The 107,954-nt window shown below is 52.5% G+C and overlaps 3 protein-coding genes across 11 annotated transcripts; 2 read left to right on the top strand and 1 right to left on the bottom strand.

Moving 5' to 3' along the window:
• The first annotated feature begins 12,012 nt into the window (after positions 1-12,012).
• On the top strand, positions 12,013-71,970 carry ZC3H4 (zinc finger CCCH-type containing 4). Of its 8 annotated transcripts, none has more exons than XM_033223793.1 (15): positions 12,013-12,082; positions 13,227-13,389; positions 32,777-32,996; positions 33,304-33,414; positions 37,991-38,213; positions 41,598-41,752; positions 42,724-42,820; positions 42,941-43,080; positions 43,677-43,787; positions 47,751-47,862; positions 48,415-48,524; positions 58,539-58,900; positions 59,064-59,407; positions 61,824-62,075; positions 63,286-66,964. In XM_033223793.1, the coding sequence occupies exons 2-15, from the start codon at positions 13,232-13,234 to the stop codon at positions 64,797-64,799; spliced, it is 3,909 nt and encodes a 1,302-aa protein (XP_033079684.1). In that variant the 5' UTR covers positions 12,013-12,082; positions 13,227-13,231; the 3' UTR covers positions 64,800-66,964. The 8 variants fall into 8 exon arrangements, 7 of the variants coding, with proteins under 7 accessions (XP_033079684.1, XP_033079685.1, XP_033079689.1 ...); XM_033223794.1 differs by lacking the exon at positions 12,013-12,082 and adding an exon at positions 12,657-13,102 and having other exon boundaries at positions 63,286-64,799; XM_033223796.1 differs by lacking the exons at positions 12,013-12,082; positions 13,227-13,389 and adding exons at positions 13,539-13,659; positions 14,856-14,917 and having other exon boundaries at positions 63,286-64,799.
• Positions 71,971-78,644: 6,674 nt separating this feature from the next.
• On the top strand, positions 78,645-81,386 carry TMEM160 (transmembrane protein 160). Its single transcript, XM_033223801.1, has 3 exons — positions 78,645-78,898; positions 80,577-80,669; positions 81,039-81,386. The coding sequence occupies exons 1-3, from the start codon at positions 78,691-78,693 to the stop codon at positions 81,302-81,304; spliced, it is 567 nt and encodes a 188-aa protein (XP_033079692.1). The 5' UTR covers positions 78,645-78,690; the 3' UTR covers positions 81,305-81,386.
• A 152-nt stretch (positions 81,387-81,538) lies between these two features.
• Positions 81,539-107,421, bottom strand: NPAS1 (neuronal PAS domain protein 1). 2 transcript variants are annotated; one of them, XM_033223799.1, is made up of 12 exons: positions 107,229-107,421; positions 106,033-106,196; positions 105,345-105,580; positions 95,081-95,154; positions 94,682-94,771; positions 91,117-91,285; positions 88,406-88,521; positions 88,007-88,164; positions 86,757-86,863; positions 86,172-86,319; positions 84,422-84,516; positions 81,539-82,111 (listed from the first exon to the last, which is right to left on the bottom strand). In XM_033223799.1, the coding sequence occupies exons 2-12, from the start codon at positions 106,152-106,154 to the stop codon at positions 81,651-81,653; spliced, it is 1,776 nt and encodes a 591-aa protein (XP_033079690.1). In that variant the 5' UTR covers positions 106,155-106,196; positions 107,229-107,421; the 3' UTR covers positions 81,539-81,650. The 2 variants fall into 2 exon arrangements, with proteins under 2 accessions (XP_033079690.1, XP_033079691.1); XM_033223800.1 differs by having other exon boundaries at positions 82,020-82,112; positions 84,423-84,516; positions 86,172-86,272.
• Positions 107,422-107,954: the final 533 nt, after the last annotated feature.

Genomic DNA, 107,954 nt, shown 5'->3' with positions numbered 1-107,954 from the left:
AAAATACAAAAAACTAGCCGGGCGACGAGGTGGGCGCCTGTAGTCCCAGCTACTCGGGAGGCTGAGGCAGGAGAATGGCGTAAACCCGGGAGGCGGAGCTTGCAGTGAGCTGAGATCTGGCCACTGCACTCCAGCCTGGGTGGCAGAGCAAGACTCCGTCTCAAAAAAAAAAAAAAAGAGAAATAAATATAAACCCAGGGATGATAAATACTTTGGAGAAAAATAAAGCAGGACGTGGGGCTACAGAGTAACAGGGGTGGTCAGGGATGGCTTATCAGAGGTGACATTGAATGTCAATTTTTTTTTTTTTTCATACAGATGGGGTCCTGCTGTGTTGCCAAGGCTGGTCTCCAACTCCTGGCCTCAAGCTGTCTTCCTGCCTCTGCCTCCCAAAGTGCTGGGATTACAGGCATCAGCCACTGTTCCCATCCTTTCATGTCCCTACCATGTGTTGCACTTTGTGCCCAGCCCTGGACATACAATAATAATAAAAATGGACACATCTCTGCTTTAGAGGCAGTCACGGCTCAGTGGGAGAGAGAAGCATTAAGAAAACAGGAATAGGCCAGGCGCGGTGACTCACACCTGTAATCTCAGCACTTCAGAGGGCGGAGGCAGGCAGATTACTTGAGATTAGGAGCTCCAGAGCAGCCTAGCTAACATGGTGAAATCCCATCTATACTAAAAATAAAAAAAAAATAGCAGGGCATGGTGGCTCACACCTGTAGTCCCAGCTACTTGGGAGGCTGAGGCAGGAGAATCGCTTGAACCCAGGAGTTGGAGGTTGTAATGAGCCAAGATCATGTCTCTGCACTCCAGCCTGAGACAGAGCGAGACTCGGTCTCAAAAAAATAAATAAATAAAATAAAAATAACAGAAAAGAAAACAGGGATGGCCCCAGGTGGACAATATAGTGAAACGCCATCTCTATTCAAAATGCAAAAATCAGCTTGGTGTGGGGGCACTGAGCCTATAGTCTCAGCTACATGGGAGGCTGAGGTGGGAGGATTTCTGATGTTAGAATCATAGGCTTTTTAGCAGGGCACAGTGGCTCATGCCTGTAATCCCAGCACTTTCAGAGGCTGAGGAGGGCAGATCACGAGGTCAGGAGTTTGAGACCAGCCTGGCCAAGATGGTGAAACCCCCTCTCTACTAATAATACAAAAATTAGCCGGGTGTGGTGGCGCATGCTTATAGTCTCAGCCAATTGCCAGGCTGAGGCGAGAGAGTTGTTTGAACTGGGAGACAGAGGTTGCAGTGAGCCAAGATCCTGCCACTGCACTTCAGTGTGGGCGACAGAGACTCTCCTCTCAAAAAAAAAAAGCCACCACGCTCACCTAATTTTTTTTTTTTTGAGACGAGAGTCTCTGTCGCCCACACTGAAGTGCAGTGGCGCGATCTCCACTCACTGCAAGCTCCACCTTTCAGGTTCACGCCATTCTCCTGCCTCAGCCTCCTGTGTAGCTGGGACTACAGGCACCTGCCACCTCGCCTGGCTAGTTTTTTTTTTTTTTTTTGTATTTTTAGTAGAGACGGGGTTTCACCGGGTTAGCCAGGATGGTCTCGATCTCCTGACCTCGTGATCCGCCCGTCTCGGCCTCCCAAAGTGCTGGGATTACAGGCTTGTGCCGCCGCGCCCGGCCACGGGCTAATTTTTTAGTAGAGACGGGGTTTCACCGTGTTAGCCAGGATGGTCTCGATCTCCTGACCTCGTGATCCGCCCATCTCAACCTCCCAAAGTGCTGGGATTACAGGCTTGAGCCACCGTGCCCGGCCTAATTTTTGTATTTTTAGTAGAGACAGGGTTTCACCATGGTGGCCAGGCTGATCTTGAACTCCTGACATCAAGTGATCTGCCCACCTTGGCCTCCCAAAGTGCTGGGATTACAGGCGCGAGCCACCACACCTGGCAAAATCATGTATTTTCATTTAAGAATTGGCAGCTGGTTGGCTCAAGCCTGTAATTCCAGCACTTTGGGAGGCCGAGACGGGCGGATCACGAGGTCAGGAGATCGAGACCATCCTGGCTAACACAGTGAAACCCCGTCTCTACTAAAAAATACAAAAAACTAGCCGGGCGTGGTGGTGGGCGCCTGTAGTCCCAGCTGCTCGGGAGGCTGAGGCAGGAGAATGGCGTGAACCCGGGAGGCGGAGCTTGCAGTGAGCTGAGATCCGGCCACTGCACTCCAGCCTGGGCGACAGAGCGAGACTCCGTCTCTAAAAAAAAAAAAAAAAAAAAAAAAAAAAAAGAATTGGCAGCTGGCGTGGTGGCTCACGCCTGTAATCCCACCTCAGCACTTTAGGAGACTGAGGTAGGAGAATCACTTGAGACCAGGAGTTCAAGACCAGCCTGGGCAACATGATAAGACCCCTGTCTCTACAAAAAAAAAATTTTTTTTGTTAGCTGGGTGTGGTGACGCATGCCTGTAGTCCCACCTACTTGGGAGGCTAAGGTGGAAGAATCCTTAGAGCCCGGGCGTTGGAGGCTGCAATGAGATATGATGGCACCACTGCACTCCAGCCTGGACAACAGACCTTGTCTCAAAAAAAAAAAAAAAAGTGCCTAAGATGTTTTTCAGATCCTGAATTCCAGCAGAACAGCTGATGCCAACCAGTGTGAAGACCCCAGAGAGGAACCAAATTGACAGGAGAATAGAGTTTCTTCAACTCCCTGTTTCATTACTTCACCCTGCACTCAACCAACCAACGATCTCCACACTTCAACCCACTCCAAAACCCTTAAAAACCCCTGAACTCTCTGGGGAGGTGGATTCGTGGTTTCCTTCCATCTCCTCCCTTGGTTTTCAGTGGCCCTATGATTAAACCTCTTTCTCTGCTGCAACCTGGTGTCTCCCACTATCGACTTGCTGCAAGTATGGGGCAAAAGACCTATAATGGTTGAAAAACTTTCAACAGGCCAGGCACAGTGGCTCACGTCTGTTATCCCAACACTTTGAGAGGATCACTTGAGGCCAGCAGTTTGAGACACAGCCAGACCCCATCTCTACAAAAAAAATACATAAAAATTAGGCCGGGCACGGTGACTCATGCCTGTAATCCCAGCACTTTGTGAGGCAGTGACAGGAGGATCACCTGAGGTCAGGAGTTCGAGACCAGCCTGGCCAACATGGTGAAACCCCGTCTCTATTAAAAATACAAAAATTAGCCAGGTGTGGTGGCGTGCGCCTGTAATCCCAGCTACCCAGGAGGCTGAGGGGAGAGAATCACTGGAACCCGGGAGGGTTGGGGGTTCGAGACCATCCTGACCTAAGTGGAGAAACCCTATCTCTACTAAAAATACAAAATTAGGGCCGGGCGCGGTGGCTCAAGCCTGTAATCCCAGCACTTTGGGAGGCCGAGACGGGCGGATCACGAGGTCAGGAGATCGAGACCATCCTGGCTAACACAGTGAAACCCCGTCTCTACTAAAAATACAAAAAAAAACTAGCCGGGCGAGGTGGCGGGCGCCTGTAGTCCCAGCTACTCGGGAGGCTGAGGCAGGAGAATGGAGAATGGCGTAAACCCGGGAGGCGGAGCTTGCAGTGAGCTGAGATCCGGCCACTGCACTCCAGTCCGGGCGACAGAGCGAGACTCCGCCTCAAAAAAAAAAAAAAAAAAAATACAAAATTAGGCTGGGCGTGGTGGCTCACGCCTGTAATCCCAGCACTTTGGGAGGTCGAGACAGGTGGATCAGGAGGTCAGGAGATTGAGACTATCCTGGCTAACACGTGAAACCTCCTCTCTACTAAAAATACAAAAAAAAATTAGCTGGATGTGGTGGCGGGCGCTTGTAATCCCAGCTACTCAGGAGGCTGAGGCAGGAGAATGGCGTGAACCCGGGAGGCGGAGTTTGCAGTGAGCCGAGATCGTGCCACTGCACTCCAACCTGGGCGACAGAGCGAGACACTGTCTCAGAAAAAAAAAACAAAATTACCCAGGCATGGTGGCACATGCCTATAATCCCAGCTACTCGGGAGGCTGAGGCAGGAGAATCGTTTGAACCTGGGAGGTGGAGGTTGCAGTGAGCCAAGATTGTGCCATTGAATTCCAGCCTGGGCAACAAGAGCAAAACTCTGTCTCAAAATAAAAAAAGAAAGAAAGAAAGTAAGGCATTCGTAATTGGTTAGGGAGTGACCCGGGTTCTTACCCGTGCCTATGCCGTAACTCTTGTAAAATGATCACTTTGTGAAAAAGAGCCCTGGAAATAAAGCTAATTGCTGCGTAAATTATTTTCTCCTGTACTTGTAGACTGATTAAAGGTCTACAAGTATCTCCCTTTCCTCTCCTAACTTCTACTTTTTTATAATTTCTGGGAAAAATTAAATGTGATGGTATAGTCTCATGTTTGGAAACATACATCCTTTTTTAAAAAAACATTTTTATTGGTCAGGCGCAGTGGCTCATGCCTGTAATCCCAGCACTTTGGGAGGCCGAGGCGGGCAGATCACAAGGTCAGGAGATCGAGACCATCCTGGCTAACATGGTGAAACCCTGTCTCCACTAAAAAAAAAAGCAAAAAATTATTTAGCTGGGCGTGGTGGCGCAAATCTGAGGCAGGAGAACGGGTTGAACCTGGGAGGCGGACGTTGCAGTGAGCTGAGATTGTGCCACTGCACTCCAGCCTGGCTACAGGTCGAGAATCCTTCTCAAGAAAAAAAAAAAAGAGAGACATTTTTATTGAGGTGAAATTCACATAATATAAAACTAGGCAGCATTTTGAAGTGCACAATTCAGTGGCCTTTAGTACTTTCACCATATTATACAACCACCACCTCAATCTAGTTCCAAAATACTTTCAGCTGGGCGCAGTGGCTCACATCTGTAATCCCAGCACTTTCAGAGGCTAAGGCAGGCGGATCACGAGGTCAGGAGATCAAGACCATCCTGGCTAACACAGTGAAACCCTGTCTCTACTAAAAACGCAAAAAATTAGCTGGGTGTGGTGGCAGGCGCCTGTGGTCCCAGCTACTGTGGAGGCTGAGGCAGGAGAATGGCGTGAACCCGAGAGGCGGAGCTTGCAGTGAGCCAAGATCGCATCACTGCACTCCAGCCTGGGCGACAGAGCAAGACTCCGTCTCAAAAAAAAAAAAATTTTTTTTCATTATTCCAAGAGTGGTGGCTTAAATCTTTCAAATGGCCAGGAGTCAACTATGACCTTGCTATGTAAACAATTTCAAAAGAACTGTACAGTTCAGTGTTACAGCTTAGCATAATTTAGTATAAACTGTCCTTTCCCCACTTTTTAAGAGCTACCATTAACTTTATTCATTAGTTGATTATTAACTAGGAATGCTATATTGCAGAACATCTTGGCATGTCTGGTCCTTGTCCTCTAGTCCCAGTAACAAACCCCTCACCATTATGATGATGAAAAAGGTAAGTTTCCAAAACGATCCCAAGGAAGCACCACTGTTCCCTTGAGAACCAGACAACCAAAAACAAATCCTTAATTTTCCTTAATAATTTCCAAAATGTCCTCTAGGGGGCAACATTATCCCTGGAGAACCAGGTAGATGAATCACTCCTCTTCTAGCCTGGATCTCAATACCTCTCACCTCCTCAAAGACTCTGCGATTGGATTAGCAAGGAAGAAAGGGAAAAAAGCTATAGCTTGCTGGTCAGCAGGCTCCAACACAATAGAATGCCTCTCTTTGGCCAATGGTCTCCTCCTTTGTTCTCCAGGTGTCTCCAGGGGTTGGTGCCAAATGGTAGTACTTCTTCCACACTCTGGAGGAACTTCTGTGAGAATGCCTCCTCATTCACAGTGTGAATAACCCTCCCCAGAGCCATCCCAGGAACTAGAGAAAAAACAGGTCTTTCATCAGCATAATAATGTACTGGCCGTTTGCAGTGACTCACACCTGTAATCCCACCACTTTGGGAGACCGAGGTAGGAAAATCACTTCAGGTCAGGTGTACAAGACCAGCCTGGGCAACATAGGGAGACCCCCTTCTCTACAAAAAAGAAAAAATTCTGCCGGGCGCGGTGGCTCAAGCCTGTAATCCCAGCACTTTGGGAGGCCGAGACAGGCGGATCACGGGGTCAGGAGATCAAGACCATCCTGGCTAACACGGTGAAACCCCGTCTCTACTAAAAAATACAAAAAACTAGCCGGGCGTGGTGGCGGGCGCCTGTAGTCCCAGCTACTTGGGAGGCTGAGGCAGGAGAATGGTGTAAACCCCGGAGGTGGAGCTTGCAGTGAGCTGAGATCCGGCCACTGCACTCCAGCCTGGGCGACAGAGCAAGACTCAGTCTTGGAAAAAAAAAAAAAAAATAAGAAAGAAAATAAATAGTTACAAGAGCATCCAAAAAGTAGGGGAGAGGGAAAGGAACAGGAAATTGACAGAAAGTAGCGAAAGTTGCCAGGCGCAGTGGCTAACACCTATAATCCCAGCACTTTGAGAGGCTAAGGCTGGCGGATCACCTGAGGTCAGGAGTTCGAGACCAGCCTGGCCAACATGGTGAAACCCTGTCTCTACTAAAAGTATAAAAATTAGCCAGACGTGGTGGCAAGTGCCTGTAATCCTAGCTACTAAGGAGGCTGAGGCAGGAAAATCGCTTGAACCTGGAAGGCAGAAGTTGCAGTGAGCCAAGACCGTGCCATTGCATTCTAGCCTGGGCAACAAGAGCAAGACTCTGTGTCAAAAGGGGAAAAAAAAAAAAGGAAGTAGCTAAAGTCAAAACAATGGGCCAGGCACAGTGGCTCACGCTGGTAATCCTAAGACTTTGTGAGGGTCAAGTGGGAGGATCACTTGAGCTCAGGAGTAGTTCAAGACCAGCCTGGGCAACATGGTGAGACCTTGTTTAAAAAACAAAAAAAAAGACAACACACACACACACAAATTAGCTGGGTCTGGCTGCCCATATATGTAGTCTCAGCTACTCAGGGGACTGAGGTAGGAGGATCACTTGAGCCAGGGAAGTTGAGGCTGTAGTGAGCCACGATTGCACCACTGTACTCCAGCCTGGATGACAGAGCGAGGCTCTGTCTCAAAAATAAATAAATAAAATTTAAAAACAAAAAAGAAGTCATGGGAGGCTGAAGCAGGAGAATCGCTGGAACCAGGGAGGCAGAGGTGGCAGTGAGCCGAGATTGCACCACTGCACTCCAGCCTGGGAGACACAGCAAGACTCCGTCTCAAGGCCGGGCGCGGTGGCTCAAGCCTGTAATCCCAGCACTTTGGGAGGCCGAGACGGGCGGATCACGAGGTCAGGAGATCGAGACCATCCTGGCGAACACGGTGAAACCCCGTCTCTACTAAAAATACAAAAAAACTAGCCGGGCGAGGCGGCGGGCGCCTGTAGTCCCAGCTACTCGGGAGGCTGAGGCAGGAGAATGGCGTAAACCCGGGAGGCGGAGCTTGCAGTGAGCTGAGATCTGGCCACTGCACTCCAGTCTGGGCGACAGAGCGAGACTCCGCCTCAAAAAAAAAAAAAAAAAAAAAAAAGACTCCGTCTCAAAATAAATAAATAAATAAATAGGCCAGGCGCGGTGGCTCATACCTGTAATCCTGGCACTTTGGGAGGCCGAGGTGGTTGGATCACCTGAGGTCAGGAGTTCAAAATTAGCTTGGCCAACATGGTGAAACCTCATCTGTGCTAAAAATAATTTTTAAAAAATTAGCTGGGTTTGGTGGTGGGCACCTGTAATCCCAGTTACTGGGGAGGCTGAGGCAGGAGAATCACTTGAACCTGGGCAGGGGAGGCGGAGGTTGCGGTGAGCTGAGATTGAACCATTGCACTCCCAGCCTGAGAAACAACAGCAAAACTCAGTCTCAAAAAAAAAAAAAAAAAAATTAGCCGGGTGTTGTGCGTGCCTGTGGTACCAGCTACTCGGGAGGCTGAGACATTAGAATCGCTTGAACCTGGGAGGCAGAGGTTACAGTGAGCCGAGATTGCGCCACTGCACTCCAGCCTGGGAGACAAGCGAGACTCCATCTCAAAAACTAAATAAACAGGCAGGGCACAGTGGCTCACACCTGTAATCCCAGCACTTTGGGAGGCCAAGGCAAGCAAATCATGAGGTCATGAGTGTGAGACCAGCCTGGCCAACATGGTGAAACCCTGTCTCTACTCAAAACATAAAAAATTAGTTGGGTGTGGTGGCACACGCCTGTAATCCCAGCTACTCGGGAGGCTGAGGCAGGAGAATCACTTGAACCCGGGAGGCAGAGGTTGCAGTGAGCCGAGATTGTGCCACTGCACTCCAGCCCAGGTGACGGTAGGAGACTCTGTCTCAAAAAAATAAATAAAAATAAACAAATCAGATGAAGTGTCAGGAGGGCTTGGTAGACAATGTTCCACAATGTTCCAGTATAAAACTGAAGAAGTACAGGGAATTCCCGCTTGGTGGGATTTTCGTTTTCCCCATTACTTAAAAGCAGATGGCCATCTAGAATTGTAGAATGGCCCTGTTGAAACTTCAGAGATGGGGCCCCTTCAGGACTGTACCTTGAAAAGACAATAGCGGTCCTCTTAGATGTGGTCTATGTTCTCTATCAGCAGTTTTGCCCATAACACAATACATGAGGTCCAAATATCAAGGTGTAAAGGAAGGAAAGGCACCATCCACAATCGCACAGTGAGCTACTTTTTCCTTCCTTTCCATTCCTACAAACCTGCAGTGTTAGTTCTTGGTGTATTAAAGAAAACTTTTTTGGACAACATAGCTATGAGCATGAGTGAACCCTTTACTACAATCTTACATGCAAGGAAAAAAGGTCCCTTGTAGGCCAATTAAGATTCACTCTAATACGGACATTTTATAGGAGAAGAGAATCATTATCTAACCATTAGATCTGAGACTGGATCCAGAAAGATGATAGTCAGGGTAAAGGTAACACAGTTCTTGGCTGGCAGTCAGCTGACTGTCAACTGGGGTACCAGGTGGAATGGTGGTGGGAGCACCAGCTTCTCAAAACAAGTTTCATCCACTGATAAATTATTTTAAGCATTTAAAATTTATTTTAAGCATTTTTCTTTTCTTTTCTTTTTTTTTTTTTTGAGACGGAGTCTCACTCTGTCGAGCGGGCTGGAGTGCAGTGGCCGGATCTCAGCTCACTGCAAGCTCAGCTTCCCGGGTTCACGCCATTCTCCTGCCTCAGCCTCCCGAGTAGCTGGGACTACAGGCGCCCGCCACCTCGCCCGGCTAGTTTTTTGTGTTTTTTAGTAGAGACGGGGTTTCACCGTGTTAGCCAGGATGGTCTCAATATCCTGACCTCGTGATCCGCCCGTCTTGGCCTCCCAAAGTGCTAGGATTACAGGCTTGAGCCATCGCGCCTGGCCAATTTTTTGTATTTTAAGTAGAGACGGTGTTTCACCGTGTTAGCCAGGATGGTCTTGATCTCCTGATTTCGTGATCTACCCGCCTCGGTCCCCCAAAGTGCTGGGATTACAGGCATAAGCCACCGCGCCCAGCCTATTATTATTATTATTATTATTATTATTATTTTTTGAGACGGAGTCTCGCTCTGTCGCCCAGGCTGGAGTGCAGTGGTGGGATCTCGGCTCACGGCAAGCTCCGCCTCCCGGGTTCACGCCATTCTCCTGCCTCAGCCTCCCAAGTAGCTGGGACTACAGGCGCCGCCACCACGCCCGGCTAATTTTTTTTTTTTTTTTTTTTTTTTTTTTTTTGAGGCGGAGTCTCGCTCTGTCGCCCGGACTGGAGTGCAGTGGCCGGATCTCAGCTCACTGCAAGCTCCGCCTCCTGGGTTTACGCCATTCTCCTGCCTCAGCCTCCCTAGTAGCTGGGACTACAGGCGCCTGCCACCTCGCCCGGCTAGTTTTTGTATTTTTAGTAGAGACGGGGTTTCACCATGTTAGCCAGGATGGTCTCGATCTCCTGACCTCGTGATCCACCCGTCTCGGCCTCCCAAAGTGCTGGGATTACAGGCTTGAGCCACCGCGCCCGGCCAATTTTTTGTATTTTTTAGTAGAGATGGGGTTTCACCATGTTAGCCAGGATGGTCTCTATCTCCTGACCCCGTGATCCGCCCGCCTCGGCCTCCCAAAGAGCTGGGATTACAGGCGTGAGCCACCGCGCCCGGCCTATTATTTTTTTTGAGGGATGGAGTTTCGCTCTTTGTTGCCCAAGCTGGAGTGCAATGGCGCGATCTCTGCTCACCGCAACCTCTGCCTCCCAGGTTAAAGCGATTCTCCTGCCTCAGCCTCCCAATTAGCTGGGATTACAGGCGTCCACCACCACGCCGGGCTAATTTTGTATTTTTTAGTAGAAACGGGGTTTGGTCAGGCTGGTCTTGAACTCCCAACCCCAGGTGATGTACCCACCTTGGCCTCCCAAAGTGCTGGGATTACAGGCGTGAGCCACCATGCCTGGCTCTATTTATTTTTATTGATATGCAGTGTCGCTCTGTCACCCAGGTTGGAGTGCAGTGGTGCCATCTTGACTCACTGCAACCTTTACTCCCTAGGTTCAAGCAATTCTCCTGCCTCAGTCTCCCGAGTAGCTGGGATTACAGCCGCGCCACACCATGCCTGGCTAATTTTTTGTATGGATTCCGTCACGTTGGCCAGGCTGTCTCAAACTCCTGACTTCAAGTGATCTGCCAGCCTCGGCCTCCCAAAGTGTTGGGATTATGGGCGTGTGCCACCACGCCCTGCTGCCAGCTGGAACATTTAAAAAATGGTAGGATCAATATACCAGGAAGTCACATGGTGCCTCTGTCTCCAGATTTATCAATCTTGACAAAGTTTTTCTCTCTTCCTAGAATCTAAGTCGTCTTTGCTTTGTCAAGGCCTGAAATAAGGTATTCTTTTTTTTTTTTTTTTTTTTTTGAGACGAGAGTCTCACTCTGTCGTCCAGGCTGGAGTGCAGTAGTATAATCTCGGCTCACTGCAGCCTCACGACCTCCCCGGCTCAGGCGATTCTCCCTTTTCAACATCCCGAGTAGCTGGGACTACAGGTGTGAGCCATCATGTACTGCTAATTTTTGTATTTTTAGGAGAGAAGGGATTTTACTATGTTGGTCAGGCTAGTCTCCAACTCCTGAGCTCAAGCGAGCGATCAGCCCGCCTGGATCTCCCAAAGTGCTAGGAGTAGAGGCGTGAGCAACATCGTCCCGCCTGAAATAAGGTATTTCTTCTGCCTGGAACCAGCTCTTCTTTTTCATATACCAGCCTAAAGAACAATTTCAAGACTCTCCTCTAACACTGCACCCACCGCCTTTATTCTTTAACTCTTTCTCTCTTGGGGCATTGTCGGTTAAGTTCCATGAAGACAGAAACTGTTCCCATAGTCCATCACAGGGACTGGCACTGTAGAAAGAGCTAACAAAAGTATTTAAGGAAGATCCCTGGATTCGAGGTTACAGGGAGATATGATCGTGTCACAGCACTGCAGTCTGGGTGACAGAGCAAGACTCTGTCTCTTAAAAAAAAAAAAAAAAAAAGGCCGGGTGCGGTGGCTTTCGCCTGTAATCCCAGCACTTTGGGAGGCCGAGGCGGGAAGGTCACGAGGTCAAGAAATCGAGAACTATCCTAACACGGAGAAATCCCGTCTCTACTAAAACACACACACAAACACACACAAAATTAGCCGAGCGAGGTGGCGGGCGCCTGTAGTCCCAACTTCTCGGGAAGCTGAGGCAGGAGAATGGCGTGAACCCAGTGGCGGAGCTTGCAGTGAGCCGAGATCGCGCCACTACACTACAGTCTGGGCGACAGAGCGAGATTGCGTCTTAAAAACAACAACAAAAAAGTCTTGCTGTGCTCTTTAGCACTAATCCTATGACGTTGAACCAATTACTTAAAACACCTAACTTCAGCCTACAAATGGGAATTGCAGCAGCTTATCTTAGGACGGTTATGAGAGTCAAAAGATTTTGTTTGTACACAGCCTACGACACCGGCCAGTGTTTCTATCTCCAGTATTTGTGAGCCTTCCCTGGGTTCTCGTACACCCCAGGTCCTTAAACTCCCCCGATGGACTACCAAGCCCCGCCCCTCTCTCCTGCAAGGATGACGTCATCGACTGAGTTGTCGAGTGACGTCACCTCCGGGCTGGCTGGGCTTCATCGCTTCTCCGGAAACCTCCGACTCTCGGCACCTGGCCTCCAGCTTTCGGTTATTTTTTTTTTTCTCTCCGTAGCCTGAATTCCTTCCCTCCCATTCTCCCACCTAAAACTATCGGCTCTTCCCGCCTTTCTTCAAACTAGCAATTTTCGGTCCTTCCCTCTTGCTCTCGGGCGAATTCCTGAAAGTCGTTTATTCTATTAATTAGTCGCCGCTCCAGCCCCGCGCGTTCAGCTCATTCTCTTAATCGCATTACCCTGGCTGCTTTTCTTTCGGCTGTTTCCACCTCCTGCCACCCACCCAGACACCGCCTTCGGCTCTTTCCGGACCATCTCAGTTTCTCCTTCCCCGGTCCCAATCGGCTTAGGCTATTTCTGGCTCCCCTAGGTTTCTCATGCTCTCTCTAGCCCCACCCCATCACCACCTTCGGCTCTTTTCGGCTCTCCCCCGTCGCCTCCTGTCTCCTGCTCAGCTCTTTTCGGCTATTTCCGCCTCCCCTCGGCCTCACCCTTTGCCTTCGGCTCTTTCCGCCGGCCTTCAGGCAAGCGGTCTGTACCCCTCTCCCGCACGTGACGCGGCCTCCGCCTCCGCCTCTCAGTTCCCCCTCCCACCTCACCCTTCCTCCCGCCTCAGCCTCTAGGCTGGTCCGGGCCGAGCCGCCATTTTGTGTCAATTCCTGATTGCGGCGGGGGCCGGGCAGCCGGGAGACCCGTGGCGGGCAGACAAGGGAGACAGTCGGCCCGTCTCCGCGGCCCGTTCCCTCTCTCCTTTCAATCCTTTTTTTTTTTTTTAACCTCTCCACCCCCCTCGCTGGCTCTCCTCTTCTCCCTTTACCCTTCGCTTGCTCCATCGCGCGCGGCCCGCGCTAATTACACCCAACCACCCACCAGTGTCCGAGTCTCCCGGGTCTCCCGCCCCCGGGCCCGCGGGGGTGCGTGGGGGGGGCTCTCGCCCCTATGAGGGCCCCGCGCCAGTGAGCGAGTGACCGCAGGGGTGGGCTGCGGAGAAAGCAGGCGGCGAGCGGCCCTCCGAGGCCTAGGCCGCGCGGCCTACGCGGAGGTCAGCGCAGAGGTGATTCCGAAACCGAAAAAATATATACCCCATTCCCATCAGGAGCCCTCCGAGCTTAAGTGTGCCCCTCCCGCCACGCCCAAGCAGTCCTTTTTCGTGCATTAACATCCCCTCCCCCCCAAAGGAACTATGGAGGCCGCGCCCGGGACCCCCCCGCCGCCGCCATCAGAGTCGCCGCCGCCGCCATCGCCGCCGCCATCAACGCCTTCGCCTCCTCCGTGTTCCCCCGACGCCCGCCCGGCCACCCCGCACCTCCTCCACCACCGCCTCCCGCTCCCTGACGACAGGTCAGGCCCCCGGCCGGGCCGGGGCTGCGTCCCCGGGGGGAGGAAGAGGAGGAGGAGGAAGGGGGGCGGCCGCCATGTTGGGCCGGGCCGCGGAGGAGGAGGAGGAGGAGGAGGAAGGGCGGGGTCGGTGGGTGTCTCTCGATCGCTTGCTCGCTCGCTCTTTCTCGCTTGCTTTCTCTCCCGGCCTCATGCGTTTCCCCCCCCTCGCGGCGTTCGCCCGCTCTCCCTCGCTCTCGCTCTGTCTTTTTTGGGCGCCATGCTGAGGGGAAGGTGAGGAGGCGCCCCTCGGACCCCCCGCGCCCGCCCGCCCGCCCTGGGGAGGGGGCGCCGGGGGGGGTGCTGCGGAGGCCCACGGGGGTCCTTGGCTGCCCCTACGCCCGGAGCTGGCAGCCACGGGCCCGCCTGCTCGTCGCCTGGCTTCGGGGAAGGGGATGGGGGAGGGGCTCCGGACCCTTTCTGGGGGGATCTCGAGCAACAGCCCCGCTCTTAGGGGTTTGGGGTTGGGGGTCTCCCAGCCCCCGGCAGTATCCTTTCTCCTGGGGGAGGCACACCCTACCCAACTTGGATGATAGGTACCTTAGCTTAGGAGGCAGAAAGTGGGGGTTCATTCAGGTCCCTTCTCCATCCTTGTAATGGGGGGTCATTTGGGTGGGTGCTTTATAGCACTTTTATTTTTTGGCGGGAGGTGTTTTGTAGCTATCCCCTAGAAGGCCGAATTGGGGAGTGGGGGAGATGCATCTCCAGCCCTTTTGATGAAAACCCCTGCCTAGTTATTTAGAGAAGACCCTTACCCGTGTTTTTGCTAAAGGGCAGGGGCTCTCTCGCTTTTCGTAGGTAGGTGACGTGAGGGAGGATTCGCAGCCTTGTTTTATGGGGGTAAGGTTTGGTTTCCCTGCCTTCTAGGGAGAGGAAGTTGGTCCCGCGCTTTCTCCTGGGGTTCCCCCCTCTGTCGGGGTAAAATGGGGCACCGTCTCTTCCGGGAGAGAAAAAGAGATTTCCTTGTGCTTTGGCAGGGCGTTAAAGGAAGCGCCCCCTTCCCTTTATTAAGTGCGAAACGCGGCGCCCCCCCCCCCCCCCCCACGCCCTTCTCTGGCTGGCGGGTGATAATGGGGTCAGTCCGGCGCGTTTCAGGGCGAGGTTGGGGCCCCGTTTCCTTCCCCTGCTCGAGCAGAAGGAGTTGGGGTGCAGGGTTCGCCCACTGTTTCCTGGTGGGGCAGGAGAAGAGGCGGCTGGAGAGTAGATTTGGACACGGACGGTGGGTTTCAGCCGGCAGGAAAGCGAGTCTTGGAGTGGGGGTGGAGAGGGGAAAAGAACGCGCTGGACAGATGGCTACCCCGCTGCAGCCTTGGCTGGGGAGCCGCTGAGGACCCTCCCTTAGCCGGGGGTCTCAGCCAGGGCTTCCCCTGCCAGGGTCTACGGCCCCTTCTCCCTACTCCCACCTCCCCTTTCCCCTTTCTCCTTCACAGACCATACTTTGCCTTTTAAAAGAAATGCCACCCACATTCAGAGACACAAGTGCAGCAGTTTGGTGAGCTTTTTACAACATTTGTTTTTTTCTGTTTTGTTCTAATTAAATGTATCGTCCTGGGAATCGCAGCCCATCGCAGCCCGACTCCAGTTCAAGGAAATAAACAGATTAGCAAAGGTCTGTTCGCAAAGCCCTCGTTGGGCTTCCGGGCCCCCTCTCCGGGGGCAGGTGCATTACTCAAAGGTGCTTACACGCTTTATTCGACCTCTAAGGAGTTCTCTTATGTCAGAAGTGTATGTCTTACAATGGGTTGGGATGGTAAGTAGCCTCTTTTATTGAGTAATTCAATGATCTCCCTCTTTTTCTCCCTTTCCTGCCTGCCTTCCTCCTCGCCTTTAGAGCAAAGTGATGCTTGAGAGAGTGAGTTGATATGTTCAAATCAGGATTCTAACCCTGTTGAGCCCTTTTAGACTTGCACATCCTTTCAATGTTTAATTTTTTAAATTTTACGTACACAGTTTTCTCCAAAAAAAAAAAGCGTGTTACTGTAACATGACAAAAATCGATGTAAAAGGCCCGTATGTTTTCAGACTCTTGGCATCCCTCTTTCCATTTCAATTCATTGCTTTGTCTCCAGCCTTCATCTCTGAAGACAGTGGATACTTCAAGTCCATTTGTAGGAGACAAGCTTACTGAATTTGATTTATGATACATGTATTCAAGTTAATGGTTTCCCTCCCTTCCTGTCCCCCAAAAAAGATTGGTTCAAGTAGCTCCAATTTTCTCATTTTACTCCAATGTCTCTTGTGGTGATGGACGTTAAAATTGAGCAAGTCATTTGTAAAGTACTGTCGAAGCACAAAATCTGTAAACTGTGTCAAGCCCCCATTTCTGCCTGTCTCCACTGCTCCTTTGTTCGAAAGCACATGTCTGACTGTGAAAAGTTGATGCAAACGTGTTACACGCCCAGTCATGTTGGAGGGAACACCTCCTCCAGCCCCCAGACCCCCCGGCCTACACGTAACAAGGAAAAAACAGAAACAGAAATGACTTGCAGAACCAAACACCGTACTTCTGATGTGTTTTACAAGCATAAGTTCCGTTAAAAGACAAAACACGTTGAAGTTGCATTTTCCCTCTTTCCCACTTTTGATCCCTGACATACTTTGAGAGAGAACCCTGGCCCTCTCCAAAAGAACCGTTTCCTTTTTCTCCTTCTTAAAAGGAAAAAAGGTCACGCACATGTAGATGAGGAAACTGCAATTCAGTAGGCCACTTGTTTTCTTCCTCTTAATATGTTCACAACTGCCATGGAGTGGTGATCCTAGGTATGTAAAATCAGTTATGGGAGGAAGAAATCTCCAGACTCCATGGTATCCTGCAAAAAATGTCTGAAGCACAAACCGAACAAACACATTATCCAGGGCACTGGGTCAGCCTGAAATGAATTGCATTTATTTGAAGTTTCCCATCCTTTATAAAATTCCTTCTCCAGGAGCTGAGAACAGAAACTGGATGACTGATGACCCAAGTTCCAAAGGCTACTAAGTTGCTTATTTAAATTGACTTTTAAAAAGAAACGTTAAGGAAATTGAGATATTTTTAAGTGAAATTTTTAGCAATCATTCAGTGAATTTGAAGCTATTTCCCCAAGCATTTAAAAAACTCACAGGCATATCAACACAAGGGTTTATTGTTTTCTGTTCTCAAAGGAATCTCATCCCGGGAAGCCCCAGTAATTAAGTCAAAAACTATTTGGTTAATCTTTGTTTTTGAAATGTCACAGTACTGCCTTTTTTTCCCCCCAAACTGATGTACCAGTATTAATTAAAAATCAAATTAATGGATGTTGCAAAAAAAAAGAAAGAAAAGGGTGTCACTCAGAATCCCTGATTTAACAACCAATCTTATTATACACTTACAACTTTTTACATTTTTATTTTCTCTGGGTGAGAGATTTAACTTAAAAGCAAATCAAAGTCTCCTAGAAAAAGTCGGTTGTGACCATGGAAATATGGATGTTCTGGTCATAAAGCCCCTTTATTTTTTTAATTCCTCTCAAATTTGCTCTTTAAAAGAAAAAAAAATCATGTGATTCCCCAAAAGGAGTAATTCACAGCCTGTCCTCTCCCCCAGGTACAATTTTGTTCTGCTCTGAAGGTTTAAATTTTTGATTTCTTTATAAGCCATGGTTTTCTCTAAGTAGAGCCAGCTATTTTAGCCACTACTGTGGTTTTCCCACAGCCAGGAAGGCTGATCCCAGGGGAAAATTGTTTTGTACCTGTGGACCTGCCTGTTCAACTGCCTGGCAAATTTAAGATGAACGGTTTTGACTCTTGTGTTTCCGTATAGTTGAATGTAGAGCTTTTTCATGTTGGACTTGCTTGGTAATTTATTTAACGGTGCTTCCACCTCTGCTTCTTGCTCTTAGATCTTTTACCTTCTTCCATAATGGGAGAGAAATGGCTGTCTGAGGGTCCACTTCCTTTTGTTACGTTTTTATGGCTTATGGCTATCAGGCCTCTAGAAACATCTCTCCATAGAGGTCAGATCCAGTTACAGTAAATACCTCTGTGGTGAAAATTGCTAATGGAACTATTTCCAAGTCTCCATGGATAGCTATCAAGTCAAACCAGATTCTAGAGAACCTAATTTTGGTCCCCACAAACGGTAATTCTAGTGCCAGAACAACTGGGTCCGATTCACACCGGGAGGTTGAGTGACAGAGTGAATAGCAAGCAAAGTAGCTGAATTGAGCAAGGCGCTTAACCTGTACCTTGGCAGCACAGCTGAGAAAAAAGGATGACTCCTGAGATTTCTGGCAATTGGTATTTATTCAGCAGATCAGGGACTGTAGGAGCAGCCTTATTGGTGGAGGGACTCCTTTCTGAATACATGGTTTGAAGCCAGTTTCATAATTAAAACCTAATAGGATGGAAAAGCTGCCAGTTTGTCTGGGTGGCATGTCAAGTTCATGGGGATAAGTTAAGGTAAAAATGAGATTGTTTAGGGGGAGCCAAACTTCATGGGTTTGACTTTCCCAGTTTCTTGGCCTAGTCTTGGCTGCGTGGACGCTTTTGATTTTAGGAGTTAATGCAGATGCAGTTTTGAAGACATTGTGTGCGGTTTCGCTGGTGATGTAATGAGGTGAGATGGGCAGTTTTTAAATAGATTTTTGGCACATCACCCGTTGGGGTGACTCTTAATAGTTGTTGACAAAAATGGAGATATGGTCTCTTGGTTGGTGCTAGATTTAGTTGTGTCCTGTTACTTTTTCTGTTGTTTTTCTTAACAGAACACAGGATTATTTGCTGAGAGCATAGTTTGCTGCTTCTGGCCAAACTGGTCTGCCTAAAGGATCTTTCTCGTGTGTATTTTTTTGCCATTTCGCATCTGTGTGAATAGGTGACTCAGTGCCCTGTTTGTCAGGCAAGTGGTGACATCTTTTTGAATGTCGGAGGTGGCAACAGGATGTGGAGGAAGACTGTGGACTTTGGAGCCAGATAAAACTGTTCAGACCTGGCTCCTCCCCGGCAGTGTGCAGTAGGCATCGAGGATAAAATGCTCACTTCTCAGGGTCCTTGTGGTCAAATGGGTGCATTTGGGGACACCCACACAATGCCAGCATTTAGTGAATCTTCCTGCTTTCCCTACTAGAGAAGAATTTGAAACAGAACTGTTACAGTCAGTGTGTAAACAGAAGTAAGAGCATCTGTTTTTGAAGGAAGCGCATTTATCTTTCACCTCTTAGGGTTCTGGTCAGCTTGTTTAATCGCAGGGAGCCGATTGGGGTTGACACTAAGTGGAAGCCATCTTAAGACATTGATTGCTTGCTCAGTGTCTTTTTATAGATGCTCAAATGGTCATACTGTCTGGAGCTTATGCTTACTGTACCTCTTGTGTTCATCTTTTTGCAATTAGAATCCGAGTCAGTGCTGCAGTCTTGGTAGGGCTTCTGAGAACTGGGAAGCCAGGGATCTAGAATCTCACACCACTGCAAACTAGTCGGTTTCCCTACGCAAGTCGTTTACTTTCTCCAGAGAGGAATGAGCAAGGTCTCATCCAGCTCTCCAGGATTCTTCACTCCTTTGGGATCTGGCTGAGTCAGATAAGGTTGTGTTCATTCAGTAACTAAGCTCCTCCCCGGCTTTTCTTGGAGCAGAAAAGTTTTCTGAGTGTGCAAAGAATCCTGAAGACTTTATTTAAAGTCAGGCTAGGGTTGTTACTGCCTTTATCAGGCCTGGTATTCCCTTCCCGTGTGTCTGGCCTACCTTCTGCAGTTTCTGACCACAATAAAGGGTTGCTGCTGCTGCTGCAGCTCACTAATGCCCACTTGCAAAGCAGATGCCTTAACAATTAATTTGCAGGTTAGACTCAGTGACTAGATCACAGGCAGGCCCATCAGGTTCCCGGTCATGCCTGTCAGTCATCCCAGAAAGGATAGAGTGAAGTCCAGAGCCAAAAGCTTTGTTTTTTCTCTTTTATTGAGACAGGGTTTTGCTGTTGCCCAGGCTGAAATGAAATGCAGTGGCACCTCATAGTATTAATAGCTCACTGCAGCCTGGAACTCTTGGCTTCAATGATCCTTCCACCTCAGCCTCCCAAAGTGCTGGGATTACAGGTATAAGCCACCATGTCTGCCTGGGTGCTGCTGTGTTCTCTCCACGCGGGATTGGCCCTCTGCTGACAGTGATGAGTGATGGACAGCTGTGGTTGGGGAAGTCAGGCAAACTGGATGTGATTCTTGAGTTCATCTCCTAAGTCAGTGTCTTTGTCTTTCCAAAGGGGTGACAGTGCCATTTGTGTGCAATTGACCTGAAGGTCAAAGATTACCTACCAGGGCCCTTCTGAGTGCTTCTCATGCGTTAGCTCATTTAACCTTTACCCTTGCCCTTTGAGGAGAAACTGAAACAGAGAGGTGAAGTCACTTGTCTCAGGTCACAAAGCAAGTGCGTGCTGCAGGCAGAGTTAGAACCCTGGGCGGCTGGTGCTCAGACCCCATCTCTATCCTATGCATACCATTATACTGTGGTGGATCTGGTATGGTATTTTTCAGACTGCAGGGTATAGCCACTAGTGGGATATGAAGTCCAATTATTGATTTTTTTCTCCTGCATTGGAAAAACAAGGAAATGGAAGAGGAAAGGAAAAGCATAACGCATTTAAGTGTGGCTTCTGGACACTTTTGTTTGGGTGCAATGCAAAGAAGCAGATGTGGTTCAGTGTCAAAAAGTGTGAAAGCTGTTGCATCCAGGCTAGGGGTCGACAAACTATGATTCTTGGGCCAAAGCCAGCCCACCCAGCCTGTTTTTGTAGGTAAAGTTTTTTTTGTTTGTTTGTTTGTTTGTGTTGTTTTGAGACAGGAGTCTTGCTTTGTTACCCAGGCTGGAGTGCGGTGGCACGATCTCGGCTCACTGCAACCTTTGCCTTCTGATTCAAGGGATTCTCCTGCTTCAGCCTCTTGAGGCTGGGATTACAGGTGCGCCCAACCACGCTTGGCTAATTTTTGTGTTTTTAGTAGAAACGGGGTTTCACCATGTTGGACAGGCTGGTCTTGAACTCGTGACCTCAAGTGATCCACCCTCCTTGGCCTCCCAAAGTTCTGGGATTACAGGTGTGAGCCACCGCGCCTGGCCAGTAGGTAAAGTTTACTGGCACACAGCCATACTCATTCATTTATATCATCAGTGGCTGCTTCTACGCTACAGCAGCGGAGTTGAGTAGAAAGTTGCTGCCCACCACGCGGTATGGTATGTACTGTCTGGTATGCCAGCACAGCAGCCATTGTCATTATTTTTTGTAGTGGGAGGGAATGAGGAGGGAATATAGATCTTCCATTAAAGTTGGCCCTCGAGAGGGTGGGGGTGTTACTCCTTCCTCAGTCTACTGTGGCTCCATCCTCCCTACGTTCCACTCCTTCCAGTGAATGTAGAGGCCCAAGCCTAGGCTTTTAAACCCTCTTAAATGGAAGGGATTTTCATTCATTAGAAGTAACTGGAGACTTCTTGAGTCCCCATGTGGAAGTGGATCACGGCCATCACATCCCTGCTATGGCCTAACCGAGGGAGCTGGGCCCAGACACTAGTGTCACTTGGCCAAAAGTCTGTTGCAGGTGGCTTGGATTGTTGCCCTCCTCATTTTCCTAACAGACACCAGGGCTTAGGTTTCCTTGGGATTCCAGGCAGGCCCTGCCACTCCACGGGGAACGAGAGCAGTCAGAGTAACTGAAGCCTGTGGGCCACACAAGGCAGGCTGCATCCGAGGCAGGGCCCGTCTCCTCTGTTCAGTCTGTGCATCCATCACTTTCAAGCTTATTTGGAAACCCTTGATAAACACTCATTTGAGTTTGTGTCAAAGTTTTAAGTGATACAGGTTGCTGAAAAAGGTTTCTTGGAAATTTGTTACTGTTTCTATTGATGAAATTGACCAAAAGGGTATGAAAGCTGAGATTGATACATCATGTAGAATATGCACTGAGCATGTAGCCAATCTGTACCTGGCCCTGTGCTGGGCCCTTGGAAATGTGGGGTTACTGTGAACCTCATTCTTGTCTGCCCTTAAGGAACCCACAGGTGACTAGAAATTAACAAATAGGTTGTATGTAGATAATTGTAGTTAAGAAATTATTGGCCGGGCGTGGTGGCTCAAGCCTGTAATCCCAGCACTTTGGGAGGCCGAGATGGGCGGAGCACGAGGTCAGGAGATCGAGACCATCCTAGCTAATACGGTGAAACCCCGTCTCTACTAAAAATTACAAAAAACTAGCCAGGCGAGGTGGCGGGCGCCTGTAGTCCCAGCTACACGGGAGGCTGAGGCAGGAGAATGGCGTGAACCCGGGGGGCGGAGCTTGCAGTGAGCTGAGATCCGGCCACTGCACTCCAGCCTGGGCGACAGAGCGAGACTCTGTCTCAAAAAAAAAAAAGAAATTATTATTATTATTATTATTATTTTTTTTTTTTTTTTTTTTTTTTTTTGAGACGGAGTCTCGCTCTGTCGCCGGGGCTGGAGTGCAGTGGCCGGATCTCAGCTCACTGCAAGCTCCGCCTCCCGGGTTCACGCCATTCTCCTGCCTCAGCCTCCCGAGTAGCTGGGACTACAGACGCCCGCCACCTCGCCCGGCTAGTTTTTTGTATTTTTTAGTAGAGACGGGGTTTCACAGTGTTCGCCAGGATGGTCTCGATCTCCTGACCTCGTGATCCGCCCGTCTCGGCCTCCCAAAGTGCTGGGATTACAGGCTTGAGCCACCGCGCCCGGCCAAGAAATTCTTTAGGTGATGTACGAACAAATCTCAAGAGTCTTAGGCCCAGATCTCTTATTTATTTGTTTATTTTTATTTTTATGTATTTTTTAAGACGAAATCTTGCTCTGATGCCCAGGCTGGAGTGCAGTGGCACAGTCTTGGCTCACTGCAGCTTCCGCCTCCTGGGTTCAAGTGATTCTCGTACCTCAGCCTCCTGAGTAGCTGGGACCACAGGCGTATGCCATCACACCGGGCTAATTTTTGTATTTTTAGTGGAGATGGTGTTTTTACCATGTTGGCCAGGATGGTCTTGAACTCCTCATCTCAAGTGATCTGCCTGCCTTATCCTCCTGAAATGCTGAGATTATAGGCATGAGCCACTGTGCCTGGCATGAAACCCCATCTCTACAAAAATTATCTGGGCATGGTGGCACATGCTTGTAGTCCCATCTACTTGGGAGGCTGAGGTGGGAGGATTGCTTGAGCTCAGGAGGTCAAGGCTGCATTGAGCCATGATCACGCCACTGCACTCCAGCCTGAGTGACAGAGCAAGACCCTGTGTAAAAGTAAATAAATAAAAAATTATAAACAAGGAGAACTCTTAGTTCATAAGTTAAATTGTTAGACTTTCTCCTCTGGAGTAATAGAAATCGGTCCTCTGGGGGGCCGGGTGTGGTGGCTCAAGCCTGTAATCCCAGCACTTTGGGAGGCCAAGACGGGCGGATCACGAGGTCAGGAGATCGAGACCATCCTGGCTAACATGGTGAAACCCTGTCTCTACTAAAAAATACAAAAAACTAGCCGGACAAGGTGGCGGGCGCCTGTAGTCCCAGCTACTCGGGAGGCTGAGGCAGGAGAATGGCGTAAACCCGGGAGGCGGAGCTTGCAGTGAGCTTAGATCCGGCCACTACACTCCAGCCCGGGCGACAGAGTGAGACTCCGTCTCAAAAAAACAAAAACAAAAACAAAAAAAATCGGTCCTCTGATGAAAACCATGATCTTTGCAGCTTTAAACCATCTGAAGCTTCGTTGGCATGAGAAGGTGGTTAGAAAACTCTTCATTGCTGAGAAGCAAATTCCAGAGGTTCGTCCGCCAGGAGTAACTTGGTTCTGAGGGATAGATACCTTTGCTCAAGAATGCCAATTTTCAGAGCTTGTGGGAGTGGACGAATAGATACTAAGGCAAAGAAAATGGCATCTTTGGCCGGGCGCGGTGGCTCAAGCCTGTAATCCTAGCACTTTGGGAGGCTGAGACGGGCGGATCACGAGGTCAGGAGATCCAGACCATCCTGGCTAACACGATGAAACCCCGTCTCTACTAAAAAATACAAAAAACTAGCTGGGCGAGGTGGCGGGCGCCTGTAGTCCCAGCTACTCGGGAGGCTGAGGCAGGAGAATAGCATAAACTTGGGAGGCGGAGCTCGCAGTGAGCTGAGATCCGGCCACTGCACTCCAGCCCGGGCGACAGAGCGAGACTCCGTCTCAAAAAGAAAAAGAAAAAGAAAATGGCATCTTTGTCTCCACAAGCTTCCTCTAGCAGGCTGAGTGTTTTCATGGTCAGCCTGTTTGGAGCTTTGCGGAAATGTTCTAAGACGTTTGCGTGCTTGGACAAACCCCAGAGTGGATGCTGCACACTTGGGGGCGAAGGCATTCCTTTCATGTTAGGGGACTTTGGAATTTCACTCCCTGGGATTTATATTGTTTTCTCTTTGTGTTGGGATGAGTCCTTTTTTTTTTTTTTTTGGCCAGAATTCCTTCAGTCTTTCCATGAGCCCTTATTCTCTTTTTTTTTTTTTTTTTTTTTTGAGGCGGTGTCTCGCTCTGTCGCCCGGACTGGAGTGCAGTGGCCGGATCTCAGCTCACTGCAAGCTCCGCCTCCCGGGTTCACGCCATTCTCCTGCCTCAGCCTCCCGAGCAGCTGGGACTACAGGCGCCCGCCACCTCGCCCAGCTAGTTTTTTTTTTTTTTGTATTTTTAGTAGAGACGGGGTTTCACCGTGTTAGCCAGGATGGTCTCGATCTCCTGACCTCGTGATCCGCCCGTCTCGGCCTCCCAAAGTGCTGGGATTACAGGCTTGAGCCACCGCGCCCGGCCTAGCCCTTATTCTCTATCTAGATGTCTTTGGTTAGGTTTTTGAAATGCTACCATTTCCTTCATTTGATATTGGAAGGACTGTGTCGGCCTTGTGTCTTTGCGTTTGGGTAGGTTTTACTCCTAAGTATTTATTCTGGGGGAGGTTGCTGCCAAGTGCTTGCGTTACATAGCCTCATGGGATTCTCGCATGACACCATCCTGAGGACTCCATGGCTGCCTGTGCTGCACAGTTAAGGAGACTCGGGTGCAGAGTGTTTAAGGAATTTGCCCAAAGTCTTGGTGCCTCATTCTGGCATTTCTTGGAATACTGATTCATGAAGTCTGTTTTATGTGTGTATATCTTTTTTTTTTTTTTTTTTTAGTTTTTTGTTGTTTTATTTTGTTTTATGTATGTATATCTTATTTTTCCCCACTCGATTATACATTTCAGGGTGGGCGTTGTTTTGTCAGTTGACCTGTTTAGCAAAGTACTCTTTTTGACATAATTTGTAGTTGTCAGATAATTTGTAGAAGTTAAAAGCTGGTCTTTGCATCCGAAAGTACTGGATTTAATTTCTAGTTCTGCTTTTTCCTGCTGTGACCCCATGGGCAAATTCCTTCCTGTCTCTGAGCCTCAGTTTAGGCCTTGGTGAGGAGTGTGGAGGCCCCCAAGCCCAGATTCCAGCTCTCTGCTGGGAAATTATTAAATAACTGCTTGGGGACCTTGCAGCCTCTCCTCACATTGCTGAGTTGTCCCACTTGGAAATTCTTTTTTGTTTTCTTTTCCTTTTTTTTTTTGAGATGAAGTCTCACTCTGTCACCCAGGCTGGAGTGTAATGGTGCAGTCTCAGCTCACTGCAACCTCCACCTCCCCGGTTCAAGCGATTCTTCTGCCTCAGTCTCCCAAATAGCTGGGACTACAGGTATGTGCCACCATGCCTGGCTAATTTTTTTTTTGTTTTTGTTTTTGTTTTGGAGACGGAGTCACGCTCTGTTGCCTGGGCTGGAGTGCAGTGGTGCGATCTCGGCTCATTGCAACCTCTGCCTCCCCAGGTTCAAGTGATTCTCCTGCTTCAGCTTCCCTAGTAGCTGGAACTACAGGCACGTGTCACCATGCCCAGCTAATTTTTGTATTTTTAGTAAAGATAGGGTTTCACCATGTTGGTCAGACTGGTCTTGAACTCCTGACCTCAGGTGATCCTCCCGCCTTGGCTTCCCAAAGTGCTGGAATTACAGGCATGAGCCACCGCGCCTGGCTGGAACTTCTTTTTTTTTTTTTTTTTTGGAACTTCTTTTTTCTTAACCTTTTATTATGGAAAAAAATTTTTTAATGATTATTCATAGAGGCTGGGTGCAATGGCTTATGCCTCTAATCCCAGAACTTTGGGAGGCCAAGGCAGGAGAAGGCCAAGGCAGGCTTTAGTCCAAGAGTTCAAGACCAGCCTGGGCAGCATAGAGAGACCCTGTCTTTAAATTATTTGTAGTGACGGAGTCTCACTGTGTTGCTCAGGCTGGTCTCTAACTCCTGGGCTCAAGCAGTCTGACAGGGTCTCACTCTGTTGCCCAGGCTGGAATGCAGTGGTACAGTCTTAGCTCACTGCAGCCTCGACCTCCTGGCTCAATCGATCCTCTTGCCTTAGCCTCCTGAGTAGCCAGGACTACAAGTGCATGCTGCCAGGCTAATTTTTGTGTTTTTTTGTAGTGATGGGGTTTCCTCATGTTGCCCAGGCCGGTCTCAAATTCCTGGGTTCAAGTGATCTGCCTGCGTTGGCCTCCCAAAATGCTGGGATTACAGGCATGAGCCACTGTGCTTGGCCTATACCTGTAGATTCTTCAGTATGAATCTCTAACTTTATGATCATTTAAAAACATAACTACAGGCCGGGCATGTTGGCTCACACTTGTAATCCCAGCACTTTGGGAGGCTGAGACAGGCGGATCACCTGAGGTCAGGAGTTCGAGACCAGCCTGGCCAACATGGCAAAACCTGGCTTCTACTAAAAATACACAAATTAGCTGGGCGCGGTGGCAGGTCCTGTAATCCCAGCTACTCGGGAGGCTGAGGAACAAGAATCACTGGAAGCCAGGAGGCGGAGGTTGCAGTGAGCCGAAATCATGCCAGTGCACTCCAGCCTGAGTGACAGAATAAGACTGTCTCAAAAGAAAATAAAATTAAACAAAACAAAAAACCTTACTACAAAACTCATTCCTAACAAAATTAACAATATCTCAAATACCCGAGCTGGGTTCACTTGGCTCCAATTTCTCCTACAGTCACATCCACCAGTAGGTGTCTTCGTATCTGGATGCCAGCAGTGGATAGGTAGACTGTCTTATGTTGAAGTGAGAGTGTGGGGTGCAGGGTACAGATGACTTCGCCAGTTTTGTGCCTCACTTGGGTGGTTGCTGCGGCGTGGGCACATTACCATGGAAATGGAATGATGTCACAGAGCACGCTATGATGACACCCAAGAATGCTGAGGAAAAGGAGACACAGAGCACATTTGTTCTTGGTTTCTGGTTGATGAACCTAGGTAGTAAGGACACTGAAAAGCATGTGCAAGACCCAGAGGTTTATTTCAAGAATTTCCTGGCTCTGAAAATCCCTCAGTGAGGTTTCCCCTGTGGCTGCTTCATTACATCCTAACTCAAGGGAAGGTCTCTGGGGCCTTAGGCATGAGCCCTGAGCTGAATTTCTATGGAAAGGCCCTGTGCCTTCACTCCTAGTAAACGACTGTGCTGCAGAATTGGACTTGGGGATCGTGGACTTCCGCGTTTAGGCTGGTTGTTAAACATTTGAAGAGGCGGCACCTCCTTGTAATTTTTGTAATTTTGTCCCTAGTTAATGGGTCATTCAGAGCCTACCCAGGCAATTTGTTGAGAGTCTGGGCAGTTAATGATCATAACCCTGACCTTCACATTAACCTAGCCGCCTCTTATCAAGGGCTCTCATGATCTTAAGGTAACAGCCACTGTTCCATGAGTTTCCATCTTTTGTGTTGTACTTTGCCTTTTTTTTTTTTCACTCTTGTAAACCAGGTTGATCCACAAACCCTGGGCCCCTTTCAGCTTTCGTCCAACTATCTTGTCTGGAGAGCTGCCATGTTGCCAAACTTCATTTTTGTAAGAAGCCTTTGTGCCTTCCCGGGGCTCAGCTCTCCCTACGTCTTTTTGTCTTGATTAGCTACTTGGTGGCTTCTGGTACTGCCTAGATTAGACCTGAGGGAGGGGAGATGTCGCTTTTGTCAGTTTTGTCAGCAGGATGAGTTGGGAGAACAGTGTATGTGTGGTTGTGACCAAGTAAAAAGAACTTGTTGACCAGCAGTCAGCAGTGTCCGTCAGGGAGAGCTGGCTGTAGCTTTCTTTTTTTCTTTTTTTTTTTTGAGATGCAGTTTCATTCTTGTCCCCCAGGCTGGAGTGCAGTGGTGTGATCTTGGCTCACTGCAACCTTTGCCTTCCCAGGTTCAAGCGATTCTCCTGCCTCAGCCTCCTGAGTAGCTGGGATTACAGGTGGCTGCTACAATGCCCAGCTAATTTTGTATTTTGAGTAGAGATGGGGTTTCTCCATGTTGGTCACGCTGGTCTCGAACTCCCGACCTCAGGTGATCCGTCCACCGTGGCCTCCCAAAGTGCTGGGATTACAGGCGTGAACCACCGTGCCCGGCCCTGGTTGTAGCTTTTCTTATAGAAAACATACTTCGAAGTCAGCATTCCAGCCAGTTAGGGCTTTCCATGGAGAGGCGTCCTCATGCTAGCTGGTTCTTACAACCAACAGCTGCTCCTTCCTTTGTGCCTGTCCCTCATGTCAATTGCTGTATGCCTATTATCTCATTTAACCTTCACAACCCTTGAGATAGGTGCTGCTATTATCCCATTCAGTAGATCAGAAAAGTAAGGCTCAGGTTATGGACTACGAGCATACTCTAGAGAAGAGGTGGAGCTGGTTGAGTTACTTGGTCTGCAGAAAGGAGCATGAGGCCCAGATGTGTAGGCTGCTGGATAAGGCAGTATGAAATACCTCCTTTGAAATATCATGTCTACTTTGGACATGAAATATCTTTTGTTTTGTTTTTGAAACCGAGTCTCTAGCTCTGTCACCTAGGCTGGAGTGCAGTGGCGCGATCTTGGCTCACTGCAACCTCCGCCTCCGAGGTTCAAGCAATTCTCCTGCCTCAGCCTCCTGAGTAGCTGGGACTATAGGCATCCGCCACCTCGCTGGTCTAATTTTTGCGTTCTTAGTAGAGCTGGAGTTTCGCAATGTTGACAAGGCTAGTCTCGAACTCCTGACCTCGGGTGATCCACCTGCCTTGGCCTCCCAAAGTGCTGGGATTACAGTTTTGGTTTTTGTTTTTTGTTTTTTTTGAGACACAGTTTCACTCTGTCTCCCAAGCTGGAGTACAATGGCACGATCTCGGCTTACTGCAGTCTCTGCCTCCCATGTTCAAGTTCTTGTGCCTCTGGCCAGGCGCGGTGGCTCAAGCCTGTAATCCCAGCACTTTGGGAGGCCGAGACGGGCGGAACACGAGGTCAGGAGATCGAGACCATCCTGGCTAACACGGTGAAACCCCCGTCTCTACTAAAAAATACCAAAAAAAAAAAAACCTAGCCGGGCGAGGTGGTGGGCGCCTGTAGTCCCAGCTACTCGGGAGGCTGAGGCAGGAGAATGGTGTAAGCCCGGGAGGCGGAGCTTGCAGTGAGCTGAGATCCGGCCACTGCACTCCAGCCTGGGAGACAGAGCAAGACTCCGTCTCAAAAAAAAAAGAAAGAGTGCTAGGATCAAGTTCTTGTGCCTCAGCCTCCCGAGTAGATGGGATTACAGGCGCCCACCATCACACCCAGCTAGTTTTTGTATTACTGGTAGAGACAGGGTTTTGCTGTGTTGGCCAGGCTGGTCTCGAACTCCTGACCTCAAGTGATCCGCCTGCTTTGGCCTCCCGAAGTGCTAGGATTACAGGCATGAGCCACCACACCCGGTCTGGACATGAAATATCTTTACCAAGCACTGTTTTTGCCAAGTCCATGGTGTGTGCTGAACCCAGCATGCTTGTGGGCCCTGTGGAGTCGGCCTGTTCCTTAGAGTGGGCATCCAGATCTGTTCTTTGGCCCAGGGAGAGGAGCAGCCAGCTCTGAAAATGGAAACTGAAATGCCCGGGAGCTTTGTCCAGGAGGTACGAGGCAGGACTGGCTCAAGGCAAGGCGTTGGCCTCTTACCATTTCCTCGTGGGGGCCAGTTCCAAGTCGGTCTCCCAGGGTGGTTGCTTTCCTGTCCCCGAGGGCTCTAGCAGCGGACTGAGTGCAGCCATGTCAGGCGTTGCCAATACAGGCTCTGGGAATAGAGTGCTCCCTGCACAGGCCGCCGCGGCAGGCTTTTCTTCTGCTTGCTTGTCTCAAGAGAGTTTGGCAGGTCTAGATTGAAATGATTAGCGCGGTGGGGCTTCCCCCACTTTTCTTGGGGGATTATGTCCAGGTCTGTTAAGCATGTTCCCTCGGTATTTAATCCCACTCTGACACGGATTTTGCTGGCAGTCTGTTAAGTGGCATCGCTGAAACCTGGTTGCTGTTTTGTGGAGACCGCCTTTGTGCTGTTGCGCCAGTGGCACACAGGATTCCCAGTTGGCTTGACTTCCTTTCTTTTTGCTTTCTGTTTAACAGAGTCTGAAAAATATAGTTAAGACCTCGTATTCACGCAGGACATTTAGCTGGGAGGGCATCTCGGGTGTTGGGAGGGGAGACCCCCTGAGGTGACTGTGGGCGGAGGTTAGCACAGGGCTCAGAGGGGCTTTGAGGGCATGACATGGCAGGATGGCCCTGAGAATGCAGCGATCTGTTTATTGTCGCCGTCTCAGTGCCCCTTCATCAACCAGCAGCAATTTAACAACAAAAAGTCCTGTGTATTTGTCTGCCTCTCTCAACTCTAGGGAAACAAAGTTTCAAGTAGCCACTGCCTGTTTTGTGAAAAGTTGTATGGTTGATTCTCTTTTGAGCCCAGATGTGCCTGGAGCTGTTGATATCAATAGTGTGCAGAATCCTTCTTTGGCTCAGGTCTTTGCAGGGTGGATTTGAATGCTGTGCTTCTCTACCTTGGTGATTCCTTTCTAGAATCATTCTGGACGATGGTTAAGGCTCTTGGAGTTCCTTGGATGGTCTTTTGTCCTCTACCCGCAGGTGTTAGATGTAGAGTAGCCCGTACCTTCGTCCGAGCCAGTGGGTAGCATCGAGACAGGGAAGGAGGCCTCAGCTGACCATGGACAAGGCTGTTGCCTGCCGTGCGGCAGTGTTGGACATAAGGGAGGGCGTGCTGAGGCTGCCACCCACTCCGGCTCAGCTGACCCAGCCCTGATGATGATCATGCACCTGCCTTGTGGACCAAGTGTGTTGTCATTTGTATCTTTTTTCCTACAAGGACAGTGCAGAAAAGGAGGTAGTCAAGCAACCTGGCACAGATTTGGCGTTTAAAATATTAGTGACCTGGATGGTGATCATGTGCCTCTCAACTTTATGCCTTCTAGACTTGTGTCGAGAGTAATGTTGTTCTTAGCTTTTCTTTGTGAAACCCCAGCATGTACACCTCCAGTCTGTCCCAGGCCTTCTCCCGCTCAGTCTGTCTGTCTCTCCCTGAGTTTCTCTTGAGGTGTGGCCCTGGCCCGCCCCCAGTATTCCCATCAGGGTGCCACTTCACGGTGTCTGCACAGCTCCCGGCGGCAGGAAGTTTGCCATGTCACTGAGTAACAGCTTCTCCCTTGGGACAAAACCAGTTTTCCCAGTCATGTGGCCCTTTCAGTGTGGGTGAGGCGTCCAGTGAGGGCTTTGCTCCACGCCTGGTTTCTGTGGGCCGCACCCCAGCGGGAAGGCGCTTCCCTTGTCAGGACTGCAGCCTGAGCCCCCCCCCACCCCGCCCCATCCCAAGTTTGCTAGTCAGGGAAGCAACACGAGGAGCACGTGGGTCACGTCACCTGTGTTGTTGCCTTTGAAGCAGCAGAGAGAGTTTTGTGTCCTGCATTCTCTTTCGAGAACTGCCCTTGACCTCTGCCCAGGAGTATCTGTGGGGCTGGGCCACTTGGGTTTGAAATAGAACCCATCCCCTTTGAACTGGGAATGAGAGTTCATAGAAAAAGCCCCTCTTGAGGAGCTCCTTGATGTTTGGGTAACAGTCCTGAGGCACATAAAGGAAAGGACACAAGTGAAAGGACTGTGGAGGGTCCTGGGAGGAGTCTGCCGCATGCGCTGGAACCTTCAGGCAAGCACGCCTGATGCACTGGCTCCCGCCTGGGCAGCTGCAGGCCTTTCCGCAGAGGTAGCTCCATTTGTGGCTAACCTTTTGGGGCCTGGGCTCGTGGCGTTTCCTCCTTACATCCCTTCTCTTTGTGTCCTAGTTAATTGAGATGGAAGAAGTTGGAGGCTCTCATGCAAGCCTTTTTGTGGTCATTCATGGGGAACTTTGGGAGCTTTTTAAAATTATTCAAAAAAATTTTTTTCCTTTACCAACTCCTGTACTTGTGAACACTGTGTCTGTGGGTTTGGCTCAAAAACTGGATTCGTTTTCCAGCTGCCCCCTCCTGAACCCAATTTCTTCCCTCACTCCTACCCCACCCTGTAGATACTTACATATACAGAATGTCCGCTGGGCAGTGTCATGTGTGGAGAGCACTTTCAAAGTCCTGGGAATTGGGATGACATGGGGGAATTGGAAGAGTATAGGATGGGGAGCCAGAAGGGGTTCCCAGTACCTGCAGGTGAGTCAGAGGAGGGAGAGAAAGCAGGGCCGGTATCAGGTGAGGTCCTCAGGAGGGCCTGGGATCGGTGCCCCTCCTCCAGCTGCTCAGTGTTTGCTTGCCTCCAGCCCAGAGATGTGGGACTGACGAGGGTGGGTCAGACCTGGTGACCTGGGACTCTGAGCCTGTTTCCAGCGGTTCTCATGGGGCTTTGTAATAAAGTACTTTGAGGGTTCTCAGGCCACAGCCCAGGCCTGCCTGTGGGTGAGTCCCAGGTAGCTTGGGGCCACCCCTGGTTCAGAACCAAGGCCCTCTCCACGGTGTACAGCCACCGCCCTCAGCCTCAGGTGGCACTGATGCCCAGCTCCCTGGGGCCCGGAGCCCAGCAGGCGATCCTGGGCCTGAGGGAGGGGATGCAGGTCTGTGCTCTCTGGGAGAGGCACTTCTGTGGTCAAGCGAGGTTTAGAAGTGCCCTAAGTGCTTCACAGCAGAGCTGTGTGGGTTTCTAGACTGTGGGGCTTCCTGGAAGTTCTGCAGTGTTAAACATTGTGAATCCCCAAGTTGGGGCTCTTATGTGACCACAGCACCTTGTCGGTTTCTTCTTCTGAGGACACTAGTCCTGTTGGGAAATCTGACGTAGATGTGTCCCGGTGTTAGTGGTAATGCCCTTAAACTCCTACCCCTCCCCCAGCCAGGTTAGACTGGAGCAAGCACAGTTCTTTCAGGGGGAGGATAAGGGATGGAACAAGAGGCCATGACCCCTGTGTCCTCCCAGGGTCTCACCTTGCTCACAGCAGTCAGGCCCTCGGTTCTTGTCAGCCTTGGACAGCCCAGAGCCCTAGGAGGCCTCCTCTCAAACCCTGTGTTCATGGTGGCTTTGGGGTTCATTTGTAGGGAAGATGGAGAGTTGGAAGAAGGCGAATTGGAAGATGATGGGGCAGAGGAGACCCAGGATACCTCCGGAGGGCCTGAGAGAAGCCGGAAAGAAAAGGGGGAGAAGCATCACAGTGATTCGGACGAGGAGAAGTCCCACAGGAGACTGAAGCGGAAACGGAAGAAAGAGCGGGAGAAAGAGAAAAGGAGGTCGAAGAAGAGGAGGAAATCCAAGCACAAAGTAGGTCCAGGATTCACTGGGACTGCCACTGCCTGGCATTGGGCCTGGCTGAGAGCCCCAGGGGCTGAGCTTTTGCTGTCCACCCTAGAGGGCACTCTTAATGCCTTTGCTTATCTCAAATGGGATAAAGACCTTGTTTAAGAGTTGGTAGCTTATGTTCCGTTGCCACTAAGTGCCCCAGGTGAGGTGTTTCAGGTGAAGCACAGAGCCCTGGGGCACGTGCCGGCATAGCTTGTTCTGAGGCTGACTGCGCCTGAGTGGCCCGTCTGCAGCAGGGTTGCTGAGTCTTCTTCCCCTGTCATTACAGCGCCATGCTTCTTCTAGCGATGACTTCTCTGACTTCTCAGATGACTCGGATTTCAGCCCCAGTGAGAAAGGGCACCGCAAGTACAGAGAGTACAGCCCCCCATATGCGCCGGTGAGTGACTGGCGCACTCTGCTGAACTCTGGGGCCAGCCGGGAGGAGTTCAACTGCTTGTGTTTCTTGAGCACTTGCTGTGTTCTGGGCATTTTATGTGGGTTTCAGTCCTGGGTCATCAGATATTAGTTTAATCCCCATTTTATGATTTAGGAAACCGAGACTTACACAATTTCAGCAAGGCAGCCTAGACAACAAAGTGAGACCCCATCTCCACAAAAAATAAAAAAATTAACCAGGCATGCCTGTAGTTCCAGCTACTCAGGAGGCAGAGGTGAGAAGATCCCTTGAGCCCGAAAGTTCAAGGTTGCAGTGAGCTGTGATCAGCCACTGCACTCTAGCCTGGGTGACAGAGCAAGACCCTGTCTCAAAAGGAAAAGAAAGTTTCAACAAAGTTGCCCAGCTCTGAAGTAGAGGAGCTGGGTTTGAACCCAGGCCCTAGCTGACCTCCGTGAGGTATGCTCTCCAGCCTCCTCCGTGCGGCCTTAGCAAGGCCCTGTATGTCTCAGAGAAAGATGCTGACTGGTCCACGTCATGGCTGACTGGCTTCCACTCTTCACAAATGACCTTTTTGGGAAATTGGCAAGAGAATGAAATGTTCTTAAGTGGCCAGTAGGCAGGCAGTACTCGGCCACCGTCACTTTCATTTCAAGCAGCAATTTAAATTATTTGTTCATTTTGTATACCATTTCTTCCCCCCAGAGAATTCCATAAGAGAAAAGCAAATCATCTTTTTTTTTTTTTTTTGAGGCGGAGTCTCACTCTGTTGCCCAGGCTGGAGTGCAATGGCGCAATCTCAGCTCACTGCAAACTCTGCCTCCTGGGTTTGCGCCATTCTTCTGCCTCAGCATTCTGAGTAGCTGGGACCACAGGCACCCGTCACCACGCCTGGCTAATTTTTTGTATTTTTAGTAGAGACAGGGTTTCACCACGTTAGCCAGGATAGTCCCGATCTTCAGACCTCATTATTTATTGAGACGGAGTCTTGCTCTGTTGTCTAGGCTGGAGTGCAGTGGGGCAATCTCGGCTCATTTCAACTTCCACCTCCCGCGTTCAAGCGATTCTCCTGTCTCAGTCTCCCGAGTAGCTGGGATTACAGGCATGCGACACCATGCCCGACTGATTTTTGTATTTAGAGACAGGGTGTCACGATGTTGGCCAGGCTGTCCTCGAACTCCTGACCTCAGGTGATTCTCCCACCTCGGCCTCCCAAAGTGCTAGGATTACAGGCATGAGCCACTGCACCCGGCCGGTTGAGAAATGTTTTAAAGTTAGTAGGTCTTTAAAGCTGTCCCAGGTATCCCGTGACCCAGTATCATCCATCAAAACAAATGATTCATTGTCCAGTACCATAGTTGAGATTGATCTACTGGTGTAGGTTCAGCCTTCAGACCTGAGAGAGGCAGGAAATGGAGGGAACGTTGCATGCTTTTTATGAACTAGAGCTGGAAGCATTTTAAAGATCTGCTCAAGTACTTGTATGTGTGTCTGTGTATCTAGCTGTATTTTGCATTGTCCTGTTTTTCTATAATACGGACTTTTGGCCGGGCGTGGTGGCTCAAGCCTGTAATCCCAGCACTTTGGGAGGCCGAGACGGGCGGATCACGAGGTCAGGAGATCGAGACCATCCTGGCTAACATGGTGAAACCCTGTCTCTACTAAAAAATACAAAAAACTAGCCGGCAGGGTGGCGGGCGCCTGTAGTCCCAGCTACTCGGGAGGCTGAGGCGGGAGAATGACGTGAACCCGGGAGGCGGAGCTTGCAGTGAGCTGAGATCCGGCCACTGCACTCCAGCCTGGGCAACAGAGCGAGACTCCGTCTCAACAACAACAACAAAAAAATACGGACTTTTAAAAATTAGTAGGCTTTATTGTTTGTTTGTTTATTTATTTATTGAGATGGGATCTCATTCTATTGCCCAGGCTGGAGGGCAGTGGTGTGATCTCACCTCACTGCAGTCTTGAGCTCCCTGGGCTCAGGTGATCTTCCTACGTCAGCCTCCTAAGTAGATGGAACCATGGACTGCCACACCAAGGCTAATTTTTGTACTTTTGGTAGAGATGGGGTTTCAAAATGTTGCCCAGGCTGTCTCAAATTCCTGGGGTCAAATGATCTGCCCACCTCGGCCTCCCAAAGTGCTGGGATTAGAGACATGAGCCACCATGCACAGCCGACTTTTTTATTCTTTCATTCATTCATTTATTTAGAGATGGAGTCTTGCTCTGTCACCCAGGCTGGAGTGCAATGGCATGATCTCGGCTCACTGCAACCTCTACCTCCCAGGTTCAAGTGATTCTCCTGCCTGAGCCTCTCAAGTAGCTGGATTACAGGCGCCTGCCACCACACCCGGCTAATTTTTTTTTTTTTTTTTGGTATTTTTAGTAGAGACGGGTTTCACTATGTTGCCCAGGCTAGTCTCGAACTCCTGACCTTGTGATCTTCTTGCCTTGGCCTCCCAAAGTGCTGGGATTACAAGCCTGAGCCACCATGGTTGGTCCAACTTTTTTGTTGTTGTTGTTGAATTGTTTTTTGAGACGGAGTCTCGCTCGGTCACCCAGGCTGGAGTGCAGCGGCGTGATCTTGACTCACCACATCCTCTGCCTCCTGGGTTCAGGTGATTCTCACACCTCAGTCTCCCGAATAGCCGGGATTAGAGGTGCCCGTCACCACTCCCGGCTAATTCATTTTGTATTTTGAGTAGAGACTGGGTTTCACCATGTTGACCAGGCTGGTCTCGAACTCCTGAACTCAAGAGATCTGCCCGCCTGGGCCTCCCAAAGTGCTGGGATTACAGGTGTGAGCCACCATGCCCGGCCTTTATTTTAATTTTTTTGAGATGTTGTTTTGCAGTGTCACCCAGGCTGGAGCGCAGTGGTGTAATCTCAGCTCACTGCAACCTCTGCCTCTCCTGGGTTCAAGCAATTCTGCTTCAGCCTCTCAGGTAGCTGGGATTACAGGTGCCCGTCCCACACTTGGCTTTTTTTTTTTTTTTTTTTTTTTTGCATTTTTGAATTTTTAGTAGAGATCTCATTTTGCGATGTTGGCCAGGCTGGTCTCCATCTCCTGACCTTGTGATCTGCCCGCCTTGGCCTCCAAAGTGCTGGGATTACAGGTGTGAGCCACCATGCCCGGCCTTTATTTTAATTTTTTTGAGATGTTGTTTTGCAGTGTCACCCAGGCTGGAGCGCAGTGGTGTAATCTCAGCTCACTGCAACCTCTGCCTCTCCTGGGTTCAAGCAATTCTGCTTCAGCCTCTCAGGTAGCTGGGATTACAGGTGCCCGTCCCACACTTGGCTTTTTTTTTTTTTTTTTTTTTTTTTGCATTTTTGAATTTTTAGTAGAGATCTCATTTTGCGATGTTGGCCAGGCTGGTCTCCATCTCCTGACCTTGTGATCTGCCCGCCTTGGCCTCCCAAAGTGCTGGGACCACAGGCGTGAGCCACTGCGCCCGGCCCCCTGGTCCCCCGGCCCCCCGACTTTATTTTTTAGAGCTGTTTTAGGTTTATAGAAAATTGAGCCGGGCGCGGTGGCTCAAGCCTGTAATCCCAGCACTTTGGGAGGCCGAGACGGGCGGATCACGAGGTCAGGAGATCGAGACCATCCTGGCTAATACGGTGAAACCCTGTCTCTACTAAAAAATACAAAAAACTAGCCGGGCGACGAGGCGGGCGCCTGTAGTCCCAGCTACTCGGGAGGCTGAGACAGGAGAATGGCGTGAACCCGGGAGGCGGAGCTTGCAGTGAGCTGAGAGCCGGCCCCTGCACTCCAGCCTGGGCGGCAGAGCAAGACTCCGTCTCAAAAAAAAAAAAAAAAAAAAAAAATTGAGCAGGTAGTAGTAGAGTTCCCTTCTCCCCTCTGCCTGCCCCCTTCCCTGCCCCCAGTTTCCTATTACCAATGTCTTACATTGTTGTGGTAACTTTGTTACAATTGATGAGCCAGTATTGATACATTGTTATTACTTAGTGTTGTGTAGTTCTTTGGGTTTTGCCCAATGTACCCATTATTGTTACATATTCACTATTATTCCATTGTCTGGATATACCAGTTTGTTTTCCCTTTACATGTTGGAGGATGTCTTGGTTGCTTCCGTTTTTATGAGTATCTTTTAACTTCTTCTAGTACCACTTGGCACTACCACACTTTGGAAAGCATCATTTGAGACGGCTGTCTAGCCCGGCTGCCAAGCAGGCCATTTATTGAATTCCAGGGCCCTAGCAAAATTGTGACTGAGCATCCCCATCCTGCTTCCCAGGCCCCTCCCTGTGTGCTTGCTCTGCATCCCTGGGAAACGCTCCCTTCTCCTCCCCTTCGTTCATCAGGGATTGGGGGTCTGTGGTTCTGTTTTCTTTCTAGCTCTGGCCCTTTATGAGGAACAGAAACACTTGGGCCGTCTGCTTACCCCCACTTCCTGGTATGAGAACCTGTCCTCAGAGGGTCTGGGGACCAGCAGTGCAACCCTGGGACAGTAGTAGCACCCAGACAGACATTTCGTTTAGGGAACACTGGGGATCTTGGTAGTCTGCACCCGCAGCTGTGGGATCCGGCTCACCTCTTCTCCCCATCTCTGGGACGCAGTCCCACCAGCAGTACCCCCCATCGCATGCCACGCCCCTGCCCAAGAAGGCTTACTCCAAGATGGACAGCAAGAGCTATGGCATGTACGAGGACTACGAGAACGAGCAGTATGGGGAATATGAGGGCGATGAGGAGGAGGACATGGGCAAGGAGGACTACGACGACTTCACCAAAGAGCTGAACCAGTACCGGCGTGCCAAAGAGGGCAGCAGCCGTGGCCGAGGTGAGCCCTGCCCTGGCAATTTCTCCTCCGGGGCATCGGAGCCACCTGGGTGACCTGGCCTCACAGAGCCTCAAGTTTGGTCACTTAGGGTTGGGATAAGTGTACAAAGAAAGGCCGGGATCTGCACGTGTGTGGCACAGGGGATCGGAGAGATCACCCGCTGGTCTGTGATTGGGGTGGTGCCAGGCTGGTGTGAGGCAGGGAGAAGGCCAGCGTGCCTGAAGGGTCACTTCCTGGTCGGCTGTCAGGGGAGAAGGGGATAGCTTCTCTCTCACCTGGGCTAGGGTCACTGACAGCTGGCTGCCCCACCCCGCAGCAGTGCTCCCTCATTCTCCCAGCCCCATCACCTGATAAGGTGTGACTGTAGTCCTTGCCTCTGCCACACCTCTGAACCTTGGACCTGTGTCCTTTGGGAGGAAGGTGGAGGAGGCTTGAGCACCAGGGACACGGTAGCCCTGACTGGCCTCTTAGAGCCATCTCTGCCGGCGCAGTGGCTCACGCCTGTAATCCCAGCAATTTGGGAGGCTGAGGCAGGCAGATCACCTATGGTCAGGAGTTCGAGACCAGCCTGTCCAACAACAGCAACAAAAAAGAATCGTCAAACTGTCTCCTGCCAGAAAGACTGCCCAGCCTGAGAGTGGCTTCTGGAATCTTCCAGCACAGGAGTTCTCAGACTTGTGAGCCCTGCCTGAGGCCCAGCTTGTTGAGCAGCTGTTCATTCATTCGCTCTTTTTATTTTTTGAGACTGAGTCTCGCTCCGTCAGCAGACTGGAGTGTAGTGGCGTGATCTTGGCTCACTGCAACCTCCACTTGCCGGATTCAAGCAGTTGTCCTGCCTCAGCCTCCTGAGTAGTTGGGATTACAGGCGCATGCCACTACGCCCAGCTAATTTTTGTGTTTTTAGTAGAGATGGAGTTTCACCATGTTGGTCAGGCTGTTCTCAATCTCGTGACCTCGTGATCCACCCACCTCGGCCTCCCAAAGTGCTGGGATTACAAGCATGAGCCACTGCACCCGGCTCATTTGTTCTTCTAGCAGTCTTTCTCGGACACCTCCCTGGGGCAGCCCCTGTGCTTTTGGGAGATCCTAGACCGGTGCTGTCCAGTAGAATTAGATTGGAAGCCACCATATCACTTACATTTTCTGGTAGCCATATTTAAAAAGTGAAAAGGACACTGGATAGTCCCAGCTACTTGAGAGGTGGAGGCGGGAGAATCACTTGAGCCCTGGAGTTGGAGGCCAGCCTGGGCAACACAAGACCCCATCACTCTTTTTTGTTTATTGGGAGACAGAGTCTTGCTCTGTCACCCATTCTGGAGTGCAGTGGCACAATTTAGGCTTACTGCAACCTCTACCCTCTGCCTCCCAGGTTCAAGCAATTCTTGTGCCTCACTCCCGCAAGTAGCTGGGAATACAGGCATGTACAACCACACCCATCTTATTTATTTATTTATTTTATTTTATTAACTTATTTATTTTTTTGAGATGGAGTCTTGCTCTGTCGCCCAGGCTGGAGTACAGTGGCACGATCTTGACTCACTACAAGCTCTGCCTCCCGGGTTCATGCCATTCTCCTGCCTTAGCCTCCCAAGTAGCTAGGATTACAGGCGCCCGCTACCATGCCTGGCTAATTTTTTATATTTTTAGTAGAGACAGGGTTTCACCATGTTAGCCAGGATGGTCTTGATCTCCTGACCTGGTGATCCGCCCACCTAAGCCTCACAAAGTGCTGGGATTACAGGCATGAGCTACTGCGCCCAGCCTATGTATTTATTTTTGAGACAGAGTCTCACTCTGTCACTCATGCTGGAGTGCAATGGCACTGTGTTGGGTCACTGCAACCTCCGCCTCCCAGGTTCAAGCGATTCTCGTGCCTCAGCCTGCCTAGTAACTGGGCTTACAGGCCCGCACCACCGTGCCTGGCTTTTTTATTTTTAGTAGAGATGGGGTTTCACTATGTTGCCCCATCTGGTCTTGAACTCCTGAGCTCAGGCAATCCGCCCGCCTTGGCGCCGCAAAGTACTGAGATTACAGATGTGAGCTACTGTGACTGGACTAAGTTTTTGTATTTTTAGTAGAGATGGGGTTTCGCTGTGTTGGCCAAGCTTGTCTTGAACTCCTGTTCTCAAGTGATCTGTCCAACTGGGCCTCCCAAAGTGCTGAGATTATAGGATTGAGCCACTGCACCTGGCCACTCTTTTTTTTTTTAAGTGAAGGAAAAAGTGAAACCAATTAAATTAATTTTGATATTCTGTTTTCAACCTAATATGTTTAAAATCTTATTTCAATATGTAATCAAATTAGACAAATGAGATATTTTATATTTTTTCTCACTTTTGTGTGTGTGTGTGTGTGAGAGAGAGAGACGTGGTCTCGTTCTGTTGCTCAAACTGGAGTGCAGTGGCACAGTCTCAGCTCACTGCAGCCTTTGCCTCCTGGGTTCAAGCAATTCTCCCACCTCAGCCTCCCGAGTAACTGGGACTACAGGCGCGCACCGCCACACCTGGCTAATTTCTCTATTTTTAGTAGAAACAAGGTTTCACTGTGCTGGCCAGGCTGGTCTCAAACTCCTGACCTCAGGTGATCTGCCACCTTAGCCTCCCAAAGTGCTGGGATTACATGCGTGACCACACCCAGCTTTTTTTAATTTAATTTTATTTTATTTTGAGACGGAGTCTTGCTCTGTCGCCCGGGCTGGAGTGCAGTGGCCGGATCTCAGCTCACTGCAAGCTCCGCCTCCCAGGTTCACGCCATTCTCCTGCCTCAGCCTCCCGAGTAGCTGGGACTACAGGCGCCCGCCACCTCGCCCGGCTAGTTTTTTGTGTTTTTTAGTAGAGACGGGGTTTCACCGTGTTAGCCAGGATGGTCTCGATCTCCTGACCTCATGATCCGCCCGTCTTGGCCTCCCAAAGTGTTGGGATTATAGGCTTGAGCCACCGCGCCCAGTGTGTTTTTTTTTTTTTTTTAGCTAAGTCTTTGAAGTCCAGAGTGTGTTTTGGACTCTTGGCTAAATCACAAGTTCAAACTACAGGGCTAGCTAGTCTTGTCACACTTCAACGCTAGCATCTTATAGTTTGGACCAGACGTGTTAGTTGTTCATTAGCCCGTGGGCTGGTGTTTGCCATATTGGACAGTGCAGCCCTAAGTGGACAAGTCCCTGTGAGGAAGGGGAGTGAGTACTGCAGTAGCTGTGTGTCCAGTGAGCTGAGGGACCCCCATTGAGAGAACCAGAGGGTCCACTAGCCTACCTGGGGCATCTAGGAAGGCTTCTTGGAGGAGGAAGAGGCTGAAGTGATTGACTTCAGAAGCAGAAAGTGGGTTGTCTTCTTTCTTGCTGGTGGCATCTGCTCCCGCTGAAGGCTCACTGTCTGAATCTCCATGCAGGCAGCCGAGGCCGGGGCCGGGGCTACAGGGGCCGAGGAAGCCGTGGAGGATCGCGAGGCCGTGGCATGGGCAGGGGCAGCCGAGGCAGGGGCAGAGGCTCTATGGGAGGAGACCACCCGGAGGATGAAGAGGATTTCTACGAGGAAGAGATGGACGTAAGGTTTCCTCTGGCCCTGGGGACGTCGGGGTGAGGCTGGTGGGCTTTCCGGGGCGTGAGCACTGCTCATAGAGGCTGTGAGGCTAAGGTAGGAAGACATATGACCCTTCTGAAGGAAAGGAAGCCTCAGAGGGCAGATATATGTGTTTAAAAATGTTCATTTATCATTTTGGAATAGATAAAACCTTCAAGTGGTTTAAAGTAGAAAAGGTATCAGCCAGGCGCGGTGGCTCACACCTGTAATCCCAGTACTTTGGGAGACTGAGGCGGGTAGATCACAAAGTCAGGAGGTGGAGACTATCCTGGCTAACACGGTGAAACCCTGTCTCTGCTGAAAATATTAAAAATTAGCCAGGTGTGGTAGCACGTGCCTGTAGTCCCAGCTATTCATTCAGGAGGCTGAGTCAGGAGAATCACTTAAACCCGGGAGGCGGGGTTCCAGTGAGCCAAGATTGCGCCACTGCACTCCATCCTGGGCGACAGAGCGAGACTCTGTCTCAAAAAAAAAAAGGAGGTATCACAGGATGTGCTGTGAAAAACATCCTGTCACTAGAGAGAAGTTTCCTGAAAGTCCTCTAGAGACATTTCCAGCCAGGCACGTGGTCCTTCATCCCTGCCCCCACCCGGGAGAAGGAGCCGCAGGCGCACTGCACCTGCCATCCTGGTCCTACCCACAGACCTTCCACGCCAGTCCACGGCCCGCTGCCCACTTGCCCTTTTGGAGCCCCACAGCGATGTGTTTGTAGGGAGGTGCCATGCTGGGTTTGCCTGTTGGGTTGGGTTTTCAGAGTGAAGACTGCAGTGGGAAGGATTGGGACCACCTGTCTTTCGTCAGGCTCTGTGGAGATGGGTTATGGTATGAGTCCCCTGGATGGTCACCATCCTTCAGAAACGGGCAGTGTGTAGGTGGGGACGGTGTTCATTGTTCCCTACCTGACGCTCTCCTGCCCTCTCCTTTGCGGATTCCAGTATGGAGAGAGTGAGGAGCCAATGGGAGATGACGACTATGACGAGTACTCCAAGGAGCTGAACCAGTACCGCCGGTCCAAAGACGGCCGAGGCCGAGGTAGGCAGGGCCTGGAGGGGACACGCTGGGTGGGGCAGGGACTCCAGCAGTTGCTGGAATCTAGTCCCAGGGGTGGGGAGGGGGTGGTCAGCAGGTTTTAACACCGTCTCTCCTTCGCAGGACTAAGTCGAGGCCGTGGCAGGGGCTCCCGAGGCCGAGGGAAAGGGATGGGCCGGGGTCGAGGCCGAGGTGGCAGCCGAGGAGGGATGAACAAGGGCGGAATGAACGATGACGAAGACTTCTATGATGAGGACATGGGCGTGAGTTGACTCCACTCTGATCTGATGTTTGGGCCAAGATCCCTTCTTAGCCTTTTTTCCCTTTAATGAGTCGTTCTGTAAGCTGATCCTGTCCCCCTTGCTGTCATTAGCCACCCCCCAGAGGGCTGGCCAGCGTTGACCAGCATAACCAGCGATATCCTGAGGAGATGTACTGCTGCTGAGACCCTGTGTTTAAAACCATCTCATTAGCAGCACCTACAGCCATACCTAACACGTCTCTGAGGTTCAGAAGGTTCTAGGTGAACCATCCAGTTAGTCTTGGAAGGTTTTGCAGGGAGGCCCATGCCACTGCCTCTAGGTGTGGTGGATGTGTTCCTCCACAGGTGTGTGGAACTTCAGGTGTAAGTGACTAACAGCTCCAAGGGCTAGAGCTTTTCCTCACCAGGCACCAGCACCCTACACCTTGGGGCTTAAATGTACACGCAGCTTCAGTGTTAGATGCACCCTGCCCATCAGTACTCTTGTGAGCTCTTAAGGGAGTCCTCATCCCCTTCTCCCGTGCTGCGTATTAACCCCAATCCCATCTCCACCCTTTCCTTTCATCCCCCTTTACATCCACACCCTGTCCATTGCAGGATGGTGGTGGTGGAAGCTACCGGAGTCGTGACCATGACAAGCCCCACCAGCAGTCGGACAAGAAAGGCAAAGTCATCTGCAAGTACTTCGTGGAAGGGCGGTGCACCTGGGTAAGGAGCGCTGAAAACTCCCGGGCACCTCTAGGAGGCCAGCAGCCCCCAGAGGACACATGGCTTCCAGAATGTTCTGGAGCCGTGGTCATGCTGGGTGGGAGTGACTGTGTGGTCTTTGTCCTTGTGGACACTTGCGGGTACTAAGAGCTGCCTGGGGGGGCCCTGAAAGACTCAGGTTGACTTTCAGAGTGAGGAGGACCCACAAAAAGATAAGGATTTTGGGTTTTAGGGGAATTTTTTGGCCAAAATTTTCAACCGGTCCATATAGCCTGAAATGTAATTATGAAGGTTGATGTGAATGCAGAGAAGCAGCATATCCTGGTGAAGTTACTGAGCTTCAGGGTTGCATGGGGAATGACTAAAGCCTCCAGATAGAAGAGGAGGGGAGGATGAGGTTAACCATGGACTTCATAGCAAAGTTCAATGTCAGATGATGGACCAATGACCACAGAATTCTTTCCACCGAAGGAAACAAGTGTAATAACCCAGTGTTAGTTCAGCCGGCAACTTTTTACCCCAGTATCCCAGGCAGCAACAGACACTAACAGATGTGTGCTCAGGGCATACTGCACCCCTGCATCTGTCTTGGGAAGAAACAGATGCTTCAAACAAATAATGTTATGTATAAAAAAGTTTGTTTTTTCCTTTGAGACCAAGTCTCACTGTCAACCAGGCTGGAGTACAGTGGCGCAATCTTGGCTCACTGCAACCTCTGCCTCCTGGGATCAAGCGATTCTCACGCCTCAGCCTCCCGAGTAGCTGGGACTAGAGGTGCACGCCACCACACCTGGTTTAATTTTCATATTTTTGGTAGAGATGGGGTTTCACCATGTTGGCCAGGCTGGTCCCAAACTCCTGATTCTAGCCTCCCAAAGTGCTGGGATTACAAGTGTGAGCTACCGCACCCGGCCAGTATTTCTTATTTAGTTACAGCTTATATTCTGTTAAGAAACTTGAAATACGTATAAGCAAAAAACAAATGATATACCCTGAGCAACATAGACCCCATCTCTTAAAAAAAAAAAAAAATTAAAATCCATTTCGATGGCGTCTGCCTATAGTCCCAGCCTCTAAGGAGGCTGAGGTGGGAGGATCACTTGAGCCTGGGAGATCAAGGCTGCAATAACCTGGGGTTGCACTGCTGCACTCTAGCCTGGGTGGCAGAGTGAGACCCTGTATCAGAAAAAAAAGGGCAGGTGCGGTGACTCACACCTGTAATCCCTGCCCTTTGGGAGGCCAAGGCATGTGGATCACCTGAGGTCAGGAGTTCGAGACCAGCCTGACCAACATGGTGAAACCCCATCTCTACTAAAAATACAAAAATTAGCCGGGTATGGTGGCTCACGCCTGTAATCCCAACACTTTGGGACGCTGAGGCAGGCGGATCACAAGGTCATGAATTTGAGACCATCCTGGCCAACACAGTGAAACCCCTACTCTACTAAAAATACAAAAATTAGCTGGGCTTGGTGGTGGGCGCCTATTACAGGTTATTCCCAGCTACTCGGGAGGCTGAGGCAGGAGAATCGCTTGAACCCGGGTGGTGGAGGTTGCAGTGAGCCGAGATCGTGCCACTGCATTCCAGCCTGGGCGACAGAGCTAGACTCTGTCTCAAAAAATAAAAAATAAGACAAATAGGCATTCCTAAGAGTTAGGGGGACAGATCAGCTTCTGTCTTCAGTTCAGTTATGGTGAGTGATTCCTGAGGACTAAATGATGCAGAATGGAGAACACAATTCTGGATTTCACCTAGATACTGTCTTGTTGAGATTGTGTTCAACTGGAAATAAAGGAAAACAAAATCCATTGGCTTCAACACATAGACATTTGTCGCTCAGAACCAGGAGTCTGGAGCTGGATGAGCAATACCTGGCAGCGCAGTGGTCAGGGGCACCCTGGGGGACCTATGCTCATTCTTGCTTACTATTCTGCCATCTTTAAACATGTGGCTTTTTTGGCCGGGTGTGGTGGCTCACGCCTGTAATCCCAGCACTTTGAGAGGCCGAGGCAGGCAGATCACGAGATCAGGAGATCGAGACCATCCAGGCTAACATGGTGAAACCCCATCTCTACTAAAAATCCAAAAAATTAGCCAGGCATGGTGGCGGGCACCTGTAGTCCCAGCTACTTGGGAGGCTGAGGCAGGAGAATGGCGTGAACCCGGCAGGCGGAGCTTGCAGTGAGCCGAGATCGTGCCACTGCGCTCCAGCCTGGGCGACAGAGCTAGACTCTGTCTCAAAAAAAAAAAAAAAAAAACAGGCCGGGCGCGGTGGCTCAAGCCTGTAATCCCAGCACTTTGGGAGGCCGAGACGGGTGGATCACAAGGTCAGGAGATCGAGACCATCCTGGCTAATACGGTGAAACCCCGTCTCTACTAAAGAATACAAAAAACTAGCCGGGCGACGCGGCGGGCGCCTGTAGTCCCAGCTACTTGGGAGGCGGAGGCAGGAGAATGGCGTGAACCCGGCAGGCGGAGCTTGCAGTGAGCCGAGATCGTGCCACTGCGCTCCAGCCTGGGCGACAGAGCGAGACTCCGTCTCACAAAAAAAAAAAAAAAAAAAACAGGCCGGGCGCGGTGGCTCAAGCCTGTAATCCCAGCACTTTGGGAGGCCGAGACGGGTGGATCACAAGGTCAGGAGATCGAGACCATCCTGGCTAATACGGTGAAACCCCGTGTCTACTAAAGAATACAAAAAACTAGCCGGGCGACGAGGCGGGCGCCTGTAGTCCCAGCTACTTGGGAGGCGGAGGCAGGAGAATGGCGTAAACCCGGGAGGCGGAGCTTGCAGTGAGCTGAGATCCGGCCACTGCACTCCAGCCTGGGCGAGAGAGCCAGACTCTGTCTCAAAAAAAAAAAAAAAAAAAAAAAAAAAAAAAAAAAACATGTGGCTTTTGTCCTCATAGTTACACAATGCCTAAAGCGATGCCTGCTGTGCCTCCCGGCATCACATCCAAGGGCTGGGAGGAAGAAAAACGGAAAACGGACAAAAGGCTTTACTTCTGTTTTTTTGTTTTTGAGACGGAAGGAGTTTTGCTCTGTCACCCACACTGGGGTGCAGTGGCACAATCTCGGCTCACTGCAAGCTCTGCCTCTGGGGTTCATGCCATTCTCCTGCCTCAGCCTCTCAAGTAGCTGGGACTACAGGCGCCCGCCACCACCCCCAGCTAATTTTTTGTATTTTTTTTTTTTTTTTGAGACGGAGTCTCACTCTTGTTGCCCAGCCTGGAGTGCAGTGGCGCGATCTCGGCTCACTGCAAGCTCTGCCTCCCGGGTTCACGCCATTCTCCTGCCTCAGCCTCCCGAGTAGCTGGTACTACAGGCGCCCGCCACCATGCCTGACTAATTTTTTGTATTTTTAGTAGAGACGGGGTTTCACCGTGTTAGCCGGGATAGTCTCGATCTCCTGACCTCGTGATCCGCCCGCCTCGGCATCCCAGAGTGCTGGGATTACAGGCGTGAGCCACGCGGCGCCCGGCCTGCTTTTCTTTAAATTCAGGAAGGCTTGGTTGCTCATGTCTATATATCCCAGCACTTTGGAAGGCCAAAGTGGGAGGATCACTTGACCCCAGGAGTTTGAGACTAGCCTGGGCGACATAGTGAGATCCTGTCTCTACAAAACAATACAAAAAAATTAGCCGAGCTTGGTGGTGTGGGCCTGTAGTCCTGGCTGTGAGAGAATCACCTGAGCCCACATGTGGAGGCTGCAGTGAGCCATGATTGTGCCACTGAATTCCAGCCTGGGTAACAGAGTGTGACCCTGTCTCCAAATAAAAAAGGTTGGGCAACAGTCTTTGGGATCTGCCCTTCCTAGACCTGTCATCCTTTCCTAAGGGGGATTCGTTTCTGTCATTGGCCCCTCCATGCACCAGCAGTGACAGAGTATTTCTTTCCTTTGCAGAGAGAAGTAAGCAAGAGCTTCCGACACCCATCACCTTACGTTTTCATTGCTTCTCTTCTAGGGAGACCACTGTAATTTTAGCCATGATATCGAACTCCCAAAGAAGCGAGAATTGTGCAAGTTTTACATCACTGGATTTTGTGCCAGAGCCGAGAACTGCCCCTATATGCATGATATCCTTTAGTGCCAGCATTTTGTCTGAATGAGGGTGCAGAACTTCTCTGCCCCTTGACATTAGTAACAGCTGACCGTCCTTCACTGTGCTTTCTCTTTCTGTGCCAAGAGCTTTCTGTGAATCTCTGTCTCATTTAACACTCAGTCCACACTCAGAGGGGTCTGCCTTTCCCATCCTACCAGGGAATAAACTGAGACGCACATGGCGTATGTTCTGTTTATGTAGGCTCTCAAGACTAGCCCATACCATTGGCTGAGATTCTTCCAGGTCGTTTTATACCTTGGACGAGTCGTTAACTTCCCTAGTCTGGTTGATCATCTGAGGAAGCAGCCCCCAGCCAGTGTGGTGGGGCGGGAAGTGCCCTGCAGTCTAGAGTGCTGGAGTCTCTCCATGGATCTCCTGCCAACCCACTGAGCAGCCCTGAGCACATCACCTCACCTCTCTGGGCTCAGATTTCTCATCTCCAAAGCAAAGGGAGTTGGATTCTGCCTTGGGTCTGGGTGGGGGTGTGTTCTCTGAGATGAAGCATTTACCTTAATTTGCCATGAACGTGATTTCCCGTGTAAGCTGTACCACACCACTGGGAACTGCATCAATGGTGACGACTGCATGTTTTCCCACGACCCTCTGACGGAAGAGACGAGGGAGCTCTTGGATAAGGTAATGTCCGGGGGGTAACGGGGTGCACGGCTCACAGGAACTGGGACATGTGCAGTCCATTGTCTCAGTGCTATAGCCTGCTTGTCCAGCCTCTGCAGTGCCCAGTTGGGTTGATCTGGAGTTGGGCCATTTTAAGGAGGACATGGCCACTGTGTCCTCTTCTGCAGGGAGTTGAGGTGGTCACAGGTGTCTTGTCTTAAGCCAGGACAGGCTTTTGCTGTTTCCCCGGGGCATGGCCAGATGAAGGGAATACTGCCTAATGTGCCTCCAAGCATGAATCGTAATCTCTTAGGTGTCAATTAGAGAGAGCCCATGATACACAGGGATATACGAATCACCTGTAACCCCAGCACTTCGGGAGGCTGAGGTGGGAGGATTACTTGAGCTCAGGAGTTCGAGACCAGCCTAGGCATGTAGTGAGACGTTGTTTCTACTTAAAAAAAAAATTGGTTGGGCTGGGTGCAGTGGCTCGTGCCTGTAATCCCAGCACTTTGGGAGGCCAAGGCAGACAGATCACTTGAGCTAAGGGCAACATGGCAAAACCCCGTCTCTAAAATAAAATAAAATAAAATAAAAAATGAAAAACTTAACTGGGTGTGGTGGCTCACGCTTGTTATCCCAGCACTTTGGGAAGCTGAGGCGGGCAGATCACCTGAGGCCAGGTTCTCAAGACCAACCTGGCCAACATGGCAAAACCCCATCACTACTAAAAATATAAAAATTAGCCAGATGTAGTGGCACATGCTTGTAGTCCCAGGTACTCCGGAGGCAGAGGTTGCAGTGAGCCGAGATCACACCCCTGCATTCCATCTAGCCTGTGCAACAGAGTGAGACTGTGTCTCAAAAAAAAAAAAAAAATTAGCCAGGTGTTGTGGCACATGCCTGTGGTCCCAGCCTACTCGAGAGGCTGAGGTAGGAAGATCTGTTGAATCCAGGAGATTGAGGCTGCAGTGAGCCACTGCACTCCAGAGCAAGACTCCACCTCAAAGAAAACCCACAAAAAACCAAAGATGTACAAAGAAGAGGCAAAGATTGTATTTTGGTGGAAAAGTTAAACGTTTTCTTGCAACTCTCAGGGCCCCCGTTATGCATTAGAGAAAGTAAAGGGAATTTGGGGGTCTCTAAAGGGGAAGGCTCCCTTGGGGGAGGTGTCATGGCTTCTCCACTTAGCCAGGTGACATTTGAAACTCATCCTGGCATCAGTTGTCCTTTCTGAGGAGTTAGGCTGAGAACTTTGGGTGAGGGTTAAATACCCAAATATCAGTCCTGAGTTTCCTGATTCATCTGGGGAGTGAGTGGCTACGGGAACAGGTATCCTTTCTTTTTTTTTTTTTTGAGACAGAGTCTCGCTCTGCCGCCTAGGCTGGAGTGCAGTGGCCGGATCTCAGCTCACTGCAAGCTCCGCCTCCCGGGTTTACGCCATTCTCCTGCCTCAGCCTCCCGAGTAGCTGGGACTACAGGCACCCGCCGCCATGCCCAGCTAGTTTTTTGTATTTTTTTAGTAGAGACGAGGTTTCACAGTGTTAGCCAGGATGGTCTCAATCTCCTGACCTCGTGATCCGCCCGTCTCGGCCTCCCAAAGTGCTGGGATTACAGGCTTGAGCCACCCCGCCCGGCCAAGAACAGGTATCCTTTCAAGTGAAGCTTTCCTGCCTTCTAGTTCACAGGAGGTTCTAGGAGATTAGGTATTTTTTTGAGAATGGAAAGGATCAAGACATCAGCACATCTGCCAGCTTCCAGAGTCCATGTGTCAGTGACTGTCTTGTTAACTGGTGGCAGGGGTACCCCTGTGAGGGGTGCAGGGGAAGCACCATGCAAGCAGACATAGGAGAACATCCATTCCTCATTGGCAGGGCACCTGTAGGAAAAGGTCAGTCCCTGTGGGGAGCCTGCTGCCCTAGGGTTTTTTTGTTTTGTTTTGAGACAGAGTCTCTGTCGCCCAGGCTGGAGAGCAGTGGCGCAATCTCAGCTCACTGCAAGCTCCGCCTCCCGGGTTCACGCCGTTCTCCTGCCTCAGCCTTCCGAGTAGCTGGGACTACAGGCGCCTGCCACCATGCCGGCCAATTTTTTAAAAAATTTTTAGTAGAGACAGTGTTTCACCATGTTAGCCAGGATGGTATCGATCTCCTGACCTCATGATACACCTGTCTCAGCCTCCAAAGTGCTGGGATTATAGGTGTGAGCCACCACGCCTGGCTGTTTTGTTTGTTTTTTTGATACGGAGTCTCGCTCTGTCACCTGGGCTGGAGTGCAATGGCACAATCTCAGCTTCCTGCAACCTCCACCTCCCGGGTTCAAGCTATTCTCAGTAGAGACAGCGTTGCACCATGTTGGCTAGGCTGGTCTCGAACTACTGACCTTGTGATATGCTCGCCTTGACCTCCCCAAAGTGATGGCATTGCAAGTGTGGGCCACGGCGCCCGGCCTGCCGTAGGGTTTTGTAATCGGTACATTCCTGGAGTCTGAGCTGTTTGATGACTGGGGAAGCAGTGGCCATTCAGGGAGGCCTCATGTCTCCTTGGGAGGACTTACCGATCTCTGACTGAGGACTGCCCCCTGCTGGAGGCTCCAAGTTTGTGTTCTAGGGCAGTGCTACCCATAGGAGCACCACAGAACCACTTCGTTCATTTAAAATTTTCTAGTAAATTAAAAGTAAAAAGAAACAGGTGAAATTAATTTTTTTTTTTTTTGAACTGGAGTCTTGGCCAGGCGCTGTGGCTCACTCCTGTAATCCCGCCCCCGCCAGGAGGCCGAGACGGGCAGATCACCTGAGGTTGGGAATTCAAGACCAGCCTGACCAATATGGAGAAACCCTGTCTCTACTAAAAATACAGAATTAGCCAGGCAAGGTGGTGCATGCCTGTAATCCCAGCTACTAGAGAGGCTGAGGCAAGATAATCACTTGAACCTGGGAGGCGGAGGTTGCGGTGAGCCAAGATTGTGCCATTGTACTCCAGCCTGGGCAACAAGAGCGAGACTCCGTCTCAAAAAAAAAAAAAGAAAGAAATGAAATGGCGTCTCGCTCTGTTGCCCAGGCTAGAGTGCAGTGGCGCGATCTTGGCTCACCGCAACCTCTGCCTCCCGGGTTCAAGCGATTCTCTTGCCTCAGCCTCCGGAGTAGTTGGGACTACAGGCGCCCGCCACCACGCCCGGCTAATTTTTGTTTGTTTGTTTTTGAGACAGAGTTTCACTCTTTTGCCCAGGCTGAAGTACAGTCACACCATCTCGGCTCACTGCAACCTCTGCCTCCCAGGTTCAAGTGATTTCTTAGCCTCCTGAGTAGCTGGAATTACAGGCGCCTGCCACCACTCCCAGCTGAATTTTGTATTTTTAGTAGAGACAGGGTTGCACCATGTTGGCCAAGCTGGTCTCGAACTCCTGATCCACCTGCCTTGACAAGTGACCACCCGCCTTGGCCTCCCAAAGTGCTGGGATTACAGGTGTGCACCACGACACCTGGCTAATTTTTGTATTTTTAGTAGAGATGGGGTTTCACCATGTTGGCCAGGATGGTTTCAAACTCCTGACCTCAAATAATCCACCCACTTCACGAAATTAATTTTTAACACTGTGTCTCATTTAGCTCCAAACATACTTTTAGGAAATAATAACAAATAATGGAAAAAATAAAGATACATTATGGGAGCTTTTTGTGTGTAGTTTCAGTGGCTGGAAAAAACATTTTTTAAATGGTATTGGGATTATATTTGATCTCCCTTGGTTTCATGGAAGGCACCTATGAAGCCAGCAGAGAAAAAATATAATGGTACTTGAATCTGTGAAAAGTAAATTCTGTAGAGAGCAATGTTTTCTGAAAGCAAAACTTGATGTTTGCAAAACTTAGAGGGTTGTAGGTTTCTGCCTGGGAGTATGCACACAGACCCCTTCCTGAAAATCCATGCCTTCTTTTTTTTGTTGTTTTTTTTTTTTTTTTTGAGATGGAGTTTTGTTCTTGTTGCCCAGGCTGGAGCGCAGTGGCGCGATCTTGGCTCACCACAACCTCTGCCTCCCAGGTTCAAGCTATTCTCCTGCCTCAGCCTCCCGAGTAGCTGGGATTACAGGCCACTGTGCCCGGCTCATTTTTTGTGTTTTTAGTATGGACAGGGATTCTCCATGTTTGTCAGGCTGGTCTTGAACCCCCGACCTCAGGTGATCTGCCCGCCCTGGCCTCTCACAGTGCTGGGATTACAGATGTGAACCACCATTCCTAGCTGAAAATCCATACCTTCTTTTTTTTTTTTTTTTTTTTTTTTTTTTTTTTTTTTGAGGTGGAGTCTCGCTCTGTCACCGGACTGGAGTGCAGTGGCCGGATCTCAGCTCACTGCAAGCTCCACCTCCCAGGTTTACGCCATTCTCCTGCCTCAGCCTCCCGAGTAGCTGGGACTACAGGCGCCCGCCACCTCGCCCGGCTAGTTTTTGTATTTTTAGTAGAGACGGGGTTTCACCGTGTTAGCCAGGATAGTCTCGATCTCCTGACCTCGTGATCCGCCCGTCTCGGCCTCCCAAAGTGCTGGGATTACAGGCTTGAGCCACCGCACCCGGCAATCCATACCTTCTAAATTTATCTGAGTGCTTTAACCAGCTCTTAGCATTATATGTTTTTGTGTGTCGTCTTTGGTACCAATTTTTTTTTTCTTTTTTTTTGAGATGGAGTTTCACTCTTGTTGCCCAGGCTGGAGTGCAATGGTGTGATCTCGGCTCACTGCAACCTCCGCCTCCTGGGTTCAAGTGATTCTCCTGTCTCAGCCTCCTGAGTAGCTGAGATTACAGGTGCCTGCCTCCACTCCCAGCTAATTTTTGTATTTTTAGTAAAGACGGGGTTTCACCATGTTAGCCATGTGGTCTCAAACTCCTGACCTCAGGTGATCCACCCACCTAGGCCTCCCAAAGTGCTAGGATTACAGGCATGAACCACCGCGCTTGATACATAGTTCTGTGAGTTTTTCTTTTCCGAAGACGGAATCTCGCTCTGTCGTCCAGGCTGGAGTGCAATGGTGCAATGTTGGCTCACTCCAGCCTCCGCCTCCCAGGTTTAAGCAATTCTCTGCCTCTTGAATAGCTGGGATTACAGAGGCCCACCACCATGCCCAGCTAATTATTTATTTATTTATTTATTTATTTAATTGTTTGTTTTTTGAGATGGAGTCTCACTCTGTTACCCAGGTTGGAGTGCAGTGGCGCGACCCTGGCTCACTGCAAACTCCACCTCCCAGGTTCAAGCGATTCTCCTGCCTCAGCCTCCTGAGTAACTGGGATTACAGGCGTGCACCACCACTCCCGGCTCATGTTTGTATTTTTAGTAGAGACGGGGTTTCACCATGTTGGTCAGGCTGGTCTTGAACTCCTGACCTTGTGATCCACCCAGCTTGGGCTCCCAAAGTGCTGGGATTACAGGCTTGAGCCACTGCGCCTGGCCAGCTGATTTTTTTTTTTGAGACGGGGTCTCGCTCTGTCGCCCAGGCTGGAGTGCAGTGGCCAGATCTCAGCTCACTGCAAGCTCCGCCTCCCAGGTTCACGCCATTCTCCTGCCTCAGCCTCCCGAGTAGCTGGGACTACAGGCGCCCGCACCTCGCCCGGCTAATTTTTTGTATTTTTAGTAGAGACGGGGTTTCACCATGTTAGCCAGGATGGTCTCGATCTCCTGACCTCGTGATCCGCCCGTCTCGGCCTCCCAAGTGCTGGGATTACAGGCTTGAGCCACCGCGCCCGGCCTTTTTTTTTTTTTTTTTTTAAGTAGAGACGGGGTTTCACCATCTTGGTCAGGATGGTCTTGAACTCCTGACCTCGTAATCCACCTATCTCTGCCTCCCAGAGTGCTGGGATTACAGGCGTAAGCCACCACACCCGGCCTAGTTCTATGAGTTTTGACAAACACACTGAGTCATGTCACCACCCCACAGGATGGATCTAGGAAACCCATTCTGTCACCCCAGAAACTCCACTGTGTCTTTTATAGTAAATGCCACCCCACATCTCCAGTGCGGCAACCGTGGGTCAGGGTCTGTCTTTTGGTTTTGCTTTTTCAAGCAAATCATATAAATAGAATTGTGGGGTAAGCAAACTTTAAGAGTGTGAGTGTACACAGTGCACATGCATGCATTTGTTGAGTCTGGCTTCTTGCAGTTAGCATGAAGCCTTTGAGATTCACCCGTTGTTGCAAGTAGCAGTTCATTACCATTTGTTGCTGCGTGGTGCCCCACCAAGTGGATGATCTACGTTTGTTTATCCAGTCAGCTGTTGAAAGATATTTGCGTTGTTTCCATTTCCTGGTGCTTATTCACATGGCCTGATGGGCTCAGCCCACATGCCTCTGTACCTCTACAAGTGTTACTTCTTGCTTGCAGAAGGTGACTGACTTTTGGAAACTCCTCTGATCACTGAGAGTCTGTCCTGGCTAGAGAGGCTTTGGCACCTAGTGGGGTGCTAGTTGTCTCAGCTAGTGTCTTTGCTGGTGGAGAGGCCAGGAACAGAGGGGCCACAGGGTCTTTGTTGGCAGGACCATTGAGCAGTTTGGGTTGACTCTGCAGTTCACTCCATGTTGGGGTCAACCAGTCAGAGCCTGAGCTCCTTTCTTCTCTGTGCTGGACCCAGCCTCTGGATTCCAGGGAATGAATGGCAGAGTGCATTCGTTTGTGTTCCTTGCTTAGTCGTTCACTCGATAAATCTCTGTGCCTTGTTTGTGCCAGGCACTGGGGGTGGTGAGGAGGCGGGATTAGGTCGTTGGGCAGATGCTGATGACACATGGGGAGTGTGAGTGTGTGTATGTATGTGTGTATGCGTGCACACACACAGGGATCAGGCCGTGAAGAACAAGTGTGGGAGCCCAGGACTCGAGCTGGGCTCGATTCACGAGGCAGACGTTCAGGAGGCTCTGTGAGGAGGTGCCAGTGGTGGCCCCAGGATGTGCGGCAGTCAGGACTGAAGAGGAGGAGGGAAATGCAGGGTGGCAGATGCAGCGCAACCCGTGGCCGCACACACAGCTGAGGAAGGGCCCTTGGGCCAGGAGGAAGTAAGCCCATGGCAGTGCTGAAAGCAGCAGTGCTGGGAGCTGACGCAAGGCTCTGGGCCCTCCCAGCAAGGCTCATCTCAGGTGGCGTTGCCCACACTCCAAGGGCAGAATGCGAATTCTGCCTCCACGGGTCACCCTGCGCTGCTGGTTCACACGCTGACCACACCTGGAGTAGCAGGGCTCAGAAGGACAGAGGGGTTCCACCATGTCATTTTCCACCCCTCCTCCATGAAGCCACATTCTTGTTGGACCCTGGGGTTCCAGGGTCCAGGTACCACTGCTAATGGCTAGGAGAAGGGAAAACTGCGACTGCACAACCCCCACCAGGGGGTCCTATTTCTGTCATCCCTGCTGTTCCTGGGCAGAGGGGCAGGACTAGTTTATCCTGACCCCGTGTTAGGACCCACTAAGGGATCTGTGCTGGGGTCCCCAAGATGACCCAGAGCAACTTGCTGGGGGACTCACAGCCAAGATGTTACTCCAGTGAAGGTACACAGGCAAACTCAGCCCCGGGAACGAGTACATGAGGGCACCCGGAGGAAGCAGGCACATCCTCTCCCCGTGGACTCGTAGGGGCCACGCTGCCCTCCTCCAGTTGTGACAGCACGAATGCCATTCTGTCTGCGAGAAGACTTGCTTAACGCCCAGGGTTTTCACTAGGGCCGTTCACCTAGGCAGTCTCTGCCTGGCATGGACCAAAATTCCAGATCTGGGGGGCAAAGCAGGCATTCAGCACAAACTGCATTGGTTGTAGAAACAGTTTAGATGCAGTGGGCCCCTCTTACTAGACAGTGAATGCTGGGAGCCCTCCCACAATCCAGCTTGCCAGACACCAGCCAAGGCCTAACTTTGCATGCAGGCCTTCCAAGGAGAGCAGCCAGGCCTGCTGTGTTCACTTTTCTGCATGCGATCCTAACTGATGAAACATTCTAGTCCAATTGAGATTTTGACATTTCTTTTTTTTTTTTTTTTTTTTGAGACGGAGTCTCGCTCTGTCGCCCAGGCTGGAGTGCAGTGGCCGGATCTCAGCTCACTGCAAGCTCCGCCTCCCGGGTTTACGCCATTCTCTCGCCTCAGCCTCCCGAGTAGCTGGGACTACAGGCGCCCGCCATCTCGCCCGGCTAATTTTTTGTATTTTTTTAGTAGAGACGGGGTTTCACCGTGTTAGCCAGGATGGTCTCGATCTCCTGACCTCGTGATCCGCCCATCTCGGCCTCCCAAAGTGCTGGGATTACAGGCTTGAGCCACCGCGCCCGGCCGAGATTTTGACATTTCTCATTCACTCATTGGGCATTTGCCCTGTATCACGTCTTGTGGGGGCCCTGGGGATAAAGCAGGGAAGAAACAGTCCTGCCCTCATGGAGTTGACAGGGAGGTGGTGAGCCAGGATCAACACGGGAATTACCGAATAATCTAACAAGGCGTAGGCAGTGTTCGCAGAGAACTCCTGGTGCCCCAGTAGTGAGTACAGGAGACTGGACAGACACTATGAATTGACATCTAATGAGGGACCTAAACAGTTGGGTGACGTTGAGCCACACGGGAATAACGGGGAAAAATAAAAGCCTGGGGGAAGCTTGGTCCTGGCCCTGTAGGGGAGAGCTTGACTGCTCATTGCACTGAAGTGAGGCTGGGTGGTTGGGCTGGAGGAGTTGGGATCGTGGGAGGAAATGAAGCTGCCAGGAAGCTTCCCAGTCCTCCCCAGATAGCCACACACCCACTCCTGGTCTTAGGCCCTGAAGGTGATGTTCAGGAGTTTGGGTCTTATTACAGGTGAGATCAGAGGCCCTTAACATCCAAACAGGACAGTGGAATATGATTCAGCCATAAAAAACAGAGTGACATACTGATAGATGTAGCGGTGTAGATGCACTCTGCTAAGCGAAAGCGCCCGTCACACTCAGCACCATGAGTCTGTTCGCAGGAGCTGTCCAGCAGGGCAGGTCTGCGGAGACAGGAAGCAGAGTGGCTCCCGGGGGCTGGAGGCAGAGGATGGGGAGTGATTGCTTAGTGCGTACAGGGTCTCTTTTGGGGGTGATGAAAATGTCCTAGAACTAGATGGAAGTGGTGGTTGCATAACGTTGTTAATGTGCCAAATGCCACTGAATCGTTCACTTTGTTTTGTTTTTGTTTTTGTATTTTGAGATGGAGTCTGGCTCTCTCGCTCAGGCTGGAATGCAGTGGTGTGATCTCGGCTCACTGGAACCTCTGCCTCCCGAGTTCAAGCGATTCGTCTGCCTCAGCCTCCCAAGTAGCTGGAATTACAGGTGGCCACCACCATGTCCGGCTAATTTTTTTGTATTTTTAGTAGAGACGGGGTTTCACCATGTTGGCCAGGCTGACCTTAAACTCCTGACCTTAGGTGATCTGCCCACCGTGGCCTCCCAAAGTGCTGGGATTATAGGCATGAGCCACCACGCCTGGCCTTGTATATTTATTTTTGAGACAGAGTCTTATCTCTTGTCCATGCTGGAGTGCAGTTGTGCAATCTTGGCTCATTGCATCCTCTGCCTCCCAGGTTCGAGTGATTCTCCTGCCTCAGCCTCCCGAGTGGCTGAGACTACAGGCATGCGCTACCACACCTAGCTAATTTTTGTATTTTTAGTAGAGACAGGGTTTTTCCTTGTTGGCCAGACTGGTCTTGAACTCCTGGCTTCAAGTGATCCACCCACCTCGGCCTCCCAGAGTGCTGGGATGACAGATGTGAGCCCCTGCGCCCAGCCGAATCTTTCACTTTTAATGGTTGAACAGTACACTTTCTCTTGTATTTTGCCATCAAGCAAGAACAGGCGCCCCCCCTCCCCCGCCAGCTGGTCCCAGAGAGTGGAGCAGAGAGATGGCTGATGATTTTTGTTACAGAGCCATTGTGGTCATTAGCTTTATGCCTTTAGACCTCAAGGTCCTTGTATTGTGGACCTTCTCATAAACTTCAGCTCTGAGACCTGGAGAGGTCCGTTTCCATCCTGACCCTGTCCACACCTTCCTTTGTTCTTTCTCACCTGCAGATGTTGGCTGATGATGCAGAAGCAGGTGCCGAGGACGAGAAGGAGGTGGAGGAACTGAAGAAGCAGGGCATCAACCCCCTGCCTAAACCGCCCCCTGGTGTGGGCCTCCTGCCCACCCCTCCTCGGCCCCCTGGCCCACAGGCTCCAACCTCTCCCAACGGCAGGCCAATGCAGGGTGGCCCCCCACCCCCACCCCCACCCCCTCCCCCGCCACCCGGGCCCCCTCAGATGCCCATGCCAGTGCATGAGCCGCTGTCCCCGCAGCAACTGCAGCAGCAGGACATGTACAACAAGAAGATCCCCTCCTTGTTTGAGATTGTGGTACGGCCCACGGGACAGCTGGCTGAGAAGCTGGGTGTGAGGTGAGTGCCCTGGGCCCCCGCGGTAGGCAGGGGATGCTATCCTGGGCCCAGCCAGGTTCCTCTTGTCAGAGTAAGCCTGGCTGGGGCAGGGTCCTGCCTCTCTCCCCAGCTGTGGGAGTCCTGGTCTGCAGCTTCCATCACAGGCACCTTTTCCTTCTTCTAGGTTCCCTGGACCCGGTGGACCCCCAGGGCCAATGGGCCCTGGGCCCAACATGGGACCCCCAGGGCCAATGGGCGGTCCAATGCATCCTGACATGCACCCTGACATGCACCCCGACATGCACCCCGACATGCACCCGGACATGCACCCCGACATGCAGATGGGCCCTGGCATGAATCCTGGCCCACCCATGGGCCCTGGTGGCCCTCCAATGATGCCCTACGGCCCTGGAGACTCCCCACATTCTGGAATGATGCCCCCTATCCCGCCAGCCCAGAACTTCTATGAAAACTTCTACCAGCAGCAGGAGGGCATGGAGATGGAGCCCGGACTCTTGGGGGATGCAGGTATGCGGGGCTCCAGGTGTGACTGCCTGGGGTTGCGGGCTTTACACAGTGGAGTAGTCAGGGAGATGTGATTTTTCTTCCTTTGTCCGAGTCTCTTCGAAAGCGTGACTCCATCTCTGTCCCATTTAATGGTTGTTTTCAGTAACATAGGATTTATTATTCTGTTGAGGAAGAAAGGAATATTCTGTTTATTATCATTACAGGTTATTTCTTTTTAATTTTGCAAGCTGTGCCTGGAATCGGAAGCGTGGGAAGTTAGAGGGACGAGTGTGCAAGGGTGTGAGACTGAGGGGCTGATGGGCCCATCAGGGCTCAGTTAGTGGCCTGGCCAAAACTCTCTCTTTCCAGGCAATTCTTGGCTTGGAGCAACCAGTGTCCACCCCAGGACTCTGTGGGTTCTGTGCCCTTTACCGGCCGTTTTCCTGCCTTTTTTTCCTTTTGCATTGGTAACGTGTGCAGTGAGCAGAGGGGTTTAGATGACGCTGCTGCAGCTGTAGGAGATGCGATGTGCAGCCCTCTGGAGGAGGAGGGCCAGGCACAGTAGGCCACCACTGTCCTTGCTCAGTTGCATCTTGGTGGAACGAAGCAGGTGGCAAGCGTGTAGATAGAGGAGTTGGCTCCTTTCAGCATTGGCCATTGTTAGAAGAAAAGGTGGGGTACCATGGTGGTGGGCCAGAAGGATCAGTGCCTCAGTGGTGATGGTCACAAAAGTGTCTCTGAGAAGTGAAGCAGCACTTGCAACGTGAGGAACGATGGGACCTCTGGGCGGGGGCGGCCCTGTGTTGAGCTGGGGATGCTGCTGTGGCAGCTGCTGGGGGCTGTCCCTGGGCAGAGGCAGCAGGGCAGCTGCTGGAGTGCAAGGCAGCGCTTCAAGGTTTGGATGCGGCGCCGCAGGGCAGTGTGAGTCCCGTGTGTGTTTTGCAAGGCAGGCAGGAGCAGCATTGAGGATGGGGCGCTGGACATGGGGCATAGTCACTCCAGGGTGCCTGCCCCTCTGACGGCCACGTAGAAATTTTGAGGGGTGGTTTCAGGGGCATCAGGGAGAGGCCCAGGCTAGACATCAAAATGTAAACATGGGCTTTGACTTTAGGTGGTGCATGGAGCCAGGAGAGCAGGTACTCGGGTGAGAGTGGGTGCTTTAGAAAGATGAGAAAAACAGGCTGCCACAATGAGGTACTGGGGTTCTCTCAGCTCCACCCCCTTTAACAAAAACATCTGAAAGGTGCATGGGAGAAGCTCTGCTGGCGGGGAACCAGAAGTCGGTCACATTGGTAGCAGTAGGTGTCTCTAGGGTAATCCTGTTTCATAAAATCCTCCCTCTAACATGTATGGTCTGTGGTTTCTGGTGTGTGCACACACTGTGTGTGAAGGGGGACCCTTGGCTGTCTGGTTCGTCGAGTGGGTCCCAGCTCTGCACTGGGATGTGTCACAGAGCAGGCTGGCCCATCAGATTCACTTGACGAAGTTGAAATTAATGTAAGCTAAGTTACAAGTGCACTTTTTTAGACACCACGTTTTAAATGCTCAGCTGCCCCAGGAAGATTTAGGTGGCCACATGTTGCCCTGCAGATCTAGAACATTTCCATCACTGCATAGCATTTTGTGGGGAAGCACTGACTCTAGACATCCCCCCGTCTCGGTGACTCGCTGTCTCCCATGCTTACATGTCATGCACACACGCAACATGCAGGAGGTGTCGCCGAGCCTGCCCTCCCCTCTACGCCTGCTGTGTCCCCATGTCAGCCTGCGCCGCTGCCCACAGCTCTTGGCTTAGGCACTGGGGGAGTGCATGGGGTGAGGTGGTTGGTGCCAGTGCCCACACTGCAGGAGGTGGAGGCCCGGTGCTTCCTGAGAGACCCCCTAATGCTGTGGAGCAGGAGGAGAGGCACTCTGGAGCCTCTGTTGGCCAGAGCAGCACTTTGGCTCATTTCATTTTCTTTTCCTGGCTTTTAGTGTTGAACATGGTTGAGTTCACTATGAGATGTACAGTGTTTCCTTATTAATTGTTAGAAAGAAACCATGAAACTTCTGTCCATCCAAAATAATTAAACAAGTACAGGAAAGAGTGCAGGATCCATCCCTGGCCTCTCTAGAATCTCCGTCCCGGAGGGACTGTTTCTGTCTTTTCAAAGCCGCCTCCTTGCGTCTTACAAATGTACATCCGATGTTCCATCCTGTTTCCACCTCATAAGCGTTTGCCCCCATCACTCAACCCTCTCTGAACCTCATTCTTCACATAGGCGGGGCTACCCATGGGCGGCTCCGTTCCCCTGAGACCTGGGGAGGGCAGGCAGGGGCAGGCTGTGCGTCGTCCTCCATCGCCATCGGGGTGGGTTTGCAGTGAGGGGTGGGGGGGGCTGGAGTTGGCACCTGGAGGCCCTTCCCGACATGAACCCTCGGTTCTTCCCTGCCACAGAGGACTACGGGCACTACGAAGAGCTGCCAGGGGAGCCTGGGGAGCACCTCTTCCCTGAGCACCCTCTGGAGCCCGACAGCTTCTCTGAGGGAGGGCCCCCAGGCCGGCCGAAGCCAGGCGCCAGTGTCCCTGACTTCCTGCCCTCAGCCCAGAGGGCCCTGTACCTGAGGATCCAGCAGAAGCAGCAGGAGGAGGAGGAGAGAGCGAGGAGGCTGGCTGAGAGCAGCAAGCAGGACCGGGAGAATGAGGAAGGCACGTGTCCGCCCCAGGGGCCGGGGCACAGGCCCTGGGCCACTGTGCAGGGGAGCGGAGGTGGTGGGGTGTTCCAGGTTGGGTTTCCTGTCGGGAAGGAGCCCATGGCTAGGGAGGACCCCTGTCCAGGGCCATGAAGCCGGGCTGGGGCTGCTGTATGTCCCTGAGAAAACTGGCAGTCAGGGATGGCTTTCTGTGTTGGGGTCAGGAGAGACACTGATCCCATAGAGTAGGGTGGAGGGCTGGTTCCTGGAAGAGAGCCGCCAACAGGATCAACTGCCTGCGCCCTGCCAGAGGAGGCTTTAGGGAGACTTTCACAGCCCCCATTTTCCTACCATGTTCTCAAGGAGCCAACAGACAAGAGTCATTGAAATTAACCAGTAATAATCATAGTCATGAGCCACCAAGTCTCAGTTGCTGTGTGGTTGACTTAGTGGTGTCCACCTTGGGATAAAATGACAAGTGGTTTCTAGATCCTGAAACTAGAGGCCACAGGTGGCCCTGACAGTATCCCAGGAGCCAGTGGGACAGCAGGAAGAGGGGCGGCTCCCCCAGTGGCCCAGGCTGTGCTGGCCTAGGTTTTGCTTGAGCCCATGTCTGAGTCTGCCCAGCTGGCCCTGCCTCTTAGCCGGTGACTGGTTGGTCCAGCCACCTTTCCCTGGGACATAGGGACATCATGAGCCGGTTTGGGGGCAAGTGTCTGTGAGCCCCAGGCCCAGCCAGAACTGAGTCAATGGTATCTGCTACGAGGACCTCCAGAAGGAGGTGCCCACAGCTGCACTTGCCACAGTGGGGGCTGAACCAGCCCAGAGGTGGGCGGGAGGAGACGCCAGAGCTCTGGGTTAGGAGTCCCAGCCCAGTCCTGGCCCTGACTCCGATGTAACAGCACCGTGCCTCTGTTTTCATATCTGTCAAATGGGCATCATAGTATCACTACCTCCTGGGGTGGTTGTGAGTTACTTAAATAAAACAAACTACTTAGTGCAGTGCTGCCACTGAGGAGCGCTGGGGAGCATGGCATAAACGGTAGCGCCTTAGCTCCCTGGGTCTCCTCAGCCGCCTGCTGTGGGGAGGGAGCCTTAGAGAGGAGGACCTGAGGTTCTGAGAGGCACGAGCAGAGGAGCTGCTCACGGTGGGCTGCTGTGGGCTCCAAGAGGACGGGTGGTGGATGCGCCCACTTACCCCTCCCCGCTCCTCTGTTCTTTCCCAGGTGACACCGGAAACTGGTACTCCAGTGATGAGGATGAGGGTGGAAGCAGTGTAACCTCCATCCTGAAGACCTTGAGGCAGCAGACGTCCAGCCGACCCCCGGCTTCAGTTGGAGAGCTGAGCAGCAGTGGGCTGGGAGACCCCCGCCTCCAGAAGGGACACCCCACAGGAAGCCGGCTGGCAGACCCTCGCCTCAGCCGGGACCCCAGACTCAGCCGCCATGCAGAGGCTTCTGGCGGGTCTGGCCCGGGGGATTCCGGACCCTCCGATCCTCGGCTGGCTCGCGCCCTGCCCACCTCCAAGCCTGAAGGCAGCCTTCATTCCAGCCCTGTGGGCCCCAGCAGTTCCAAGGGGTCTGGGCCACCCCCTGCGGAGGAAGAGGAAGGGGAGCGGGCCCTGCGGGAGAAGGCCGTGAACATTCCCCTGGACCCACTCCCCGGGCACCCCCTGCGGGACCCGCGGTCACAACTGCAGCAGTTCAGCCACATCAAGAAGGACGTGACCCTGAGCAAGCCCAGCTTCGCCCGCACCGTGCTCTGGAATCCCGAGGACCTGATCCCCCTACCCGTCCCCAAGCAGGACACAGTGCCCCCCGTGCCCGCTGCCCTGCAGTCCATGCCCACCCTGGACCCCCGCCTGCACCGCGCCGCAACAGCAGGGCCCCCCAACGCCCGGCAGCGCCCGGGTGCCTCCACGGACTCCAGCACACAGGGCACCAACCTCCCCGACTTTGAACTTCTCTCTCGCATCCTCAAGACGGTCAATGCCACCGGCTCCTCGGCTGCTCCTGGTTCCACCGACAAACCCAGTGACCCCCGGGTGCGGAAGGCCCCCACCGACCCTCGGCTGCAGAAACCCACAGACTCTACGGCCTCCTCCCGGGCTGCCAAGCCCAGCCCCGCTGAGGCGCCCTCTCCCACTGCCAGCCCGAGTGGGGATGCCTCCCCACCAGCCACCGCTCCGTACGACCCTCGCGTGCTGGCAGCTGGTGGGCTGGGCCAGGGTGGAGGGAGCGGGCAGAGCAGCGTGCTGAGCGGCATCAGCCTCTACGACCCGAGGACTCCCAACGCGGGGGGCAAAGCCACAGAGCCGGCCGCTGACACGGGTGTCCAGCCCAAGGGCGCTGAGGGTAATGGCAAGAGCTCGGCCTCCAAGACCAAGGAGCCCCCGTTCATCCGCAAGTCTGCCCTGGAACAGCCAGAGACAGGGAAGGCCAGTGCCGATGGAGGCGCCCCCACGGACAGATACAACAGCTACAACCGGCCCCGGCCCAAGGCCGCTACAGCCCCCACCGCCACCACCACCACCCCACCCCCTGAGGGTGCCCCACCCCAGCCCGGGGTGCACAACCTGCCTGTTCCCACCCTCTTCGGGACGGTGAAGCAGGCACCCAAGACGGGCTCAGGAAGTCCATTTGCTGGGAACAGTCCGGCCCGCGAGGGCGAGCAGGATGCAGCGTCCCTAAAGGATGTTTTTAAAGGCTTCGACCCCACGGCCTCCCCCTTTTGCCAGTAGTGTCCAGCCAGAGCCGTGGCTCTAGCTGCCCTTCCTAGGGTGGCATTCAGGGCAGCACCTGGGGTGGGGAACTTGTGGGGAAGGGGAGGCAGGCTGGGTGTTCCTTTTTTCTTTTCTCCTTTTTCTTTTGCTTTTCTTCTCTTTTTTTTTTTTTTTTTTTAAGTAGTACTTTCTTTGAGATTTATAAATTGTATATAACCATCTTAAGTTCTAGTCAGTGTGGCGGGCTCAGGGGCTCCTGCTGAGCAAACCGACTCGTGCCCGCAAACCTGTGAACTGTTGCCAGTGTCCAGACTCAGACCCCATGGACTGCCTGGCCGGGCCTCGCTGGAGGCCCAGTGGGTTTTTTTGGGCAAAGCATGGCCACTTTTCCCCAGGACAAAGGGAACAGTTGGTGTCTTGGAAGGCACTGAATGCTCCTTACCCTGTGCCCAAAGAGACCCAGAACCAAGACCATGGCAGGGCCTGTGTGGAAGCAGGTTCAGGCGTTTCTAGAATCCTAGGGTACACCATCACTGTCTTTTCAGTGCAGGGCGTGACAACCCACTCAGGAGATGGTGACAGTGAAAAGGTATTAAGGAAAAAACCCTCAGTGGCACTTGGGGCTCCCTGGCACGTGCCTGCTCCTGTCCCTGCATTACTACGTGTGCCCTCCCTGCCACCCTCCGTCCAGAGCAAGCCAGTGCCCCCCAGCCTGCAGCAGAAGCCTCCAGTGTGAGAACTCGACCCAAAGGCAGTGGGGGCCGGTGTGGGGCGGAGTCCCGAAGAGCCACCTCCAGGAGGCAGCCCCTTGGAGCACGCACCAGTTTTCTGTCAGTATTAACCCGACCTGTCCCATCAGGGCCACACCCTCCTTGCCCGCACCAGGGTCTGTCCTGGTCCTCAAGCCACGCACCCGCTATGACCGCACTGCAGCTCGGCCCCGGACAGCTCCAGGATCCGTGAAGTGGCTTCGCCGCCAGGCCCCAGCAGCAGGGACCCTAGGGTGGCTCCTGGCCAAGTGTTTCTTCTGTTTTCCTCGCACCTCCTCACACTGTGTGATCTGCAGGGCATCAGGTATTGATGTGTTCAGGTTTCCTCTCCCAACCCAGCAGATGCAGGGGTTCCAAGGTGTGTTGCTCTGTGAGATTTGTGTACACTTCAGAAAGGGGCTAAGGAGAGTGGGAAGCCTGCAGCCGGGGCAGGGGAGGGGGAGCCTCTGCTGCCCCCACACTCCCACCCTGGCTGAGGGCCAGCCTTCTCTGCAGAGCCCTGGAGGAGGCCCACCTGTGGACACAGCCTGGGAGATGGGCGCAAGGCCTGCTATCCTGCCTCTGGCCACTTGAGGGGCCTCAGGAAGTGTGTGCTTGTGGCTCCTTCTGCCTGTCTCCCTGGCCCGCTGTTTGGCTGCAGGCCAATCTCTTCATTGCTGACCATGAGGAGACCTGGGCACCTGCCAGGGGATTCCCTTTCCCTCCTCCTCAGGGTGGGGTGAACAAGGCTGCTATCCCAGCCCACCCCAAAAAGAGAAAAATGGAAAAACTCATAGTTTGGGGCCGGGGGCAGGGTGTCCTACAGGGCTGCACAGCCGGAGGGGTCGGGTCAGTGCTGGGATCAGGTTGGTTGGTCTTTTTGTCTTTTTTTTTTTTTTTTTAAACAATCATTAATGAGATTTGTCTTCAGCCACCAGTGTTGGCCTTGAAGCAGAGGGCGCAGCCCTTGGTGTTTGTAAAATAAGTATGAATACACAGTGTGGCCGTGTTTTGGTTTTTTGTTGTTGTTGTTTTTCCTCTCTTTTGAGGATTTTCTTTTGTAAAAGAAAAGTATTTTTTAAACCGAAATCTGTGGATGAAATAGAAGCTGGAGCCCTCCTCTTGGAATATTCAGCCTAAGAACCTCATGGGACTATGAATTCACCCGAAATTCTCATTTGCCATCAGGCCGAGCTTTTAAAGAAAAATTGTTCTCTAACCAGGATTGTAACAAAAGTGTAAATACTGTTTCAGAGTTGAGAGTTGGTGGTGCAAATATGTATATAATGAACTGTATTTTTACAATGATCGCCGCATGACTATTTCACACCCTTTTTATACTCCATATCTGTCTTCCAGAAACGTCACCTGCCTTTTTCCTGTGGTCTCTTAATCCAATAATTGTATTACTGCCATTAAAGGATGCAGTTATTTTAAAAAGCTTGTCGGTCTGGTCTCTCCAGGCTGCCCCAGACCATCCCTTGCCCTGGGAATTAACGAGGGTAGAAGGTGGTGGGGCGGGAGTGGGAGGTGTGTGAAACATGGACCTGTTCTCTCAGCAGTTGGCCTCAGGGTAACATTCTTGAAGACACTGAGGGACAATTTGTACCTCCAAACAGCGTCAGCTGTCCTCAGTGGACGGTAGTAGATCACCTACTGTCAACATCCTAAGGTCCCTGAGCTTCGTGCGAGCCACTCAGCATTTGAGATCCAGGGGTGACCTGCACAGGCCTGGATCTACCCTTGCCGTGCTCAGGAAAAGACCGTTAATGCAAACAGGACAGCTGGACTGGCTTCTAGGGACGGGAAGAGCTTTAGCGGGCACCCTACCTGTGTGATAGCCAGGGGTATCCTCTGAGGAGGGGTGTGTTCTGATGTTGGAACTTATTTTGAAATGCATCAACAAATATGAAGGATGGTTGGATAGATGGCTGAATGCATGATCAATACAGTGTGTGGGTGCAGTGGCTCACGCCTCTCATCCCAGCACTTTGGGAGGCTGAGGCAGGAGGATCGCTTGAACCCAGTAGTTCCAGGCTGCAGTGAGCTGCATTCCAGCAGGCCAAGCAACAGAGTGAGACCCATCTCTTTAAAAAAAAAAAAAAGGAGGCCAGGCGCCGTGGCTCAAGCCTGTAATCCCAGCACTTTGGGAGGCCGAGACGGGCGGATCACGAGGTCAGGAGATCGAGACCATCCTGGCTAATACGGTGAAACCCCCATCTCTACTAAAAAATACAAAAACTAGCCGGGCGACGAGGCGGGCGCCTGTAGTCCCAGCTACTTGGGAGGCTGAGGCAGGAGAATGGCGTAAACCCAGGAGGCGGAGCTTGCAGTGAGCTGAGATCCGGCCACTGCACTCAAGCCTGGGCGGCAGAGCAAGACTCTGTCTCAGAAAAAAAAAAAAGGTGAGACCCAAACCCAGCAAACGATACACAGGGTCTTCTTGGTTTTCCTGGAGTTTACATACAGGGGAGAGAGTTCCTCAGCACCAGGATGGGCAGAAGAACTGCAACAGCTTTAAAAAGGCATGCTGTTGGCCGGGCTCGGTGGCTCATGCCTATATTCCCAGCACTCTGGAACGCTGAGGCGGGCTAATCACGAGGTCAGGAAATCAAGACCATCCTGGCCAACATGATGAAATCCCTGTCTCTACTAAAAATACAAAAATTAGCTGGGTGCGGTGGCAGGCGCCTGTAATCCCAGCTACTTGGGAGGCTAAGGCAGGAGAATCACTAGAACCCAGGAGGCAGAGATCGTGCCAGTGCACTCCAGCCTGGGTGACACAGCAAGACTCTGTCTTGGAAAGAAAAAAAAAACAGCTGCAAGAGTGGACCATGTCGCTCAGGAAATGCGTGGAGCCTGAGGAACATCTCCATTGGAGGACAGTGTGGAGGCTGAGGGAGGGCAGAGATGGCCACCAGCACCAGGATGTGGTCAAGCCCTCCACAGCCCAAGGTTACCTGGACACTAGGACCAACAACTGGTGCCAGATGCTCTTTGGGTACCTGCCCTGATCCACTGCCCAGATTCTATAGGTGTTAACTGTTCCCTGTATTTTCTTGTTTTTTGTTTTTCTTTTCTTTTTTTGTGGCAGGGTCTCAGTCCCCCCCAGTCTGGAGTGCAGTGGTGCTATCTTGGCTCACTACAACCTCTGCCTCCCCAGTTCAAGCGATGCTCACGCCTCAGGCTCCCGAGTCACTGGCACGACAGGTGTCTGTCACCACACCCAGCTAATTGTATTTTTAGCAGCGACAGAGTTTCGCCATGTTGGCCAGGCTGGTCTCAAACTTCCAACCTCAGGTGATCCGCCCGCCTCAGCCTCCCAAAGTGCTGGGATTACAGCTATGAGCCACTGCTCCCAGCCGCCTGTTTGCGTTTTCTGAATTCCATTTGGCATTCCATTGGTATTAGAGCCCCAGGGCTGCCTACATATCTCCACAAACTGGGTGGCTTAACATGACAGAAATTTGTTCTAGAGGCCAGAAGTGCACCATCAAGGTGTCCACGGGGTCAGGCTCCCTCTGAGGCTCTAGGGGAGAATCCTTCCTTTCCAGTCCTGTCTTCTGGTGGCCGTGGGCAATCCTGGGCTTGTGGTGACATCGCTTCAATCTCTGCCTCCAACTTTTCCCAGGGCTTTCTCCTCTGTGTCTGTGTCTTCTGTCTCTTAGAAAGACTCTTGTCACTGGATTTAGAACCCAACCAGGTAATCAAGAGTAATCTCATCTTGAGATCTTTCATTAAATATCCTGTTTCCTAGCCAAGTGTGGTGGCTTACACCTGTAATCTCAGCAATTTGGGAGGCCAAGGCAGGAGGATTGCTTGATGCCAGGAGTTCAAGGCCAGCCTGGGTAACATAGGAAGACCCCCATCTCTACAAAATACGAGAAAAATTAGCTGGGTGTGGTGGTAAACACCTGTAGTCCCAGCTACTTGGGAGGCTGAGGGAGGAGGATCCCTTGAGTCTGGGAGGTCAAGGCTGCTGTGAGCTGTGATCACACCACCGCACTCTGGCCTGGACAACAGTGAGAGCCTGTATTTTTTTTTTTTTTTAAAGACTCTGTTTCCAAATATAGTTTATTAGTTCATTTACAGGTTCAGGGCTTAGGATGTAGAAACATGTTTTAGGGGACAACAATTAACCGTTACCCTGCTCTTTTTTTTTTTTTTTTTTTTTTTTTGAGATGGAGTCTCACTCTGTAGCCCAGGCTGGAATGCAGTGGCATGATCTCAGCTCACTGCAACCTCCAAGGCGGGCAGATCACCTAAGGTCAGGAGTTCAAGACCAGCCTGGCCAACATGGTGAAACCCCATCTCTACTAAAAATGCAAAAATTAGCCAGGCATGGTGGCAGGCGCCTGTAATCTCAGCTACTTGGGAGGCTGAGGGAGGAGAATTGCTTGAACTCAGGAGGCGGAGGTTGCAGTGAGCTGAGATTGTGCCACTGCACTCTAGCCTGGGCAACAGAGTAAGACTCCGTCTCAAATAAATAAAATAAAATTATTAATCAGAACCATCATTCCATCTACTTTCTTTTCTTTCCTTTTATTGTTTTTTCTTCACCCTCCCCTCCCCACCCTTCTTCCTTTGACTTTCCTCTGTAGACTTCTCACGTCCTTGCAACTGTATTCATTGTCGAGTTTCTAACTGTATTCTCTGTTGCCACTGTAACAAAATGACCAAAAACCTAGTGACTTAAAACAACATAAATGTATTCTATTTATGTTTATTATTTATTTATTTTTGAGACGAGTTGCTCTGTTGCTCAGGCTGCAGTGCAGTGGCATGATCTCAGCTCACTGCAACCTCCATCTCCTGGGTTCAAGCAATTCTCCTACCTCAGCCTCCCTAATAGCTGGGATTATAGGCACCCCCCACCACGCCCAGCTAATTTTTGCATTTTTAGTAGAGACGGGGTTTCACCACGTTGGCCAGGCTGCAGGCTGATTTCTAACTCTTTTTTTTTTTGAGACGGAGTCTTGCTCTGTCGCCCAGGCTGGAGTGCAGTGGCCGGATCTCAGCTCACTGCAAGCTCCGCCTCCCGGGTTTACGCCATTCTCCTGCCTCAGCCTCCCAAGTAGCTGGGACTACAGGCGCCCGCCACCTCGCCCGGCTAGTTTTTTTGTATTTTTTAGTAGAGACGGGGTTTCACAGTGTTAGTCAGGATGGTCTCGATCTTCTGACCTCGTGATCCGCCCGTCTCGGCCTCCCAAAGTGCTGGGATTACAGGCTTGCGCCACCGTGCCCGGCCGTTTTCTAACTCTTGATCTTGGGTGATCCACCCGCCTTGGCCTCCCAAAGTGCTGGGATTACAGGTGTGAGCCACCATGCCCAACCACAAATGGATTCTCTTACAGTTCTAAAGATCGGAAGTCTAAAACCAAGATGTAGCCAGGTATTATGGCTCACATCTAATCCCAGCACTTTGGGAGGCCAAGGTGGGAGGAGCTCTTGAGTCCAGGAGTTGGAGACCAGTCTGGGCAACATGGCAAAATCCCGTCTCTACCAAAAAATCCAAAAATAGGGCCAAGCGCAGTGGCTCACACCTGTAATCCCAGCACTTTGGGAGGCCGAGGCAGGTGGATCACGAGGTCAAGAGATTGAGACTATCCCGGCCAACGTGGTGAAACCCCGTTCTCTACTAAAATTACAAAAATTAGCTGGGTGTGGCAGCATGCATCTGTACTCTCAGTTACTCGGGAGGCTGAGGCAGGAGAATTGCTTGAGTCCAGGAGGCGGAGGTTACAGTGAGCCAAGATCGTGCCACTGCACGATCTGTCTCCAGCCTGGAGACAGAGCAAGACTCCGTCAGAAAAAAAAAAAATTAGCGGGGTATGGTGGTTCACTCCTGTAGTCCCAAGCTACTCCAGAGACTGAGAGGGGAGGATCGCTGGAGCTGGGGATGTCTAGGTTGCAGGGAGCCATACTCACGCCACTGCACTCCATCTTGGGTGACAGAGCAAGACCCTGTCACAAAAATACAAATTAAAAAAATAAAACCAGCAGGGTGCAGTGATTCACACCTCTAATCTCAACACTCTGGGGGCCGAGGTGGGTGTATGGCTTGAACCCAGGAGTTTGAGCCCAGCCTGAGCAATATGGTGAGACACCCATCTCTACAGAAAATACAAAAATTTAGCCAGGTGTGGTGGTGCGTGCCTGTCGTCCCAGTTACTGGGGAGGCTGAGCCCTGGAAGCCGAGGTTGTAGTGAGCCAAGATCAAGCCACTGCACTCCAGCCTGGGTGACAGAGTGAGACACTGTCTCAAAAAATTAATTAAAAGTAAAAAATAAATACATAAATAAAACAAAAATGTCGCTGGGCTGTGTTCCTGCTCAGGGGACTCAGAGAAGAATTCATTTCTTTGTCTTTTTTCAGCTTCTGGAGTCAGCCTGCATTGTTTGGTTCAGTGTAATGAAGAATTTAACCTTCCCCAAAGAGAGGTAAGACCTTTGTCTTCTGTGCCTTTGAGGTCACCTCCTCTAAATCTCTGGAATGTTGTTCCTGATAAGATTATTTTGGTTTACCTATCAGCCTTAGGCCAACTAGCTAGTAGCAGTGTGACTCAGGGTGGGGCCCTGGGGTCACAGGTGACCTCTGGAAGGGCTAGGGACTGAGGTCACGTCAGTCTCATGGAGGACTACTGGGTTTACGCGTCTCGGGGGTAATGAAGGTTCTGGACAGTGAGGCTTCTGTGAGCTTCCGTGGTTGACAAAGCTCCATGTGTACTGTCACACACTGTTGCTGGGTAAAGGGAGTGCTGTCCACATTCCATGGGGACAAGAGGGCTGGAAGCCTAATGATGGGACCCCACCGCCAGGCTCTGCTGAATGCCCGTCTTCCCTGGGCTGATTTTCACCTGTATTCTTGCGCTATAATACACCATAACCGGGAGCATGACAGCTTTCAATGAATTATTCTTCTTCTTCTTTTTCTTTTCTTTTTTTTTTTTGAGGTGGAGTCTTGCTCTGTTGCCCGGGCTGGAGTGCAGTGGCGCGATCTTGGCTCACTGCAATCTCCGCCTCCCAGGTTCACACAATTCTCCCGCCTCAGCTTCCCAAGTAGCTGGGACTACAGGCGCCCACCACCACCCCCGGCTAATTTTTTGTATTTTTAGTAGAGAAGGGTTTTCAGGCCGGGCGCAGTGGCTCAAGCCTGTAATCCCAGCACTTTGGGAGGCCGAGACGGGCGGATCACGAGGTCAGGAGATCGAGACCATCCTGGCGAACACGGTGAAACCCCGTCTCTACTAAAAAATACAAAAAACTAGCCGGGCAAGATGGCGGGTGCCTGTAGTCCCAGCTACTCGGGAGGCTGAGGCAGGAGAATGGCGTAAACCCAGGAGGCGGAGCTTGCAGTGAGCTGAGATCCGGCCACTGCACTCCAGCCTGGGCGACAGAGCGAGACTCCGTCTCAAAAAAAAAAAAAAAAAAAAAAAAAAAAGAGAAGGGTTTTCATCATGTTAGCCAGGGTGGTCTCTATTTCCTGACCTTGTGATCTGCCCGCCTCAGCCTCTCAAAATGCTGCGGCTGCAGGCGTGAGCCCTGGCCTTTGTTTGTTTTTTTGAGATAAGAATCTTGCTCTGCTTCCCAGGCTGGAGTGCAGTGGTGTGATCTTGGCTCACTGCAACCTCCGCTTCCCAAGATGCAGCAATTCTTGTGCCTCAGCCTCCCAAGTAGTAGCTGGGACTACAGGCATGTGCCACCACATCTGGCTACTTTTTGTATTTTTGGTAGAGACGGGGTTTCACCATGTTGGCCATGGCGGGTCTTGAACTCCTGGCCTCAAGTGATCTGCCTACCTCAGCCTCCCGAAGTGCTGGAATTACAGGCGTGAGTCACTGTGCTCCACCCACTTCCGTGAATTCGGCTAGCAAATTAGCAAACCTCCAGAGTAGGTCAGATTACAGGCGTGTGCCACCATGCTCTACTAATTTTTGTATTTCTTTTTTTTTTTTTTTTCCCAAGATGGAGTCTCGCTAATTCTCGCAAAGAATTTCTTGAACCCGGGAGGCAGAGGTTGCAGTGAGCCAAGATTGTGCCACTGGACTCCAGCCTGTGTGACAGAGCCAGACTCTGTCTCAAAAAAAAAAAAAAAAAAAAAAAAAAAAAAAAAGGCTGGGTGTGGTGGCTTACACCTGTAATCCCAGCACTTGGGAGGCTGAAGCAGGCGGATCTCCTGAGGTTGGGAGTTTGCGACCAGCCTGACCAATATGGAGAAACCCTGTCTCTACTAAAAATACAAAATTAGCCAGGTGTGGTAGCGGGCACCTGTAATCCCAGCTACTCCAGAGGCTGAGGCAGGAGAATCACTTGAACCCGGTTGGTGGACGTTTCAGTGAGCCGAGATCGCACCATTGCACTCCAGCCTGGGCAACAAGAGCGAAACTCTGTCTCAAAAAAAAAACAGGCCGGGCGCGGTGGCTCAAGCCTGTAATCCCAGCACTTTGGGAGGCCGAGGCGGGCGGATCACGAGGTCAGGAGATCGAGACCATCCTGGCTAACACGGTGAAACCCCGTCTCTACTAAAAATACAAAAAAACTAGCCGGGCGCGGTGGCGGGCGCCTGTAGTCCCAGCTACTCGGAGGCTAAGGCAGGAGAATGGCGTGAGCCCGGAGGCGGAGCTTGTAGTGAGCCCAGATCACGCCACTGCACTCCAGCCTGGGTGACTGAGCGAGACTCCGTCTCAAAAAAAAAAAAAAAAAAAAAATTCAGCTCCTTTATCTTCTACTAAGCAGGGCTTGGATTGTTTTTTGTTGTTGTTGTTTTTTAAGATGGAGTCTCACTCTGTCGCCCAGGCTGGAGGGTAGTGGCACTATCTCAGCTCACTGCAACCTCCGCCTCCCAGGTTCAAGTGATTCTCCTGCCTCAGCATTTCCAAGTAGCTGGGATTACAGGCACACGCTACCATGCCCGGCTAATTTTTGTATTTTTAGTAGAGATGGGGTTTCACCATGTTGGTCAGGCTGGTCTCGAACTCCTGATCTCGTGATCTGCCTGCTTCAGCCTCCCAAAGTGGTGGGATTACAGATGTGAGCCACCGTGCCCTGCCCGGGCTTGGATTTTATGGAGAGGAAAAGCAGGGGAGCTGCCAAGGGGGTTAAACTTGAGGAGGGAGTTCAAATGGACTGCACTGCAAAGCCTGCAGACTTGCAATGAATGTGAAGCTTTAAGTGGGATTAAGTTCAAACAGAAAATATTCCAAACACATTTTTCACATTCTTGGCTAGTGAAATGGTTTATGCTGATGAGAGAAGGCGAAGCTGAATCCCAGAATGGGTCGAGGCAGAGAAAACAAATCTGCCTTAAAGAGACAGACCTTTTCAGCCGGGCGCTGTGGCTCATGCCTGTAATCCCAGCACTTTGGGAGGCTGTGGCAGGCGGATCACGAGGTCAGGAGTTCCAGACCAGCCTGACCAACATGGTGAAACCTTGTCTCTACTAAAAATACAAAAATGAACCGGGCGTGGTGGCGGGTGCCTGTAATCCCAGCTACTCAGGAGGCTGAGGCAGGAGAATCGCTTGAACCTGGGAGGTGGAGGTTGCAGTGGGCCAAGATCACGCCATTGCACTCCAGTCTGGGTGACAGAGCTAGATTCCATCTCAATAAATAAATAAATAGGCCGGGCACGGTGGCTCAAGCCTGTAATCCCAGCACTTTGGGAGGCCGAGACGGGCGGATCACGAGGTCAGGAGATCGAGACCATCCTGGCTAACACGGTGAAACCCCGTCTCTACTAAAAATACAAAAAACTAGCCGGGCGAGGTGGCGGCGCCTGTAGTCCCAGCTACTCGGGAGGCTGAGGCAGGAGAATGGCATAAACCCGGGAGGCGGAGCTTGCAGTGAGCTGAGATCTGGCCACTGCACTCCAGTCCGGGCGACAGAGCAAGACTCCGCCTCAAAAAAAAATAAAATAAAATAAAATAAATAAATAAATAAATAAATAAAAAGAGACAGACCTTTTCTTGGAAATGTTAAAAAGAGACACACCAAAAAAGAGATGGATTTTACCGGTGGCTGTTTGTGTTTGCGCTGCTGATTAGTTGTAACATGAATTATCCAGAGGGCTTTTAAAAAAATATTGATGGCCCAGAACCATCCCAGAGCTATGTAGCCAGTATCTGTGGGGCAGGAGGATAGGACCAGGCATTGATATTCCTTTACGAGGAATGCCTTTTATTAAGAGCTGACTGGGGCTGGGCGTAGTGGCTCATGCCTGTCATCCCAGCACTTTGGGAGGCCAAGGCTGGTGGATCACTTGAGCTTAGGAGTTCAAGACTAGCCCTGCCAACATGGTGAAACCCCGTTTCTACTAAAAATACAAAATTATCTGGACATGGAGATGCACGTCTGTATTCCCAGCTACTTGGGAAACTGAGGCAGGAGAATCACTTGGACCCGGGAGGCGGAGTTGCAGTGAGCCAAGATCATGCCATCATGCCATTGCACTCCAGCTTGGGCAACAAAAGCGAAACTCTGTCTCATTAAAAGAAAAAACAAAAAACAAAGGAGATGACTGGGCCAGGTGCAGTTGCTCACACCTGAAATCCCAGCACTTTGGGAGGCCACAACAGGAGGATCGCTTGAGCCCAGGAGTTTGAAACCAACCTGGGCAAAATAGACCCTCTGTCTACAAAAAATTTAAAAATTAGCCAGGTATTGTGGTGGTATATATAAAGTTTCAGTGCCGCAAAAGAAATAGCACTCGAATATAAAATTTTCTTTTTAATTCTCAGCAAGGTAAGGTACTTCTATAGAAGGGTAGGCCCTTGCAGATGGAGCAATGGTGAGCACACACTTGGACAAGGGAGGGAAAGGGGTTCTTATCCCTGACACACGTGGCTTCTGCTGCTGTGTGGTTTCCCTGTTGGCTAGGGTTAGACCGCACAGGCTAATCTAATTCCGATTGGCTAATTTAAAGAGAGTGATCAGGTGAGTGCTTTGGTGGGAAAAAAAAATGGTTATGCAGGGTGGATAATGAGCCAGGGTGGAACCGGTAGCAGGTAATCGGAACAGGTGGTCGGAATGAGTCAGGGTGGAGTAGGTAAGTGGAATGAGTCAGAGTGGGGTAGTAATCGAAAAAGGTTGCTTTATGAGGAGGTTAAGTTTAAAAGTAGAAGGCAAACAATGGCACATACTGACATATTAATTCTTTGAAGAGAAATTTAGAATTAATATTTAATAGTGGTGTGTGCCATAGTCCCCACTACTTGAGAGGCTGAGGTGGGAGGATCACTTGAACCCAAGAGTTTGAGACTACAGTGAGTCACGATCACACCATTGTACTCCAGCCTGGGTGACAAGAATGAGACCCTGTCTCAAAAAAACAGAAATAGGCCCAGCACGGTGGCTCATCCCTGTAATCCCTGCACTGTGGGAGGCCAAGGCAGGTGGATCACATGAGGTCAGGAGTTTGAGACCAGTCTGACCAACATGGAGAAACCCCGTCTCTACTAAAAATACAAAATGAGTTAGGTGTGGTGGTGCATGCCTGTAATCCCAGCTACTAAGGAGGCTGAGGCAGGATAATTGCTTGAACCAGGAGGCAGAGGTTTCAGTGAGCCGAGATTGCACCATTGCACTCCAGCCTGGGCACCAAGAGTGCAACAACTGTCTCAAAAAAAAAAAAAAAAAAAAAGGCGGTGCACAGTGGCTCACACCTGTAATCCCAGCACTTTGGGAGGCTGAGGCGGGTGGATCACGGAGTCAGGAGATCAAGATCATCCTGGCTAACACGGTGAAACCCTGTCTCTAGTAAAAAATGCAAAAAAAATTAGCCAGACGTGGTGGTGGGCGCCTGTAGTCCCAGCTACTCGGGAGGCTGAGGCAGGAGAATGGCATGAACCTGGGAGGCAGAGCTTGCAGTGAGCTGGATACTGCCATTGCACTCCAGCCTGGGCGACAGAGCGAGACTCCGTTTCAAAAAAAAAAAAAAGAAAGAAATGGTGATCCAGGTGGGGTGTGGTGGCTCACACCTGTAATCCCAGCACTTTGGGAGGCCAAGGCATGCAGATCACTTGAGGTCAGGAGTTCCAGACAGCCTGGCCAACATGGTGAAACCCCATCTCTACTAAAAATACAAAATGAGCTGGGCGTGGTAGTGCATGCCTCTAATCCCAGCTACTTGGGAGGTTGAGGTAGGAGAATCACTTGAACCGGAAAGGTGGAGGTTGCAGTGAGCCAAGATCGCACCATTACACTCCAGCCTGGGCGACAAGAGCAATACCACGTCTGAAAAAAAAAAAAAAAAAAAGTGATCCAGGCCAGGTGTGGTGGCTTACACCTGTAATCCTAGCACTTTGGGAGGCCAAGGTGGGCAGATCACTTGAGCTCAGGAGTTTGAGACCAGCCTGGCCAACATGTCAAAAACCCATCTCTACTAAAAATACAAAAATCAGCCAGGCATGGTTTAGTCCCAGCTATTGGGGAGGCTGAGGCAGGGGTATAGCTTGAACCTGTGAGGCAGAGATTGCAGTGAGCTGAGATTGCACCATTGCCCTCCAGCCTGGGCGACAGAATGAGACCCGGTCTTCAAAAATAAATTAAATAAATAAATAAATAAATAAAAGAAATAAAAGAAAAAATGGTGATCAAGAGAGGTAGGTGGAATGTCTTTTATGACCCAGCCTCAGAAGTCACATTCTGTCACTTCTACAATATTCTATTGGTGATATACAGAAGAACACAGAGCAATCTTAGTGGGATGTGGGAAGAGACTACATGAAGTGTGTGTTTTACGGGTCCGTGTAAAGAGACCACCAAACAGGCTTTGTGTGAGCAACGAGAGAGAGAGAGAGAGAAAGAAAAGAAAAGAAAGAACTATAATAGGTGTTCAGCATGTACTCCGTTAAAAAAAAAAAAAACAGAATAAAAACTACAAGTTCCAGCAGACATCTCGCATACGACTTCTGAAGATCGGCTTTCCCTGAGCGCAATGATCGCTGGAATTCGTAGTCCAGTGACAAAATCAAGGAGGGACGCGCACTACCGGCCTAGATGACAGAGGAGGGAATCACTACCATTCCGGCCAATGGACAGTTCACGCCGAAACCGAGTGGCGAGCGCATAGCCAATGGGTAAGCCATTCAGCCTGAGTGACATGGGTTGCAACCTACAGGAGGCCCGTGGGGCGGTACGGCGCGCGGCGCCCGTAGTGCGAACCATGGGAGGCGGCTGGTGGTGGGCTCGGGCCGCTCGCCTGGCCCGTCTCCGCTTCCGGAGGTCGCTACTGCCGCCTCAGCGGCCCCGGAGCGGGGGCGCTCGGGGGTCCTTCGCCCCCGGCCACGGCCCCCGCGCCGGGGCTTCGCCACCCCCAGTGTCCGAGCTGGACCGTGCGGACGCCTGGCTCCTCCGAAAGGCGCATGAGACAGGTCGGTGGCTGGAGGTGGGGGCGGTGTGGATGCAACGGGGGTCCTGGGCGCGCGTGGAACCTCGATGGGGCGGGGGCTTCTGCAGGAAACGGGGCCCGGGCTCGGCTCCGAGAAGGGCTTCAGTGTGAGAGCACGGAATCGCAGAGTGCAAGAGCGCAGGTGCCCGCGGAGAGGATGGGCTTGCGGGGAGGACGAGGACTCCGCGTAACGGGGCGCCGTAGGGATTGGAGGGGGTGGTAGGGTTGCGCGAGGCAGCCTCGTAGAATCGCGCCTGTCGTGTGAAGAGAGGTTCCAGGGAAAGCTTAGAGTCTGTGGAGTTGGGTACAAGAGGGGTCCGTCCGGATTACAGAGGCCACCACTATGCAGAGAGCGGGAGTGTGGATCCCCGTAGACGAGGGGGAAGTTCAGGATTGGAGGAGGGGACAACCAATAGGGAAAAAGCTCTCTGCTGATTGGAGGGGGAGGTGATCTAGGCTGCAGGGGGCGGGGCTTGTGACGGAGGCGAGGTCCAGAATGGAGCGGACTGGCCATCTATTTTTTTTTTAATTTTATTTTTTTAATGACAATGTTTTGCTCTGTCACCCAGGCTTGAGTGCAGTGGCACAATTGTAGCCCACTGCAGCCTTGAACTCCTGGACTCAAGTCATCCTCTTGCCTCAGCCTCCTGCTTAGCTGGCCCTACAGGCATACACCACCGTGCCCAACTATTTTAATTTATGTAGAGACGGGGTCTCGCTTTGTTGCCCAGGCTGGTCTGAACTCTTGGGCTCGTACAATCTTCCTGCCTTGGCTTCCCAAAGTGCTGGGATTACAGGCGTGAGCTACCTCACTGGGCCAGGACTGGGTATCTAGATATAGGGTGTGGTGGGCTGTTTGTAAGGGACTTGAATGGGGACAGACGTGGACGGGATTGGCGCAGGCCATACTCGGTAGGCGATGGCGGCATTTGAAGGAAAGGAAGGGCGAGGCTGAAGTGCGGCCTGGGTTAGGAAACAGTTTGTCCCAGAGTTCTGAGACAGAAGTGAGTGGGCAGGCCGTGGGGGTATACGTAGAGGGAGGGGCTTGGTCTGGATGGCTCTTCAGATTGGAGGTTCTGCAATTTTGCCCCTGGATTGTCCTCCACATTCTGCAGGGACTGTTTTGAATCCTTTATTTTTTTGAGACGGAGGCTCGCTCTGTCGCCCAGGCTGGAGTGCAGTGGCACAATCTTGGCTCACTGCAACCTCTACCTCCTGGATTCGAGTGATTCTCCTCCCTCAGCTTCCCGAATAGCTGGGATTACAGGCACATGCCACCACACCCTGCTAATTTTAGTATTTTTAGTAGAGACGGGGTTTGACTATGTTGGCAAGGCTAGTCTCAAACTCCTGACCTCATGATCTACCTGCCTTGGCCTCCCAGAGTGCTGGAACTACAGGCGTGAGCCACAGCACCCGGCCCTTTTTAGTGTTACAGAGTTTCGGGGAGAGGGGCACTGAGGTGGAGGCCAGAGAGCATGTAGGGGGATGCGGTTAGGTGAGGGACTTCCTGGAAGAGGTGAGGATTTGGGGTGGGCTTGTCTTGTGGCTGCATGGGGTGGAGTGAGCTGAAGGGAGCCCCTTCAGTTTTACTGGGCAAGGGAGATTGAGGAGGTAGGGTTGGGGGTGATGTTAATCCCCCCATGTCTCCCTCCCTCCAGCCTTTCTCTCCTGGTTCCGCAATGGCCTCCTGGCGTCGGGCATCGGAGTCATCTCCTTCATGCAGAGTGACATGGGTCGGGAAGCAGCATATGGTGAGTACAGATCCCCACTCTCGCCCCCACCAGGGAACCAGGGAATCCAGAGCCCATACTACCTGTCCTGGTGAGGGTGGACTTTCCCACCCCACCCCATCCCACTCCCAGTAGTAAGTATAGAAGCCCCATTCTTCCCCCACCAGGAAGACACCCCTCCCATGGGCCCAGCTGAATGGGTGGTCCAGGACATGGCTATGGTCCCCTCCCCTCCGATCTGATTCTCAAAGATGCAGTCCAGCCCCTGGCACGGCCCTGCCTCTGTTCCTGTCTCCTCAACCCTGACTTTGCTCCCAGACCATCCCCCACACCCCCGATACCTTTTCGTCCCCCGACCTTGGCCCTGTCGCTACCCTGCCTCTCCCGCAGGCTTCTTCCTGCTGGGCGGCCTGTGCGTGGTGTGGGGCAGTGCCTCGTACGCGGTGGGCCTGGCGGCGCTGCGAGGGCCCATGCAGCTGACGCTGGGGGGCGCGGCCGTGGGCGTGGGCACCGTGCTTGCCGCCAGCCTGCTCTGGGCGTGCGCAGTGGGCCTCTACATGGGGCAGCTGGAGCTGGACGTGGAGCTGGTGCCCGAGGACGACGGGACGGCCTCCGCGGAAGGCCCTGATGAGGCGGGTCGGCCGCCACCCGAGTGAACGACACGGCCATGGGGCCTGGCAGGCGCTGGACGACAGCGCCCGAGGACTGGGACATTAAAACCTGACCTCCCCTCCTCCAGATGCAGAGTGCTGGTTCATGTTCCTTGGGGAAGGGCGGCGAGGAGCGGACTAACTGGAGAGGCGGGAGGGCGGGTGGTGGGAGAGGGAGGAGAGGACCCGGAGGGGAGACAGAAATGGACAGAGGAGCTCAGAGCCCGGAGCCCAAACCACTGCTGGGAGAGCTGGCGTTTAATTCTCAGGGCTACGGGCACAGCCGGGTCCGCTGTCCCGGGGGGGGGTCCCCGGTCGTCGCAGGGTCCAGTGCCGGCGGCTCTGCCAGTCCTCAGTCCCCCTTCCGTGGCAGCCTGGTGCCCGCAGGCCCGGGGTAGGGCAGGCCCAAGGGCGGGTAAAAGGCCTCCGGGAGCGCAGGGCCCGGACCCAGCCTCTGCAGGTGCGGGTACACCAGGCCCAGCTCCGCGGGGCCATAGCGGATGGTGCCGGGCGTGCACAGGCCTCGCACTACCGGCGGCAGGAAGCCCGCGTGCAGGAGGGCGGGCGGGGGGTCCCCGGGAGGCACCAGGCCCCATGGCCGCACCGGATCCTGCTTCAGGACACCTGCCCGGATGACAGAGGTGAACTCGGGCCGCGGGGTGGCCGGGTGGCCGGAGGGATCCTTGTCGCCACTGTCCTCTGAGCCTTTGGTTTCCCTCGGGCTGGGCTCCACTTTGATGCGTTTGCTCTGGGTCTGGGGGGCCTCGTTCTCCGCCGGGGCAGCCTGCTTCCCTTCAGTCGGAGGCTCTAGCTCGGGAAGAAGAAGATGCTCAGGGCCTGTATGTGTCCCCAGCCCTCCGTCTTCCTATCTTTGGAATGGAGCTGTGCTCGATGGGCCAGACCTGTAGTTCTCAGCTGGGAGTGGTTTTTTTTTTTTTTTTTTTTTTTTTGAGAGAGAGTCTTGCTCTTTCCCCCAGGCTGGAGTGCACTAGCACCATCTGGGCTCACTGCAACCTCCGCCTCTGGGGTTCAAGCTATTCTCCTGCCTCAGCCTCTCGAGTAGCTGGGATTACAGGGCACTCCACCACACCCAGCTAATTTTTCTATTTTAAGTAGAGATAGGGTGTCGCCATGTTGGCTAGACTGGTCTCAGACTCTTGACCTCAGGTGATCTGCCTGCCTGAGCCTCCCAAAGTGCTGGGATTACAGGCGTGAGCCACTGCGCCCAGCCAGCTGGGAGTGGTTCTGTCCCCAGGAGAGACCTGGCAATGTCTGGAGATATTTTGGGGTGTCACAACTCTGGGGAGGGTACCAATGGCATCTAGAGGGTAGAGGCCAAGGATGCTGTTAAATAAACATCCCATAGTGTCACCCCAACACAGAATCACCTGGCCCTAAAATGTCAGTAGAGCAGAAATCAAGAAACCCAGACCTGTGCTGTTCAATGGAAGTTTCCAGGATAGAGCTTTCTGTGGTAATGGAAATGTTCTACATCCGCACTGTCCCACAAAGCAGCCACTGGCCACATGTGGCCACTGTGCACGCAAAATGTGGCAGGTGTGAGTGAGGACATGGATTTAAAGTGTTTTTTTGTTTGTTTTTGTTTCTTTGCAGGGCAAGGTGGCTCACGCCTATAATCCCAGCACTTTGGGAGGCTGAGGCGGGTGGATCACCTGAGGTCAGGAGTTCGAGACCAGCCTGGCCAACATGGCAAAACCCTGTCTCTACTAAAAATATTAAATTAGCCAGGCATGGTGGTGGGTGCCTGTATTCCCAGCTACTTGGGAGGCTGAGGCAGGAGAATCGCTTGAACCCAGGAAGCGGAGGTTGCAGTGAGCTGAGATTGTGCTATTGCACTCCAGCCTGGGCAATAAGAGTGAAACTCTGTTCCCCCAAAAAAGTAAATAAATAGATTTTTTTGAGACGAGATCTCACCCCGCCACCCAGGCTGGAGTGCAGTGCAGCCGTCACAGTGCACTGCAACCTCTAACTCCCGGGCTCAAGCAATCCTGCCACCTCAGCCTGAGGACCTAGGACTATGGGTGCATACCACCATACCCGGCTTGGCTAATTTTTAAAATTTTTTGTTGAGACAGGGTCTCACTATGTTGCCCACGCTGGTCTTGAACTCTTAGGCTAGAGCAGTTCTTTTACCTCGGCCTGCCAATGTTCTGGGTTTACAGGCATAAGCCAACACGCCTGGCTTGGATTTTAATTTTTTTTTTTTTTTTTTTTTTTTTTTTTTTGTGAGATGGAGTCTCGCTCTGTTACCCGGGCTGGAGTGCGGTGGTGTAATCTCAGCTCACTGCAACCTCTGACTCCTGGGTAGAAGCGACTCTTCTGCCTCAGCCTCCTGAGTAGCTAGGACTACAGGCACATGCCATCATGCCCAGCTAATTTTTTTTTTTTTTTTTTTTTTGAGACGGAGTCTTGCTCTGTCACCCAGACTGGAGTGCAGTGGCGTGATCTCGGCTCACTGCAACCTCTGCCTCCTGGGTTCAAGCGATTCTCCTGCCTCAGCCTCCGGAGTAGCTGGGACTACAGGAGCACGGCACCATGCCCGGCTAATTTTTTGTATTTTAGTAGAGATGGGGTTTCACCATTATTAGCCAGGATGGTCTCCATCTCCTGACCTCGTGATCTGCCTGCCTCGGTCTCCCAAAGTACTGGGATTACAGGCGTGAGTCACCAGGCCCGGCCTGGATTTTAAAATTTTTTTTTTTTTTCGAGACAGAGTCTCGCTCTGTTGCCAGGCTGGAGTACAGTGGTGCAATCTTGGCTCACTGTAACCTCTGCCTCCCGGGTTCATGCCATTCCAAGCTCCTGCCTCAGCCTCCCAAGTAGCTGGGACTACAGGCGCCCGCCACCACGCCCAGCTAATTTTTGTATTTGTAGTAGAGATGAGGTTTCACCATGTTGGTCTCGATCTCTTGACCCTGTGATCCACCCGCCTCAGCCTCCCAAAGTGCTGGGATTACAGGCGTGAGCCACCGTGCCCGGCCTGGATTTTAATTTTAATTGCATATAAATGGCTGCATGTGGCTAGTGGCTTCTGGAATGGACAGCCGGGACCCAAAGGTTCCTTGGAGCTTCCCAGGGCCTGAGGTGGGAGGTGGGGCTCACCTGTGGGCTCTGGCCCCGGGCTGGATGCCTCCTCACAGGCCACGCTGGCTGGAAGCTGGAAGGCATCCAAAGGAGTTTGGCCACCCTCGGCTTGGCTGGGGACAAGATGGATGCGGTTAGGAGCCAGGGGTCCTTGGCCTCTCAGGACTCCCTCCTGCTTTACCCAACTTGTGGCAGTAAATGTGGACACCCCTATGGGTAAAGGTGGATCCCCATCCTGAGGCATTTACAGGGCTCATCACCAGATCTCTAAACTCCGGGTTGATTCCTAGCCTGGCGTGGCCCTCGCTCCTAAGGCCAGACCTGGATAGCCGGTGGCCACCTGGATGTCACCACCTGTGTGTCCTCTGGCACCTTATGCCTATCTGATGTCTGCATTGCCCTTTCAAACCTGCTGTTCCTCTCAGGAGCTCAAATCCGGGCTCAGCAAAGCCAGAGACCTGGGCAGAAGATGGTCTCCTCCCCCATAGAGTCTGGCACTTTCCAGGACTGGCCCCAGCCTCTGCCCTGGTCCTCCAGCGCCCATCTTGTCCCTCAGTGCCTCCTTCATGGCAGCTAGAAGGGTTTTTTTTTTTTTTTGAGACGGAGTCTCACTCTGTCGCCCAGGCTGGAGTGCAGTGGCATGAACTTGGCTCACTGCAACTTCCGCCTCCTAGGTTCAAGTAATTCTCCTGCCTCAGCCTCCCGAGTAGCTGGGATTACAGGCGCATGCCACCACACCCGGCTAATTTTCTTTATTTTTAGTGGATACAAGGTTTCACCATCTTGACCAGGCTGGTCTTGAACTCTTGACCTCATGATCCACCAGCCTTGGCCTCCCAAAGTGCTGGGATTCCAGGCGTGAGCCACTGCACCTGGCCTAGAAGGGTGTTTTTTCCTTTCTTTTCTTTTTTTTTTTTTGAGACAGGGTTTCACTCTGTTGCCCAGGCTGGCGTGCAGTGGCACGGTCACAGCTCACTGCAGCCTTGACCTCCTGGGCTCAGGTGATCCTCCCACCTCAGCCTCTGGAGTAGCTGGGACCACAGGTGCATGCCACCCTAACTGGCCAATTAAAAAAAAAATTTTTTTTTAATAGAGATGGGACCTCACTTTGTTGCCCAGGCTGGTCTTCAGCTGCTGGGCTCAGGCAAACTACCTGCCTCAGCCTCCCAAATTGTTGGGATTACAGGCATGAGCCACTATGTCCGGTCTAGAGCAGTCTTTCTAAAAAGCAGATTTGACTATGATCCTCTCCAGCTCTAAAGCTTTCTATGGCTCCGCAGTGCCCCTGCACCAAAAGGCCAGGCCATCATCTTCAGGCTGGTTTCTCACTGCTTTCTACTCCCACCCCAAGCATTACCTTTAGGGTCAGGCTGTTGCTTGGAACCCTTTCTCTGCTTGGAACACCCCTCACTGCTTCTTTCCATTAGTTGCTGTGCTCTGTGGGCCTCCCCTGGTAAGAGCCTGCCATGGCTCCCCAGTGCCCCAGAGTCAAGAGTTCAGACCCTTCACCTGAGCCTAAGGAGGCTGTGAGCCTGCCCCTGCCTTCCTCAGAGATACTGTCCCCCTCCCCCTGGTGACTCCTCTGTCTCCTGCCAGCAAGACCATTCCACTCTGGGCCTCTGCTCTCACCATCCTCCCCCTCCTTCCCCTTCCTATCTGCAGAGGGCTTGTCCCATTCTAGAAGCCCTCTCCAAAGCACCCTCACCGGAGGTGGGGAGAGACAGCAGGGCCCCGAGTCCCCTGCAGGAGGGGTGGGCACAGCCCTCACCTGAGCACGTGGCTGACCCAGAGCACATGGTGCTCCCCGGGGCTCTTCCCGCTCCCAGCCACTGTGGCCACGGATTGCAGCCACACGAAGCCCCCGGCGCGCTGCAGCCAACGGTAGTAACCGGTCATCACCTGACCCTTGTCCAGCACTGGGCCCAGCCCAGGGGTGGGAGAGACGGGAAGGGGTGGGGTGGGGACAGGGACGAGACAGAGAGAGACAGGTGGATAGGAGGAGACAGGAGGAGTGAGAGAGAGCAGGGGAGTGGGCAGGGAGACCGTGGGAAGAAGAGATAAAGGTGAAAGCACAGAGAGAGAGGCAGAGTCAGAGAGACTGAGAAGTAGTCCAGCAGTGAGGCCTCTTGGGTGTTTTGGAGACCCCACAGCCCCGCTGACACCCCCTCCCAACATCCTGAGGCATCGCTCAGTCTCCTTGCTGCTCTTCCAATGCTAAACGGAGTCCCTGGAGCTGTAGGTGCAGCAGGAGGCACTGTGGGCAGCCCTGAAGAAGGACTTCCAGGGACCAGGGAGTGGGGTACTCGGGTGTGGGGGGTGGTAGGCAGGCGTGGTGGGTGGAGGTGGGTCTCACAGTCCACATGGCTCTGGCGGATCCTGGTGGCGTCCTGTCCATGGACAAACTGGTAGCAGCTGCGGCCCACCAGCTCTGAGGGCCCCAGGTCCATGTGGTCGCTGACTCTGGGGGGTGACAGAGAAGAGGGGAGGAGTCCACGGGGTAGGGGGAGAGGCAGAGTTGGCTCCAGAGTCACCTGGGGTTCAAACCCTTGCTGTAAAATGGGTGCAATATGTAATCCCAGCACTTTGGGAGGCCGAGACAGGCGGATCACGAGGTCAGGAGATCGAGACCATCCTGGCTAACATGGTGAAACCCCGTCTCTACTAAAAATACAAAAAACTAGCCGGGCGAGGTGGCGGGCGCCTGTAGTCCCAGCTACTCGGGAGGCTGAGGCAGGAGAATGGCGTGAACCCGGGAGGCGGAGCTTGCAGTGAGCCGAGATTGCGGCACTGCACTCCAGTCTGGGCGACAGAGCGAGACTCTGCCTCAAAAAAAAAAAAAAAAAAAAAGGGTGCAATAACAGTGTTGGCAGGTGTGGTGGCTCACACCTGTAATCCCAACACTTTGGGAGGCTGAGGCATGCGGATCACTGGAGTTCAGGAGTTCGAGACCAGCCTGCCTAAGATGGTAAAACGCTGTCTCTACTAAAAATACAGAAATTAGCTGGTTGTGGTGGTGCACGCCTATAATCCCAGCTACTTGAGAGGCTGAGGCAGGAGAATCACTTGAACCCAGGAGGTGGAGGTTGCAGTGAGCTGAGATCATGTCACTGCACTCCAGCCTGTGTGACAGAGTGAGACTCCGTCTCAAAACAAACCACACAACAGTGTCTCTCCCGGGGTAGCCGTGAGCATTCAGGCGGATGCTAAGTGGCAAGGCCCTAGGCACCCTGGAGGCCTCCGAGCATGGGGCTATTTTAACACTTCATTTGTCTCCACTATGGAGTGCAGGAGAGGAAATGGATGGGAGATGAGAGGCCGGAGAAATGGGCTGAGATGGGCCAAGCTCTGCAGCCCCAAAAGGAGGGCCTGGACCCAAGACACAGCCCCTCTTCCATCCCCGAAGGCACCCCTGGGCCAGGCCTCTGCCCTGGTCCCCTGCCTTCCCTCCCTTCTCCCTATCATCCTGTCCCTCCACTGCTGTCCCGCCTCCCATGGTTCCCCAGTGCCGTACCCTGCAGACCCGGCACTCCCTCTGACTTCCCATGTACCCCCAGATCTCCATTGTGACCCCTATCCACCCGCCACAGCCCCCAACCCCGGTACCTGCTCTCACAGGCAAGGATGGTGAGACCCAAGCTGAGACGGAAGACGATCATGTGTCCGTGGAGTGGCAGCTCAGCCAGGGGGGCCGGAGGCAACGTGTGCCCGAGGGCCACAAGGCCCAGGGCATGGGCCCGAAGGCGTCCAGTCACGTGGATGACCTGCTGGTGGTGGGCATGGTTGGAGGGGCAAGGCGGGCCGGTGGCGGCAAGAGGACCATCACTGGGCTGGGTTCCCGCTGTCCCCCACAGTGCTGGGCACTGTGTGACCTCCCCCCGCATTCCCAGACTCAGTTCCCTAAGCCACCTGCAGTCAGTGAAGCCACCAGCCTGGTTCCCTCGGTCACCCTCAATCCGGGGACATGGCTGGCTGGAATACAGGAGCCTGACTGCTCACACCCACCTTGTACCCCGAGGCCTTGACGTGCAGCCCCCTTTTGGTGAGCGTGGATTTCATGCGGACAAAGAAGGAGCGCTCCTGGACCAGGGAGGAGGGGGGCACCTTGGTGAGGCTGGCCTCTGGGACAGAGAGCGAAGAAAGGTTATGGGGTCCCGAAGAGGAAACACACAAGCCACCCTGACCCTTGCAGAGCCAGCCCGGACATAGACACAAGATGCCCACCAGACCACAGCCGCACTCAGAAACATGCCTGGTGACTTTGCAAGCTCATGGCGACAGTATATGGGCTTCCATATGTGGTAGCCATCCGCATCTTTTCTTTTTTTTTGTTTTTGTTTTTTTTTCTTGAGACTGAGTATCACTCTGTCGCCAGGCTAGAGTGCAGTGACACGATCTCGGCTCACTGCCTCCTCAGTTGAAGCAATTCTCCTGCCTCAGCCTCGCAGGTAGTTGGGATTACAGGCGTGTGCCATCACACCCAGCCAGTTTTTGTATTTTTAATAGAGATGGGGTTTTGGCATGTTGGCCAGGATGGTCTCGATCTCTTGACCTCATGATTTGCCTGACTCGGACTCCCAAAGTGCTGGGATTACAGGCGTGAGCCACCTCGCCTGGCCCCATCCACATCTTTCTAATGCTGAAACCCGCCCCGACCCTCCCTTGCTCTGAACCTGCCATAGCTCCCTAGGGCCTTTAGAAGAAAGCCCACCTCTCAAGCCCCACCCTCCAGGTCTCAGCGGAGACTTCTCTTCCAAGAAGCCCTCCCTGACCCCAGGCGGGGTCAGCCATCCCCTCTGGGTTCCCCTATCCCAGCCCTGCCCCATCTGGGTTGCCACTGTCTGAGGACATGTCGGTCTCCCCTCACAGGACTGGGAGACCCAGGTGGGTGGTGCTGGAGCTGTCATGGTCACTAGTGTGTCACCAGGACAGGGGCTGGCCCAGAACAGGGGATTGGGGAATAGCAACAAATAAGACTCACAAATTCAGATCCTTCTGTAACCCCCACAAAACAGTCCTAAAAATATGCTCACACACAGATGACCCTGTGCCTCAAACTCAGGTACGAACACAGTCCCGCTCCCCAACAGCCTGCACGTGTTGCAGACATCGCCCCACGCTTGCAAGCACAGCTGATGTCTCAGATGTTTTTGGTGTTAAGCAAACCCAAGATTGGAAAATCCTATTTACAGGATAGTTAGCCTCATAGGCCCCCAACATCTCAGAGCTAAAAAGAGCCGGCAGGGTAATCTGCAGCACCCTCCCTCCCATACACACTGGGAGTGGAAATTTCCACTGGAGAGAAGGGTTAGGCTTGCTGACCCCGGAGCAGACAGACCTGGGCTGGAATCCAACTCAGTCACTTATAGCTGTGTGATCTGGGGCAATTAACTTAACCTCTCTGCGCTGTGCCTCAGTTTTCTGCTGTAAAATGGAGATAACAGTTTCTGCATTGTGGGGCTGTGCTTAAGATTAATGTTTTTTTTTTTTTTTTTTTTTTTTTTTTTTTTGAGACGGAGTCTTGCTCGGAGTGCAGTGGCGTGATCTCGGCTCACTGCAACCTCCGCCTCCTGGGTTCAAGCGATTCTCCTGCCTCAGCTTTCTGAGTAGTTGGAATTACAGGCGCCTGCACCATGCCCAGCTAATTTTTGTATTTTTAGTAGAGACGGGGTTTCACCATGCTGGCCAGGCTGATCTCAAACTCCCGACCTCAGGTGATCTGCCCGCCTCAGCCTCCCAAAGTGCTGGGATTACAGGCGTGAGCCACCGCACCCTGCGTTTTTTTTTTTTTTTTTTTGAGACACTGATTCTGTCACCCAGGTTGGAGTCAGTGATGTGATCTCCTCACTGCAACCTCTGTCCCCAAGGCTCAAGCCATCCTGTCACCTCCCAAGTAGCTGGGACCACTGGCATATGTCATCATGCCCAGCTAATGTTTTTTTTTTTCTTTTTTTTTTGTTTTATTTTTGGAGACAGAGTCTTGGACTTGCCCAGGCTGGAGTGCAGTGCCACAATCTCTGCTCACTGCAACCTCCATCTCCTGAGTTCAAGTGATTCTCCTGCCTCAGCCTCCCGAGTAGCTGGGACTACAGACACGTGCCACCATACCCAGCTAATTTTTTTTTTTTTTTTTTTAGTAGAGATGGGGTTTCACTGTGCAGGCCAGGCTGGTCTCGAACTCCTGACTTTAGGTGATCCACCCGCCTCGGCCTCCCAAAGTGCTGGGGTCACAGGTGTGCGCCAGCACGCCTGGCCTTTTTCGTAATTTTTGTAGAGATGGGGTTTCACTAAGTTGCCCAGGCTGGTCTCCAACTGAGCTCAAGTGATCCGCCCCGCTGGGCCTCCCGAAGTGCTGGGGTTACAGGCGCAAGTCGCCGCACCCGGCCCTAATGTAGTTATGTAATGTGATTATGTATTTAAAGGCACAGCCCAGCGTACATTCCCTATAAGCCTGCCTTTTTATTTACCTAAGCCTCTCCCAACTCCTTTCAGCAGCCAGGGGGGTCTTTCTGTAGCTCAAATCTTTGAGAGCTTGGCAAGCTTAAGGAGCCAAGTCTCACCGCCTCAATTTATACTCCTATTCCTTTTGCAAAGATTCGTTCTACACAGTTCTAACTTCAGTGCTTTTTGTATAAACGTGGCATGGCTGGATGCAGTACAGCGGGCGTCCCCCGATCTACCCTCAGACTTCATTATTTGGGAGCCCTTAGAATTACCGATCTCGGGGGTATCCGCAAGCGAAGAGGAAGAGGATGAGGAAGAGGAGGAGACGGAGGGCGGGGTTGGGGGGCCGGGGGTCGGGGTCCGCAGCCCCAGTTGCTCCAGCACCTCCGAGTGGTCCCCAGGGTGAATGTAGTCGAAGACGCTGCTGCCCGTCATCTCCACCTGCCGGCGAAGGAGGTGAATGCAGGGGGCGGGTGAGGTGCGCGCGCAGTAACTCGCCCGCCCGCTGGGCTCAGCCTTGCCTCATTTGCCTGCATGCAGGTGCGCTTCATGCCAGTGTATTTTTTTAAGAAAAAAAAAAAATTACCTTTCAAACGGAAGATACCAACTTAGACTCTTCTCGCTTCATACCTAGTGATTAGTAAGGATTTTTCCCCGCCCACTCTATTAAGGGGCTGTGTGTGGGAGTGGGGCATGGGTGGGAGGTGTCAGAGCCTCCGTTTACCCAACTCCTGCTTACTCACTGCCACCCCCATACAGCAAACAACTGTGCCCTGGCATGAATCACTGGGTATCCCAGCAGGAATGAGATTCAAGATACAAACAGGGGAGTGGTTTTTAAGCTTTTTAAGAGTTAGAGCTTTTCAGTCAAACACTTTTACATTCAATTCTACCTTGTAAATCTCTCTCCCAGCAGTCCCCTTCTCTCCCTGCCTCCCTTGATCCAGTCCCCCATCTTCTCCCCACTGTGTTTCTGCCCTTGTGTCCTCACTGGTCTTCTGACCTACAGTTCAAAGATGCCTCTGCAAGTTACTTACCCCACCACCATGGCTGCCATGACTCCTATTGCCCCTCAGGTTGGGGATCACGTGCTTCCCTCAGACTGTTATCCCTCTGGGCTCCTCCCCCTCATTAAATCCTCTCCCACACGAGCTCCAACAGCTTCAAGCCTTTACTACTTCTTCTGCTTTTTTTTTTTTTTTTGATGGAGTTTCGCTCTTGTTGCCCAGGCTGGAGTGCAATGATGTGATCTTGGCTCACCACGCCCTCTGCCTCCCAGGTTCAAGCAATTCTCCTGCCTCAGCCTTCCAAGTAGCTGGGATTACAGGCATGCACCAATACACCTGGCTAATTTTGTATTTTTAGTAGAGATGGGGTTTCTTCATGTTGGTCAGGCTGGTCTCAAACTCCCGACCTCAGGTGATCTGCCTGCCTTGGCTTCTCAAAGTGCTGGGATTATGGGCGTGAGCCACCGTGCCTGGCCTTTTTGTTTTGTTTTGTTTTTGAGACAGTTTTGCTCTCGTTGCCCAGGCTGGAGTGCAATGGGGCAATCTTGGCTCACTGCAACCTCTGCCTCCTAGGTTCAAATGATTCTCCTGCCTCAGCCTCCAGAGTAGCTGGGACTATAGGCATCTGCCATTGCACCCGGCTAATTTTGTATTTTTAGTAGACACCGGGTTTCACCATCTTGCCCAGGCTGGTCTCAAACTCCTGACCTCAGGTGATCTGCCCACCTTCGCCTCCCAAAGTGCTGGGATTACAGGCGTGAGCCACCACACCCAGCCAAGCCTTTCCTCCACTCTTCCTCCTTCCCGTCCTCTTGTCCAAATTCCCCTTCTTTTGGTGTTTTCCTCCTCCGGGAATCTCACTGAAAGGCCACTCACAAGTTGCCAATGCACTGAATTTCCCAAATTTCCTATTTGCAAAAAATATTTGTAAAAATGATCAAAGTTGATAGCAGTTTGTATTGGAGGGACCAGCAAAGCTTAAGGTACTGTGAGATGCCAGCACTCTAAGGATGGGGCTTTCAGTAGGTCTTCCTGCCCTCCCCCTCCACCTTTTTTTTTTTTTTTTTTTGAGATGGAGTTTCACTCTTGTTGCCCAGGCTGGAGTGCAATGGCACGATCTCGGCTCACTGCAACCTCCACTTCCCGGGTTCAAGTGATTATCCTGCCTCAGCCTCCCAAGTAGCTGGGGTTACAGGTGTCCACCACCACACCTGGCTAATTTTGTATTTTTTTTTTTTAGTAGAGAGATGGGGTTTCTCCATGTTGGTCAGGCTGGTCTTGAACTCCCAACCTCAGGTGATTCGCCTGCCTCGGCCTCCCAAAGTGCTGGGATTATGGGCATGAGCCCCTATGCCCGGCCATCTGCCCTTCTTTTACTTACTCATTAGCCTCCAACTGCAGGAGCTGGGGTGAAAACAAGAGCTTGAGATAAAGACAGAAATGCAAGCCGATCAACCAGAACACCACAAAAACCTTCCAAAGCCAGTAAACCTCAATACCTCAATCCCTTCCAATACTAATTGCTCTAGACCTTTTTCTTTTTCTTTTTAAGGCAGAGCCTCACTTTATTGTCCAGATTGGAGTGTAGTGGCTCCATCACGGCTCACTGCCGCCTTGACCCCGTGGGCTCAAGCAATCCTCCCATCTTAACCTCCTGAGTAGCTAGGACAACAGTGTGCCACCATGCCCCGCTAATTTCTAAGTTTTTTTGTAGAGATGGAGGGGGTGGTAGTGGTGGGATGTCTCACTGTGTTGCCCAGGCTGGTTTTGAATTCCTGGCCTCAGGTGATCCTCCTGCCTCAGCCTCCCAAAGTGTTGGGATTATAGGCATGAGCCGGTGTGCCGGGCCTCTAAACCTTTAAAATTGTTAAGAGGAAACAAGTGTTGGCAAATATGGTGCATCTGGCCCGCCAGTCATTGGCAAACGGATCTTTCAGTGAACCTGCTTTCCTCAGATCTACCTGTTACTTTAACAGCCCTCCTCAGCCGGGCACAGTGGCTTATGCTGTAATCCTAGCACTTTGGGAGGCTGAGGCGGGTGGATCACGAGATCAGGAGATCTAGACTATCCTGGCTAACATGATAAAACCCCGTTTCTACTAAAAATACAAAAAGTTAGCCGGGTGTGGTGGCACGTGCCTATAGTCCCAGCTACTCAGGAGGCTGAGGCAGGAGAATTGTTTGAACCTGGGAGCTGGAGGTTGTAGTGAGCCGAGATCGTGCCACTGCACTCCAGCCTGGGCAACAAGAGCAAAACTCCATCTCAAAATAAATAAATAAATAAATAAAAATAAACAAATAAAAACATAAAAATAGGCCGGGCACGGTGGCTCAAGCCTGTAATCCTAGCACTTTGGGAGGCTGAGATGGGCGGATCACCAGGTCAGGAGATCAAGACCATCCTGGCTAACACGGTGAAACCCCGTCTCTACTAAAAAATACAAAAAACTAGCCGGGCGAGGTGGCGGGCGCCTGTAGTCCCAGCTACTCGGGAGGCTGAGGCAGGAGAATGGCGTGAACCCGGGAGGCGGAGCTTGCAGTGAGCTGAGATCCGGCCACTGCACTCCAGCCTGGGTGACAGAGCGAGACTCCGTCTCAAAAAAAAAAAAAAAAAAAAAAAAAAAACCATAAAAATAAAAAATAGCCCTTCTCTGCCTTGGAGGATGAACCGTGTTGGGTGCCGTGTGGGTTGCCAAGGACTTTGGGGACCACAGAGATCCAGTCCATTTTTCTTGCTGCAATGGTGAGGCCAGGAGAGAGGAAGGGCATGCATGGGCCTGGCAAGGGAGATGGTGGCTGAGCCAATCCAGGTCCACTGGGGGTCCCTTACCTGTGAGAGACCCAGATAGATGGAGACTGTCTCTGAGATGTAGAGGAATTTTCCTTCCTGGTTCAAGGCGAACACAAAGCCATCCAGGGACTAGAGCCGGGAGAGACAGGCAGGGGGAAGGGTGGACCTGTTGTCCCTCTGTCCAGCCGCCAAGTGGTAAGAGGTTCTGAAACCTGGGTCTCCGCCTGAGGTGGACTGTTCTGGTGGGGAGGGGGCTTCAGTGGTCCTCGGAAGGGGCAGGGAATGGGGGGATCTTGAGCATTCGGCTTCCCAGTCCAGGTACCCCCCACCATGGATGGATGCTGAAGAGGCTGCTGTTCTCCAGAGGCGGCCGCTAGGTGGCGGCAAGGAGCAGCGGGGAGGAAGGGGCCTCACTCACCTGCAAGATGTGACACTCACCTGCAAGATGTGACCTCCCAGGTGCTGCTCGAAGACTTCGGAGACCAGCGCTGCGGGACCGCGGCGGCCTGGGGCTGGGGGCAGATGGAAGGATGAAGCCTGTTAGTCTGGCTGACCCTGCCCAGGGCAGGTCCCCAGGGAGCCAGTCTACAAGAGCCAGTCTCCCTCTCTTCCCCTAAGGCCTGTAGACATCTTGGGGTATCGGGGCACCCATAGGGGAGAGACCTGGGGCGTGGGACACACAGGTGGGTGCGACAGTGAGTGACAGACTGACTCCAAGAGACAGACGGGCCAGGGGGTGCACAGAGGGACTCATTCATTCGTCTACCCATTCATTCACAAAAACTCCCTGAATATCTACTCTCCCTATGGTCCTGCACTAGGCATTGCTGGGGGTGCAATGGCGACCAGGACAGCCCAGCAACCCCCGCACTCCTACTGGGCTCTCAGACCAGGGACAGTTGAACAGCAAGCAAGAAACTAACATCTCTGCTTAGGGATCCCATAAAAATCAATAAATAAGAAACCAACAGACTGGGCGAGGTGGCTCACACCTGTAATTCCAGCACTTTGGGAGGCCGAGGCGGGTGGATCACAAGGTCAGGGGTTCGAGACCAGCCTGGCCAATATGGTGAAATCCCGTTTCTACTAAAAATAAAAAAAAATTATCCGGGTGTGGAGGTGGGCGCCTGTAGTCCCAGCTACTCGGGTGGTTGAGGCAGGAGAATCACTTGAACCTGGGAGGTGGAGGTTGCATTGAGCCGAGATCGGGCCACTGCACTCCATCCTGGACGACAGTGCCAGACTCCGTCTCAAAAAAAAGAAAGAAAGAAAGAAAGAAGGAAGGAAGGAAGGAAGGAAGGAAGGAAGGAAGAAAAGAAAGAAAAGAAACCAACAGCCTGGGTGAGGTGGCTCACGCCTGTAATGCAAGCACTTTGGGAGGCCAAGCCAGACAGATCACTTGAGGTCAGGAGTTTGAGACCAGCCTGGCCAACATGGTGAAACCTGTCCCTACTAAAAACACAAAAAAATTAGCTGGACGTCGTGGCGTGGGCCTGTAATTCCAGCTACTCAGGAGGCTAGGTGGGAGGATCGCTTGAATCTGGGAGGCGGAGGTTGCAGTGAGTCGAGATCATGCCACTGCACTGCAACCTGGGCAACAAAGTGAAACTCCATCTCTTAAAAAAAAAAAAAAAAAAGGCCGGGCGTGGTGGCTCGCTCAAGCCTGTAATCCCAGCACTTTGGGAGGCCGAGACGGGCGGATCACGAGGTCAGGAGATCGAGACCATCCTGGCTAACACGGTGAAACCCCGTCTCTACTAAAAATACAAAAACTAGCCGGGCGAGGTGGCGGGCGCCTGTAGTCCCAGCTACTCGGGAGGCTGAGGCAGGAGAATGGCGTAAACCCGGGAGGCGGAGCTTGCAGTGAGCTGAGATCTGGCCACTGCACTCCAGTCCGGGCGACAGAGCGAGACTCCGCCTCAAAAAAAAAAAAAAAAAAAAACCCACAAAAAGAAAGAAACTGGCCAGGCGCGGTGGCTCAAGCCTGTAATCCCAGCACTTTGGGAGGCCGAGACGGGCAGATCACGAGGTCAGGAGATCGAGACCATCCTGGCGAACACGGTGAAACCCCGTCTCTACTAAAAAATACAAAAAACTAGCCGGGCGACGAGGCGGGCGCCTGTAGTCCCAGCTACTTGGGAGGCTGAGGCAGGAGAATGGCGTGAACCCGGAAGGCGGAGCTTGCAGTGAGCTGAGATCCGGCCACTGCACTCCAGCCTGGGCGACAGAGCAAGACTCCATCTCAAAAAAAAAAAAAAAGGAAAGAAACTAACAAATATAGAATTACCTTTTGTGGCCAGTGTTATGGAGAATGAAATAGGTGGTACAAAATTGACACTAATGGGGTAAGGGCTGTTGAAGGAGGGGACATTTGAGCTCAGACCTGAAGGATGAGAAGGGGGCAGAGAGGAGACTGAGAGACAGAGACAGAGGGATATAAAGGAATAGAAGAAGATAGAGACTTTACAACTCAACAACAAAAAGACAATTCAAAAATGGGCAAAGGGGCCCAGTGCAGTGGCTCATGCCTATAATCCCGACATTCTGGGAGGCCGAGGTGGGTGGATCCCCTGAGGTCAGGAGTTCGAGACCAGCCTGGCCAATATGATGAAATCCCAAAATTTCTCTACAAAACCGCAATGATGAAACCCCAAAAATTCGCTACAAAAATTAGCCGGGCATGATGGCGGGTGCCTGTAATCCCACCTACTCAGGAGGCTGAGGCAGGATAAATCACTTGAACCCAGGAGGTGGAGGTTGCAGTGAGCTGAGTTAGGGCCATTGCACTGCAGCCTGGGTGACAGAGTAAGACTCCATCTTGGAAAAAAAAAAAAAGGCAAAGGGCCAGGCACAGTGGCTCATACATGTGATCTCAGCGCTTTGGGAGGCTGAAGTGGGAGGACTGCTTGAGCCCAAGAGATCGAGACTAGCCTGGGCAACACAGTGAGACCTCATCTCTACAAAAAATATATTTTTAAAAATGGGCAAAGGACTTGAATAGATATTTCTCCAAAGATGATATACAAATGGCCAATAAGCACATGAAAAGATACTCAACATTAGTCATTATGAAAATGAAAATCAAAACCACAATGAGACACCACTCCACACCTGCTAGGATGGCTAGCATCAAAAAAATAGTGGCCGGGCACAGTGGCTCACGCCTGTAATCCCAGCACTTTGGGAGGCTGAGGTGGGCAGATCACAAGGTCAAGAGTTTGAGACCAGCCTGGCCAACATGGTAAAACCTTAGCTCTACTAAAAATACAAAAATTATCTGGGCATGGTGGCATGCACCTGTAATCCCAGCTACTCAGGGCTGAGGCAGGATAATTCCTTGAACCCAGGAGGTGAGTCGAGATTATGCCACTGCACACCAGCCTGGGCGACAGAGCGAGACTCCATCTCAAAAAACAAACCAAACCAAACCAAACCAAAAAAACACAGAGAGTAAGTATTGGTAAGGATGTGGTGAAATTGGAACCCTCGTACATTGCTGGTGGGAATGTAAAATTGTACAGCCACTGTGGAAAACAATTTGGTGGTTTCTCAATAAGTTAACATAGAATTCTCTCTCTCTCTTTTTTTTTTTTTGAGACGGAATCTCGCTCTGTCGCCCAGGCTGGAGTGCAGTGGCTGGATCTCGGCTCACTGCAAGCTCCGCCTCCCGGGTTCACGCCATTCTCCTGCCTCAGCCTCCCGAGTAGCTGGTACTACAGGTGCCCACCACCATGCCTGACTAATTTTTTGTATTTTTAGTAGAGACGGGGTTTCACCGTGTTAGCCAGGATGGTCTTGATCTCCTGACCTCGTGATCCACCCGCCTCGGCCTCCCAAATTGCTGGGATTACAGGTGTGAGCCACCGCGTCCAGCCAAGTGCCTATTTCTTATGGGGCTAAGGGACTAGGTCTCCTGTTAGGCCCCAGCACTTCCCCTCCCTGGCTGTGTGCCTTGGGACCAGCCTCTCTGTCTCTCTGTGCCTCAGTGTCCTCCTCTGTCAAGCGGGTTTGCCAGGAGCGGTGACTTCCCAGGCTGGTCACACATTCAGTCCACTTAACAGACAGAAAGGGCCTGGCAGAAGCAGATGCTGCGGCACAGAGCCGGGACTGGTATTAATAGTGTGATTACTATTGTTATTACCCGACCATCAAAACACCAGGCGGCAAAACCCCGCCCCTCCCCCATGGGCGCGCAGCCCCCGCATCCCAGCCCCCTAGTGTCTGGGCTGAGCTTCCTCCTCCCGGGAGTACCCCACACCCTCCTGGCTGTTCCTCCCTGCCTCCACCTCCGCCTGGAGCTCCAGGAACAATTACTGGGGGGCTGGGGGGGTGACGGAGACCCCCTCCCTCAAGATACAGCTCAGAACCAGCCGGGTGACAGGCAGGAACAATGCTGCCTGCTAATTGTCGCAATTTTCCCCTGTCATTTTTGCTAATTCCTTCATTTTCCCTCTCCCAGGATCAGCCTGGGTCAGACTGAACCGCTGCAATTAACAACATTAACGGGCACGGCGGGACTGGGGGGTGTGCTGGGGGGGGCTTGGGGACCTGCTCTTTCCCATACATGGGTCCGGTGCCCTGTGAAAGGGACCCCCAGAGACTCCTTCTGATCACTGACTGATGTGTCTTTTTACCCCCAGCCTCCACCTCCCCATCCCACCAACTCCCCGATGCCTCCCACTATTTCCTCCTTTCCCTCTCCCCTCAAAATGTCCCCACTCCTCTGTCCCCCACATTCAGCAGGAGACTTTTCACCACTTCCACATCCGCCCTCCCATGTCCAGAACCCAAACATCGCTCATCCATTTAACAAACACTTGCTGTGGTTCTTATCAGAGCCTGCCCAGTGTCCTCATCTCCTGCACAGAAAGGGAGCATGAGGAGCAGAGAGACGGGAGACCAGGGGCAGACAGAGGGGGACCCAGGGACAGAGAGAGGGGGGCCCAGGGACAGACAGAGGGGGACACGGGGCAGAGAGATGGGGACCTGGGGGCAGAGAGAGGGGGGACCTGGTGGGAGAGAGAGGGAGGACCTGGTGGCAGAGTTGGTGGGGGAGACGCAGGGGCAGAGAGAGGGGGACCCAGGGGCAGAGAGAGGGTGAAACTGGGTGCAGAGAGGGGGGGGACTTGGGGCAGAGAGAGGGGGAATCCAGGGGCAAAGGGTAGAAGCCAAGACCTTTTCCAAGTTCCCAGGTCTCCCCTGTCACCTGCCCTTCTCAACTGCCCTGAGGGGATGTGTTGACCCTGGGTCCTGGAGAGAAGAGGCTGGGGCTTCATCACCCAGGGAAGTCGGGAGAGGGGTCCTTCACATGCCCCATCGTCAAAGTGCTGCAGGCCTGAGGGCTGCATGGGGGTGAGCACCATGGGGTGGGGCAGTGCCGGGTCACCTCTGCCTTTACTTTCCTCAGCCTCATCTGTAAAATTGGTCTACAGTGATAGAGCTGAATAGGCTAGTGCATATAGTAGGTGCCTAATACTGGGAGTTATGCCACCATTCTCTTTTTTTTTTGAGACGGAGTCTAGCTCTGACACCCAGGCTGCAGTGCAGTGGTGTGATCTCAGCTCACCAAAACCTCTGCCTCCAGGTTCAAGCGATTCTCCTGCCTCAGCCTCCCAAGTAGCTGGGATTACAGGCGCTCACCACCACACACATGGCTAATTTTTGTATTTTTAGTTGAGACGGGGTTTCACCATATTGCCATATTGCCTGTTCGAGACAGGCTTGTCTCGAACTCCTGACCTCAGGTGATTCATCCACCTCAGCCTCACAAAGTGCTGGGATTACAGGTGTGAGCCACTGCGCCGGCCGTGCTTTTCTTTTCAGTATGACTACAGATAACATCAGGGCACCTCTGCCTTTTCGGGTGGTTTCTTGGAGGCCGCCCTCTGTGTCTCTCACACCCACATGCATTTTAAGCAAGTCTCAGGGGTTGGACCTGACCATGTCACCTGTGTCCCGCCACCCATGGCCCCAGTCCAGTCTAGCTGCCCTGGCTGGACCACCACACCCTCATCCTCACTGGGCTCCTACTTCCGCCCTCACCACCTCCATGACTCCCCTCTCACTGCGGGTAGCAGCCAAACCCCTACCACTGTGCATGAGGCTCTGCACCCAGCCAGCTGATCCCTGCCTGCTTCAGGGCCTTTACACCTTCTGTTCCCTCTGCTGAGCCACTCTCTTCCAGCTTTTCTCACAACCGCTCCCACACCTCTTTGGAGCCTCAGCTCAAAGATTACTTCCTTGGCTGGGCCCAGTGGCTTACACCTGTAATTCCAGCACTCTGGGAGGCTGAGGTGGGTGCATCACCTGAGGTCAGGAGTTCAAGAACAGCCTGGCCAACATGGTGAAACCCTGTCTCTACTAAAAATACAAAAATTAGCTGGGCGTGGTGGCGTGTGCTTGTAACCCAGCTACTTGGGAGGCTGAGGCAGGCGAATCACTTGAACCTGGGAAGTGGAGGTTGCAGTGAGCCGAGATTGCACCACTGCACTCCATCCTGGGTGACAGAGCAAGACTCTGTCTCAAAAAAAAAAAAAAAAGTTACTTCCTCAGCGAGGCTGTGCCTGACCTGTGAACTAAGAAGTCACCCGTCGGCTGGCCACAGTGGCTCACACCTGTAATCCCAACACTTTGGGAGGCCAAGGCTGGCAAATCACTTGATCCCAGGAATGTGAGACCAGCTTGGGCAACATGGTAAGACCTTGTCTCTATAAAAAATGCAGGCCGGGCGTGGTGGCTGAAGCCTGTAATCCCAGCACTTTGGGAGGCCGAGACAGGCGGATCATGAGGTCAGGAGATCGAGACCATCCTGGCTAACACAGTGAAACCCCGTCTCTACTAAAAAATACAAAAAACTAGCCGGGCGAGGTGGCGGGCACCTGTAGTCCCAGCTACTCGGGAGGCTGAGGCAGGAGAATGGCTTAAACCCGGGAGGCGGAGCTTGCAGTGAGCTGAGATCCGGCCACTGCACTCCAGCCCGGGAGACAGAGCGAGACTCCGTCTCAAAAAAAAAAAAAAAAAAAAAAGCAAAGAGTAGCTAGGCGTGGTGGCATATGCCTGTAGTCCTGGCTACTTGGAAGGCTGAAGTGGGAGGATCTCTTGAGCCCAGCAGGCAGAGGCTGCAGTGAACCAAGATTGTACCACTGCATTCCAGCCTGGGCGACAGAGCAAGACCCTGTCTCAAAAAAATAAAAAAAGGGCCGGGCGCGGTGGCTCACGCCTGTAATCCCAGCACTTCGGGAGGCTGAGGCGGGTGGATCACCTGAGGTCGGGAGTTCGAGACCAGCCTGAGCAACATGGAGAAACGCCGTCTCTACTAAAAATACAAAACTAGCCAGGCGTGGTGGCACATGCCTGTAATCGCAGCTACTAGGGAAGCTGAAGCAGGAGAATCACTTGAACCCAGGAGGTGGAGGTTGCGGTGAGCTGAGATCATACCATTGTACTCCAGCCTGGGCAACAAGAGTGAAACTCCATCTATAAATAAATAAATAAATATGTCACCCCTCCTTCCCTCAACTGCCACAGTCACTCAACAATTTAGTAAGCCCTCATTGTGTCCCAGATGCTATTCCAAGCTCAGCAACCAAGGGGCTGTTAGTGAATGACACAAAATAACAAGATAAATACAGAGTGTCAGATGACAATAAGTGCTATGGGAAGAAAGAAGGCTGTAAAGGCCGGGCGCGGTGGCTCATATCTGCAATCCCAGCACTTTGGGAGGATAAGGAGGTTAGGAGTTCGAGACCAGCCTGGCCAACATGGTGAAACCCCCTCTCTACTAAAAATACAAAAAATTAGCTGGGTGCGGTGGTGGGCACCTGTAATCCTAGCTATTCAGGAGGTTGAGTCAGGAGAATTGCTTGAACCCTGGAGGCAGGGGTTGTACCACTGCACTCCAGCCTGGGCAACAAGAACAAAACTGCGTTAAAAAAAAAAAAAAAAAAAGGAATAGGGAATGCTGACGTGAGATTTAGGCTGTCTCCTCTCCAGACTCAGAGGCTCAGGGCTAGACTCAAACATCTGTTGTCCCATTTCGCAGATGGTGGACTGAGGCTTAGAGAGGCAGAGACCTATAACCCATTCCTGTAGACCTACAGACCACGTATGATGGTTGAGAGGTTGGGGCCAGGTCATCTGTGTTTGAATCCCAGCTGTGTGAGCTTGGGCAAACACTTCTGTAACTTGGGAACCATAATAGTGCCTCCCTCTGAAAAAGAGTTATTTGTATACAGGGCTTATCACAGGGTCTGATGCATACATTCTATATGATCACTATTATTGTTATTATTTTAGGTACTGGGTCTTGCTCTGTTGCCCAGGCTGGAGTGCAGTGGCCCGATCACGACTCACTGAAGCCTCAACCTCCTCAGCTCAAGCAATCCTCCCACCTCAGCCTCTTCAGTATCAGGGACCACAGGCGGGCACCACCAAACCTGGCTTATTTATTTATTTTTATTTTATATTTTTTGAGACGGAGTCTTGCTCTGTCAGCAGTCTGGAGTGCAGTGGCGCGATCTCGGCTCACTGCAATCTTCCCCTCCTGGGTTCAAGCAATTCCCCTGCCTCAGCCTACTGAGTAGCCGGGACTACAGGCACATGCCACCGTGCCCAGCTAATTCCTTGTATTTTGGTAGAGACAGGGTTTCACCATGTTGGCCAGGATGGTCTCGAACTCCTGACCTCGTGATCTGCCCACCTCGGCCTCCCAAAGTGCTGGGATTACAGGCGTGAACCACCGCGCTCGCTCGGCCAATATTTGTATTTTTGTAGGGACAGGGTTTTGTTATATTGCCCAGGGTTTTGCTATGTTGCCCTGGCTGGTCTCGAACTCCTCGCCTAAAGCGATCCTCCCACCTTGGCGCCCCAAAGTGCTGGGATTACGGATGTGAGCCATGGTGCCCGGCTTATTACTGAGGAGGGCATGGGAGTCCCCTCCCCTTCAGGGAGTGTGACCGACTGCTCTGCTCTGTGGCTTCAGCTAAAACGCTGTCCTCAGCTCCTCCTCTGAACTATGGAAGCAGGTGCTTGGCCTCTTGTTAGGGACTCTGTAGAGCTAGAAGTGCCCCTGACCCCCGATTTCCCAATTTTGGGACTATAGGAGTCCACGCAGTACCAAGCACCCCGACACTGTCCTGACCCTACTTCCACTTGGCACCGTGGCCCCAGTGGGGTCGATTAAGTCCATGTTGTGCCACATCAGTGCTGTGACCTCAGCCAGCCTCTGATGCCTCTGAGCCCCGGAATGCCCATCCAGGTAATGGGGGGCTGGACGCCGCCGGGGCTCTCTTAGCCCCCGCCTTCCCCCCCTCCAGCTCGGGGACAATAGACAAGATGTTTATCCCCCGCCGGCGCACATGTTGTTCGCGGTAATGACAGTAATCAGCGGCGCTAATGCCGCATTCTCTCCGCGCCAGTCAATTCGCCTAATTACCGCCTGGGAAGCCGGATTATTTAAATTTAAATGGTGATTTATTGCGAGCTTAATCAATGCTATTTTCTCTCCCCCCTCTTCCCCTGGGACGGGGCAGGAGGGGAATTGGAGCCCCTCCAACCCCACCCTAAGGACACCCTCTTCTCCTGGAGGGGTGGGGACAGGGGTAGCCTGGGGCGTCCTGAGACTTCAGATAAACACCACTCACACCTTATCCTCATCACCGCAAAGCTGTAACAAACACATAACATAGAAGTAATAACAACATAACAACACTTCTATGTCTCAATAATAAAGTCTGACTAATAATAATAAACTTAGATATTTATCTGTATCTTACAGAGATTATATTGCTTTGCCTATTTCTTTATTGCGTCTCGGCCACTAGGATGCCAGCCGCTCCGGGGCAGGGACTTTTGTCTAGTTTGTTTCTCCTGCTGGATCCCAGCGCTCAGAAAAGTGCCAGACAGGCAGGAGATGCTCCAAAAGCGGCAGCCCCCACCGCCCCCTCCTCCACGCCCCGATCCCCTCCAGCAGGCCTGCAAGGTCACTGCTGATAACAGCATTGGCAGCATAGCGGTAGCTTGCTCTGAGCTAGGCATTTCCAGGGACTTTGCAAATATGACCTGGTTGATTCTCTGCTCAGCCTCCTGGGGAAGGTTGGACCGTTTTTCCCACTTCACATTAAGGCACAGAGAAGTGAGGCGACCTGCCCGGGGTTGCAAATCTGGGGGGTGGCTGCGCGGCGACAGGAACATGGGGCATTTTCCTGAAGTTCCCCGTCTCATCCGCCACATCATACTGTCTCCCTCTTGCTCCTCCAACTGGGGGCCCAGACTGTACAGTCCTTGCGTCCCCTCTGGGGCCCCTCAGGTCTGGGTCCAGGGTCTCTCGCCCATTAGCGAATGGGCGTCCCAAGTCAGGGTGGGTCTCCTCTGTCCCGCTCATGCAGCTGGGAGTTTCTTTGGTTGTAATAATGATTCCTCTCTCCTAATAAAAATACAGGAATAGCATTTACCAGTGACCCCTAGCACTGCCAGGACCTTGTTTAGGGCAGAATTCACGAAAGCTTCCCAACCTCTTGCGCCCATTTGACAGTTTAATAAACTGAGGCTTGAAGAGCAGAAGCCACCTGATAGGGGCACGCAAAGGTCCTGGCTGACTCCAGAGACAAGCATCTGGGAGAGGGCAGGTCCGCAGCTCAGACCCGGGCTGCAGTGACTCGGCCACGAGGGCCCTGGGACCCTTGCCCTGCGCATGCGCACTCACCGAGGCCAGCTGGCGGCCCCGCGGCTCTCAGCCCCCAGGGGGGCGCCCCCAGCGCGGCGAACCGGCGCAGGCGGAGGTAGGTGACGCTGAGGCGCACGATGGAAGCCTTGTCCAGCTGGCTCGAGATGGCGCCGGGCAGCGGGAGAAGCTTGGCCAGCTCGAAGAACTCCAGGTTCTCTTTCCCGCGCCGCGAGCGCGCCGCGTTCCGGGACTTCTCCTTGCGCTGCGCCTGCAGGCTGGGCGGGCGGCGCGGAGGAGGTGTCTGCGGGGCCCCGGGACTCAGGGGCGTGGGAACTGGGGGCGAGCCCCGCCTCCCGGGGCCTTGGGAACCGGACCGGACGTTGGGAGTGGATTCTACACCTCTCCAGGTGGGAGCAGACCGGAGTGTGGATTCTACACTCCGGCCCAGGGACAGAACCTCGTGTGTCAATTCTTGGGGGAAGGAGGAGGAAGGGCGAGAGATTAAAGATGTTGGGCGTGAATTCTGAGGACCGGGACTAGAAGCTGAACGCAGGAGAGCGGGCTCAGGACGGTAGTTAACTCAAGGTAAGACCCAGCCCCAAGGGGCGGGGCAGGGAGCTGGGTGTGAACTGCCCCTTGGCATGGAGACAGAACATCGGGTGTGAATTGGTCCCGGGGACGCCTCCCGGGGGCGGGGCCGCGGCCAGAAGGGCGGGGCTTTGCTCACCATGGTCCGGACTGCGCCTTGACCATCAGCCCGGGTAGAAAGTCCCACGGGACGCTGGCGCCGCGGCCTCCCACGCATTTGACCTCGCTTCCGCCGCCACTGCCGGGATAGGGGGCCGCCATCTCCGGGGGGCTTGCTCAGGCGGGCTCCGAGTCCCGAGTCTCCTGCAGCGGGAGGGGGTCAGAAGCAGCGCTCAGTGCCCTCGGGAGACCTTCTAGGGAAACTGAGATGCGTGCGAGGCTCAGGGTCCCAGCAAGGAGCTGGGGACGGGGGCTGGATAGTGCCTCGGTTTCCCCTCCCTGGAGGCCTCGGCCCGGAGGCCGCAGCTCCCACCCTAGCCGGCCCGGGGCTGGCGCTCCGGGTGAGGACGTGCCCCGCCGCCGCCTCCCCCGCGCCGCCCGCCAGCGCGCCCGCCTCACGCCCGCGCCGGGCCGGCTCCCGCATACCAATGGGCGCACGCGGCGCGCATACGGATCGAACCGGCCCGCGCGCTGCGTGCCAAGCATGCCCAAGCCGGGCGGGGGGCGGGCGCTTCCCGGGCCAGGTACGCACCGCTCCAGCCCCCGGAGCCCTCTGCCCCGGGGACCCGCCCCCCAAGCCCATCCCCGGAGTCTTGACTCCGCGGATCTGCAGTCTGTTTCCCTGGCTGGGCTAAGGAGGCAGGGGGCAGAGGGCAGGGACCCCCATCCTGTGTCCTGCCCAGAGATCACCCCCAGCCTCTCGGGGTGGCGCCACGTGTCCGGACCGCCACATCCCCACGACCACAACTTCCTCCCTGAAGACCCCGGCGCGCCAGCCCCAGCCCCGGACGCAGCCGCCACAGCTTCTGCCCCAGGACGCCCCCAGGATGGACCCGACACGCGGGGACCAGGTGTCCTGGTCTCCTGATACTCTAGAACCAGGAACGTTTGCAGTTAGGTCTTCATTCCTCCAGGACCAGGCGCTCAGAACACCCACTAAACGCAGGTACCAGGCCGCCCCCAAACCTCCCAGCCAGGTGTCCAGATGCCCCAGACCCCCGCGTCCAGGTCTCCCAGCCCCAGATTTCTCCAGGACCCAAACACCCGTGCGCCCCTTCCCCCAGCCTCGGGATACCCTCGTCCCGACCCCGTAGCCCCCAGGACACTGGAGTTCCAGCCCCCCATTCCTCCGGGACCCAGAAGTCCCCCTCCTGCCAGCCTGCAAGCTTCCCCTACCCGCAGGACCGCCAGTCCGGTTACTTGGCCGCAGAGCAAGCTCCGGGCGCGGCGTGGGGCCGGCCGGGCGGCGTGGAGGGGCCGCTCCATAGACCCCGGGGCGCGCGGGGCGCAGTGAGACGCGCTGGCTGTGGCGCCCGGCTCTCGGCGCCCACCTCGGCCTCGCAGACTTGGAGACGCGCGGCCAGCGCTGGCGGGCGGGGGCGGGGTCTGGCGGAGCCCCGCCCGCGGCGTCTCCGCCCCCCAGACCCGCCCCGCTCGCTTTTCCCTGATAGGAGGCCCAGCTACCCTGGGGTCCGAGTTTCCTCGCCCCACGGTAACGTCGGGGGTCAGAATGAGAACCTCGGATCGGAGCTTCCCCACCCCAAGAGGGGAACACCGGAGTCCGGGCACTGTCTCTACACCCCTTCAGGAGGCAGCTAGTGCCCCAGAAGCCCCTCGGGACAAGACGGGTACCCTGCACCCGAGCCGCCTGTACGAGTGGAGACTCAGACGTCAGTGCTCCCTCCAGGGACGCAAATTCACAATTCGAGACCCTCCCTTTCCGGGAGAGAACCCCAGGGTGTCAGCACACTCTCCCCCCACAGGGCTGGGACTTCGCATCCAAACCCAACCCGCCTTACAAGGGGGACATACTCCTCCCTCGTCAGGGACCAGGATCCAGCCCTCTAAGGAGCTCCAGAGACCAGGATCCTGACGTCTTATCTCCATCCCCCGCCGCAGGGT

The sequence above is a fragment of the Trachypithecus francoisi genome, unplaced genomic scaffold (genome assembly GCF_009764315.1).
Source record: "Trachypithecus francoisi isolate TF-2019V2 unplaced genomic scaffold, Tfra_2.0 Lachesis_group12, whole genome shotgun sequence".
Taxonomy (NCBI): Eukaryota; Metazoa; Chordata; class Mammalia; order Primates; family Cercopithecidae; genus Trachypithecus; species Trachypithecus francoisi.
This window is presented reverse-complemented; position numbering and strand designations above follow the sequence as displayed.

Coding starts and splice junctions, on each gene's coding strand:
- ZC3H4 (XM_033223792.1), top strand. CDS start 14,349: ATGGGGCACCGTCTCTTCCGGGAGAGAAAAAGAGATTTCCTTGTGCTT. Junction 48,525..58,538: donor CGAGGGAGCTCTTGGATAAG/GTAATGTCCGGG, acceptor TCTCACCTGCAG/ATGTTGGCTGATGATGCAGA. Junction 59,408..61,823: donor CGGACTCTTGGGGGATGCAG/GTATGCGGGGCT, acceptor TCCCTGCCACAG/AGGACTACGGGCACTACGAA.
- TMEM160 (XM_033223801.1), top strand. CDS start 78,691: ATGGGAGGCGGCTGGTGGTGGGCTCGGGCCGCTCGCCTGGCCCGTCTC. Junction 78,899..80,576: donor CCGAAAGGCGCATGAGACAG/GTCGGTGGCTGG, acceptor CCCTCCCTCCAG/CCTTTCTCTCCTGGTTCCGC. Junction 80,670..81,038: donor GGGTCGGGAAGCAGCATATG/GTGAGTACAGAT, acceptor CCTCTCCCGCAG/GCTTCTTCCTGCTGGGCGGC.
- NPAS1 (XM_033223799.1), bottom strand. CDS start 106,154: ATGGCGGCCCCCTATCCCGGCAGTGGCGGCGGAAGCGAGGTCAAATGC. Junction 105,581..106,032: donor AAGGCGCAGTCCGGACCATG/GTGAGCAAAGCC, acceptor CCGCCCGCCCAG/CCTGCAGGCGCAGCGCAAGG. Junction 86,320..86,756: donor CCGCCAGAGCCATGTGGACT/GTGAGACCCACC, acceptor GGCTGGGCCCAG/TGCTGGACAAGGGTCAGGTG.